The 144,179-nt window shown below is 34.3% G+C and overlaps 3 protein-coding genes across 13 annotated transcripts; 1 reads left to right on the plus strand and 2 right to left on the minus strand.

Moving 5' to 3' along the window:
* Positions 1 to 20,834: 20,834 nt before the first annotated feature.
* LOC101892272 (AFG3-like protein 2) lies at positions 20,835 to 24,121 on the plus strand. Of its 3 annotated transcripts, none has more exons than XM_005182269.4 (5): positions 20,835 to 20,977; positions 21,032 to 21,256; positions 21,326 to 21,765; positions 21,819 to 22,214; positions 22,273 to 24,121. In XM_005182269.4, exons 2-5 carry the CDS (start codon positions 21,161 to 21,163, stop codon positions 23,738 to 23,740), a joined length of 2,400 nt encoding a protein of 799 aa, XP_005182326.1. In that variant the 5' UTR covers positions 20,835 to 20,977; positions 21,032 to 21,160; the 3' UTR covers positions 23,741 to 24,121. The 3 variants fall into 3 exon arrangements, with proteins under 3 accessions (XP_005182326.1, XP_011292003.1, XP_058982322.1); XM_011293701.3 differs by having other exon boundaries at positions 20,843 to 20,921; XM_059126339.1 differs by having other exon boundaries at positions 20,895 to 20,939.
* A 3,090-nt stretch (positions 24,122 to 27,211) lies between these two features.
* On the minus strand, positions 27,212 to 64,777 carry LOC101891870 (serine/arginine repetitive matrix protein 2). Of its 9 annotated transcripts, none has more exons than XM_011293698.3 (12): positions 64,619 to 64,777; positions 64,226 to 64,553; positions 57,728 to 57,829; positions 48,044 to 48,430; positions 45,154 to 45,216; positions 40,075 to 40,225; positions 36,286 to 36,350; positions 33,757 to 35,875; positions 32,258 to 32,484; positions 32,033 to 32,146; positions 29,880 to 29,978; positions 27,217 to 27,715 (listed from the first exon to the last, which is right to left on the minus strand). In XM_011293698.3, exons 2-12 carry the CDS (start codon positions 64,465 to 64,467, stop codon positions 27,565 to 27,567), a joined length of 3,720 nt encoding a protein of 1,239 aa, XP_011292000.2. In that variant the 5' UTR covers positions 64,468 to 64,553; positions 64,619 to 64,777; the 3' UTR covers positions 27,217 to 27,564. The 9 variants fall into 9 exon arrangements, 8 of the variants coding, with proteins under 8 accessions (XP_058982380.1, XP_058982379.1, XP_011292000.2 ...); XM_011293697.3 differs by having other exon boundaries at positions 27,219 to 27,715; positions 29,880 to 29,981; XM_059126397.1 differs by having other exon boundaries at positions 27,212 to 27,715; positions 32,258 to 35,875.
* A 9,008-nt stretch (positions 64,778 to 73,785) lies between these two features.
* Positions 73,786 to 77,100, minus strand: LOC101891700 (large ribosomal subunit protein uL23). The gene is made up of 4 exons (XM_005182265.4): positions 76,951 to 77,100; positions 76,052 to 76,449; positions 75,855 to 75,982; positions 73,786 to 74,251 (listed from the first exon to the last, which is right to left on the minus strand). The coding sequence occupies exons 1-4, from the start codon at positions 76,979 to 76,981 to the stop codon at positions 73,990 to 73,992; spliced, it is 819 nt and encodes a 272-aa protein (XP_005182322.1). The 5' UTR covers positions 76,982 to 77,100; the 3' UTR covers positions 73,786 to 73,989.
* Positions 77,101 to 144,179: the final 67,079 nt, after the last annotated feature.

The following is a 144,179-nucleotide window of genomic DNA, read 5'->3' on the forward strand; positions in this document are numbered from 1 at the left end:
AGAACAAAGTAGAAATTAAGATAAACTTTATACGGCGTTTATAATAAAAGTAATGTATAAATTATTCATTTCCCATTAATATTTTAATTATTAATTGCTATTTTAATAAAAACAAACCATAATTTCACTATATAAACCACGACTGCGACGGCACACACCGAGACCGATTGTAAAACTAATTTTGGCAACCAAATGTCTTTTGTAAGTATTAGTGCGAGGACTTAATGAGTACAATAGAGAAAGAAATGACTATGAAATGATTTTTTTGTTAAATAAAAACCACTTGTTGGTGCCTCACTTTGCCCCCTCGTCGTTTTTCTCATCGTACATCTTTTGGGAGAGAGTGCCCCAACAAATAGAACAAAATAGAAATTGAGATGAACTTCACACGATGTTTCTAATAAAAGCATTGTATAAACTATTCATTTTCCATCGCATTTTTAATAATTATATGATATTTTAATAGAATTTCACACATTTAATACACCAAACCGACGTTTTCACCATATTTTCTTCGATTAAACCAAGAACGCGACCGCACGCACCGAAACCGACTGTTAAACTAATTTTTGGCAAACAAATGCCTTTTGTAAGTATTAGTGCGACGAGTTAATGCGTGCAATAGAGAAAGAAATAGACTATGAAATGATTTTTTGTCAAATAAAAACCACTCATCGTACTTCTTTGGGGAGAAAGTGCCCCAACAAATAGAACAAAGTAGAAATTAAGATAAACTTTATACAGCGTTTGTAATAAAAGTAATGTATAAATTATTCATTTCCCATTAATATTTTGATTATTAATTTCTATTTTAATAGAATTTAACACCTTTAATACACAAAACCGACGTTTTAACCATAATTAACCATAATTTCTTTAAACTAATTTTTGGCAAACGTATGATTTTTGTTAGTATTAGTGTGAGGAGTTATTGAGTGTAATAGAGAAACAAATAGACTAGGAAATGATTTATTGTCAAATAAAAACAACTTTTTGGTGCCCACTTTGCCCTCTCACCGTTTTTCTCATCGTATTTCTTTGGGGAGAGAGTGCCCCAACAAAATAGAAGAATGTAGAAATTGAGATTAACTTTATCCGGTGTTATTATAAAAGTAATGTGTAAATTATCTATTTCCTATTAAAAATTTAATTATTAAGAATTATAGAATAGAATTTCACACATTTAATAAGCAAACCCGACATTTGCACTACATTTTCGTCAAATAAACCACGACTGCGACCTCACGCACCGACACCGATTGTTAAACTAATTTTGGCAAACAAATGCCTTTTGTAAGCAATAGTGTAAGGAGTTAATGAGTGCAATGGAGATAGGGATAGACTATAAAATGTTGTTAAATAATTAACCTTTGTAGCCGAAAAAGTAGATGCCACACTTGCACTCTCGCTCTTTCTCTATGCAATGCAGAAGGAGAGGAGAACCTCAAACGAAATATTAACGAGAAGCGAAATATTAGATCATAGGTGGGCAAAGTAATGAAAAAGAAATTTAATTTCTTGTGACGATTTTTTACTTTATTAATATTTTTAAACATAAACGTAATACAAATAAGCTAATTTATAAAAACAATTCTTAAAATTATTCGTATTTGTGTGTTTGTTGATGTTTTACTCATGACAGAGAATAAGAGACAGAACCATTAGCGTAGCGTGTATACTTGCCAGTCTATGATTAAGATCAACATTAACAAGTCTGCCAATGCTCGAATATTTAAATATATTTTAACTTCTCTTATGATTATTCAAATTGTTGACCCTCTATGGAGTAAGTTCCGCAGGAATGGACCAATATTGTCCATTTCGTATCAGACCTAAATGAATATGATATAAATATAGCGGCGTGCCAGGTTTGGACTATATCGTCTACTTCCTTCACTTTATATGAGCTATGTGATAATTTTTAGAAAATGTTAAAATGTGCGAGAGATACCAGATATAGTCGATCGAAGTATTCCATTTTCATACTTCATCTTATACAGATACAAATATTGGTATTGACAAAATTACAAGAAAATCGAAAAATTATATTCAATTTTTTTTTTGCGAAATCATAAATATTAATCTCAGATTTTTGGTTGATATAAATATTTAGATTTGGCAAGTTGTAAGGAATCTCTGACTTGTTTCACCAATTATGACATATAAAAGTATTGAATATTGTGATACTTTGTGGGTGAGGTACCAGAAGGGGTTCGCAGATATATATCATCTTCACAACACATCTTGTGTTAGTAAGAATGTTTCTGTGTGTTGGAGTTGGATGTTTTTTCGCTTTCTTTAAGAGTTTTTTTTTTTTTTTTTTTGAAAATCTTTTACCTTGGGGGAAGGTACAGGAAAAAATTGTCCGATCTTTACCATCTTTATAACAGATCTTGTGTTAATGGAAATATTAAGATGTGACAAGCCTAAATGGAATCGGGTGTAAATTTCGCGTTTTATGAGCTTCATGGATATTCAATATTTTTGACCCTTTGTGGGGGAGGTAGCAGAAGGAGTAGACCGACATATCCCTTCTTCACAACAGATCTTCAGTTAGTAAAAATGATGGGATTTCTGAAATATGAAGAGAACCGGATTCTTTATTACAATTTTATAATCGTTTTGGTTTTTCAAAACTTGACCCCTTGTAGGGGAGGTACCAAAAGGAATGGTCCGGTCTCTACCATATTTATAACAAATCTTGTGTTGATGAAAATACTGAGATGTACCAAGTATGAATGGTTTTGGTGTAAATTTCCCGTTTTATGAGCTTCATGGATATTGAAAATGTTCACGTTTTGTGGGGGAGGTACCAGAAGGAGAGGACCGATATATTCAATTTTCACACTAGAATATGGATTAGTAAAAATATTGTGATGTGTGTAATTTGAAGACAATCGGACTCTTCCTTCATATTTTATAAGATTTGTAATTATTCAAAATTTTTACCCATTGTGGGGGAGGTACTTGATGAAGGCAACCGATATTGTCCATTTTCGCACCTGACCTAGCACTGATGCAAATATTAGGATTTGCAAAGTAAGAGCCAAATCGGATTATCCATTATCTTTTTGTGCAATAAAATATTTTTATGAAAATTTCGACCTTTTGTGGGGAGGTACTTGATAGAGTTTACCGATATTGTCAATTTTCGCATCTGACGTAGCACTAACACGAGTATTAGGATTTGCAAAGTTGGAGCAAAATCGGAGTATCCTTTCCCTTTCTGTGCAGTAAAATATTTTTTTTGGAAATTACGATATTTTGTGGGGGTTGTACCAGAAGGAGTGGACCGATATATTCCATCTTCACACCAGACCTTGGGTTAAGGAAAATATTGGGATGTATGAAATTTAAAGGCAATCGGACTCTTACATCAAATTTTATTAGAGTTGTAATAATTCAAAATTTTGAACCTTTGTGGGGGAGGTACTTGATGGAATTTACCGATATTATCCATTTTCGCACTTCACCTAGTACTAATGAAAATATTAGGATTTGCAAAGTTGGAACTAAATCGGAATATCCTTTATCATTCTGTGTAGTAAAATATATATTTTTTATAATTTCGACATTTTGTGGGGGAGGTACCAGAAGGAGTGGACCGATATTGCCCATCTCCCAACTCGATCTAAGTTTGACAATAATGTTACGATGTTCCAAGTTTTGGGCCAAATCGAATACTCCCTTCGAAAATATCCATGCGTATTACTGTATTATTCATACAAAAATTTTGCTTAAAATCTCCGACTTTAGCTTTCAAAATCCCACAGAAATCTCTAAATAATTGTCTTTGGTTTTCAATCTATATTTATGTAAATATAATTATAAAACACTATTTCACATCATTTCAATTTTCCAAATCATTTAATTTTGACTTGGTGGATGCATGAAGGCAATTTGCTTTGCATTCCACTTACATTCCCACTAATTCCGCACTCATACAATCCCACTTGAATCCTCATTGCCACATTCAAAACAAAAATATGAGGCGATACAACGACATAATAACGTGTCAAAATGTCTCATTGTTATATTCTCTCTCCGTCTATCCTTTCACATCTCATCCGAAAGATAAGCAACTGTGAAATGCTAGTCCAAGATAAATGACAAATGATGTCGAAGTCCTCGAGTAAAGACCACCATTTAACAACTCAATTCTGGCTAAATAACTCCTTTCAAAAAATGTTTTCACAACCGAGTACGAAGTGGAGGACGGCGGACGGACGGAGCAACTAAACGAACCACGAAACCACTGATGACTGTGTAATTTCGTCAACTTCATTGACATTCACAAAAAGTTCCAGCTCCGTTTAGCTCAACGTCGATGTTGTTGTTCTTGTTTTGTTGTCCAGTCAGTGCCACGATGAGAATAGCTCCAGCACCAGTGCCAACCAACCAACACCTCAAGCACAATATGTTGAATAATTTTCGCTCTAAATCAAAATGAAACAAAATTTGCGATTATGAATACGAAACAAGCAGCATAGCCAAAGGCCACGTGAAAAGAATGGAAAAAATGGGGGGGGGGGGATGGGGAGTGAGGAAAGCAGTATTCCCTTGCACCAACATTATTTCACGCCATTAATAATAGCGAACATGAACTATGCAAAGCGGAATCTATCTCCGACGACCATTCCTGTTCAGCCACTGAAGATATTTGAGAAGCAATCTCACATGGAAACTAAAGCAAAACGAAATATCATCGGAGATATCCGTCCACTCGCATGCATTTAAAAGCGATTAGTTGTTGTCATAGCTGATAGTGGAATGATAATTTTTATGCTGGGCGGAATACGAGGTGGAATTGGGAAGTGGGAAATATTACAACAATAATTCAACGAAAAATATGTCATTAGAAAATTGTCGTTTGATCCTGAAAAATATTTTCAAAAAATCCAAGAAAATTGACTTTAAGTCTTCCGCTAAATCTTAATAAAAAAAATGGGCTCTTTCAAAAAATCCTCGTTTAATTCTTAGTTTCTCCGTTTTATTCCTTTGATTCAGCCGAAGATTTTTGAAAATTTTATTCTAAAAAAATTATCGGTTATATCTACCAAAGAACCTTAAAAATATTTGTTAAAAATCCACATTTGTTAATTCCGAAAGACCTTAAAAATATTTTTGAACGTCCTGGCTAAATAATTTTTGAAAAAAAATCAACGTTCGTTTTAACCAAATTTACTTCAATCCCTTAAATGTCCCTCTTAAATGTCTTACAAAAAAGTACAAGCCTTTTAAAATATGTCTAAAAAATCCACGTAAGTGCCTTTGGAGGATATTTGGAAAATAAATCTATGGTCCCTATAAAATCTGCCACTGGATAATATTTGGAAAATAGATCTATTTGGAATAGATCCCTAAAAAATCTTCTTAAAATTCACTTTTCTTTCTCTAAAAGGCCCATGGAACAGGGTTTTTAAAATCCACTTTTTAGCCTCCTAAAGGTCTTCAAATATATTTCCATAAAAATCACGTTTGTATTTCCCAAAGGGTGTTAATAAATGTCTAATCCACGGCTGTGCCTTTCGAAGATCTTGGAAAATAGTTATAAAAGTCCTACGAAAAATTTTTGAAGGATCCTTGAAAACTATTTTTAAAATTTTTATACTTGTTCCTTCGGAAGGTCCTATATTTGTATACCCTTAGCCATATAGCTACATATATCATTTGATACGGCCAAAACGTGCTTCATCGAAAGAACGATTTCAGATCCTAAGTTTCTTTGAACCAAATCTGTTTTGGAGTCGATCTAGGGATTTTTATCCGTCCGTGCGCCTGTCTGAATGGCTGGCTGGTACACACGATAACTCACGAAGGGAGTATCCGGCTTGATCCAAACTTGGTACATTCTCATATTATTGTCAAACTTAGATCGAGTTCGAAGATGGGCAATATCGATCCACTCCTTCTGGTACGCCGCTCACAAAAGGTCGAATTAAAAAAAATACTGCCCAGAAAGAGAAAGGATTCTCCGACATTGCTTCAAATTTGAAAATCCTAATATTTGAATCAGGGCTAGGTCATCGGACCATATCGGTCCACTCCATTAAGTACTTCCCCGACAAAATTTCGAATAATTACTACTTTTATAAAATGGAATTTAGGAGTCTGATTGTCTTTAAATTACAAACATCACAATATTTTTATACCCTCCACCATACATAGTATGGAGGGTATATTAAGTTCGTCATTCCGTTTGTAACTCATCGAAATATATTCTTGATCAGCGTGAAAAAGACGATTTAGCCCTGCCCGTCCGTCAGTGTGTTGTAATAACGCTAGAGTCAAAACGAATAAAGATAGGATGCTAAAATTTTGTACTGATCTGTCTTTTGTCTGCAGGTACCTATATTCACCTTATAATTGTACCTCCCAATATTCCGTATTTTGATGATTTTAGCCACATTTTTTTGATGAAACTGTCTGAAATTCTACATAAGGAGTTCTCTTTGAGTACTTTACCCCCTGAAAGAAAGAATTTTCTTTATAGGTCCACGATATCCCATATAACTGTAGCACCCGATATTCGGTATTTTGATAATTTTAGCCACATTTTTCAATGGAATAATCTGAAAATCCACACAAGAAGTTCCATCTGATCACTTTACCCCCTGGAAAAGAATTGTCTACATAGATCTAAGTTTTAGCATAGCACCCATTTAACGCTACCCTGAGATATTCTGTATTTCTAGGATTTTAGCGACATTGTTCACTGGAATTGCATCAAATTTCGTATTTGAAGGTTCGTGATGCGCACTACAACCTACAACGAAAAATTGTCTATGCAGGTCCACGTCTTAGTATATTAGATGATATTAGCTACATAATTCGCAGAATTGCGTCAAATTTCGTATTTGAAATTCGGAATCTAACTACAGCCTATCACAAAAAATTTTCCACCACCACGTCTTCGTATAGGCTCATATAAAGGTTTTCATTTGAGCGGTATTTTTCGACGTTTTTTTTTAATGTTCAAGTTTCCTCCGAATGGTGGAGGGCATAAAAAGATCCTCACGGGCGAACTAAACAGTTTTTTTACTTGTATTAATTAAGCCAAGATTTGGTGTGAAGATGGAATATATCGGTCCACTCCTTCTGGTACCTCCCCCACAAAGGGTCAAAATTCTGAATATCCATGAAGCTCATAAAACACGAAATTAACATCCGATTCCATTCAAATTTGGTACATCTCAATATTTCTGTAAACACAAGATCTGTTAAAAAGATGTTATAGATCGAACTATTTCTTCTGGTACCTCCCCCATAAAGGGTGAAAGTTTTGAATTACCAAAACAACTATAAAATCCGAAATTAGCATCCGGTTCTCTTCAAAATCCGCACATCCTATTATTTCTACTAACACAAGATCTGCTGTGAAGATGGAATATATCGGTCCACTCATTCTTGTACCTCCCCACAAAGGGTCAAAATATCTGAATATTCATGAAGCTCATAAAACACGAAAGTAACATCCGACATCCATTCAGACATCTCAATATTTTCATCAACACAAGATCTCTTATAAAGATGGTAGAGATCGGGCCATTCCTTCTGGTACCTCTCCCAGAAAAGTTCAAAATTTTGAATAACCAAAACGATTATAAAATCCGAAATAGGCTTCCGGTTCTCTTCATTTTTCCCATTATTTCTACTAACGCAAGTTCTGCTGTGAAGATGGAATATATCGGCGCACTCCATTTGGTACCTCCCCCACAAAGGATCATAGTTTTGAATATCCATGAAGCCCATAAAACACGAAATTAACATCCGACTCAATATTTCTTTCAACGCAAGATCTGTTATAAAGATGGTAGAGATCGGACCATTTCTTCTGGTAACTTCCCCATATAGGTTTCAAGATTTTGAAAAAAAAAATAAACCGGAATAGGCATCCAACTCTCTTCGAATTTCACACACTTGCAAACATATGTGATAACACAAGATCTGTTATGAATACGAACCTCACCCACAAAGAAAGGGTCACAATTGTCAATACTTTTATCTTTCATAACTTGCGAAACAAGTCGGCAATTATTTACAACTTGCTATATCTCAGTATTTCTCTCAACCAGAATCCTGAGATGAATAGGGAGTTTTTTAATTCCCATAAAATTGGATATAAATGTCAGATTTTCTTGCAATTTGGCTCATACAAATATTTTCATCTGTAATAGATGAAGTATGAAAATGGAATACTTCGGTTGTCTATATCTGGACCTTACGCACATTTTAACATTTTCTAAAAATTATCACATATCTCAAAGAAAGTAAAGGATATAGCCGATATAGTCCAAACCTGGGACGCCGCTATATTTATATCATATTTATTTAGGTCCGATACGAAATGGACAATATTGGTCCATTCCTGCGGAACTTACTCCATAGAGGGTCAACAATTTGAATACTAATAATAACAGAAGTCAAAATATATTAAAATTAAATTGGCTGAGGGTATACATCTGTCGACAAAACCGACTGATATTTTTATACCCTCCACCTTGGAGAGGATATAAAGGTACCTCCCGATATTCGGTATTTTGATGATTTTTGCCACATTTTTTTATGGATGTGTCTAAAAATTGGTATTTGTAGGTAATAATGGGTCGTAGTTCATGCGGCGAAACATTGTATGTATAAGTCCACGCCTTGGTATATAACTGCACCTCCCGATATAACGGCACCTCCCGATATTCGGTATTTTGATGATTTTTACCACATTTTTCACTAATTTGTCTGAAAATTGGTAGTTGTAGGTCATAATGGGTTCTAGATCCTTTGGCGAAACATTGCATGTGTAGGTCAACGTTTTGGTGTAGCCCCCATATAACGGTAGCTCCCGATATTCGGTATATAGACGATTTTTACCACATTTTTTCACGGATTTGTCTGAAAATTGGTATTTGTAGATCATAATGGGTCCTAGTTCGTGCGCCGAAACATTTTTTTTATTTTTTTAAACTAAATTTTCCAAATAGGAAAAATTCACATAATTTTAAAAACTCCCTCATTATTTCCATTGCATGCTGCAATGCAAAAAAAAGGTGCCATTTAATGCTGGTCGAATGTTGCGGTAGTAGCCGAAGTTAAGATAATGATCAGTTGTAATAAATACTTTAAGTATCTCATATATCAAGTGATTTCAAGGACGTATTGCCATAGGCAATTGGCAGGCCAACACGATCGCAAGGCGAACAAAAAAAAATGCAAAAAAAAAAAACATTATTATTATTAGCCGTGCTACGGTAAGTACGATACAACGTAACGAAATGTTTTACCACGCCATACAATCACCGATCCAGAATGGAGACCCTGAATGCAGGCGAGGAGAAAAGGTAATCAAGAGGGGGTTAGAGGATGATCCAATAACAACAAAACCACATATTAAGTAAGTATCCTTTATGTTGTTGTTGTTCTTGTTGTACCTTTACATTTTTACAACTTAATTATTACTCAAACTACAAGGTGTAACTCCAGCTGAATCACGGCAACCGCATTGACTCGGCTAAATGCATTCACAATATATGCATTAAGATTATTATTGTTGTGTACAACAATATAAACGACATGCAATCAATGGAGGAACGCAGCACCACAAAAAAAAACGCCAACCATGTTTTGCAACACCAACTTCCACTCCACACTGAGTCAACCAACCAACCAGCCAACCACTACCAAACAAACTCCTTCCATGTTGTAATACCGCCACCATTCATTGTCATACTTCTTAGATTGTAATGCCGTGATATGATCGAGCTTAAGCTACTGAAGCTGTCGTCGTCATTATTATTGACATATCTCCATATCAGACAGATGGCGCTGCCGTTGTCGATGCCATTGCTGGTGCTGCTCCTGGGAAAATTAGCATAAAAACGCAATTTTTGAATATTAATAGCTGTGACACTCCAAGCGAAATCACACCACGAGATTTTCTTTTCAGTTGTTTTTTTTTTGTATTTTTGCCAACCATACCAACTCACTTAGTCACAACCTGCATAGATATTTATTCTTTAAAGTAGAGAGTCTTCTTAACGACCATCGGAATTCGGCTATTCTATGCAAAGTTTTCTTCTTTTTTTTTTTTTGGAGGAAAACCGCGATAAGACTCTATTGCCATTTTTATAATAGCAAATGAATAACAATTTGAAGACAGTGGTTTCGATTGGGGTTTGGGAAGAAGATACTATATTTGCAAAATATATTTGATTCAGTCGATCTCTCCTAGTCTCATCGAAAGTTTTGCAGAAAAAAAGAAGAGAAATTAAAAACTCGGCGGAAACTTCTGTTATTTAAATAATATTCCTGTAACTAAACTTTCAGATAGATGCCCGCTAAACAGCACATGCCTAGAACGCATTATACACACAACGATACGCGGTGGCGCCCAACGTATTCAGCAAACAATGAGCAAAATACACTACATTATTTTAATTATTTTTTTTTAATATTTTCCAATGACTTAATCTGAATCTTAATATTTTTCAAGGACCTTTAAGGATTTTCAGAAATGTTTTTTATACCCTCCACCATAGTATGGAGCCGCGATAAGACTCCATTGCCATTTTTATAATAGCAAATGAATAACAATATGAAGACAGTGGTCTCGGTTGGGGTTTGGGAAGAAGCTACTATATTTGCTAAATATGTTGTTATCAAAAGTTTTGGAGAAAAAAAATAGAAATAAAAAAAAGTAAAAACTATACGGAAACTCCTTTTGCAAATAAACTTTCAGATAGATACCCGCTAAACAGCACATGCATAAAATGCATTTTACACACAACGATATGCGATGGCGCCCAACGTATTCAGTAAATAATAAGCAAAATAGCCTACATTCTTTTATTTTTTTTTTTAATATTTTGCAATTACTTCTTAGCATCATAATATTTTTCAAGGACCCTTAAGGATTTTTAGAAATGATTTTCAAGGACTTTTCTTTTTTTTAGAACGATTTTTAGCATTAATTTTTGAATTTTTTTTTTTCAAATATTTTTCAATAACTTTTTAGGGATTGTCTTTAAAAAAAACATTTCAAGAATATGTAGAAAATATTTTACCGAAACATTTTCAAGGATTACTTTGAATTATATTTTTAGTGTTTTTTTTTAGAAATATTTTTGATTTTTTTTAAATTTTCAACGTTTTTAGTATAAATTTTCAGATATTTTTCAAATACTTTTCAATAACTTTTTGGCTAAACATATAAGAACACAATTTAGAAGAGCCTGTGCAAAAGGCCTCAGAATATATTCTAAAGGGTTTTCATGATTTACGGATATTAAATAAAGAAAATAGTTTGAAAAAATCTGCGATTGTAAAATATATTGGAAAAAATATATACGAATTTTAAAAATATTTAAAAAAACACGATCAGAATTTAAATTATTGGATTTTTTTTCTTTAAGAAGATTATTTCAACACCTCTCAATCAGAAAATATTTAAAAAAAAATTATGAAATTTAAAAAAGAATGTCAACGATCCAGGAACATCTTTTAAAAAATAAAATAAAAAATGTATACATTTTTTATAAATAATACAAATATTTTTATTAAAACGTCTAAGGAATATTTTTAAGGAAAAAAGATCAATTTTGCGAAAAATATATAAAATTAAAACTAAATAAGTTTTTATAAACCCCACATCGTTTTTTTAATTCAAAATATTAAAAAAAATATATTAAAAATCTTAATATTTTTAATAATTTAAGAAAGTTAAAAAATCTAAAAAATATAAAAACCAATAAAAATCCGAGAAATGCCTTGGAAAACTTCAAAAAAATTAGATTTTTTTTTGTGAATAACCCAAATATTTTTTAAACAATCTAAGACATATTTTTAAAAAGTCGTTCTTCCAAACACATTTAAAAACAATAAAAAATATAATAATTTTGAATAAGATAAAAAATTAAATTAATTAAAACCAAATAAGTTTTCATAAACCCCACATCGTTTTTTTAATTCAAAATATAAAAAAAATATATTAAAAATCTTAAATTTTTTTAATAATTTAAGAAAGTTAAAGAATATAAAAAACAATAAAAATCCGAGAAATGCCTTGGAAAACTCAAAAAAATTAGATTTTTTTTGTGAATAACCCAAACACAAGTTCTTCCAAACACATTTAAAAACAATAAAATAATGGAATAATGTCGCTTAAATCACCAAAATACCGAAAGAAGTAAAGTACCATTATATGGGGGCTATACCAAAACATTGACCTGCATGACCCATTTTCAATATCAAAAGTTCTGCAGACATAATACACATTTGATTAAAAGTTTATCAACCTTCTTAATTTCGTTCGGAGGCCCTTGATTTTAGGCTGCATTTCATCGCAAGTAGCAAAATTCAGTCCATTTGGGCTAACATTAGAGATTTGGTGCAAAAAATCCCGAAATCGGATCTTGACAAAATTTGAAACACTTGATGTACTTGCTTCTAGACTGAATTCGATCGGATGTGCCAAAATTCAGGTAATTTGGATTGATGTTGGCCATTTGATGCACAATTAACCCGAAATCGGTTGAAGATAGCTATGGGAGCTATATCTAAATTTGAACCGATTCTCACCAATTTCAGTAGGGTTCATCCTTGGGCCAAATAAATATTGTTTGGAAAATTTTTATCTCAATCTGATAATAAATGCGACTTGCGTTTTTTCAAGAATACATGGACAGATGGACTGACATGCATAAATCGACTCTGAAAGTAATTCCATGAAGATCCTCAAAAGTAACTATGGGTCTCCCTTCTCCACGTTACAGACACTATGTGATGAAGGGTATAAAACTTTTTTTTATATATATAAATTAATTCCGAACGTTTAGGTAATACTTAGGGACCTATAGTACAATTTAATGACAAATAAATTCGTATAATATTTTGACTTGCACGGATACCATTTAGATTTAAAATTTTTATATGTATAAAAAAAAATTTATTAACTTTTTTGAAAAATGAGCAAAAATCCCAATTTGGTGACCCGATTGAGGGTTAGGTTTTCGTATTTCGAAAATTTAAAAGAAATGGGGAAGAGAGAGGATCTGGCCCCTCTAGTTAGATTACTTTGTGCTGGAAACTTTCAAAACGCCGATACACGTGGTTCGTATTTTTAGCTCTACTTTCATAAGCTGCTGCATTTTCCCTGTAATTATTAGTATTATTGTTATTATTATTATTATTATTATTATTATTATTATTATTATTATTATTATTATTATTATTATTATTATTATTATTATTATTATTATTATTATTATTATTATTATTATTATTATTATTATTATTATTATTATTATTATTATTATTATTATTATTATTATTATTGTTATTATTATTATTATTATTATTATTATTATTATTATTATTATTATTATTATTATTATTATTATTATTATTATTATTATTATTATTATTACTATTATTATTATTATTATTATTATTATTATTATTACTATTATTATTATTATTATTATTATTATTATTATTATTATTATTATTATTATTATTATTATTATTATTATTATTATTATTATTATTATTATTATATTATTATTATTATTATTATTATTATTATTATTATTATTATTATTATTATTATTATTATTATTATTATTATTATTATTATTATTATATTATTATTATTATTATTATTATTATTATTATTATTATTATTATTATTATTATTGTTATTATTATTATTATTATTATTATTATTATTATTATTATTATTATTATTATTATTATTATTATTATTATTATTTATTTATTTATTTATTTATTTTTTTTTTTTTTTTGAAAAGGCTCTATAAAAATTTTTCTCGAACTTTTTTAAAATGGTGTTAAGGATTTTTTGGATTTTTTAATGGCTTTCTCTAAGTATTTCAATGGTTTTCAAATAAGTTTTTAAAAGTATTTTGTCATATATAATTTCAGATTTTTTTAAAATAATTTTCATGGATTTTAGACATGTTTTTAAGGATTTTTTTAGAATTTTATTTTTTATATTAATTATAGGATTTTTTTGTTAAATATTTTTCAAGAATTTTCAGAAAATATTCCTTATTTACTTTGAAATGTTTTATAAAAATATTTTTCACAGATTTTTTTAGAAACATCAATCAAGATTTTTTTAAAATATTCTTCACGGATTTCTCTTAAGAACTTTTTTTATATATAATTGTGTTGTGTTCTATTTCTATTCAAGGATTCTTCAACAATATAAGAGTATATGTTGATGAATTTTTTAAACATAATATTTAAAGGTTTTTTAATAATATTTTAATTATTTTATAGAAATATTTTTCACAAATTTTTTAGAAATTTCTATCGAGGAATGGAAAAGATTTTTTAAAAATTCTTTTCTTAAAATCCTTAGCAATATTTTTCATGGATTTTCTACCCTATTTATTATATACCTGATTGTGTCCACAAATTTGTAACACCTTGAAATACTGGTTCTAGACTCACCATGTTGTACAGCGATCTACATATTTCGATTTAGATTGAGTCATCATTGGATGATATTACAACAATAGAGATACTAGGATTCTATTTTCCCCCAATACCACTGTCCACTTTAAATCTGGTAGCTATTTAAACTCCTAAAAGCTATAGGGAGAGAGTGTCGAAAACGATGCTTTTGGATATGGCATGACTTTGGCAATTTGCAAAAATAGCAAATGCTGGAAAAGAAATGGCCTTAAGACACATTCAAACACACACACACACACACCAAATACCAATTCACCACCTTTTTATAAAAGATGAACTAGTCGTCGTATTCAAAACACCAAAGTTTCGCTGGAAAATGGTTGCGGCCACATCTCCACAGCATTTGTTATTTTTAGTGCGTGCTAACGTCATTCATTTTCGTTTCGTTTAGCACTGTCTATCTGGCTGTCTGTCTGCCCGTTTGTTTCTCTGTTTGTTCGCCTGTCTATCTTTTGCGTTTCGTAATGGATGAATACGCCAGGATGATGTGAGTGTGTGTGTGCGTGTGTTTAAGTAACGCAGTGCTTTGCTAAGATTATTTTATAGAGCTGTTTGTTCCACAATCAGATCCTTTCACAGTGATAACACCTTTATTTGCGCCGTGCGAAACCATATGCTTGTGATGTTGTATTAGTGTGTGTGTGTGCCAGTGAGTTTGTGTTATCAGTGCCTCAGGTGATGCTGAAAAGCGTTATGAAACTGTGAGAGGAGTAGGAGAAGAGTTTGTGCAAAGGGCCTTAGAAGATATTCTAAAGGGTTTCCATGATTTACGGATACTAAATCAAGAAAAAGTTTGAAAAAATCTGCCATCGTAAAATATATTGGAAAAAATATATACGAATTGTAAAAATATTTTAAAAAACACGATCAGAATTTAAATTATTGGATTTTTTTCTTTCAGAAGATTATTTCAACACCTCTTAATCAGAAAATATTTTAAAAAAAATTATGAAATTTAAAAAAGAATGTCAACGATCCAGGAAAATCTTTTAAAAAATAAAATAAAAAATGTATACATTTTTTTATAAATAATACAAATATTTTTATTAAAACATCTAAGGAATATTTTTAAGGAATCCACGTTTTAAAAGATCCATTTTGCGAAAAATATATAAAATTAAAACCAAATAAGTTTTTATAAAAATCTTAATTTTTTTTAATAATTTAAGAAAATTAAAAAATCTAAAAAAAAAATAAAAATCCGAGAAATACCTTGGAAAACTTAAAAAAAATTAGATTTTTTTTTTTTGTGAATAACCCAAATATTTTTTTTAACAATCTAAGACATATTTTTAAAAAATCGTTCTTCCAAACACATTTAAAAACAATAAAAATATAATAATTTTGAATTAAATAAAAAATTAAATTAATTAAAACCAAATAAGTTTTTATAAACCCCACATCGTGTTTTTTTTTTTTTTTTAATTCAAAATATAAAAAAATATATTAAAAATCCTAATTTTTTTAATAATTTAAGAAAGTTAAAAAAATCTAAAAAATATAAAAAACAATAAAAATCCGAGAAATGCCTTGGAAAACTCCAAAAAAAATCAGATTTTTTTTGTGAATAACCCAAATATTTTTTTAACAATCTAAGAAATATTTTTAAAAAATCGTTCTTCCAAACACATTTAAAAACAATAAAAAATATAATAATTTTGAATAAAATAAAAAATTAAATTAATTAAAACCAAATAAGTTTTAATAAACCCCACTTCGTTTTTTTTTTTTTTTTTTTTGATTCAAAATATAAAAAATATATATTAAAAATCTTAATTTTTTTTTAATAATTTAAGAAAGTTAAAAAATCTAAAAAACATTAAAAATCCGATAAATGCCTCGAAAAACTTAAAAAAAATAGATTTTTTTTGTGAATAACCCAAATATTTTTTTTAACAATCTAAGACATATTTTTAAAAAATCGTTCTTCCAAACACATTTAAAAACAATAAAAAATATAATAATTTTGAATGAAATAAAGAAATTAAATTAATTAAAATTAAAACCAAATAAGTTTTTATAAACCCCACATCGTTTTTTTTTAATTCAAAATATTAAAAAATTATATAAAAAATCCTATTTTTTTAATAATTTAAGAAAGTTAAAAAAATCTAAAAGAAATATAAAAAACAATAAAAATCCGAGAAATGCATTGGAAAACTCCAAAAAAATCAGTTTTTTTTGTGAATAACCCAAATATTTTTTAACAATCTAAGAAATATCATTCTTATCATCGTTCTTACAAACACATTAAAAAAATATAATAATATTGAATAAAATAAAAAAATATTTTAAAAAGTCGGTTTTTTAGAAAAAAAAACTAATGTACAAAAATTAAAACAAAATAGGTTTTTAAAAAAAAAAACCCAAATAATTTTTTTAATTCAAAATATTAATAAAAACAAAAAAAAATAAAAAATTTACATTTTTTCAATAATTTAAAACAAAATTTAAAATATGTAAAAAAACTATAAAAAAAATTTAAAAACCAATAAATAATTATAAAATAGTCCCTTAAAAAAATAAAAAAAAAATTTAATTTTTTAATTAAAAATATTTTTATATAATAAAAAATCTAGGTAAAAAATGAATACTTTTTAAAAAATCCAAAAAAAAATTATTTTAAAGTTTACAAATATCTTAAAAAATTCAAAAAAAAATCCACTCTCATTTAGTATTTTTGAGACTATATGATATTCTTTAATAAAATCCAAGATTGGGGAGAAAAATTCAAAACTCAATCCCCTGGGCCTCTAATTCCTCAGGCCCATGTAGCTGCTTCCACATTTTCCTCCTTTTCTAATGTTTGCGATTTTCAATACAGGTGTTATTATTGCTGTTTTGTCCTCGTCGCATATTTTTCTATTGCCGAAGCATTTTTTTCTTTCAGTTACTTTCAGCTACTGACTGACATGGCCTGATGTTGGCCAATGATGCTGCTGCTGTAGCTGCAGCAGCACTATTTGCTGTCGTCGCCGCTGATGAAGGCGATGATATTGCCATTTATAGTGTTTAACACGCACCATAGATGCGTTTTCAGTTTTTCCCTCAGCATTTATTTCCCATTGAATGTTGGCGAGTTTCTCTTCCATTCTTTGCATTTAGTAGGTTGGTTTTTCTTCACCATCTTCTGCTATTGGTGTCTCCGAAAAGCATATTTGCAGAAAGAGCAGAAAGCTATGGAAAAACAAAAACAGAAAAAAGAAACAGTTAATGAAAGAAAAGATTTTGTCCAAAAGATAACCTCGTTTCTTTGTCGCAATTGTTGGGGGCAAATTTCAAAAAAAAAAAAACATTTGGATGGAGATCTGAACTAAATTGAAGAAAATCTGAAACAAGTGTCGTTATTTTGTTGTCGTTGTTGTTTGTAATAAATTACGTAACACAAGTAGTTTATTAAGAACAAAATGTTACAACTTTTTATCACCTCTCTGGAGGTTGACTGGCTGTTTGCCATGTTATAATGGGCCGACCAAGGCAATATCAAATGGCTTAGATCAGGTGGAATAATACGAAGATCTATTATCACCATCGCCATTCATTGAGGGCATGCTAACGATGATGACAACTGGGAAAATGCTTTCAGTTTTGTTTTTAATTCAAGTCGGAGATAGGATCTCCATAGGGAATTCAAATGAAATCTTTAATAAATTTTACGCCTGGTCACGCTTATGTCTATCATGGGATTGGGGGAATACATTCAATAATTTCTTTTTCCATTTTTGTTAACACGGGAAAATGACAAAAAATATTCGTGAAAGCCATTCACATTTGGGAAATATTTTTAAAATAAAAGTTTAGATCTTTTTATTTAAATATACTCGATTAACAATTATTTTAAAAAACTCAGCGTTTAGAAAAAACTCTTCGAAAAATCTTTATTAGACAAAATTTAAAAAAAAAACGCTTTTCAAAAATATTCTTAAAAAATCAATGTATGTGTAATATTTTTAAATAAATTTACGTTTGGAAAATATTAATTAAATCCAGTTTCTATATTTCTAATAAATTCACTCTTATTTCTAACAGAAAAGATTTACATTTTGTTCTTCACAAAATATTCATTAAAACAGCACATTTTCATCACTCTATTGACTCTCTCTCTCTCTCTATTGCATATTCTCTACTCTCCTTACTCTCTTTAATGCCCTTCCTTATTATAACTTATTCCCTCCTTTACTCCGCATGCCAACAATTCATTATAGAAAGTTTCGAAAAAAAATCTTCAAAAACATTTCATTTTAAATTCCCGTTAAAAAATATTCTTAAAAAATGTTTTTATAGATATTATTTTGAAATAATAAATCTGCTTTTATTTTTAACAGAAAACACTCACATTTGATTCTTCACAAAATATTCCTTAAAACAACACATTTGACACTCTCTAAAAAAAAATAGATTGCCTCTCCTCGCCCTACTCTCTTTCAATTTCTTCCCTATTAAAACATTTTCCCCTTCTTTGTCATGCATGCCAACAATTCATTAAAGAACATTATCAAGAATTCAATTTGACCACACACATACAGCCCCCAAAAGTAAAGCACACACACGATTTTTCCCGCCAATTGTTGAAATGTCAAATATACTCGCTGTCTGTTGGCCGTTACATGTCTCCAAAATGATGGCTATAATTAATTTCGTCGCGACTACCTGTTTTCATTACTTCATTTCATCGATTACCGACATCAAAACGTTACCGAATTACAAACATAACACAGAGTGCCTGTCTTTCTCTCTTTTTGTGAAAGAGCGAAGAGATTAATTGATAGATTGTATGTTGACTGATGCTGCTGCTGCTACTGATGCATTCATTTGTTGTTGATGTTAATGTCATTGTTGCTGTTGTTATGTTTGTGTGTTCATGAATGGTAGCATGAATGTAATGATTAATGAGTGGTGCTTCAGTATTTGACATCTTCTCTAATGACATCTTTGATTGTAAACTTCAGGGAATACCTACCAACCAACATTGTCGACAGCATCACGAGAGAATTGAGTAGTTGTGTAGAGCATGCCGAAAGCGTTGTACGAATGCTATCAATTCTCTTAATTTAATGATATTATAATTGAAAAGTCATTAGAAAAAAAGTTTTTTTTCGTGTTAGGTATGAACTTTGATTGCTGTGCAGGTTGGGAAACTTTTCTGTGGATGGGGTTGCTATTAAAATTAGCAAGGGAAAACAAATCAAAGATGTGCCATTAAAGCTTTATTTTTAGCAGTTGAAGACCCTCGAAAGGACTTCTATATATTATTTATGGAGATCTAATAAAACTCCCATCAACAGATGTAGAAATATTCTATCCAAAGAAGAATTGAAATAACATGTAAATCCACCGTTACAAGTTTACTGCCGTGCTTACATATAAAACAGTTTTATCGACTCTTTAATTGATATTTACTGTTGTCTATGCATCACTAGATGACACTACATTCATAAATATCCGCTTGGACAACAACCCTTGGATATTAGTGCAGACTAATTTCCACAAGATGTCAATAGGAAATTTAGCATAGCTCTGTTCCTATACATTTTTTTATGATATTTGTAACTTTTTTCGTCTAAAATGTTATCTTACTCGAAAGCGTGTTAAAACGTGCAAACAAATTTTAATGGTCTAATTTCAGCAAATTTGACAGTTCAATTACTGAGAATTTGCACTTTCATGCCGGATTTATACTTGCAATTCCTTACAAGTCTTGTTATTATTCGTCATCTATCAGCTTTTGGTCTTTTCCAGAAATGCAAGAATGTAAAAGTTTTTCCCTTTATCATATCAAAGAAAAATAGTAGATTCTTGCAGGTAGGTACTGGAACTGAGCAATTATTATTTTTATGAAACCGATTTGAAAAAAAATATATTTTGAAAATTGTTTAGTTGTTTTTTGGATAACTTATTTGCAAAATGAGAAAGTGCTATTGTTTCGAGTGCGGCTCTGGCATCCCTTTATGATATGTCACAATATGCCATGCTGCTTATGTAGCCACACCTTAATTGTGAAACATTTATGTTTTATTCAATACAAACTTTTATAAAATTTAAAGCAAAATTCTTGGGTTATATTCTTTATTCATTTTCTTTACGTAATTTAACTCATAATGTTTACTGGTCTCTTTTAATAAATTAAACCCAACACTACTTAATTTATATATATATATATATATATATATATATATATATATATATATATATATATATATATATTCAATTATTTCATATTTCTAATCTCTTCCCATTAGTTCTTTATTTACCCATATCGCTGCTTCCCCAATGTGTTTATTCGCCTCCGATAACGATTTATCTCCAATGTTACCATATTATCGATAACATTACTTTTCACTTCATCAAACAGCTGTTGCTGTCACTTGTGAGCCGTTACTACACCATTCATCTTTTACCGCTGTCACTTGAACATTTCACAACAATCGGTATTTTCCAATCAGAGAGTATTTTTTCTACCAATTTATAAATTAATTAGTTGAAAGTGAGTTAAATTAATAAAACATTGAATAACTTTTTATCACTCTCCGCTATTTAGATATCATATTTCATAAATATTTGCGAAAAAACGACTTACAATACGGCGGCGGCGTGTAACATCATTGTGTGTGCAAAAGTTAAATAACACCTTTACGACGGCAACTGGACAATTTGCATTTCCCCAATAATGGCCCATCGTTTGCTGAGCTCAGCAAAGGCTATGGAACGTTGCATGCGACGTACCTATATGAGCCAACATAATGCCTCACCGGCAACAGATAAGGTATGTTTGTTGGTGTGATAATAATTCCTCATGTGGTTGTTGTAATTGTCCTTTTCTATTTTTGAATAGATACAACGTGGAGCGGTGGCATTAGAACAGGTGCCTTTGATACGTTACTTAGTGGAACAAATCAGATATTTCTGCAAGAAACCACCAAAGGGCTTTGAAAAGTATTTTGAAGAAGGCAAGGCAGCCAAGCCGGCGGCCAGTGAGGCTGCTGCAGCTGCGGGAAAGTCGGCCAAATCCGAAGAACCCGCCGCGGCACCAAAGGCATCATCTCAACCAAAGAGCAATGAATGGAATTTCGGTATGTTTAACAATACCGCCAAACCTCAGTCTGGTGGAGGTGGTGGCAAAGGCGGCCAAGGCCGCCCGATCGGAGATGGTGGTGATGGCAATAAAGAGAAAATGGTTCTATTTGGTGCCTTGGCCGCCGTGGGTATCATTGCCACATTGGCTTTCTTTGAAATGGGCTACAAAGAAATTTCGTGGAAGGAATTTGTCACAAGGTAAGTGATTGAATTTCATGGTTCCTTCAAATCTGATGAACTCCTTCTTTCAGCTATCTTAACCGTGGTATTGTGGAAAAGCTTGAAGTGGTCAACAAGAAATGGGTACGTGTTCGCCTATTGCCCGGCAATGCTCAAGATGCCAGCGGTGTTTTGTGGTTCAACATTGGCAGTGTGGATTCCTTTGAGCGTAACTTGGAGAATGCCCAAGTTGAACAGGGTGTAGAGCCGGTTAATTTTGTTCCTGTTATTTATCGTACCGAAGTTGAGGCTTCCAGTCTAACTGGGCTCTTGCCAACTTTGCTGATTATTGGTTTCCTAGTTTATATGATGCGCCGCTCGGCCGACATGATGGGTGGCAAGGGACGTAAAGGTGGCGGTCTGTTTGGTGGTGTCATGCAGTCCACTGCCAAATTGATTAATTCCAATGAAATTGGTGTTAGGTTCAAGTAAGTTCTACAAATATGACTGCTTTATTTCAGTTGCTAACTTAATTCCTATTCTCAGGGATGTTGCCGGTTGCGAAGAAGCCAAAATCGAAATCATGGAATTTGTCAACTTCCTTAAGAATCCACAAAAGTACATCGATTTGGGTGCTAAAATTCCCAAAGGCGCCATGCTGACTGGACCACCCGGCACGGGTAAAACTATGTTGGCCAAGGCTACTGCCGGTGAAGCCAATGTGCCTTTCATCACTGTCTCTGGCTCAGAGTTTTTGGAGATGTTTGTGGGTGTTGGTCCATCACGTGTCCGCGATATGTTTGCCATGGCCCGTAAAAATGCCCCCTGCATTCTGTTCATCGATGAAATTGATGCCGTTGGTCGTAAACGTGGTGGCAAGTCCTTTGGTGGCCACTCTGAACAGGAGAACACATTGAATCAATTGCTGGTTGAAATGGATGGTTTCAATACCACCACCAACGTTGTAGTGCTGGCCGCTACAAATCGTGTAGATATTCTGGATAAAGCCCTTTTACGTCCCGGTCGTTTCGATAGGCAAATCTTTGTGCCAGCACCCGATATCAAGGGTAGGGCCAGTATATTCAAGGTGCATTTGGGACCCCTCAAAACTGATTTAGATAAAACCGAATTGGCTCGTAAAATGGCCGCTTTGACACCAGGTTTTACTGGTGCCGATATTGCCAATGTTTGTAATGAGGCTGCCTTGATTGCGGCCAGAGATTCCAATGATTCCATTGTGCAGAAACATTTTGAACAAGCCATTGAACGTGTCATTGCTGGCATGGAGAAGAAAACAAATGTTTTGGCTCCTGAAGAGAAAAATACTGTGGCCCATCATGAGGCCGGTCATGCAGTAGCTGGTTGGTTCTTGGAACATGCAGATCCCCTGCTTAAGGTATCCATTATACCCAGAGGCAAGGGTTTGGGTTATGCCCAGTACTTACCCAAGGATCAATATTTACTCTCCAAGGAGCAGTTATTCGACCGCATGTGTATGACACTTGGAGGTCGTGTGGCAGAGGAGCTGTTCTTCAAACGCATTACCACCGGAGCACAGGATGATTTGAAGAAAATCACCGACAGTGCTTATGCCCAAATTGTACGATTCGGTATGAACGAAAAGGTCGGGCAAGTTAGTTTTGACGGCCAGCAGGGTGAGATGAATTTCTCCAAGCCCTATTCCGAGGAGACAGCCCAATTAATTGATCGTGAAGTAAGATCTCTAATTAAAGAGGCCCATGACCGTACAACCGCCTTGCTAACCAAACACAAAGAAGATGTACGAAAGGTGGCCGAGCGTTTGCTTAAGAATGAGGTACTCAGCCGTGATGATATGATTGAACTTTTGGGCAAGCGACCATTCAAAGAGAAGTCCACTTATGAGGAATTCGTTGAAGGCACTGGTTCCTTTGAAGAAGATACCTCATTGCCGAAGGGCTTGCAAGATTGGAATAAAGAACAGAACCCTCCCTCATCGGAGACACCCTCGAAGCCAGCACCCACAGCTACATAAATAGGCTTAACAACTTTTCGAGCTATAACCGCATAGCTTAGCAACATAAATAAATCAATCAACAAAAACTTTGTTATCGACGTGTTTTTTATTTAGTTTTGGATTTAAATTTATTGTTTTCATTTCTTTTCTTTTTAGTTTACTCTAAGCATTGTATTATTAGCTCCCTTTTGAAACACACATTTTGTCTAATGCAAAACATATTTATAATATTTTAAATGCGATGTATGTTAGAAAATGTATTTAAACTTAAGAAGTTTGTCTACCACCAAATAAACAAGTAAAACATCGACGAACTCGTATTTATCATTTAATCAACAGCGTAAATGATAAATATGTGGATCGGTGTGAAGAGAAAAAAATAAAGTTAATATGAAATTATTTGGAGTTTTTTTATTCCAATTAAAAGCTTAACTCTACAAAGTTTAACATTTATTTAAAACAATGAAGATATGCGAAAATGGATCGGCCCAGACAACTTAAGTTATCCCAAAATTCTGAAATGAGGTCTAGCGTCAAAAAGTGTTTAATATCGGACAAATCTAAAAAGCCCGTTTTCTAGCGTTAAAACGTTACCGATGGAGAACCACCGGAAAGGAACATATACAATACTTTTTCCGTCTCCGATCAATGAGGCTATCAAAAAAGTTTTTATACCTTCGACAAACATCTGAAGAATTTTATTCCAGGGAAAATATATATTTATAGCGCTATGCTAGAGGCTGTTGAATAGGTGAAACAAAACTCGAGTCATTCAGTACGGACAGTATGGACGCTCTATTAAGAAGTCAGGCTGATCTTAAGGCAATGAAGCCAACCAGTTGGTCCGGTGATTGGTGATTAGCAAGAGTGTCATAAAAGTTCTGGGTATCACGGTAAATGTGATGGTTTCTCTCGGTTTCATACTCTCTCCCTCTCAGTAAATACGAGATAAAAATTGCCGCTGTTGCACAAGACCCATGTCTAGGTACTGGGGGAAAACGATATCGGATTCTGCAGTCTATGGACGAAAAAAGGTTGTCATTTGGGAAAAATGTGTGAGTGCGTCCCCGTCTCTTGGATCTGATATAAAGGTTTCAGGGCAACGAACTTCACCAAGTATTTGAAATAGCTATGGAGTAAAACAGGCAATTTTCAATTCCGTTATCCGAACGTTAGCTTTTACGGATTTGTAACTCCCTTTTCTTCTTTCTTCTTCTCTTTTCTGGGTGAACAGAATGGACCATCAGTGTCCGAGTAAAGTGTTTCCCAAAAAAAATAAAGCCTCTCATCCATGGCCTTACTTCATAAGTAGGAATGAGTCGCTTATTAATGATTCTGGTGGGTTTTAAAAGAAAACTGTTATTAGGATCACCACAAGACAGACACTTAGGTTTCAATCGAGCGCAGCCAGCAAATACGACATAGAAGTCAAGCAATCGATTTTAGACAAATTTTTGCAAAATTAAGGTTGAGTTCGAGAGGCTACATACTAATTCATTTCATCCTAAAAAACAGAATTATATCCTGAAATGGAAAAATTGGCACTTAGTAGAACTGTGTTGGTATTTTATTTGGGATACCATACCTTTAGCGAAATAGACCCATAGTTACTTTTGAGCCGTCTGTCCATCCATCTATCCATGTATTCTTGTGAACAAAATCCGATTATCCGTTTATGATGAAATTTTCCAATCAATATTAGTTTGTCCCAAGGACGATAATCGGATAAGATTTAGATATAGCTCTCATATAACTTCAACCGATTTCGGGTTTATTATGAACCAAATGGCCAATATAAGTTAGTCTAAATGACCCTTAATTTTGGTACATCGCACCAAATTCAGTCTAGATGCAAGTATATCAAATTTGGAAAAAATCGGTTCAGATATAGCTACAGCTCCCATATCTATGTTTCATCCAGTTTTGGGTTTTAAGTCCCTCACATGCGTAATATGCACTCCACAAGAACTATATTTGATACCGGACATCAGATATTGCTCAAAAATACCTATGTCAAATTTTATCAAGATTGGTTCAGATTTGGATATAGCTCCAATGTATATCTTCAATCGAGTTCGGGTTGATTGTGCACCAAATGGTCAATATCAGTCCAAATTACCTGAATGTTGGCACATCCGATCGAATTCGGTCTAGAAGCAAGTACATCATATTTGGTGAAAATCGGTTCAGATATAGCTATAGCTTCCATATATATGTTTCATCCGATTTGGTGTTTAAGTCCCTCATATTCGTAAAATGAATTCGACAACAATGATATTTGGTACCAGATATCTTATAGAGCTCGGAAATACCTGTGCCAAATTTTATCGAGATCGGTTCAGATTAGGATATAGCTTCCGTATACATCCTTAATCCGATTTCAGATTTATTGGGCAAATTATGGCTAATATCAGCCCAAATGGAGTGAATTTCGGGACGTATGTATATTTCCATTTTGTGGAACTCGGCTCCGAGGTATATATTTTTTAAAAAAATCCTTCTCGAAGTGATATCCTACACTCTATAGCAATTTTGTTTAGTATAAAAGATTAAAATGTCCGTCAAATTTAGTGAAAATCGATTCAGAATTGGATATGACTCCTATATATTAGTTCCCTCTGAAACCAAATGGTAACTGCTCTAAAGCCAAATGTTGATAGGTGGTATGATCTACTTAATCTTTTTTTACGGGAGCTCTACTAAATATGCATAGTGGCGTAGGGTATCATATAGTCGCCCCCGCCCGGCATATTACTTTTCCTTACTGGTTTGAGCTCTATTAAATATGCACATTCGTGTAGGGTATCATATAGTCGCCCCGCCCGACTTATGACTTTTCCTTACTGGTTTGATTTTAAGGACTGTTAAGGGCTGTTATTACAAAGCAAATGTGTACCCATAGTAAATTCAATGAAATATGAAAATGCAAAGTAAGTAGTACTTCGTGCTGAACTAATTCTATTTTAATTTTTTCTGGGGAGCTGTAAAATATTCGGAACTGTTTTTGTATGACAATACGAAAGTGAATGCGGTTAGATTAAAAGTGTAAAAACTCCATTTGGAATAGTGTTTTTTCGCATTCGTTATACACACATATGCCCTAAAAGTACGACTTATTGGTTAAACCCATAAAAGTAGTTATTGTGGTCGGCATTCTAGTTTTTCGTTACAAGATATTCCGATTTTGTCGATATCTAAAATTGAAAATATTTTTCCAGACCCATTGGTGTGACTCGCTCTACACATTTTTCTTTACTCTGAGGAAAACTTTTAAAATACGCCACAACTTTCCGGGTGATTCCCAACACCTTTTTTCTCTTATGCTAGAGACTTGGGACTGTCTGCTTTGCTAAACATCAAGGAATTGTTCAATAAAACACACCAGTTTACATTATTTTTAAATATATATGTATTTATTATGTTTGCAACAAAAATGTTCTCTTTTTTCCTTACAATTTACTCTCGATTTTTAAAAAGAAAAAGTTTATAAATAAATAAATTGCACTAAATAATATACGACGTTACGTTCTTATATATATAAAAAAATATCATATTGGAATTATTACAAAAAAATTAAATTGTGTACTTAGAGTAATTACAATGTAAATGCAGAGTATTTATTTTTTCAAAAAAGATTCATAAACAAAAAAAATATATATATTTTTTGGTATAAATATCAACAATTTCTTAAAAGAGAAACAAAAAAGAATGACTAGACTTAGACGAATGCTCTCTATAGACCTATACAAATAACGACTTAGAGTAAGAAAGGAAACGAAAAACTATATCCAAGGATGGCAAAGATGAGGCGGCAAAATATCATTGAACTGCCATTGTAAATCTCAGAAAATTCGCGACGGACTACGACTGTTGCGCGATGGAGAACGTGAACGGGAGCGTGGTGAACTCTCACGGCTGCAGCAGCTGGAACAATAGCAACTGGAGACATCTGAAGGCGTTTTGCGATGATATGGTATCGGTCGTTTGCGGGCACTAAAGGGAGAAAGAAATTTTAATTAGATTTTTTTGTTTTATATCAAATTGAGGAAAAATTTATTTTTTTGTATTTTTTTTTTCCGAAAAAATATATTCGAAATTTAAAGGAACTCATAAAACTTACCAAATAAAGGAAAATAAAAATCATAATATTACCAAATATACTGAAAATAAATGAATATTAAATATAAATGAAATTAATATTACTGGTCGTTCAAAACGACCCATGTATAACCCTCACCCTATTTAGTTGAAGAGATGCTATCATAACAACAAATCCTAAATATTTATAAAATGTATCACAAATCGAGAAGCTCGAAAATACAGGGCAAGATGAAAAAATTAAAAAAAAAAACTAACTTCAGACTGCTCGGATTTATGAGCCACTCGTCTGACAGCTGTTAAAATTATTCCAGTGACAGCTTGTTTACAAGCGTACAAAAGCATTTTGGTGAGAATTTTCCACAATAAAGTTATTCTTGATGGAATTCAAGTGTGATTTCGTTATATATTCGGCTGGAAAACCACAAGTGGCTATCGTTAGAGCACCCCAGCATTTAAATGTAAATAAATCTTTCGTGTCTCGTACCATCGCTCGTTACAGTAATATTGGTAGCGTAGCCCGACGTCAAGGAAGTGGACGGAAGAAAACAGCAACGTCAGCAGAAATAGTTCGAAAAGTAAAGAAGCGACTTGATCGAAACCCGCGTCGCAGTGGCCGAAAAATGGCTCGTGAGCTGAACATATCGCAATACTCCATCCGGCAAATATTGAAAAATGAGCTCGGGGTAAAGCCATTGAAATTCCAAAAAGTGCAAGAACTCACACCGCAAATGAAAGAGAATATACTCAAAAGAGCTAAAGTTGCTTTGCTTGGCCGAAAGTGGTGAACTGCCGAATTTGGTTTTCTCCAATAAGAAAACATTCGTTGTCCGTGGCATCAGAATAAATTCCGAATATTATCGCGAAAATATTCTGGAGGGTGTATTAAAGCCTTGGGCATGCAAACATTTTGGCCGCAGACCTTGGACAGCACGCGTTAACCAAAAATGGTAACAAAATGAGGTTCTCCGCTTCATTTCCAGCGCACAATGGCCACCAAAATCTTCGTATAGCGTTCCGTTGGACTATTGTGTCTGGAGTATTATGGAAAGTAAGGTTGGCACTAAAAAATACCAAAGTGTTGATCACCTCAAGCAAGCGCTTCGCCGGGAATGGGTCAAAATACCGCAGAGCAACATTCGGGCAGCGTGTGACGTTTCAAAAATTAAAAAAAATTGTAAAAATAATGGCGTTTGACTTGTTGCAGTTTTTTTCATATCACCCTGTATATTAATCGCTGATATAAAATAGAAAGTAGTAAAGAACTGATAAAAATTATAAATGACGATCACACTTTTAGTTTTATTGCTACACTACAGCCTGATCCACAATCTGATACGACTCGAGTTGTACTCGGACAAACACTGTTACCACAGCTTATTGGTTGTGCTACATCAAGGACTAAACTTAATTCATACTTAAGAATTGTGTACCGGCCTCAAAAATTATAATAATCTGTTAATTTACTTGAAAAGGAAATTTTCTTATATTTTAAGTGTTTAGTATCTTTCCTGGGCGAGGGTATATTTTAAAAATTAAAAAAATAATAATAATTACAACTACAATAAATATTACCATAATAACCAAAAAGAAATCATTTACATATATTTGGCTTTTGTCTACAGATATCCAGAGTTTTATATTCTGTAATTTCCATTCGTTTTATTTGTGAAAAATAATATGGCGATAGGAAAATAATGCTTGGGATGGGGGGTGATATACAACAAAATGTTAAGCATAATGAACCCAAATTTTGAACTGAAAAGATAGATAGCAGGAGAAGAGCAAAGAACACACACAAAGAAATTTGGGGTTTCTTCACAAATCAAAAATTTGCTTATAAAACTAAAATAAAAAGAAAAGAAAAAAAAAATAGAAATCATAAATTTATCAAAATTTAATTTAAAAAAATGAAATCAATATCTTCTGCGTTCACGATGATTTGAGGTACGACGGCTACAAAAAAAATTAAAAAATAATATGAAATTAATAAATTAAAATTGAAAATAAAAAATTAATAATTTTCGTTTAAATCATATATTTCTTAAAAAATATATACCTGGTAATGCGTCGTCGATCTAGGAAGCTGGGCGAACCCCTTCGTCGCGGTATTGATGGTGAGCGGGTGCCCGAACGTGAGGATCCAGAGCTACTGCTGCTGCTGAAAGGGAAAAGAGAGAAAAATGTATATTAAATTACTATATTTTAGGAAAATACGTCGAGATTACGGAATGTTGCTGGATATAATATGTTATTGTGAATAAACAAGTAAAATCGTATCTGTCGGTTTTGCCGACAGATGTTTACCTTGAAATTATAAATTTCGATAAATTACATATTCTGGCTACGAGAAATATTTAGATATAGCAAGTTGTAAAGATATATATCATCTTCACAACAGATCTTGCGTAAGCAAAAATATTTCAAAGTGTGAAATTTAAAGAGAGATGGATGCTTAAATCGCTTTTTTTGAGCGTTTTGTTTTTCATAATCTTGAATCCTATATGGGAGAGGTACCAGAAGAAATGGTGCGATCTCTTCCATCTTTATAACAGGTCTTATGTTGATGGAAATATTGAGATGTACCAAGTCTGAATGGAATTGGATGTTAATTTCGCGTTTTATGATCTTCATGGATACTCAAAATTTTGACCCTTTGTGGGGAAGGTGGCAGAAGAAGTGGACCGATATATTCCATCTTCACATCAGACCTTGGGTTAATAAAAATATTGTGATGTGTGTAATTTGAGGACAATCGGATGTTTATTTCGCATCTTATAAGAACTATAATTATTCAACATATTGACCCTTTGTGAGAGAGGTACTTGATGGAGTGAACCGATATTTTCGCACCTAACCTAGCAAATACTAGGATTTGCAAAGTTAGAGCAAAATCAGATTATCCTTTCCCTTTCTGTGCAGTAAATTATTTTCTTTGAAAATGTTGACATTTTTTGGGGGAGCTACCAGAAGGAGCCTATCTCCGAACTCGATCTAAGTTTGACAAAAATATTAGGATATACATAGTTTGGATCAAAGCGAATACTTCCTACGAGAGTTATCGTGCGCAACAACCAGACAGACGGACGGACAACGCTAGATCGACTCCAAATGTCCTGAAACGGATTTTGTCCAAAGAGACCCAGGGTTTAGAATTGTTATTTGGATGGCGCACGTTTTTTCCGTTTCAAATGATATATACCCTTCCTAGCCATATAGCTGAGGGCCATGTTTGCCATTAAGATAACATGTAATACGGTTTATACTGTGGAGAAAGGATGGGTAAAGTATCTATACGATCTAATGTATCTGGAAAAATTGGATTGAGTAACTGTGGATGATGTGGATACTATATCTACGTCATTCAGATAAATGAAAAAAAAAAAACAAAATAATGAATATCAAAACCGGCGATAATGGATATATTTTCTAGATAACGTGGAGTAATTTAAACAGGCATATATGTATGTCATTATGATGACAAATAAAATTTTATCGAAATTGTCAAAATATCATCCAAATAACGCCGATAATGTATCTATCTAAGTCATGTGGATAACGAGGATGAAATATATATGTTATCAAGATAACGTAGATATTGTATGTAAGTCACCTAGATAACGTGAATAATTTATCTATATTACATAGTACATAACCTGGACAATGTGACTACGTTACCTGGATAGCGTAGATGAAGTATTTATGACACCTAGATAATGTGAATAAAGTATTTACATTATCTAGATAATGTTGATAATAAGTCTATCTTATCTAGAAAACGTATGTACTTCATATCCATCAGTTCGTTTGTGGAAATCTGTAAAGAGCTCCCTCTTAAAAATCAATTGTAATTCTAATATTTTGATTGCTCTCAAATAATTGTTAAATCCTAAATATAAAAAAACTCTAAACTGTAGGAATTTGTGCTACACGTCGAGTTTTCACATGGCGAAGGACATAAAAAACTCGATTCAGTCGTTTTTTAATAGTTTTCTATTATGGTTCATCAAATTTTTTAATGAGTAGCATAGTATTTAACTCCTCGTTAAAGGTATTCAAATTATGGTCACGTTTCGATACCCCCTCGGGCATAAAAAATCGACCCAGCCGAACATTAAAAATTTTGAATGATTCAAGGTTAATAGCTATAAGTCTCTAAAAACCATTTCTACAAATTCGCGGATATATCTGCCATTTTATCCCCAAACTTACCTAGATGAACTCCTCGATGAACTGCGGGACGATGAACTAGAGTGTGAGGAATGAGAACGTGAGCGTGAACTACGTCGACTGTGGCTACGACTACGACTGCGACTTGAAGAAGATCTACAAATACAAAAAAAGGAATAGCAATAAGAATATGAAAATGCCCGAAAAAAAAAATACTCATGACCCAAATAAAAAAAAAATCCCAAAAATCATTTTCATTCAACTTACGATGATCTTGAATGCGACTTGGAACGACCACGTCCACTGCCACCGGTTGTGTCACGTTCCGAACGATCTCCTCCACCGTTGCCATCATCCTTGCGTGTACGACTGCGGCTGCGTCGCGACCGACTGCGACTTCGTCGAGCCGCACTCTCGGCCGCTGCCACCGTTGCCGTCGACACTTTCGACACAATGGCATCTACGAGCGATGAGTCCGCCAGTGCGACCAAAGGCTGTGAATCATTAATTTTAAAAGGTTTTATTACAATTTTGGGCTTAGCATTCGTTTGCTGTTGCAAGAGATTTAAACTATTCGACGTCGCAGCGGTCAGTCCTAAACTGTGACGCTGGGCCGCCGCTATAGAGGCGGCCATCAAAATACGATCGGTTATTTGGGAGCTACTAGTGTTCGAATTCGAATTGCTATGATGATGATGATGGTGGTGGTGGTGATGATGCGGAAGGTGGTGCTGGTGTTGGAAACCATGTAGCTGATGATTGCTATTAAGATTAGCTTTGGTTAGCAACAAATTCGTATTGGAGTAGTTAGTAGAGGGGGTGGCACTGAGACCCATTGTTAAAGCGGTACGATGATCACGACGATTGACTAGAATACTGTTCGATTGCTTACTAAGCATTTGGTTATTGAACTGAGTGGCTGTTATAAGGGGGGTGTTGTTAATGCGACTAGGACGATTGAAAGAAAGGTTAATAGAGTTATTGTTGTTGTTAGGGTTAAGAGAGTGGTTAGCATTTGAGTTAGCAAATGGGGAGTTGGGATTGTTGTGATGATTATTTAGGTGATGATTGTGATGGTGATGATGATGTGGCCCACCACCACCTGCTCCCATGCCACCCACCATGTTGCCATTCATACGCGGTTGTCGATGATTGTGATTGTGTGGCGGATGCATGTTGAGATTATTGGGCCGCCGGGGACCCCCTGCTCCTACGCCCCCACCACCACCACCTCCATAAGCGGAAGGCGACTGCCTTTGACGGCGATCGTTGAAACGCTCTTTGTTGTGGTTAAGAGGTTCACGTGGTTTAAGGTCCCTACTATCTTTGGCGTCACGCTCACGATGATAATGATATTGATCACGTTTACGCTCCCTTTCCACGCCACTGCAATAAAGCGGTGGCGGTGGTCTGGCATTTACTTTTGGACTTGTGTGCGCATGGCCATTTGCAGCCGTTGGAGGCTTTTTGCAATCAGCCTGCGTTTCAGTGTCCGTTCTTCGTTCCGTCGAGGTCGTGGTCGTCGTCGTTGTTGTTGTGGTCTGTACTTCCTCACGCTCACTAACTTTGTTTGTCTGTGTTTGAGACTTTTGTTCTTTGGTTATTTCTTCTAAAGTCTGTGGATAAATAGCTCCAGCCGGTGAGTTGGCCGTTAGATTTTGTGATGATGTCGCTACTACAGCTGGCGCTTTATTATTCGCAGCCAAAAAGTCATTTAGAGAGTTGCGTATGCCTCGTTTCGAGGCAGCATAACTTTGATCACTTACATCTCCGCCAGCCGAGGTGGAGGCCGCTGACATGGCCGTCGATGAATTTGCCATTTTTTCAATTGTTTTGATTTTCTCCTTGGCTTTGGCGGCAATGCCGGTCTTCAGCTGTTCCAACATTTTCAAATCCTTCAATTCACGACCACGTTTTGATTCTTGGAATTCCTCGAGAATTTTTTCCGTATTGCGCTCAGCAGTGTCGCTGTTCTCGTCTTCGCTTTGAGACTGTAGGTGGACGCGGGGTTTGAGCGAGTGATTTTTATCCCGCTTAGTGGCTTCACTGCCATCTTTACGTTTTTGTTCCTTGCCATCTGTCGATGGTTCGTCCTGTTGACGTTTCGACGACGACGATGAGGATTTTCTTTGAGTTTTACCCGACGACTCTGATTCTGTTTCTTTGTGATGTTTTTCGGCCTTTTGCTTATTGGCATTTTCTAAAATATCGCGATAACGTTCCGGGTTGCGCAGAGCTGGAGAATAGCTAAGTTCCGATGAATCCCTAGAGGATCGTGGAGAATTTTTCTTCTTCTCCAATCTGGGTGGAGTATTCTCATGTCTATTACCCTCTTCAGCTGAGGTATCACGTTCCCGTGATTTGGGTTTGTTCTCCTGCCTTGCCGCAGGTGATGTTCTAGACGAAGGCCGTACAGGGGAACGCAAATACTTTAACCTTTCCGGATTATCGGATGTGGAGGCTGTTTTGGGACTAGCTGATCTGGATTTACGATTGGATTTCTTATTATTTGTTTTCTTTTTCTTCTGAGGAGATCTGCTGCGTGAACGAGAACTCTCACTACCCGAAGAGGAGGCAGAATCTGAAGATGTGGATGAGCTGGATTGGGATCGTTCTTTTTCTTTTTGAACCACCGCATTTGTGCTCTTTGTATGTTCACCTCTAGTTACCTTAGAGGAACTTGACTTTTTGCTCTCCTCGGATGGGGCTCGTTTAGTCCGCCTCTCATTTGATATATCCCGGGTTTTGCGTTCAGTTTTATTTCGGGTTTCATCCGATCTATTACGTTTGTTGGCCGGCTCATGTGATTCAGCCTTTGAAATGGGCGAGCGAGATCGTCGCCTTCCTCTGGAAAGGGGAGATTTAGATCTGCCCTTGACAACAGGCGACTTTGATCTGCTTCTTCTCCTTTCGGCAACAGGAGATCTAGATAACTTCCTTTCCCTTGTCATGGGAGACCTAGATCTTTTCCTCTCTCTAATTGCCGAAGCTTTAGATACTGACCTACGTCTTTCTTTTCCAATTGGAGATTTGGATCTACGTCTTTGAGACGAAGCCACAGGCGACTTGGATCGACGCCTTTCACCCAAGTTAGGAGATTTGGAACGACGTCTTTCATTTAATACCGGAGATCTAGATCTACGCCTCTCCTTCATAGCGGGCGTCTTAGATTTTCCGCTTTCATGTCTCGGCGATGGTGACCTAGAACGTCTCCTATTTTCCCGGGACAATGAAGTTCTACGTTTCTCTTTGCGAATGGGAGATTTGGATCTAGATTTTTCTTTTCGTAATACTTTACTACGTTCCACACTTCGTCGTCGCGGTGTCCTGGAACGAGATCTTGAAATGCTATTTCTCTTTTTTGGAGAAATATTTGTTTTGGTCTTGACATCACGATGTACGGATCGTGACCTTGAATATTTCTGTCTCTTTTCCATGCTACGACTTTCACGACGTCTTGGCGATTGACGATCACCGGAATATTTACGTTTACGTTCTTGTAAACGTTCGGGTGTGGTGCCATCACGTCGCCTTGATCGGGAGGTAGGTGAATGGCGCCGAGAATCCCTATTAGGGTCACGACGATCACCGCCACCATCAGCACGACTATAGCTCCTATGGTCGGGGGAGACACGTCTTTGATGTGAATCTCGACTGTCATTGGTACGTTGTTTTCGATCGTCATTTCTAGTATTCCTCTCATGGCGACTGCGACTACGGCTACGTCGCTGGCGATTCTCTTGCGATGAATCATGTTGACGTTTTCCACTGCTCTCTCTAGGTTTGGAGGAGTTTTGACGTTCTTTCGAGCGACTACGGAAAGGATTTGCCTTTTTCACGTCCGAGCTTTCCTTCTTGGAATCTGCAGCTTTGCTTACGGGAGAGCTGTAAAAGAAAATTTGTGAAAAATATTAATATTTAGATAAATAAATTTAATCTTGGGAATATATTCAGAGGTCTTTTTCAATTGAAGATCTTTTAAAAAGGGTTCTTTCTGCGGAGAATATTTAAGAGATCATCTTACTATTGATAACTTTTTAAGACTTCTTTCGATCAAAGATCTTTTAAATGACTTCTTTTGGATGAAGACCTTTTAAAGGTCTTCTTTTGATCGAAGACATAATTAAGGCATTTCAATCGAAGACTTGTTGAAAGGTTTTTTATCCGTAGAAGAAATTTTAAAAGACTATTTTTTTAGAGAAGCCTTTAAGATTCTCTTGTATACATAAAATCCCTATTGAAGCGATTCGATTGTAATAATTACAGAATCAGGTTAATTGTTTCTGAAAACTTACTTTGATCTTGATTTTTCCGAAGATGATGATCGCTCTCGCCGTTTCAATTTTTTCTCACGCTTTTTCTGTATGGGAAAGAAGAAGAAAGTAATAATTAATACTTCAAATATTGACACTCTACAAAAGGTGTGGTGTTACATCCTAAAAATAAGAAACATATTTTTTGTGTAAAATAAATAATATATTGATGTTTTATTTTTAAACAATGCATTCATTATTGGATGCAACTTTTTTGTTTGGGGGGGTTTTGAAAATATCACTAAAAATGCATTCATTTTATACTATTTTTAATTAAAATTATCTTTTTTTTGCATAAACTCAAGTTAGATCTATATGAGAAATAATAAAACAAAAAATCAAGATTTTTAAAGTTCTAAATGAAAGTACTTACAAAACTACTAGAGAGCCTTTCGAAAGCTATCCTATTTAAATGAAGCGCCAGGGATTTGTTTTTCAAATATATTTTTAGTATATATATACACACAAATAAAATTTTTTGTCGTAAATAAAGGTTATCATATTTTAATTTTAATAGTTTTTCTTTTAACAAAATAAAATAATTTAGAATTGCTTGAGTTAGAAATGGTTTCCATTAATATTTAACACCCTTTACTTTCGAAACCCCTCAATCAGGTGGCTCCGTTGTAACGAAACCAATGGTGACAAATATTAGAAGACAGATTCCTACATACTTTCTAAAAAGACACAGAGGTTTAAAAGCTACAGAATATGTTTTGTTGGCCCAACTTTTATCCCAGAGTAAAAGTAGTGATTGAGAGCAACAATAGCATTAGGGAAGCTCCAATACAGGGTCAGACAAAAGCAGACATGCGTAATTCTCTGCACACATACGAACTTCTAATACCCTCCACCTTTGGAAAAGAAAACATTTTTGTATAAAAGTATCTAAATTCAAACCAAATCTTCGTAAAACAAAATTTGACACAATTTCGTGGGTAAATGTGACTAGGATTATGTGCGCTATAGGAAAACGTGGACCTAAATATTCAATGTTCTGCCACCAGAACTAGAACCCATTATGAACTACATCTGCCAATTTTTAGAAAAATCCGTGAAAACACGTGGTAAAAATAATCAAATGACTGAATATTCGAAGGTACCATTATGTGGGGCCTACTACGAACTACAAATACCTATTTTTGGACATATCCGTGGGAAAATGTGAAAAAAAATTATCAAAATACCGAATATGGGGCGGTTTCGTTATATGGGGGCTATAAAAGACCTATACATACAATGTTGCGATACCAATTTTTAGACAAATCCGTGGGAAAATGTGACACAAATCATCAAAATACCGAACGTGGGGCGGTCCGTTACATGGGGGCTATACAGAAACGTGGATCTATACATATAATGTTTCTTCACCGGAAAACAATGTGCGTAAAAAATGTGGCGAGAATCGGATATCGGAAGTTACCTTTATGTGGCGGCTATACCAAAACGTGGACCGATACATCTGATTTTCAATACCAACCACCATGGACATAATATACATCGTTGTACCAAATTTTGAAGCTCTACGTCAAATAATGTGGGCTGTATCATGATTTCCACAGATAGACGGACAGACAGACGGACGTCGTTAAATCGACTTAGAATTTCATGCTGATTATGAATGTATTAAAAGTCTTCGACGAATATTTAGGAATGTTAAAAATGGAGTGACAAAGTTAATATACCCTCCTTTTCAAGGTGGAGGATATAAAAATTGCGACTTTCTGCCCGGCTGTGCTCTAATATGCTAAGAAATTTGTTGAGCATTTTGCTTAAAAACTCGTTCATTCGTCGTTTAGGAAGTTTTTTTCCAATAGCCATTTGGCTACAACAGGCGTTAAAACTGGAAACTGATATTCGGTGGTATTGGTGGCAATGAAAGTGGGACGGAAATGTTCTGGCTCTAGCCCATCTATTTACACAACAGATAGATAGTTTCAAGGTGGTTGTAAAAATTAAAAACAGAAATCAACCATAGGGTTTCACAGGTAGACGTTGGCGGGGAATTAAGATTCCAGAAAAAATTTCCCAGTTGAGACTCCAGCACTATTGCCCAAGATCCAACCCGAAAACTAAAAGAATGCTGACGAGCTCACGAGCAACTTTGTAATATGGATAGCATATTGCAGATGCCCTGTTGGCAGCCCTTTTTCTACACAACAGGCCCAAAAATATGCCCTTCCAATTGCCTGGAAATTTCAAAATCCCAATAGGATCGTCCTGTATAGGATGGGTCCATAACGAAGTTGTTAAAATAGTTTCACTTGGATATCAAAAAAAATTGAACCCCAAACCACATGACGTGTCCAATACAAGTCGATCTTAATAGTGCCAAAACAAATGTAATTTGCAGATCATAACAATCAAACAAAATGGTTGAGGTTGTGCCGTTAATTCAGATACTATGCTTGTGGATCATAATTGGTTTGTTGCCCAATTGTGATCACGAAAGATGCCGATTTGACAGCCTATGGCAAAGTCGTCAGTTCGGCTTTAGTTTGTTGACCCACATAAATACTTTTCAGCCTTGAACGATAGTTTGAGGCTGGATAAGAATCCCTCGTTTAGAAGGGGTCATAGGGAGATACCATGTTGCCGTTCTTAATCCACGTTGTGCCAGGGGTGAATAGAAATACGTTTGCATACCACATCGGCTTGCCGTCTTACAATGTTTCCTTATGGGCTCACCACATATGGTGATTATCTCATTGGTGAACTAAAGATCATTACTCGGTCATCACACAGTTTGTTCTGTTTAAGCTCCTAAAACGCTACATTTTTTCACTGACTAACCCTTGGAAGTTACCATTGTAAAGCCTTTGTTTTTGGTTTTTTTAGAGTTTATCGACCGATGTTTATTTCCTAGGGATTAACTTTATCAAGCACCAAAGTAAAACAGCTTATTCTGGTTAAGTCCCCAAAGAGCTTGCATTTTTCACTGACTGACCTAGTGCTTCCATTGTCGGTCTCTTGTTTCTGGAGTTCTCAAATGGTGCACCGATATAATTTTCTCAATTCCAAAATATGGAATATTTCGAATGACAATGTACTGAAAATTCCTATCGATCATAGGGATTAGGACGTTCTATTGACCATTATTCATTTTGTTAACCCTCGGAAATATATTTTTCTCGAATATAAAATGCTTGTTATTTTAATAATCAATTAGAAATACAATGATTTTCCAAATTTCTCACTACGGATCTAAGAATTCCAATATATATGCTTTTTTAGTAAAAGGGTGTTAAATACAATTTGAATTTCCAAATTATTTTGCAATTTTGTTTGTATTTACAAAAAGGAAATTATGAAAATCAAACAAAAAACATCAAATAAAATGATTACCTTGGATTTAGATTTTAAGGAAAATCGATCGATTGATGTGGTTATAAATATTGATTTTAGATATTTTTCATTTATTTAGGAGAAAAATTCATTTGGAAAAGATTTCATTGAAGTTTGAGGAAAAAACAAGAAAAAGTAAAACAAACATATCAAGCAAGAAGAAGTAATGATGATAATTTTAATTTTTACTTGTTTCTGAATTAGAATAAATGTGAATTTATTGTTTTGTTATTATTATCCATTATAGTAGAAGTAGTAATAGGTAATAGATTTAGAAAAGATTATTTTTTTTTAATACATATTTTTTTGGAAATAAACAAACAGTGCATGATTTATATATTCTTTAATCTCAGTAGTTTAGTCAACTCTATTAAATGTAGTTGTCTTTGTTTTATGGTGTATTGTCATGTCATAGCTTCTACTCACCTTATCCTTTTTGGATTTTTTGCGACTCTTCTTCACCTCGCCTTCGGAATCCGAGGAATCATTCTCATCGCCCGTATCTTTGCGATTGTCAGCATCATCACTATCCGATTCGCTGGATTTACGTTTACGTGATTTCTTCTTTTTGGATTTACTGCAAGTAAACGGGGGGTTTTACAACATGTTAATAATTTTTGTATTTTACATGGTGTGTTTTTTGAAGATACGAAAAAAGTTTTAAACAGTTTGTTACATTAATTGTACCGTTAATTATTAAAAAATATCGCTGCAAATTTACTTATAACATATACTTCTTTAGATACATTTTAAATTATACAGTAAGTATTCTAATATAACCAAGTTTTTAAGTTTCCTAAGTGTCTATTCCACATATTTTGACAATACGACGATATACTTCTTTATGACGAATCATTCATTCAATGTGAAGAAACGGGACGAAAATTGAAATGGTAGACGTATACCGAGTAACACATATTTTTTTATAATATAAATGTTATCCTACTCTATAAAACAATTGCTATAGTCTAAAGAAATAATAGTTATTTTGCCTTTGAAAAAAAATTTACAAAATTGTTTCTTAAGAATCTGGAAAGGAAACACACCGCCTTCCGAATTATTCAAATTAACAAAAAATATCGACCTAAAAAGAAAAGAGGAACGAACACCTCTTTAGGAAAACATGAAAGGGTGAAAACTGTTATGAAAATCCTCTCATGATAAACATGAAATCGAAAGAAGATATATATGGGAGCTATATCCAAATCTGAACCGATCTTCATAAAATTTTGCAGAATTTTTCTATTCTGTATTTGATTACAGTCACCAAATATCGTTGTTGGGGAGTGAATTTTACGGGGGTGAGGGAATTAAATATCAAAATCAAGTGAAACATATATACGGGACCTATAGATATAGCCGATTTTCATGAAATTTAACACAGTTTTTTCTAGTTAGAATTCTGCCAGGTGTTTCAAAATCCATTCAATTTGGGTGAGTTTTATTTAAATCTGAACCGATTTCTATAAAAATTAGCAAAGGTATTTCTAAGCTGTATTTTATATATTTTCCCAAATATCCTTGTTAACAAGTTCATATTACGGCTGTGGGGACAAAAAACAACAAATCGAATGAAAAATATATATGGGAGCTTATTCTTATTTTTTATTAAATTTTTGGGTCAGTTTGGTCGCAAATGACAAATTCCATCCTATTTGGGCTAATATTAAACATTTGGTGCACAACAAAATAGAAATTGGACAAAGATATATACGGGAGTCATATCTTAACTTTGAACGATTATCTCCTGTTTCAATAGAGGTCGTCCTTGGGCTAAACAAATGATCTGTGCAGAATTTCAATTCGGTCGAGCAATAAATGCGACCTATATTTTGTTTACAAAAATACAGGGACAGACTGAAGGACAAATATATATGAATCGACTCAAAATGTGATTGCAAGACACCTACTATGCTGATGTCCCATGTCATCCAAGAAGAGACATAGTCTATTTGACAGTTGGGAAAAAGAAATTCGAACGTTCTTTTCAAACGTAGATCCCATCATCATCTACATGTTTGCTAAAAATATTCTCTAGCTAACCAAACGACCCTCCAAATTGTATGTCTATCTATAAACCCTTTCTTCTCCTTCTATATATCTCCTATTACCCAAAACTTTAATCTTCCTAGGATAAACACAATGGGTCAAAGGTCTGCGAGTGAAGCAGGTAAACCAAACCAGAAATGTTGACACCTATTGCATTTTGATATTAATTTTCCTCGTCAGCCCAGGCTTTATTTAAGCCATTGGATTCGTGGTGAATATTTCTTATAGGTAAGATAAAGGGTCAACCCTACACATTTGTGCTTAACAACACAACGTTTGTACAAGTTTGTAGAATTTTTGAAACTTCGAAGTGATTTAAGACGATTTTTATCCCCTACAACACTATATGTTGGTGGTATTATAAGTTTGATTGGGCCAAAAGCATGTAACACTTTGAAATATTGCTCCCCGACATAGGAAACTATATGGATCTTCCTATCTCGCCGAGCTGAGCCGATCTAGCTGTGTATGTCCGTCTGCCCATGTTAATTTGTAATCAATCAAAAATCAATGGGGGTGGGAATACGGCCAGTATAGAACCCTATTCTTTTTGGAAATGATCGTAAAATATTTAAGAAATAAAGTGGACAAAAACAGAAAAATTTCCTGCACGAATATTTTTAATACCGTCCAATTAAGGCCTAATGTTATTGTGAGGGATCTAATATTGGGCAAATGACCCCGGTCAAAAACTAATGGTAACATCTTTTCAGGGCCCTATGACATCATTTGCCTTTGCTTACTTGTTCATATTTGTAAATGGTTACCAACGTTTCGATGTCAGGTCTGCCAGCTTGGCGTAATATAAAAATTTTGCTTCTACGTCCATATCTCAACACTTTTCTGTTCCTTAAACCCTTATTTTGCAGAAATCTGGAGATCTGCTGATTGGGACAATTATTTGAATGCTACAGTTCGTGATATATGGCTTCGTTCGTTAGTTTGGGTGCTGCGCTCTGATGCCGCCCATTAAACTCATTCCTCGGCTATAGGCTGGGTCGATATATTCGTCAGTGAAGTTGATGAAATGTATTTTCACAAAATAGTTCTAAAATCGTCGAGCATATCTAAAATTTTTTAATAAGGGTATATTTTGGCTGCCAATTTATTTATTGAGGTTCAAAAACGCTAAAAGGAGATTTTTTGAAACCTCTAGAAAGAATGCTCTTAAAATCTTGGCCCATCTCTGCACATTTTTACCCCAAAAAAGTAGAATTTTCAAGACATTCAAATCGATTCTTATACCAAATATCAGGACTTTCAAAACTAAATAAAATTAACTTTTCCGTGTCAAATATTCAAAAATGTCATTAAAGTAATCACTTCACTAAAAATCTATAAATAAACTTCCATCAATTGTTTTAGAAACAAGAGGGGAGTTATGTTTTTGTTGTCATGAATATGGGTTTAGATTAGGAATTAGTTTAAATGTTTCAATAACTAAAATAATAGCAAATTTCTTCATAATTCAAAAACAATGGCGGCATTTCCTTAACTAAACATACCCACATATATTGTGTTTGTCAAACACTCATCGATGAGTAAATGTGCAAAAAAAATATGATATTTGAAATAATCGACAGAAAATATGAATTCGAAATTGTAGCATATTTTAATCAACTGAATCTTAGCTTCTTGTATATAAACATCCTTATGTTACCATACACTATATTTTATTGTTTTCCTAATATTTTGTATTCGTTTATTTATTTGTTTTTGGGAAATTTTTCTTAACACACTTTTATTGTTGTTGGTTTACCTTAATGAAAATACTTCTTTACTGGTTAGTCTTTACGAAAATAATTAAAAAAGAAAGATGAGAAAATAATTGTATTGTTTTAAAATGTTCAACCAACGTTGTTGTTGAAGTAGTAGAAGAAGAGAATAGGTATAAATTTAACTAAAGTTCTGTGTTATTTAATTTTCATATTTTTGATTAAAAAAAAACGTCAACAAGGCAACAAACAGACTTTGGTTTTATTTATGTAACTTTTTTTTGCAATGGAAAGAGGGTTTACGGTAAATCGTATTTTTTGAAATCATATGTAGAGAAAGATAGAGGGGGGAGGAAAGGGGGTTGGTTAAAAGAAATAAAAACGAAGCACTATATAAAAATACTAAAAATAACAATGTGAAGTGAATAATTTCTAAGGAACACAAAAAAATGTCTAGGCGAATTGAAGCTGGATATTGGATATTCCTATTTTTTTTTTAATATCTAACTTCAATTTCCAAACACAACTGCAATTGAAAAACATATGTATGCGAAGTTAGGTGGTGTGGGTGTGTTTTAAACTTAAAATTATGATCTCAAAATGGAATGAAATGCAAAACAAAATGTTGATTACTTACCCCGTTGTCGTTATAGGATTATTTTGTTTTGTTATAAATGGTTAAAGCCGAGTAATTTTTTTTTTTTGGTTTTTTTCAAAAAAATCGATAATTATTGTAAAAAAATATTTCAAAATAAAATACAATGTATATCAGATAATAAAGATAAGATGGATTAATAATTGTTTCTGGTTGTTTTTTGTTAAAATATATATCTTTTTTTTTTGGTTTAAAGGGAGAGATAGAAAAGTATTAATGACGTTCTCTTAAAGTTGTTTGACAAATAATCACAACTTGGTTGAATTTCGACGTTTACGCTTTACTAATAAAAAAATGTTCTTTGTGATGTAGAAAATTTTTGTTGTTTGTTTTTTGGTTCTTTTAAAAACGGTTTCTTTTTTGTACATTAAATTTGTTTGTTGATTCGTTATTCTAGATTGTTGTCTTCTCATTTTAATGGCAAAATAGTCAATGTTTTGTATTTATTTTTGTTCTTGTTGTATAAATATCTTATATAAGAAAACAAAATATATACCACACAAAAACGAATTATTTAATTAATGTTTTCGTTTCTTTTTTCTTTCTTTTTCATAAGAAGAATTCCTGCTTCGTTTCGGGTGGGGGGTTTGGTTGGTTGGTTGGGATTGTGTGTGTTATACATATTTTGAATCGGTAATTAATTATTGGTTTTGAAAGGTTGTTTTCATTTTTCGGTATTAATTAAAAAAATGCAGAGAAAGTAGAGAATAAAAAATATATGAAGCAATTGATAAAGAAGAAAGAATTCATTTAAAATTGATTTTTTTGTTGTTGGTTGTTTTTTGGATTATTTGATAGATTTAAGATTAAGTTGAAGAACTAAAAAAAATACACGATGATGTTTTAAATAATTAAAAACGAAAAAAAGGAAAATCCACTACAGAATACAAAAACAAATGAAAGTTAAAACAAATTAAAATATATGGTTCTGTTCTACAAATAAAAGACAAATCATAATAAATAAACTTAAAAGTTAGGTTATCATTACATTATTTTTTTTAGAAACACATGACCTAGAAAATCTAGTACAATAATATACAACAACACAAAATATGGCTGCGTTCGAATTAATTTTGTTTGACATACCTTTCTTTTTTGTGTTTCTTGGATTTTTTCTTTTTATCCTTTTTACGTTCGGGACTGTTGGAGCTGCAAAGAAGAATAAAAAAGTGGATTGTTAAGCATATTTTAAATATTTTTTTAAAAAGGATTACATAATTACAAGGTTTGAAAATTGTAGTTTTAGACCAAAGCAAGACCATGCTCTCCTGTTTTTTTTTTTTTTTTTTTTTTTTGTATTCAACCCAATTTTGAAGAATTTCTTATAATTAAATTTAAACATTTTAAGAAAAAAAAACAACAAATTTTTGCACTAGAGAAAGTTTGGACCCTTGGAGGAAAAAGTTGTCTTCCTTTGTAGAGGAAACAAGTAGCTAAATTCGGGCCGGGTATTACCCTACACCATTTGGATGGAACTTGAAAAATGCAAAGAAAATCGTTGAATATTGCTGCTAAAATTATTAGAATTCCGAATTCCGTTGAACTGTACATGCAATTTTCTGTCTTAGGCTGTAGTATCCATTACGAACTTCAAATGCCAAATTTGAAACATTTCCGGTGAATAATGTCACTTAAATCACCAAAATACCGAAAATAGGAAGGTACCATTATATGGGGGCTATAGCAAAACGTAGACCTTCACAGACAATTTTCTGTCATATTCCATTACAAACTTCAAATGCCAAATTTGAAAAAATTCCGGTGAATAATGTCGCCTAAATCACCAAAAACCGGGGGGGTTTATAGCAAAACCTAGACCTACATGGCCCATTTTCAATCCCAAAAGACATAATATGCGCTTGAGTAACATTTTATCAACCTACTTCATTTCGTTCGGAAGCTCGGAAGGAAGTGATTTCCACAGACGGAAAGACATCAAAAAATCGACATAGAAAAATCTTTATGCTGATCAAGAATATATATACTTTGTGGGGTCTAAAATTTATATTTCGAGGCGTTGCAAGCGGAATGGCAAACTTAATATACCCTCCATACTATGGTGGAGGGTATAAAAATTTTAACCTCTGCCCACAGTGGTATTACTGAAGCTAACCGTTGTGGTTCATTAAAAAAAGCCCCTTTAGAGGCTTTTTATAAAAGAAGACAAGAAAAAAATCCCCTTTCAAATCATCTACAGAATCCATCTAAAGGGTTTCTATAATGGAAAAGCCGAAAGAGTTTTCTATAAGGAAAACAATGGATTTTTCTATAAAAGAAGACCCCAAGGGGTTTTTAATAAAAGAGGACAACTTAAGACACCTTGAAGTTATTCTATAGAAGAAGACCCCTTGAAGCTATTTCATACTTTGCATATATCCCAGAGATCTTCTATGCATAGAAAAACTTGGAGATCCTATCATCGAATCTCTGTGTCCTCAGTAAATAATAGATTTTCTTGTGGTCTCCTGTGAGAGAAAGGTTTTTGTGAGATCTAATATACACGGAGACCTTTTCTTCTAAACACATGGTACATTTTGAAGGTCTTCAGGGATACCTCTATTCATAGAAGACATTGTAGAAGCCTTTTATACAAAAGACTTTCCATAGGTCTTCTATATGGGTTTCTTCTAAACACATAAGACCCTCTATTTACAGAAGACATTTGGAGGCCTTTTATGAACAAACTACCTTCTTAAGATCTTCTGACTTAGAAATGTTTTATACACAGAAAACTTTTTAGATATATTCTATATTTAGCTTATCTAGGAGTATCCCATAATTGAAGGCATCTGGAAGTTTTCTAAACACATTAAAGACCTTCTGTAGCTTTTTGAAAAGCATAAGACCTTAGGAGGTGTTATATACATAGAAGACCTTTTGATGACACTAAATACCTTCTGGAGGTCTTCTGCACTTAGAGGCCTTTTATACACAGAAGACTTTCTGGAGTTCTTTTATATTTAGAAAACCTTTTGTGGGTCTTTCAAACATAGAAGACACATAATAAAACTTCCATAAGGTTTCCATAATTATTGTATATATTCCGGAAATATTTGATACCTAAAATTTATTTTGGATTTCGATTTGTTAGAACATTTAGACTTCTAGACATTTTGAAGGTCCTTGTCCTTCTGGCTGTATTTTACACAAAAAAATACCATCTGGAAAACTTGCCTTTGTGGAAGATAAAGCAGCCCAAGCAAAATACCTCATGGAGGCAAGCCCTTTCAAAAAGTTTTCTATATAAACTATTCATGGGTCGTACTTAATATAGAGGAAAATGAGATCTTCAAAGCATATGGGACCTTTTGAAATTCTTCGACAAATAGAAGACCTTCTTCAGAGACGATCCTTCTGAGGCATTCTATACATAGAAAACGATCTAAGATCTACTGCTCTTGGACGACGGTCTTCTGTACACTGTCCATTTGACAGTATTCCATACAAGAAAAACCATATAAAAATCTTCATTCTGGAGGTCTTTTATTGATAGACAACCTATAACCCTTTCAGAAGTCTTTATATACCCTATACAAAGTAGATTTTGTGGAGGTGTTTTAGAGGATTTTCTTGGAGTCTTCAACACAGAGATGATCTTCTTCAGATACCATCCTTTCTGACGCCTTCTATACATTGAAGACGATCTTTAGATTTTTCCCACTTAGAAGACTTTTTGAAGGTTTTCTTTACATTATCTATTTGCAACAAAAATACCACCTAGAAATCTCCCTTCTGGGAATCTTCTAAAGGTGTATTAGCCTTATAGCCCTTCTTTCATGAAGCCTCGGGCTACCAAAAGTAAACTTTCTAAGGGTTTTTCATACACATAAATCCCTCCGAGAGCCTTTAAAAACATAGTAGAACTTTTTTCATGATACCTTTTGAAGGTCGTCTCTCAGAAAGACTTCTGAAAATACATTTTTATAAATTTCCCCTACAATCACAAACAACAAATATTAGAAATACATTTTCTTACCTCTCACGTGTTCTTTTCTTTTTCTTCTTTTTAATGGAATGCTCATCATTATCTCCATTTCCACCTAGTCCAACTCCATCAACACCGCCGCCACCACCTCCACCAGATGATGGAACATCACGTTCTCTGGACGGTGTCCGTACTAAAGCATAACGTTTCGATGATTCCTTGTCTTTAGCTGCTGCAGCAGAGGCTGCTGCGGCCGCCTGTTCACGTTGAGCGTCCAGTTCTTTTTGTAATGCCAAACTTTTAGCTAAATCTTCTTTAGCTTTGCGATCCGAATCGAAACTGGAACCTTCAACGAAATACTCTGATATGTTGAAGGCTTCACGTAGCTTGGCGTTTTTCTCCTGTTGTGCTTCGGCAATTTGATGGGTATCACGGACACTGAAAGAAATAAATGGAAAATAAACAATTAATATGAAAAATATTTATGTTTAAATAATTTATAGAATGGATTTTGTTGTGAAGTCAGTTTTTTCTTTACCTCTGCCCAGTATTAATTTTGGTTTCTAACATTTGGGCATTGTTCATGAGAGTCTCCAAGAGCATAGTGGGTGTGGAATTTTGTAAAATACCCCAGAGTTTTGGCAATGCTGGGGTATTATTAAAATTAAAACAACTTAAATAGTTATTATTGGAGGTGGTGGTGGTTGTGGCCGTGGAAGTATTAGAGCATAATGATGACGATGCCTTGTGGGCCACCAAAGCAGCTGTTTCTGTTACACCACTTTGTGGTGCACAGGAGCATAAACAATGTTGTAATGCTGTCGGCTGTTGTTGTTGTAAGAGAGCCTGAGCCGGTAGCATTTGTTTTTGTTGAGTTATTCGTTGTTTCTTTTGCCCTCCAACCACCAACCCTTGATATGTTTGCTTTCTCTGAGAGAATCGTTGCTGCTGCTGTTTTTGCTTCCTTTGCTTTTGTAAAAGTTTTGATTTCTGTTTTGCTATCCGTGTTTGTTTTGTTACACTTTTTAGGGGTTTGAATTTTTTCGCCACCTCTGCATAGAGCATTTGACTTTCGCTGACATATTTGGTAAATACACTGGCTACTGTTGCCGTCGTTGTATTTTGGTGGTGGTGATGATGATGGTGTATGGTAGTAATGTTATTGCCATGTTCTTTTTGGGTGTTTAAAGACGAAGAAGAAGAAGAAATCAATCGATTGTCGTGTTGAAAATATTGTTTGGTGGTATTTGTTGTTTGCATTAATTTCTGAGATTTTTTGTTGGCACTTAGAAATGTGGCACTTGGCATTTGGCTATCAGCAGTGTGAGGCTTTTTACGGCGTTTACGTCGTTTCTTGGCTTTTAACGAGGTTACTGCTGCTGCAATGGCCGATGTTGTGGCGGCATTGGCATGTAAGGTGTGGAATTGTGGATGTTGATGTTGTTGTATGGCAGAGGACAACATAGTTGGACTTTTTTAATTTTCTGTAAAAACTATTTGTAAATTGTGTTCTTTATAGAGAGGAAGTTCTTAAAAACTATATCTCAGTTTCTTTTATAAAATTTTGAAATTAAATACGAAAATATATAGTTTTCGATTTTTTCTCTTTTACCAACAGAGGAACAAATGGGACAAATTTGAAATTTGCTGTTTCTAACAATGATCTCTGCTTTACGTTTTGGACAATGTAATTCCTTAAAAACTATGGTTGACAGTGGATTATATATATAATTTTTTTTTAGAATATTTTTTTTATAATTATATATTTAATTTTTATATATCGTTTTTGTTCTATTTTCATAACAAAGTTATTGTTATGGGCTATTGGTGATTTAAAAACAAATCGATTTTTATCTCCTTTTACCAAAGGAGATGGGAAGACATTGGATTTTTGTTATATTATGTCGTTACTTTTTTACGTTTATTATTATTTATTGTTTTTATTTTTTTAATTATATCTAAATAGTTTTGCATGGTTAGTGGCTATGAAATGAGCCTCTTCTTTACAAAGTAATATAATTTGCTTATTTGTTTCTTTAAAGGTAAATAATACCATTTATTTGGTATATAATTTTGTAATTATTAATACATTTGTAAACAAAATCCAGTTTTTTGTTGACGATACTAGATTTATATACCCTTTAACGAAAGGAGATAGGAAGACGATGGATTCTGAATTTAATATATCTTTTGTCGTAAATGTTTTAGTTTATTTTTGAATTATTTTAGTATTTTCATATTATATTCTCCTTTTTTCATATGAAATGTTTAGTTAATTGATGCAAGAATATTTTTCTTTTTACTTTTATTTTTGCTATTATTAACATTAAATAATTATTTGCTTATATAATATATGGATCTTTCCTTATATGAAAAGATTGGAAGACTATGGATTTCTACCAAAAATAAATTTGGTTACATAGATATTTTTAATCGATTTTAAGACTATTTTTTCTTTTTTTTTTAATTTTTATACTATAAAATATATGGATCTTTCCTTATATGAAAAGATTGGAAGACTATGGATTTCTACCAAAAATACATTTGGTTACATAGATATTTTTTAATCGCTGCTGGATCTTCTTTTACCAAAGAAGATTGGAAGACAATGGTTAAATTTTATTTTCCTGCCAAACCTAATTCGGTTACAGCAATAGATGATTAGGATTTTCTGTGGTCAAAGAAGATTTTAAACATCTGCTTCTATAATAAATAGATCTCTCCTTATATGAAGATTGGAAAACTATGGATTTCTACCAAAAATAAATTTGGTTACATAGATATTTTTTCATCGATTTTAAAATATATTTTTAATTTAAAATTTTATTCCTAGGTGATACTTTTTTTGGGTATTTTAAAATCAATGCCACATATTGATACAAGGAACTTTTTTTATAAGAAAACACGGGAAGGTTATGAGGAGATGGGAAGACGATGAATTTCTTTGGATTTAAAAGCTTATTTCACAAGGATTACTATTTGAAGAAGAAAGACTATGAATTTCTAAAAATAACTATTTAAAAATTCGAAATGTTTCCCAATAAACTAACTCCGTACCTAGTTGATACTTTTTTGAGTATTTTAATTTAAGTGTCCCATATTGAGTTTTACAAGGTCATTTTTTATAAGAAAAAAAAAAAATGTTATGAAAAGACGGTATCACTATGAATTTCTTTGGATTTAAAACCTTATCTCACACGGAGTCTATATGAAGAAGAAAGAATATGAATATCTAAAAATGACTATTTTAAAATTACGAAGGGTATCCAGTTCCTCTACAAAAAATATATTTTTAATTTTTAAATAGTATGTCGTGTTGTGGTTTTTTTTAATATTAAGTTTAACAATTTCTTTTTGCTTCAATCGAAAACACGGGAGTGTTATGAGGAGATGTGGAAACTATGAATTTCTTTAAAATACCAACTCAGATTCTTTCAAATAAATTCCTGTTTTAGAGATTTTAATTATTCTGAATTCGATACCGAATGATCGGAATTTTATTGAAAACTACGTATTATGACAATAGTGGAAATGAATACAATGAATTACCTTGTTATTTCTTATTTTGAACCATTATTTTTTTTCTTAAATCATAAATGGTTCTGAAATTAAGTTATTGAATATTGGTTAAGTTTTTGAATTCCGAGTGATTAGTAGTGTCAATTTGTTTTAAAACGTGAATTAATACACCCGCTTAAATTATATTTATTTTCTAAAATAAGAGTATCTACTAAACTACTAGCGGCTGACAATGGATTTTTCTAATTTAAAATTATGAGATTATTATTGTTTTCAAAAATAATCTGTATTATTTGATTTCTGGCTATCTTTGGTGATTTTGTTTTTAAGACGATTTTTATCTCCTTTTACCAAAGAAGATAGGAAGACAATGATTTCTTATTGAGTTAAGTTTTATATCCTGAGGATAATGGAAGACTTGGTGTTTATATATAAATCTTATGTATATTACTTACATTATCTGTATATATCTATTACATTATCTATTACATTGATTGAATAAATGTGTTTAGTTTGCGTAAAAATTATATTCTAATACATACTTGGAATACAATTTTTTACATTTAAATAAATGCTATTTATTTAAACTATATTTGTTATAAAATTTTTTATTTTATATTTACAAAATATTTGTATTTTTGCAGTTTTTTTAATGGTTGTCGGAATTGAAATTTATATTGTAGTATGGAATCTTAGAATATTTCAATTAAAATGACAATTTCAACTAGTCCGGAAAACTTGTCAATACTCAGACGATGAGAAAATACGTGTTTTGCCTTCAAAATGGTTATTTTGTAAAGGACATGAAAATGGAAAAAATCTCTCAGATTATTTGGGTTTTCCAAAAATTTAGGAATTTTAATTTAATATATTTTAAATTTTAAACATATCTTTCTCAGATTAAATCCATTATGGGACAATATAAGTCAATCAGAAATTTGGGTGTAGATTTTATTAAAATCCTATATGGAGCGATCAATGACATATAGTTTTAATTTTATTATGGTCTTGCAAAATTAGTATAAATTCTTTTGAAATAGTTTGTTTTTCATGTTAATTTATACCCAGATCACGAAGATTGATGTCTTACTCAAATTCTAGTAAAACAGTGCCAAAATTTCGATAATAAACTCGGAAATTCGTGGATGAGTTGCAAGCTTAATTTTAAATTGGCGATGGTAACTTTTCAAGGTATAACGTAACTTAGGGGGTTCGGGTTCATAGACACAGAACAAAGTTATTCATACCCAAATTAAACTTGATCAACGTCTTTGCGAAACTTTACAGTAAGTATTTTTTTTGAAATAGTATATTTTTCTTGTTTATTTTTATCTGGAACACATAGATTAATACCTTATTCAAATTATAGTAATACCTTGCCAAATTTCCATAAATAAATGGGAAATTCGTTGATGACTAGCAAGCCTAATGTGTTTACAGAAATAGCTATGACAATATTCCCAGGTAAAATGTAAGATAGGGAATTCTGGTTCATAGACTCATACCTCGTATGATCGAGCTAGAACAGTGGACTTCCATAACGATTCGAATTGGAATTTGTGTTATTTACTCCACGAATACAAGTGGTAATAGGAAATAATTTCGGTCCTTTATAAAGACCCGACAACATACGAATGTACATGAAATTTTTTAAATTGATTTGATTGATTTGTATTTGTGTTGGTTCACAATCTGCAGAATTGTTCGCAGGATATTTTTTTTACACATGACATATAATTTCTATCCCAGTCAAATGTATTGCTGAATTAATCAAATAGTCATGCCAAATTTTACTATCTGTAACCATTCTCCTGGATAAGTTTTGTAAAAAAGATGTACCCATAGCAAAGGTATTCTAATAAGAAATCAGGCCGAATTTTGTAATCAACTTGTTAAACACATCGCGGAAGATTTCCATCCTATGTAATTATTTTCCAGTTTCCTATATTTGCCTCCATTTCTTCTCATCATCTAATATTGGTAAGAAAATCGTGTTTTTTTGAAATTTAGTTGAAACGGATGAAATGGACAATCTCTTATAACTTTTCAAAATTATGTGTTTTTATTTCGTTATTTTATTTTCTATTGGTTCTCTTTTGTTGATGTTCATATAACATTAAAAATATAGATCTTTCAAAACAGGTTCATTAGACACAATAATTTTTATTCATTCACAAATTTTTTTAAACTATTTATGCTTGTCTTTTTCTTAAAATGTTTATTAAGTGTAGTTTTTTGTACTTGGTGAGTATAAGTTCTCCCCTTTTTTGGGTATATATTTCAAGTCTTCTTTCAATTTTTCACGCAACACTTTACAATTTCAATAAGAAAAAATTTGCAATTCTTTTCCGTTACAACTCTTTAAACTAGTTAGCTATTACTTCGATTGATTACTGACATATAAACACTTTCAATTCAATATTGGCTAATTTCTGATAAAAAGCACAGAAAAACAAAACCAATGGAAGACGAGTTAATTAGCGTTTTGTTGTTTATTTTATAAAATACACGAGAATATAAATTCTATTCTACTTTTCCAGTCAATGTACCCTATTTTCCCTTTTTTGCCAAATAAGCATCACACAATTCCAATACAAAATAATCCACTTAACATTGTTAGCCAATGAAATGCCTGCCTGCCGTCAATTTACTCTTCGTTGCAATGGGGGGTTAGAATAGTTGGTTTATACGTTGATTAAAAGCCAAGTTAAAATGCCAAGAAGAATAGCGTGTGTATATTAAGGAAGCAATGCAGCGCCATGTTGAAAAGGGTGGTGGTGGTGGGTGGTTTTTGGCTGATGCCGTGAAATGTGAAATTTTGCATAAAAACACAAATTTTTTCGTCGTATTTATTTTTGGTCCTTGATTATAGGATATTTTGTTATATTCCTTTTTTTATTGCAAAATTTGTCATTTGCAAATTATTAAAAAAATGTATCATTTGTAGCAAGATTTTCTTTATAACAAAGATGACTTTTTTCTCCTTTACTATTCAGCGTTTTGGTTTTTCTTTGATAACTTTTTTGAACATTATTTTTTCAATTATAATCCATTTTTTTATATTTTTTTATATTAATATTGAAAACGTTTTTCTTTAGCATTTCATCCCAATTTATATATTTTTTTCCGTTTTGTTTAATTTTTTTTATTTTATTTTTGTTTAAACCCTTCGAACATCCTTTGCTTATGGAAGACACTTGATAACTGAGAAGAATTTTCTTATATGCCAAATTTCTCTATCTATTCCTTGCAGCCAAAGTTAAAAAAATGGCTTAGAGTAGACCAATTTGCTCTCATTTTCCACCCCCAACACCCACAAACCGGAATTCAACCACCCAGTTTGTCTCATTAGTTATGGCTACCGACGAATGCTGTGAGATTTCCTTGCAGTTATTACACAATTCTCACAAGGATACATATTAACTGTAATTGCTCTCTCTGAGAGTTGTGGAAAATTCTACACTGAGGACATGTTTAACATTTTTACAGGAACGAAACTCCTTGGAAAAAATATTACGAAGAAGATGATTTTATTTCAAAGATTATAATTTGGAAGGAACGCCTTGCATCTGGGAGATTTTACTAAAATTTACTACAAAACTCGAAGTTATAGCTTCGTTAATCATTGTTTGATTCTTAAAGGATGAATCATAACTTATTAGATCGAAATGCCGATTTATAGTCACTCATAAACTGCAAATCTTTAAAAAAAACCAAAAGATATTTAGAAAAAATAATTTTTAATTCGAAAATATTTAAAAACTTCTCTGAAACAAGTAAGCAAATCCTAAATACAAGCGGGGCGAATATGGGATACCTACAATATTGGGTTTTAAAATGAAATGAACGAAAAATACTGAAATGTACTAACAACACTTTATTTGAGGGTTTTGTTTTTCAAATTCTTGTGGGGGAGGTAACAGAAGAAATGATCATGTCTCTACCATGTTTATAACAGATCTTGTGTTGATGGAAATATTGAGATGTCGCATTTTATAAGTTTCGTGGATATTTAAAATGTTTGCCCTTTGTGGGGGTGGTATCAGAAAGAGTGGGCCGATATATCCCAAATCAAACCTTAGGTTAATAAAAATATTGTGGTGTGTGTAATTTGATAATTTGAAAACCAGATGCTTATTTCGGATTTTATGATCATTTTGGTTATTCAAAACTTCGACCCTTTGTAGGGGAGATACCAGAAGGAATGGTCCTATCTCTACCATCTTTATAACAGATTTTGTGTTGATAGAAATATTGAGATGTACCATATCTGAATGGAATCGGATGTTAATTTCGCATGTTATGAGCTTCATGGATGTTCAAAGTTGTTACCCTTTGTGGGGGAGGTGCCAGAAGAAGTGGACCGATATATCCCATTTTCACACCAAACCTTGGGTTAATAAAAATATTGTGATGTGTGTAAATTTACGAAAACCAGATGCTTATATAGAATCGTTATAGAATCGGATACTAATTTCGTGTTTTATTAGCTTTATGGATATTCAAAATGTTGACCCTTTGTGGGAGAGGTACCAGGAGGAGTAGACCGATATATTCCATATTGTCATATGTGCAATTTGAAGACATTTGGACACTTACATCACATTTTATAAGAGTTATAATTATTCAAAATTTTGACCCTTTGTTGGGGGAGGTACTTGATGGAGTCCATTTTCGTATCTTACCTAGCACTAATACAAATATTATAATTATTCAAAATTTGATTATAATTATTCAAAATGTGGACCCTTTGTTGGGGGAGGTACTAGCACTAATACAAATATTAGGATTGGCAAAATTGAAGCAAAGTCGGAGTATCCTTTCCCCTTCTGTGCAGTATTATTATTTTTGTTTTTTATTTCGATTTTTTTGTGGTCGAACTCGATCTAAGTTTGATAATAATATTACGATGTACCATGTTTGGACCAAATCGGATACTTTCTTCGAGAGTTATCCTGCGCTCCAGCCAGACAGACAGATAGAAGGACGGACATCGCTAGACCGACTCCAAATGGCCTGAAACGAATTTGGTCTAAAGAGACCTAGGGTCTAAAACTGTTATTTCGATGAGGCACGTTTTGGCCGTATCAAATGATGTACCCTCACTATCCATATGGCTGAGGGTATAAAAATACACAGTATTAAATTCCGTTTTAAAGTTCTAGAGATAGCAAAAAGATCCAACTTTGTAACTATGGACGATGATAAGAACGTGTAATTTTTATAGAAAGCAAATACATGTAGTCGATATGTATAACGAATAAAAAATCTACAATAGTAACATTCAAAATGCATATTACAAATATATACAAAAAAGGAATACAAATATTCACGATAATATTCTTAAAAAATCGTAATGAAAAAATGGGAAAATTTTTCTTGAAAAGATATCGTAAATTCTAACATATATTTAAAATCGTAAAGATTTTTTTTTTAAATTCCCAATAAGACCCACCCTAAAATATTTTTAAAAATTTATGATTTTACTCTTCCCAAATATATATAATGATTCAAAGTGAATGCGAAATAAAAAAACATCCTTTCAATACGTATTTTTTCCAAATCTTCATAAACAACAATTCAGCTATAGTAGTACTTCAAAAATTCCGGACCTTTAGTCCCTTGTACATAAGTAGATTTTCTATAAAATCCTGATAATTTTCTGTAGCATTACTTTTTACTAAATATAACGGATATCTCATCATTATTATTGTTAAATGTTGTAAAATGACTCTTGCCGTTACATTTCGGAATATATACATTTTTATTTACACGAAACTGTTTATGATCTGCCATTTGTTTAGCTAAATCACAGCTGTTATTACTTTGATTTCATATATTCATGTCACCACACAATCACTGTTCCCACAATGTTTTCGTGTGACGTTAAACAAGCCCTCAATGTAGTTTGCAATTGCAAATGGGAAGAGACGAAGACCTTTCAAATTATTGATTATTCCAAGCACATGAAAACACATCATGCACACACACACAATTCTGTAACATACCATGTCAAATTTTGTAAGTTTCGGGTCACACAAAAAATGCATTACACTGTAATGACATTGCGTGAAATTTGGCAGTAAATGCTTTTTTGACTTTCCCAAATATTACATAATCAAAACACACTCCCAATGGGTGGCTGAAGAAAATATTCCAACTTCACAACGTCTCTTAAAAAATATGAAACAAAATTATTGAAAAACAATTACTTACGCTACTCTACCAAATTCATCTTTTGGTATATCTGTCTTTCCTGTGCCCAATAATTTCTGTCGATACGAATCAACTTTGGCCTTGATTTCTTCAGGTGATAGTCTGCAAAATAGAATGGAAATAAAATTAAATTAATGTAAATTTAAGGTAGCAAATTATACCATTACAATTTGAAAAATGTGTATATACTAAAACGTATTAACATACCATTAAAGTTTAATTTGCTAGTTTTGTTGCTAGTTTTATTTTTGGTTTGTATAAATTTCGTTGAAATTTTCTTTTAGAAGTTAAAATATTGCTGACTAGAAATTAAAAAACTTTTTCCGTCTATTTAAAAAATATCCTTTTTCTGGTACTTATTGTTAGTTTCTTTTTCTTTTGCAATAATTAAAATGATATACTATTAAATAATATATGTATGTTGCAGTGTTGTACGTTTGACGTTCTCTTCAATAGTGAGGTGTGTTGACAATTTTATGTACAATAAGTGATTTTTTTAATATTTCTGATTTTCTTTTCGGAGTCTCCGTTCGTCTGCTACTGCTGCTGTTGTTCACGAGGAGAGTTAAGTTGAAAATAAACATCAGAAAATTGCACTATATCCAGCCATCCACCCTTTGCAACTCAACAGCAGAATGGATATTGCAGGTTTCCTCTTGCTTGTTTTGTTCGTCAAACGAACGAACGACCCAACAACCGACCTACCGACAGACCATTGCCTGGTTTGAGGGTTGAAAACAATAGCTAGGAAAATCAAATGCTAACAAACGACCGGAAGAGTATAATGTGTTGTGTTTACTGTCAGCCATGAAACAGAAAACAAGAACGAACAACTTATGAGACAAAGAGAGAGAAGAGCTTATTATTTGGTGTTCATTGACAAGAGTCGTACTTTCTTGTGGGAGAGTTACAGACAACGGTTCAGGCAAAGAGAGAATTAATGTTAACCACCCATTCACCCAGTAATGGAGGGTTGGTGTTGCAGGAAAATAGTTTCTCCTTAAATTACAAAATATGTTACTAAGTAAGAAGTCCTACAACAAAAATAACGACACACACATAAGTATGCATGCAGTTAATTGACATTGATGTAGGTATAATTCCGGAGAATAACACTTGATAGTGATGACATTTTATTTTATATGCAATTAATGTAATTAAGAAGCATGTTTGGTTTTGTGTTGTGATTCAAGGATATAATCTCGTTGTTTGTTATGAAAGTTTTCCGATGATTTTAAGGTTTTCTAGCCTTACATTTTCATTTAACGGCAAATGAAATCTTATATGTAAAAAAAATTGACCCATATTGAGTCATACATTTTCAGAAATTACCGAATTGGCAAAGATAAGCCCGCAAAACCAAACCAACGAAACACGGTGCAAGGTATCATAACAAATCTGGTCACATATTTCTTAGAACTCAGCCTCTATTATGCATGAATAAATTAACGTTATGGATAACAAAAGGGATACTAACAGGCCCCAATATTTTGTTTGACAGTTTGACAATGAAAATGGGCTAAATCGGTCTACGGGTAGGTATTCCTCTATAAGATGTTGGAGAGTAGATTTTAGCTGGGCCTGGGTCACACGTTGGGCAAATGTTCTGCGCACTGCTTTCAATTCGAACTCAATATGAATTGAGATGACTTCGCCAAAACTAATCCGGTTTTTTAAGCTACGATGATTTTTGAGGAGTGTATTCACACTATGTTCCTCCATAACTTCTATGATCCCGTCAGAGTAATTATTATTCAGTCCTACTTAATACGCATGTTGATATAGAGGCTCTCTATTATACCTCGGTACCCCTCTCTCTAGATCATGCCTGGGTGAAGTTTGTTTATCCAACAGATGGTATCAATCCCACGGCAGCGGGTTCTACGATACCGGATTGACCCGAAACAACAAGATTCCAGTTTCGGCCAGCGGCTGCCAACCCAGTATGTACATGTTTGTGTTTGTTTATTTTTCTGCATTGGGAGCAGCATATCCCGGAATGCTTGCTCCGGATTTTATTGGTCCGTGCCGGGATTGAGGAAAACCCCGGACCTTGGTTCTGCTCGGTTTGTCAGAACGTCATCCACCACAGATCTGTCTCGGTGCGATGTAATGGATGCAGAGAGTGGGTGCACTTCAAGAACTGTTCCGGATTAAGGCGTTTGCGAGACTACAGCGAAAGGGATTATGTTGCGACTTGCTGCAGTAACGTAGTCCCCAGCGAGTCCTCTTCTTCGTCGTCCTCGTCAGAGACGTCGTCGGAGTATGGCACTCCACCGCAGTCTCCAGAACAGCAACCAACACCGCAGCACCTAACGCCACATGTTGCTGTTCCAACTCCGGATTGTGCATCATTCTTGCAATTCAATTGCAACGGACTTCGAGGCAAAATAGATGAGATAGTGGAATTTATGAGTCGGAGGAATATTAAGATCGCAGCGGTGCAGGAAACCAAGCTGAATGAAAATTGCAGCCTACAACGTTGTTATGGTTACAACGTACTAAGGAAGGATCGCACCAGAAGTGGAGGTGGGGGATTAGCGTTCCTGTTACACCATTCTGTTCAGTACAGACCTATCTCGCTTGAGCTAGTCTCTAGTGACCCATACATGGAATGTATGGGGGTAGCAGTCAAGTGTGGAACTGCCGAGGTAGAGGTGCTTAATGTGTATATCCCGCCGATTAATAGCTGTGAACCGCGTTATTTGCCTGATATTAGCCCATTATTGGTAGGCAATAACCGCCTGGTACTAGGGGATTTTAATGCCCACCATGAGTTGTGGCATTCCGTCCTAGGTAATGACCAGAGGGGATCAGCGCTGGCAGAGCAGATTGACTGCTCCACATTTTGCACGGTTAACGAGGATGCCCCCACCCGAATAAGAGGAGAGTGTCACAGTTCGCCAGACTTAACCATAGTGTCACCCGGTCTGATAAATGACGTGACTTGGCAACCCGTCATTTCTCTTGGCTCAGACCATCTCCCGATAATCGTCTCCATAAGCAGGTCGCCCGATTTCATAACCTCTGAACGCCGCACTTTCCTTAACCATGGGAAAGCTCACTGGCCAGAGTTCAGAGAATTCACCAACCGCCGCTTCAGAGAACTGCCCAACCCTTCTGATGTTCGGGTAGCAGAAAGGATTTTCCGAAACATCATCAGAGCTGCAGCCGCTCGCTATATACCTGCTGGTCGAATACCCGAGATAAGACCAAACTTCCCAGCAGAGGCAGCGGGATTAGCAAACGAGCGTGATGATCTCCGTCGTACCAACCCTACTGATCCTAGAATCAGTGATTTGACAGTTGAAGTCAACCGGTTGGTACAGGAGCATAAGAGGAAAAAGTGGCTAGACCATCTGAAGTGCTGCAACATTGGAACCGATATGAGTAAGCTGTGGGTAACGGTTAAGTCGCTCTCGAACCCTGGAAAAAAGGATGATAGGACCTCAGTCACTTTTAACGACGTAACGGTGACTGATCCGAAGAGGTGCGCGGAATATTTTAACCGACAATTTGTCGAGCACCCCGAGAGCGATAGGGCGAAGCGAAGAGTACTACGTCGTATCAGATCTCTTCCCGCCGAGGAGGAACCACCACAGTTTACGATGGGTGATGTTGCAAATGTCATCTGTAACGCTAAGTCATCCAAAGCGTTGGGCCCGGACGGAATCTCAATGGTAATGTTGAAGCAGCTGGATACGCCGGGAGTCGAGTACTTAACGAAAGTTCTCAATTTGTCGCTAGCCACCCACATAGTGCCCGAAACCTGGAAAATGGGCCGGGTGGTCCCGCTACTGAAGCCAGGCAAGGATGCCAGTAAAGGCGAATCGTACAGGCCGATTTCGCTTTTGTCGCCAGTAGCAAAGACTCTTGAGGCTTTACTCCTCCCCAGCATTAGAGGAAGCTATACAGTTGCCAACCACCAGCATGGATTCCGTCCACAACATAGTACCACAACAGCATTACACGCCATTTCCACACATATTAGTAGAGGACTGAACCAGAACAGGCCGTGTGACAGAACAGTGTTGGTAGCCCTTGACCTATCAAAGGCATTTGATACGGTCAATCATGCCACACTGTTTGAGGACGTACAGAGAACTACCCTCCGGCCAAGTTTGAAACGTTGGATAATCAACTATATGTGTGGACGCCAGTCGTACGTGGAATTCCGGAACAAGAAGTCCAAAGCCCGTAGAGTGAAACAGTGAGTTCCCCAAGGCGGGGTGATATCTCCGGAACTGTTTAACCTCTACCTTTCCGGAATTCCTCGCCCTCCAGACGGCATTGAGATCGTAACGTATGCGGATGATTGTACGATCATGGCGTCGGGTCCAGTGGTCGATGACATATGCGAAAGGTTGAACCCCTATCTCGCGGAGCTTGCCGCATACTTCCACGCGAGGAATATGAAAATATCCGCCACGAAATCAACGGCCACACTCTTTACCACATGGTCTGCGGAGATGAGAACACAGCTGAATGTTCAGGTCGAGGGGAATCTAATACCGACCACGAACTACCCCAAGATTCTTGGGGTAACGTTCGACAGCATGTTTAAGTCGTCCGCGCAAGCCACAGCTATCTGCGACAAGATGAAAAGTAGGAACAAGGTCCTCAAGGCGCTAGCCGGCAGCTCTTGGGGTGCGGACAAAGAAACCTTGTTGACCTCTTATAACGCGATAGGTCGGTCTGTGGTCAACTATGCGGCTCCAGTGTGGTCTGCGAATACTAGTGCTACGCAGTGAAAGAATATCCAGACCTGCCAGAACGCTGCCCTGAGAACTGCGACAGGGTGCCTCCTCATGACACCAGTGGACCATCTACATGAGGAGGCGAAAGTCCTTCCCTTACGTCAGCATAATCATATGCTTTCGTTGCAGTACCTGCTTGGGTGTTACCGTGAGAGTCATCCCAACCATCATATGGTGGATAACTCTCCCCCACCCAGGCGTGTCAGGAAGGACATACATGATCTAGAGAGGGAGGTCCAGCGCTACAAGAGAGAGCCTCTAGATCAAGAAGCCTATCAGGCAGGTCTGAGTGGCATTCACACCGATGCAGTCGCGGATGCTATGAGCAGTTATAAAGTGAATGCCGTCCTCGGAGTCCACCCCCCATCCATTGCAGCCGAAGAACGTCAGCTGCCTAGACAAACCAGGGTAGTTTTGGCGCAATTACGTTCAGGATGGTGTAGTCGCCTCAATTCGTATTGGGCACGAATTGATGAAGATGTGCGTGACGCCTGCCCGGCGTGCGATACAGGCCCGCACAATACGCTACACCTTTTTAATTGCTCAGCCAAACCTACCCAACTCACTCCAGAGGATCTCTGGCTACAGCCCGTTAAAGTAGCCGAATTTCTAAACCTGGAGCTGGAACCAGATTAGCAGAACACAAACACACACATGCACTACTGCTACAACAACAACAACAGCTCATACTGCTGTGTCCGTTCTGATTCTTCTCAACCTAATTCTACTTCTAAGTCTGAATTCAAGAAGGACTCAACCTTTATAATTTAAGTCCATAACGATACCAGATTTACGTGAGTATGTTTGGCTGGGCATTGAAGGAGGTGCAGCTTGTCATGTGGACCTGTGCCACACGATGGGCAGATGCTTTACACATTGCTGTCAATACGGCCCCAATACGAATTGAGGCGGTTGCACCATCCAGATCTTAACTGTGCCAAAACAACTAAGGTTTGTCGGGCCAGCCCTCGCTCTTCAGCTGTGGACATGGTCTCCGAGTACGGTATTCACCCCATATTTCTTCATGACTTCTGTTATCGCTTCAGAGAGAATACCATTCAGTCCTGCTTGATATGCCTGTATCTCTCTCTTGTACCTCTTTATATCTCTCTAGATCGTGAATGTCTACCTTTCACCTCCTCATGGGGATTGATCGACAGTTCATATAAGGAGGCATACTGTTACGGTTCTAATGGGGTTTGTGACATTATTAAATATTTCCCGATTGCGTGGAAAAACCACTTGTTGGATAGATATTTTCATTAGCTTTCAAATGATCTGAGATGCGGTTATGGTTTGGGAACTGAACTTTCCTTTAAAATAACAACAATAACATCCTCTCGAAAAAAAATTTCAAAAAAAAATCTGAGCCTTTTTACTAATCTAGTGTTTAGCCGCTGTAAGAAACCAAATAGGCAATGGAACAGACAGCCCGTTTTAAAAGTCGTACCACTGGAAATAATTACATATATATTTTTTTGGGTGATGGACAACCCGTACCTCTAGATATGTAGAGCACATCAAGTCTGAATTTTTTTGCAGTAGTTCAAAAAATAATATCTTAAATTGACTCTAGCCAAGATTCTCAAATCCCATCACTAAAATTAAATAAGTTATGTGCTTAACTGATTATTAGGAATTTATAGGCAAAGTTCTCTACACCAAATTTTACGCGGTCCGAACCTAGTTCTTCAAACCGAATTCGATGAAAATAACAAACGCCGAAACATCCAACACTTACCCTTGATTCTCCAAAATCTCCTCAAACTCCAAGCATTTCACTTCAATTTTACGTTTACGATCATGATCTAAAATCTCCTTATTGGGTGGCCGATTTAATGTAGCATCCAATTTCTTAATATCCTCTTCGGAGCGATAATTGGAATTGTCCTTTTTACCGGGTCGTACAAAAGCCCAGTTGCGTTGTACATGACCGTTAGTGCCGGAACCACGAGGTGTGGTTAAACCTATTCCATTATACATGATGAATGGCCTCTAAACGTTTATTCTTCAAAGATTAATTTTTCGGCGTCGTCGTCCACTGCAAACAACCACACACAATTCAAGATCTATACGAGAACATAATAAAAATCGTTAAATAAAATACGCAATTTTCTTGTTTTCATCGACATACAATTGAATTTGCTGGTGTTTGATATGATTTAGTTAATGTTGATGTTAAATATAACTAAAATTGCCCGGATTTAGCCATTAAAACACACGCAAAACAAAACTTTTGCAATTTCACGAGAAAAAATGTGTGTGTTAGGCCTGACAATCGGCCGATGACAAAATCGTTTGTAAAATGTCGCTGCTGCTCCGTTTGCAAGTTTGTATCGATTATTAATTAAGTGGTGTAGACACCACAAATCTAATTGGACTATTCATAATACCACAGTTGGTCAAATTTAATTGAAGAATTTTTTAATATTCAAATAAGCTCTGGGGCTCAATTTTTATTTAAATGAAAAAGTTTATAATGGAGAAAAATGTCAAATTAAAAAATATATAACGGCGTTACCTAAAATTCGACGTTTTTCACCACACAAATACGTAAGGTGCACAAAATTTCAAAGTTGAACATTTTCAACGTTGACATATGAACAACCTCTATCATGAACAAAAATTGTGCAAGTTTGATTTATTGTTGTTGTTGAAAACAGTAATTGATCTGTTCAAGAACCTGCAAGAATCTACTAAAAACCGGTTATAGTTGTAAAATTTTTACATTCTAACAGTTTTTGGATCGAAGCAAATGTAAAAATGTTTAAAATCAGATAATATAATATCGAGAAGCACCGCTTTATGGACCTATATGAAAGTAATGCCCTATGTAGACAGTTATATGACACAGTGAAGATACGTTGTGGTCTATTGCGAACATCTAAACCGAAATTTGAAATAGTTCCGTTAAAAATGTGGCCATTATCATGAAAATACTGAATAACTAAAGATAGCGAGCGTGGGCAGATATACACCACTTACCACAATAACCGTTTTTTTTTTTTTTTCAATATGATATTAAAGAAAATCACAAAGGTTGTAGATTCTTGCATGGTACAATAAGGGGGTAGAAAAGCAACTTAAAACTACAGAAATACAGCCATGAGGCTATGCCCGCTTCCTGTAAGAATCATTCAAATTTGTTGCATATAATTTGACTTCATTAATTTGATATTTTTCCTCATTTTTAAAATGAGCTAAAAAGCACGAAAAAAGAATGAAATGCCTAGATTTTCATTCACAAATATGATTTAAACTTCAAACTTGTTCAATCTTTCGATTCCATGGCATAACTGGTTAATAGCTTTAAATTCGTCCCGCAATGTAATCATCATTTTCAATCATCATTTTCAAAACAACCAATACATACACAAAATTGGGCACACTTAGAAAAAATTGTAATCAACTGGTAGCCTTACCTTTTTATTATACCATGGATTCTTGTAGATACTGGAACGGAGTTATTTTTTTCATTTGATTTTTCATTCAAATTTTTCAATCCCAAAATTGATTTGCCAGTTCATTGTCCCAGAATCTATGTCAATGCGACTTCCTGTATTCTTCTACCATGCTTCGGAGAGAAAATACAACACTGTTGTCATTTTTGAATGGCATTTGTTGTCAGTTACAAGTGTCACCAGTGCTGTATTTTAACGCCGATTTAAGATTCGATCTGCTTTAGCCTCTATACTTTTGTTCCAGAATGTGCAAGAATTTACCACTTTCACATTTGTTGCTACTTTTTACTAAAAACGTTTACTGTACCTGAAAATCACGAAGATGGGATTTCTTTATCTACTTGGCTTATATGTTTACTTTGAAGGAATTCCATATAATTACGACATGTTTGCTTATTTTGTCCCCGTACTTTTTTTGGCAAAAAAGTTCTCTGAGAGCAAATTCAACTATTCCATCCTTTACTAGTTTAACCATTAAAAAAGCACGGGAACACAATTTATATATACACGAAAACGAAAACAAAATTTATATATATAAAAATATATATAAAACGAAAACGTATTTCAAAACATGACAAAATATAGCATTTTCAGATTAAATGAACCCTTTTGCAATTCAAATGAAACTTTTTGCAGCGGGAATGAAACCTTTTGCAGTGGAATTGAAACCTTTTGCAGTGGAAATGAAACCTTTTGCAGCGGGAATGAAACCTTTTGTAACCGAAATGAAACCTTTTGTAACCGAAATGAAACTTTTTGCAAATCAAATGAAACTTTTAGATTTTAAGAAGGAAAAATAACAAAACATTTTTATTTTTAGTAGGTTTAATATTAAATCAACTAATTATAACTAATATATAGTTAAAGAGGAATTTTTATTGATTATTAATATTTATGTTTTTATAAATTTTTTTCTTAAAGCTTCCTTAAAACACAAGTGTAGATGCAGAAAGATTGAAAAAAGTTTTTCAAGGTTTTTTTTTTTAAGGACCCGAATTAGGTATCTTTTATAATCTCCTCCATGGAAAGGAGGATATATTAAATTTGTCATTCGGTTTGTAACGCCTCTAAATATTCGTCGTAGATCCCATACAGTATATGCAATCATGATCATAGTTGATTTAATGATTTCCACTTATCTGTCTATTGAAATCTCGACTGCTCTATCTCCATAATCAACAAAGCTGCGAAGCGGGAATCCTTTATTAGGTAAGATTAATAGTATACTATAACTATAAAAAATTGTGGTAAAGCTTAATTTCACATTTCAGTCCTGGCATAGGTATGATATGGCCAAAATTTGTTTAAATTTCTCTTTTTAGCGTTAAGCATTTGGAATTTAATAATATGGAAGCATTTTATATCAAATCAATAAAGAACCGTTTGTTATTACAATAATTGAAAATGTAAGAAATAATATAAATAAATGTAGATATTTATAATCAATAAAAAATCCTCGTTGTCAATATATTAGTTATAATTAATTGATTTAATTTAAAAACTACTAAAAATAAAAATGTTTTGTTATTTTTCCTTCTATAAATTTAAAAGTTTCATTTGATTTGCAAAAAGTTTCATTTCGGTTGCAAATGGTTTCATTTCGGTTGCAAAAGGTTTCATTTCCGCTGCAAACGGTTTCATTTCCACTGCAAAAGGTTTCATTTCCACTGCAAAAGGTTTCAATTCCACTGCAAAAGGTTTCATTTCCGCTGCAAAAAGTTTCATTTGAATTGCAAAAGGTTTCATTTAATCTGAAAATGCTATATACCCGTGTGCTAAATTCGTTCCAAGTCTAGCGTTTTTCTATTAGGCTATGTGTTTATAATATATTTATTTCTGAAATCGGCAAAAACTAATGCTAGGAACACAATTGGAGCGAACGACGAATTTCGCCCTACGCGGCGACAAAATGAGCCGCGAAAATTCGTCGTATGGAACACAATACCGACGAAATTATAAAACAGCTGATGAAGTTGTTTACTTTTTGCTCATTTGTTGACTACAATGAATTATACAAGAACACATAATTCTTTACGTTCTCTATTATAATTTCACTTATGTCCATCTTCTCTATTATAAATTCACTGATATCCATCTTCACTCAGGCGCAAATACACAAATAAATAAACAAATTAATTATGTTTTTTTATACGAGTAACAGATAGTAGAGTGACCATAACAAATTTTAATGTAAAAAGTAACTTTATTTACTAAAACACATAAAATTCGTACAAGTATGGCCACCTTGTACTGTTTTGTTCGCCGGTCGCCGGCGTATGAAATAGAAATAAAGCTAATTGAGTTCGCGGCGACCGACGAAATTTTCGCCGGTGCCGTGATTGTGTGCACTTCCATATACACATATGTGTTTTATTTTTGACGACGAACATACGCCGCGAAAAAATTCGTCGTTCGCTCCAATTGTGTTCCTAGCATAACATGTCAAAGTTATTTTTTGATACAAACATTCGCATTTACGTTTAAACGCAAACATATACACTTGGGCAACAATCGTACATTGGATCAAGGATCGTTTTCTCCTTGTTTTTTTTTTTTTTCTTAATCATGCAAGAAAAATCAGTTATCATAGTAACAGAGCACACGTTTACTCCCGAATCAAGTACCGTATGCACCTGCTAATAGTGGCTTACTTTACCTCCGGTAGTGTGTACCACATTTTATTTTCATTTCCCCGCCAAAAAGTCATGCACACAGAGTCCCTTTCAGTTTTAAGCTTTCGATAACGATAAATGCCAATGAATTTGTTCCGTTATGTTCTTCTTCGTTTTGCAGCTTCCTTGCAAAATGTTCGTTCGATCTCGGCTTTAAAGATTACGTTTGCGCGCAAATTCTGTTGTTAGATAAAATATTTAAGAAAAATGCATAAAAGTGTTACAAAAGTGTAGTATTTACAAAATATATGTTAAATTATTTCCCTCAAGGAGTGTTTGCTTGAAGTAAATGTGTTGTTTTGCAAAAAATGTCTTCTATGAGTAGTTATCAAATTAAAATAAATGAAAATTGTGTTGAAAAGTTTAATTGTAGAAAAAGTAAGAAGGCATTCATGCAATTGGCGTTAAAAAACAGGAAGTTGTGTTAAAATGCGTGTATTTAATATTAAATGTGAAGTGCGTGTGTTATAATAGGTCTTAGGTGTGTTGCGATTTCGCCTGTGTGCCAAACAGCAAATATGTGGTAAGTTCATGTACAACGTCTTTATAATTCAGTCCATTCTTTTCCTATTTTGTCTTTGTTTTACAGTTCAAATTATATTGTTGATAGTTTTCAATGGAGATTAGGAGATTTTAATAAGAGAGGCCTTCTACTGTGGAAGATATGGATTACAGATCTGATATTGAATACAGATATTGTCTACAGATCTGAAATAATATGGGAAGTATGGATTGAGCATTTTATGAATGCGTATCATTATTTGAAGGTCTCCCAATAATATAGTGAGCACCTCCTTTTGGTTACAAAATATATAAGAGAATAATTAATTTTTGCGAGTCTTCTACTTCTTGTCCTTCAATTCGGAAGTTGCCCACAAAATATGTCGTAAAATCTATCATTAAATCAATATAAAATCATGTTGAGATGTCTATTGATACTCACGCCCATTTTTATGCCATCAGCCATATGGCTACAGCGGTTATATTTAGTATTAAATGATACATACCAAATTGTGTCTCATCAAAATAACGGCCTGAACATTTTTAGGCAAAATCCCTTTCAGGATATTAGGAAGTGATTTAGCCACGTCCGACTTTGTGTACGCACGTTAACTTTCCATGCAATACATCGTAATATTTCTAAGGCTCAGACTGAGTTCCAAATTGTGTAACTTCCGCCTACTCCTTGTACTTCCCCAAAATCGATTAAAAAAGCAAATGGGTTGTTCGTTTTCCTTCGATATTTACACATCTTAATATTTGAATCAGCTTTAGTCCCGATGAAGAAATAAAAAAATCGTTTCACCTACTGGTACCTCCGCTACAAGGGTTCAACATTTAAAATAAATACGAGTGTTATAAAATTCAAGCTTAGCAGAAAGAATCTTCTCTTTACATTACATTAGATCTAGTATGAATATGGATCTTGGCCCACTCATTCTGCTACATTCCCCACAGAGGGTACATATTTTGAACAATTATAATCCTCTATAACATGCAAAACAAGTCAACGATTTTTCTCAAACTTTGTACAACTCAATACTGTTGTCATATATAGATATAATATGAATATTTGAATATATCTGTCCATTTCTTTCGGTGTTCTTTCACAAAGAGACAAAATTTTGAGTAATAATTACTCTCGTAAAATCGGATCCTATTTTAATCAGTCTTGGTGCATTGCATTTTTTTTTGTCCATATATGGACAAGTGAGAAAGTAAAATATATGAGTCCACTTTTTCTTGCTACCTCATCCAAAATAGTTACAAAAAATGTTGCATACCACACAGAAAACTCATATTGAGCGAATGGAGTACCAGATATAGTTCAAACTTGCCACATTGTAATGGACAATATTTGTCCACCAATTCTTGTACCTTCGCCACAGGAGTTTCAAAGAAAGATCGTACAAACATCTTATATAAATTCCAAATTTGGTCCGTGGCGATATTCATCTCAGATTTAAGACAGGAGCGAACAACGCCCTCTCTTTATCTTTGTATGTCCATTTAGCCAAGTTTTGCTCAGTTCCAGTACCTGTGAGAATATACTAGTTTTTGAATTTTCTTAGATATCATAAAGGGAAAATCGGTTATCAAAGGAAAAACTTTTCCATGTTTGCAGTTCTGGAACTCATACTTTTTAAGATAAAACTTGGAAAATTTTGAACAATGATATTATCCTCGGATGCTTGCCATTGAACAAAGGATATCACTTACTTTTCTGGTCTTTTTCTGTCCGCAATTTCCAATCAAAGTTACTGATATTTGATACTTCGGGTGAGGAGTAATGCACTCGCTGACAAATATTAATTGTATACAATGAAATCTTCCGAATTTCGGTATCTTGAAGGTTTCGACAAAATTTCCGTTTAATTTAACAGATCCTGGAACAGGCACACCTCTTATATAAACGGAATTATTTTTTTACTTCTTTATTATTTCTGACATATAAGTTGCTCTATGGTCCCCTCGTCCTCCCAGAGCTTGCAGATATCAATAGCTAGCAAGATTTTAATTTCTGAAAGTTGCATTCATTTATCGAAAGTTATTGCTGATATAGCGTTACCACAAATTAATATATTTTTTAAGTTAAATTTCAGCTTTATTGGACTGGAACTATTGTTGAGATCATCCTCTTTCTGCCCATATAAGTTTTTGTTAATGAAAATATTTGTATGTTAACTAAGCTAAATAATAGGGAGCTATCCTAAAACATGAACTCATGTTGGTATGCACAAAATACGCACATAACAAATTACTCTCAATTCAACTGGTGGGAAAACTTAAAATTATTTGTATGTTCACAAAGGCAAAATAATAGGGAGCTAGACTTCAACATGAGCCCATGTTGATATCCACAAAAATAACACATACCAAATTACTATCAATTCAAATAGTGGAAAAGCTTAAACATTCCTAGTCCTTTTTGATATTTTTTGGCTCTCAATGCTGTCTAGTCAATACATCTTAGTCTCTAAACAACCTAAAATGGAAATTTTCAAATTATCTTTATCGGAATTTGTTATATCGAATGCCGTTATTTGGTCCCCGTTCTTTCAATGGGCTATATTTTTGGACTGTATTAAGTGACTTTTGTTCAATGTATCCAAATAGAAAATCGCAATATACGGAAAAAAACTCTTCAAGTTTTTTTTTTTTTTTAATTAAAAACTTGACTTCTTTCTCGCTAATGAAGGTTTCTCCTTTTCACTCACAGTTTACGGTAAATATTCTGTGGACGTGATACCCTTGGAATATTATTACCGAATACCTTAACATATTGGGACACATAATTGGTCTACTTAATTTTCGATTTGTATGGTTTACGTGTAATTTCCAATTTCTCTTTCTAATAATCATCATAGACCTGGAAGCAACATTTTCTAAAAACCTACCTCTAAAAACTTTTTGGCCCAAAGTGTGAAATATCGATTTTCCTATCGCCTATGTTGATTTGATTGGCCCAGTGTTGTTATATGAGATTAATAAAAATAAAACACAATTGTTTGTAGGCACTTTGCTTTATTGAATTGTTTATGATTTTTTTTCTAATAAAAACCGTAAAAAAATAAAATTTAACACTAGGGTAAAAATGACCCATTTTCACATCTTCCGAAACCCTGTTGGAACATCTGCAAAAAAAAAAAAGAGAAAAATTATCATTAGAAAATTGAATTTAATTAGAGATCATTATGATGTGTAAACGATGTGTCAGTGATAACAAATTTTTTCATGTTTTTAAATGGATCAATGAGATTCCTACATATATATCATCACACTAAATAAATTATCTAGATATGGCGTTTGGAGATTCTTACCTTTGGCGATTTATAGAAATCATCTATTTCTGGTTCAGGAGGCACCGATTTTTAAACTAAAATGGAATAAAAAGTTGAATTAGTTTTTTAATCAAATTATTTCTTTTTTTACAACAATGGTTCTATAAGTATTTTCAGTTATGAATGTTATTTTCATGTTTTTAAATGGATCAATGAGATTCCTACATATATATCATCATTTTAGAACTGAAGTTTTTCTTTTATTAAATTCAAATGCTTACCTTGAGTTCAAGTGAAATAAATTGTTCCTCATCCGAAGTTTTTAAAACTGAAATAAAAGAGAAATTTTAAAAATTAATATTTGTTTTTATAGTTTAGATATATAATAAAATCTTTACAGATTTATCAGTTTTAATAAAGTTGTTTTCATATTTTTGAAATCAATGAGATTCCTACTAAATATATCATCATTTTGATAAGGAACAATAATCAAGAATTGTGGTTGGAAACAAAATCAAACTAGAGCCCTGTGTATGTAGGTCGAAATAAAAACACCAATTCCAGGTATGTTTCTCAAAATGTTATTCAATTCAAATAATTTAAAAGATTTGAAAAGACATATAATTGTTTTCCTTCCGGATTCATTTTCTTTCGACATAGATAAAAGGGTCCTTGAGAATGTACCATAATTCAAAATCCTGAAGCATTTCTTTTTTAATTGAAATTTCAAAACATTTTTATCAAGTTCAATAGAGTTATAAGAATATATTTTATGGTGTTCCAGAACAGAAAAAAATACAAAACTAGTAGATTCTTGCAGGTTCTGGAATGGACCACTATTTGTCTTTGATCAAAATTAAACATTAAAAAAAAAACAGTATTTTTTATTATGGCAAATAAACTTGAAATGGTTTCCTATTTTTGACTTGAAAAAATTTGCTCCACATTTTGTACTTGATTTTTAAAGTCGATACCCTTTTAAGGTGAGAGTACATAAACAGCTTGAAGTCTTCACGTGGTATATTTTGTGACATATAAAGGGATGCCAGAGCAGCATTCATATTCTGCCATCATTTTCCTTTATAATTTGACATTAATATGCCTAGCCATATGATGTCAAGCTGCTTATGTACCCTCACCTTTATGTTTTTTTTAATTTAAAAAATTGTTTAATAATTACCTTTTAAAGGGGAGGGGAAATCCGACATCATCTGGCCTCTGAGTTCACCTAAATATTCTGCCTTAAATAAAAGCTGAAAAAGATCTAAGAGAAAAATGATGTATGGAAATGGTTATGGATTCCCACATTCAATAGAATTCGAAATGAATCATTTTGATGACAGTACAGGAATATTTGCCCAAAAAGTCGAAGGGAAATTAAACACATTTTCTTTTTTTTTACACAGTGGTTCTTTGATAAGTTTTGTTGGTTCTATGCATTTATGTTAAACTTTTCAAGTATTATATTATAGTGTTGGTTCATGTTGGTTTTTTTATAAATTGTGTAAAACATTTCTATTTAAATATAGAAAATTTGTATGTGTGTGTGTAATTATCTCAATATAACAAGTAGCACAATATAAAATTGATTTATATGATGCCGATCTTGTTGGCGATGTCAAGAGCATCGTAGTCACGAGCCAAACGAACGTAGGCCTTCTTCTTGCCATCGGGTCTCACCAAGATGTTGACCTTAGCGACCTTAATGTCGTACAACTTGCGGGCAGCAGCACGAATGTGGTTCTTGTTGGCATTCAAGTGAGTCAAGAAGACCAAGGTGTTGTTGTCTTCGATCTTCTTCATGGCTGCTTCAGTGGTCAATGGGTATTTGATGATGTTGTAAGCATCCATGCTAGAAGAGAGGGAGAAAGAGAGAAACATTAAAATTCAATTGTACAAGATTAAGAAAATTATTTAAATTAAATAGTTTCCTTTTTTTAATTTTGGAAGTCTGGTATATAAAATATTGGAAATTTTTCAAAATAAATTTCAGTATTTTTTTAAAAATATCGAAAATTGTCATATTCACAAAAGATCTTGCGTTATCAAAAATATTTGAATGTGTAAAATTTAAAGAAAGTTGGATCCTTTTTTCGCTTTTTTTGAGCGTTTAGTTTTTCAAAATCTTGAACCCTCTGTGGCGGAGGTGCCAGAAGAAATGGTCCGATCTCTACCATCTTTATAAAAGATCTTGTGCTAATGGGAATATTGAGAAGTACTAAGTCTGAATGGAATCAAATTTGCTTCACGGAAATTCAAAATTTTAACCCTTGGTGGGGGTGGTACCAGAAGGAGTAGACCGATATATCCCATCTTCACAACATATCCTGTGTTGGCAGAAATAATGGGATGTGTGAAATATAAAGAGAACTGGATGCTTATTTCGGATTTTCTATTCGTTATTGGTTATACTCCCCCCCTTTGTGGGGGAGTTACCAGTAGGAGTGGTCCGACATATCCATATCTATAGCAGATCTTGTGTTAGTAGAAGTAATGGGATGTGTAAAATATGAAGGTAACCGGATGTTTATTTCGAATTTTCTGATCGTTTTGGGTATTCAAAATGTTGATCCTTTGTGGGGGATGTACCAAAAGAAATGGTCAGATCCCTCCCATCTTTATAACAGATATTGTGTTGATGGAAACATTGAGATGTGCCAAGTCTGGATTGAATAGGATGTTAATTTCGTGTTTTAATTAACATCCCTTTGTGGGGGAGGTACCATAAGGAATGGACCGATCTTTTCAATCTTCACACGAGACCTTGGGTTAATAAAAATATTGTGATGTGAGTAATTTGAAGACAATCGGACTCTTAGATCACATTTTATGAGAGTAATAATTATTCCAAATGTTGACCGTTTGTGGGGGAGGTACTTCATGGAGTGGACCGATATTGTCCATTTTCTCATTTGACCTAGCACTGATGCAAATATTAGGATATGCAAAGTAGAAGAAGGAGAAGGAGCAAAATCGGATTATCTTTTCTCTTTCTGCGCATTAAATTATTTTCTTTGAAAAAATTCAACCTTTTGTGGGAGAGGTACTAAAAAGAGTGGGCCGATATTGTCCAACTCCGAACTCTATATAAGCCCTGAGCCCAGCACACTGAGTTCTTAGTCCATTTGATAATTTCCTTTCCACAACTAAAATGATTTTGCAATTTAGCCGATCAAGAAAATGCTGCGTTCTACTGTGGCATTAAGGCCCAGCCATTTATAGATAAACTGGAAGATAGGCAAAACTCATAATTGTGTATCCCCCTCCTCCAACTCTTCTAATTTAGCCATGTAAACAATCCACGTGTTCGGCCATACGAATTCAAGCAATATTTCATATTGTTTACATTTAGGGCTTCACAAACCTACATTCCCCTGAGCACGAAGCTGAGAGGGTCAATCATACCCGATAGTGTGTCTAGTAAACAAAAATGTATGATCTCAAATTGAACTTACCGGTTCCTGGTGGGGACACACTTGCGTGGGTATTTGGGGTTGCGGGGCAACTTCAAGGTCTTGGGTCTACGGAAGTGGACATTGGTACGGACCTTGCGGGTACGAGTACCGAAAGCACCCTTGATGACCTAAAAACAACAATAAATAAATCCATTATTAGTAAACACATCCACTTTGACAAGTCCTCTCTCACTCACCTTGGTTTGGGCCTTCTTGGCCTTCAACAAAGCAACAGCCTTGGCCTTGGAGGTACCCTTGGTAACCTTAGAGCCGGGTTTGGCGGCAACCTTCTTGCCCTTGGCAGCAGCACGAGCCTTGGCGGACAATTTAGCCAAAACAGATTGGGGCTTCTTGCCAGCGGCAGCCTTCTTCTTGGCATCCTTGGTCTTTGGCTTGGCCTTGGTGGCGACCTTCTTGGCGGGGGCAGCCTTTTTGGTTACGGGCTTCTTGGTGGCAGCAGCTGCGGGTTTCTTGGCAGCTGGAGCGGCCTTTTTGGCGGCAGGAGCAGCAGCCTTGGCTGTTGTTTCCTTCTTAGCACCAGAAGTGGCAGCAGTAGTTGCCTTCTTCTCGGGCTTCTTGTCGCCAGACTTAGCGCCTAAACAAAACAAAGCAACACAATTAGTTATCAATCAAACATTTCAAAATCAAGCAGATTTAAAACGTTGTAAAAAAAAATCCAAAACAATTGTGAGGTTATGTTACCACAAAGTAAATTAATTTAATAAACAATCACGGCAACAGGCAAATCATTATTTAATTTTCAAATGCACTTTACTGAAATACACTTAAGACTCTTCCATGGCATTCATACATCATGTATTTCCTTTATCATTTCCACATTTCATTCATTCATGATGGCATTTGTTGTTTTTCTTTTGCGACATCATCAACACACAACCACACAACGAAGAATGTGAACACACTCGAGTGACGACCACGAGGTACCGCAAATGTTTACCATTTTTCTTGAAATTTTTCACAATTTCCACTTAAATTTTTATTTCATTTATTTATCTTCGCATTCCTTGCACTATTCCACGATATTTGTGATAATTTTTTGGATTTTTCCACGTTAATTTCTATGAAAAATTCTTACCGGATTTCTCGGTTGGCTTTTTGGGTGGCATTTCTACGAGAAAAAGAAATGAAAAGGAAAATTTTTTGTCTTTTTCAATCGGGCGGAAGTTCTTGTTCGAAAATTCGATTATCGAAATTTCGAAACAATGGCGATTTTTGGGAAGTGTTTAGAATTTAGAGTTGTATTTCTTCGATAATTGTTGCCATTCGACAGTGTGGTATGTATGAAATGGGAAAATTGACACAAGTTTGGGTTGTACGATTTGTTGTAGGACAAGAAGCTAAATTTTGTGTTATTCATGGAGAATTTATAGAAATAACTTAATATAATTGAGCGTACTTTGCAATATTAAATTATAAATGGAACTTAGTAATCATATCGAACCTAGTAATCATATATTTGAATAGAGCGAAAAACACGTAAAGAAAACGTTGGGAGTTTTGAACATGGTACAATTTAAAGGTAAGGTAGAGCTAACAGCCGATTAAAATTTTTTTCTAAGTGTGCCCGACTTCTGCCAATTTTGTGTATGTATTATTGTTTGAAAAATGAAAAAAAAAAATATTTTCACAACCAATGATTGGAAGACACATAAATTACGACTCGCGCATTAAAACCATTAACCAGTATAGCCATGAAATTGAAAGATTGAACAGTTAGGATCATATTTTCGAGAGAAAATCCAGACATTTTATTCATTTTTCGCGCTATTCAACTCATTTAAAAAAATGAGGAAATATATGACAAAAAAATGAAAACAATAATTTTGAATGAGTCTGACAGGAAGCAGGCATAGCCTCAGGGCTGTATTTTAGTAGTTTTACGAAGCTGTTCTACCTCCTTTTCGTACCATGGTTTTGAAATATTAAAATGAAAAATATTATTCTATATTTGATGCACATAAATCCCAAAAAAATATATTTTACTCAAATCAAATCATTTGGAACATGTTGCTTCCATTTGTTATAGGGGTATGTAAGTCCGCTTTCGATTGATCGATCAATCGTTTTGCATTATTAAAAGTCTAAAGTCTGCCAACCCAAGTGGGTGATCGTTAGAAAGCTCATGAGGAGTACTTTTTACTCCAATATTCAAACGTTAAAGATTTGATATCAGAATCGCCAATATTTTGAACACAAATGTAGAAGATGATTTGATGATAAATTTTGAATTGTATTTCAATACAAATAATAATGTAATCCTTAACTTTCGGAGAAATATCCGGCCAATGGAATATGTTCGACTGTCAAGGTTATTGAAAACTGAGTATCTCCTAGAATTTAATATAGCTAGTGATCCTAAAATTTAAAAATAAAACGAGTTAAAAGGTATCAGTCGGTTTTGCGACAGATCTATACCCTCAGTCAATGTTCGATTATTTAAATATATTTTGACTTCTGTTATGATTATTCAAACTGTTGACCCTCTATGGAGTGGGTTCTGAAAGAATGGGCCAATACTGTCCATTTCGTATCGGACCTAAATAAATACGATATAAATATTGCGACGTGCCAGGTTTGGACTATATCGACATCTTCCAAGCGAGATAGACCCATAGTTCCTCTTGATGGTCTGCATAGAATCACATTCTGAGTCGATTTATGCATGTCCGCCCGTCTGTCCATGTATTTTTGTAAACAAAGTACAGGTTGCATTTATTGCCCGATCCGGATGAAATTTTGCACAAATCATCTGTTTGACCGAAGGACGAACTCGATTTGTTATTTTTGTCCTCCGCAGCCGTAATATGCACTCTGTAACATCGATGTTTGGAGAATTATATCAAGTACAGCTCAGAAATACTTTTGGTAAATTTTATCGAGATTGGTTCAAATTTGGATGTAGCTCCCATATATATTTTCGTCCGATTTGTCTTTTATTGTGCACCAAACGTGTAATATTAGCCACTTACGACCATATCTCCCATATATATTGTTCATCCAAATTGTTATATTTGTTCTCCACAGCCGTAATATGCACTCCGTAACAACGATTTGAGGGAAATATATCAAATTCAGCTCAGAAATACCTTTACCAAATTTTATCGAGACCGGTTGAGATTTGGATATAGCTTTCAATATATCTTTATCTGATTTCAAGTTAATTGTGCACCAAATGGGTAGTACAAGTCTGAATTGAAAAGAAACAGAATCATCGGCAAATTTAATCCTTTGAACTTTAAATTATAATTATAATCATAGCTTGTATGATTTAATTCTCCCATAAAAACTTTTAATTGTTATGTAAAGCTCTACTAAATATGCAAAGTGGTGTAGGGTATTATAAAGTCGACGCCGCCCGACTTTAATTGGCGGCATCAATGCTTGAGAACAGTGATGTCAGCATTTTTTTAAATATTTTGTGAAAAATAAATAGATTTTTATATATTATTTTATACGACGCCTATCGCAGGTTACTGTAATGTATGCATTTTTCAACAAATTTTACAAATTTCAAAAATTTTTCATTCAAAAATTTCAATTCAATGGTTTGACAGTTCATTGTCCCAGCAGTTGTGTCGATGCGACTACCTTTATTCTTCTACCATGTTAGGAACAATATCAATCTCCGTATAAAATTTCAAAGCTCAAAAAAAGAGTTAACAAATTTAATGTATTTTTCCATTTGATGACACATTAATTTGTTGTCATCGATAGTGCGCTTCGAGTGTTTACGGTAGTCAAAATCTGCCACGTGCACACACGTGAAAAATTTTATTTGATAACTTTGGCAGCATTTTTTATATTGACGCCTAAAAGTATGCTCAACATATTAAAGTGTTTCCCCAGTATGCCATTGTGTGATCTTTCCAAACAAATTATGACTCTTCTTTAATTAAAACCGATTGTGAAATATCGATATAAGAAATCTATGGGTCTTCCAGTAATATACCAGATTTCTTGCAAGTACAGTGGAACTGCTACATATATTCTCTACACGAAATATATTTTGAAGGGTATTCTGAAAGTCAGTGTCTATAAGACCTGGGTAAAGGTTGTATAGGGTGAGATAAAAAAGTGCAACAATGTCAATATTTTTCGATTTTTTTTTAAATTTTATTGAACAAAACCAAAAAATGTCAGAAATAGCTTCAAATTTTAGAATAAGTTTAGATTTGTTTCGAATGTTGCTCTGCGGTATTTTGGCACATTCCCGGCGAAACACTTGCTTGAGGAGATAGACACTTTGGTATTTCTTAGTGCCAACCTTGCTTTTCAAAATACTTCAGACACAACAGTCCAACGGATTGGTATCCGGGGGGTTTTGGTGGCCATTGTGCGCTGGAAATGAAGCGAGGAACCTCATTTTGTAACCATTCTTGGGTGGCGCGTGCTGAGTGCGATGGTGCTGAGTCCTGTTGGAATGGTCAAGGTCTGCGGCTAAAATGTTTGCGTGCCCAAAACTTTAATAACCCTTCAGAATATTTTCGCGATGATATTAGGCATTTATTCTGATGCCACGGTTGATTAATACGAGCGGAGAGCGAGCATCGGCTGTTATGGCAGCCCACACAATCACCATGGCAGGCGTTTGAGTTCTGGTGGCCAACCGATTTCATGCAAGGCTTGGTATATCTTAATATTTCCATCAACACAAAAACTGTTACAAAGATGGTAGAGATCGGACCATTTCTTTTGCTACCTGCCCCACATATGGTTCAAGATTATGAAAAACAAAACTATCAAAGAAAGCGAAATAAGCATTCAACACTCTTCAAATTTCACACCTACAAACATTTTAGATAATGCAATATCTGTTGGGCAGATGATATATATCTGTGAACTCCTTCTGGTACCTCACTCAAAAGGGGTTATAATTTTCAATACTTTTATTTGTCATAACTAGTCGATATATTCCAAACCTGGCACTTCGCAACATTTATATCATATTTATTTTGGTCCGATGCGAAATGGACAATATTGGCCCATTCCTTCGGAATCTACTCCATAGAGGGTCAGTAATTTGAATAATAATAACAGATGTGAAAATATATTTAACTAATCAAATATAGGCTGAGGGTATACATCTGTCGGCGAAACCGACTGATACTTTTTAGCTTGTTTTTAACATGTTTGAGTGTTTACTCACTCACAAAGTGTATGGTAGAGTGCATGGTGGAAAAATACAGGTAGATCCACCAACGCTTGGGAACATTGGTATGTCAAAAATGATTTTTCAAAAATAAGTAGATTTTTATACGTGTTCTTAAGCGACATCAATCGTAGGCTAATGTGATATTTATTTTCCAACAGATTTTACAAATTTCAATAATTTTTCATTCAACATTTTCAATTCCAAAATTGGTTTGACAGTTTATTGTCCCAGCAGCCGCGTTGATGAGACTAACTTTATTCCTGACCATGGGTCATTGATGACACATTAATTTGTTGTCATCGATTTTTTGTGTGTGCTTTGAGTGTTTACCGTATTCATAACATGCCACGTGCATTCATGTGAAACAACTTAGGCAGGATTTTTTATATTGACGCCTAAAAGTATGCTCAACCTATATAACTGTTTTCTCAGTATGCCGTTGTGTGATCGTTCACAACGAGTTGATTTTTGTGTGGCAAACCAATTATGGCTCTTTTTCAATTAAAACAAATTCTTAAATATCGATGGAAGACACCTATGGGTCTTCTAGAAATATACCAGATTTCTTCCAGGTACAGTGGAACTGCTACATATATTCTCTACACAAAATACATTTTGAAAGGCATTCTGAAAAGCAGTGTATATGAGACCTGGGTAAAGATTGTATATCTATGGTGTTCTAATGTGGAAAGAGATAGCTCTGCATGAAAAGGTTCATTTCAGAGCTGTGCTTGTGATTACAACAACAAAATTAGTTAAATAATTTTAAAGCATTGTGCTTGCTTTGTCATCGTTGTTGTTGTAAATTATAACAATATATTTCTCTCTCCTAACTTTGCTAGGGGGGAGCATTGAGCCAAGAATCCCTCATTATTACAATTACTATTACAAGCGGGTTTTGTTCAAATAAGCGTTACTACAAGCATTCTATTTTTTACATACTCACACAGGCACACACACACACGTACAATATACATACATATGTCTTAACATTTATTTGTTGTGGGGTTATAAATTTAACAAATTACACAAATTTATGTCTGGCGAACACGTAGCACGCTTTGTGTAGCACGAGCCACTGCCATATATTGTCGCTTGGTAGAACAGCAGTAGGGGCAGCAGTAACAGAAGAAGACGTAGAAGCTAGGCTACATCAACCTTAACTGAATATAATTAGAATGGGTAGTAAGAAGAGGGCTGGGCAAAGGTTCCCCTTTTTTTTAAAGAAGCTCTTGTTTAAAGTTTTCTGTTTTAGATTTTAATGATTTGAGGTTGTTCTTATCGTGGGGAGATTTTTTGCTTTTGTGTTTTTTTTGGTTTATTAGCATAAAAAGCTTGATGTTGCATGATAATGTGGTTGGTGGAGGAAGTGTAGCGTGAACACCCGGGTTGATTTATCGTGATGAAGATCAGAGTGATAAGGGAATGTGATATGAGGATAGAATGGTGGTGTTGGTGTTGGAGAATTAGAAGGTTGTAGGTGAAAGATTTCCAGGTGAGCTATTTAAGATAGAGTGGCGACATGCTGATAGGTTTCATAAATTAGCTTGTTCTTAAAGGGCATAAGATTAAAATATTAAAAGAAGATCTGCAGGTTTTCTAAAACCTGGGCCTCAATTCTTGTTCTGTGAAATGAAAACTTTATAAAGGAAAGAAATGTCAAATGAAAAATTTTATTAAGAAAATATTTTTCATTTCATATTTTCATAGAACAAGAATCCGCTCTCTGATCTTTTGGGAGTAGAGTTACAGAACTTATCTGTGGGTTCTGTTGCCATTTGAATTTATTTCTCTAAAAAAATTCACATTTCGTACATCTGGTGTAATAGACTAGTGTATTTTTTTCATTTTCTGTCCTGTCCTTTTGACTACGAAATTTTCAATTTTTATACCCTCCACCACAGTATGGAGGGTATATTACGTTTGTCATTCCGTTTGTAACACCTCGAAGTATACATTTTAGACCCTACAAAGTATATATATTCTTGATCAGCATAAAATTCTATGACGATTTAGCGAGGTCCGTCCGTCTGTGGAAATCACTTTAGCTTCCGAACGAAATAAAGTAGATTGATAAAATTATACTCAAATGTATATTATGTCTGCAGGACTTGAAAATGGGAAATTGGGCCATGTAGGTCCACGTTTTGATATAGCCCCCATATACAGGGTAAAATGAAAAAAACTGCAACCAACTTCAGACTGCTATTATTTCTAAGCTACTCGTCTGACAGCTGTTTAAAATATTCCAGTGACAGCTCAGTATATTGTTTACAAACGTACAAAAGCAGTGAGAATTTTCCAGAAAAAAAGTTATTCGTGATGGAATTCAAGCGTGATAGTGTGATTTCTTTATATTTGGCTGGAAAACCACAAGTGGCTATCGTTAGAGCACTCCAGCATTTAAAAGGGAATACATTTTTTGTGTCTCGTATCATCGCTCGTTACCCTGATACTGGTAGCGTAGCCCGACGTCAAGGAAGTGGACGGAAGAAAACAGCAACATCAGCAGAAATGATTCGAAAAGTAAAGAAGCAACTTGATCGAAACTCGCGTCACAGTGGCCGAAAAATGGTTCGTGAGCTGAACATATCGCAATATTCCATTCGGCAAATATTGAAAAATGAGCTTTGGATAAAGCCATTACAATTCCAAAAAGTGGAAGAACTTAGACCGCAACAGAAAGAAAATAGACTCAAAAGAGCTAAAGAGTTGCTTCGCTTGGCCAAAAGTGGTGAATTGCCGAATTCGGTTTTCCCCGTCTCCGATGAGGAAACATTCGTTGTCCAGCAGTTTGTAAAGAAACAAAATGATCGTGTTTACTTGCAAAAGAGGTCAGCCTTCGGTTGACCATCAGAACTCAATCACCGACCATGGTGATGGTGTGGGCCGCCATAACAGCCGATGGTCGCTCTCCGTTCGTATTAATCAACTGTTGCATTAGAATAAATGCTGAATATTATCGCGAAAATAATCTGGAGGGTCTATTAAAGCTTGGGCACGCAAACATCTTGGCCGCAGACCTTGGACATTCCAAGGTCTACGCCTTCGTATGGCTCCCATATAAGGGTACCTCCCGATATTCGGTATTTTGATGATTTTAGCGACATTATTCACCGAAATTGTTTCAAATTTGGTATTTGAAGTTCGTAATGGATTCTCCAGCCTAAGACAGAAAATTGTCTGTGCAGGTCTACGTCTTCGTATAGTGCCCATACAACGGTACCTCGTGATATTCGGTATTTTGATGATTTTAGCGACATTATTCACCGGAATTTTTTCAAATTTGGTATTTGAAGTTCGTAATGGATTCTCCAGCTTAAGACAGAAAATTGTAACGGTACACATAATGGTACCTTCCGATATTCGGTATTTTGGTGGTTTTTGCCACATTTTTTCACCGGAATTGTTTCAAATTTGGTATTTGAAGTTTGTAATGGATACTCCAGCCCTAGACAGTTAATTGTCTGTGCAGGTTCACGTCTTCGTATTGCCCACATATAACGGTACCTCCCGATATTCGGTACTTTGATGATTTTAGCGATATCAATCAGCGGCATTGTTTCAAATTTGGTATTTGAAGTTCGTAATGGATACTCCAGCCCTAGACAGAAAATTGTCAGTGCAAGTCCACTTCTTCGTATAGTCCCCATACAACGGTACCTCCCTATTTTTGGTATTTTGGTGACTTTAGGTACAATATTCACCGAAATTGTTTGAAATTTCGTATTTGAAGTTCGTAATGAATGCTACAGCCTATGACAGAAAATTGTCTGTGCAGGTCCACGTTTTGGTATAGCTCCCACATAACTGCACCTCCCGAAATTCGGTATTTTGATGATTTTAGCGACATTATTCACCGATTTTTTTTCAAGTTTCGCATTTGAAAATTTTAATGGCTTATGACAAAGGTTTCCTTTGCAGGTTCACCTCGTCGTATAGACCCTAATATAACAGCTATATTCTGTGTTTTTAAGATTTAAACAGTTTTTTAATGGATTTTATTTTTTTGAAAATTACCATCAAATCCAAATGGTGGAGGGTATTCAAAGTTCGGCCCGCCCGAAATTACAGCTTTTCTACTTGTTTTTTATATAAATATTACAAACCCCATCCGGAGCACTTCTTATATCGCAGGAGGAAAATCAACATCATAATTTCAAGTACTCTCCGTATATTTAAATTTGTTTTGCTAAGTAAAATTTTAGAAAAATTCGTATCAAAGCGTGAAGTAATAATAAATTAAATCAAAACTGCATATGTTTGTAAAGTTTGCATGAGAAACAAAGACAGGGATGGAAGATGGCTTGAGAAGGCCTAAAAAGGCCTAAAAAGGCCCTCCCAGAATAAAATATATCATTGAAATAAAGAGAAGTTTTTGAAAAATCTCTGCCCAGTTTGGATGCAGATGTTTCTTTAGAGTTGTAAGAAGTAACTGAAAGTTATTTCGGAACGGACACCAGGGCCAAATAAAATATGTGTAATAGCCAGGGTGAAAGCCATTTGTCAATTTGGGTTGGTTCGGTTCAGCGGTTCACGCTACCTTTTGAACCATGGTTCGGGTTTTGAAATGGGGTTTCAGGAGTCTCGAGCCGTGGTTTTGGTTCAGGTCAGGGTTATATGTTAATACATACATATCCAGTTCCGCACACAAACTGCTTGACAGAATTCATTGGATTGGTCGCTGTGGCTAATGCAATTTTGGAGGCACAACTTGTTGAACCGAACCGAACAATTTTTTTTTGTATTGAAATGCGATTTTGGTTCTTTTCAAACGATTTTTTATGGAATTAGTTTGGTTTATGGTTCGGTTCATTTACAGTAATAGCGGTTCGGTTCAAAACCCGTTCATTTCAGAACCGGTTTGCAGTCTTGGTAATAACATCAGTTTACATTGGGGCCTTTTTATAACTCATCCGTAGTTATTGCCCCACTCTTCTACACAGCACTTGAAAATCCATTACTTACGTATATCTTTTCCTTCTTCGCACAATAACTCCCCCAAAAAAGGCACTATGAGTAAATTAAACGATAAAAACAACAACAAAGCTAAAAACATTAATTCGATTCAGTAAAAAACTGCATGTACGGAAAGTATTCATAACACTCGAAATGCAATATGAAATGCATGCAGAGATATGAAAGAAACATGGGGTGGTTCGCAAAAAAAAAAAAAATAAATAAATAAAAAGCTGTAAGTTCGGCTGGGCCGAACTTTGAATATACTACAGCATTTGGTACAAATTTGTCAATTTTCAAAAAAAAAATAAAATCCGTTAAAAATTCTGTTAAAATCTCAAAAATACCGAATATAGCCGTATATTTGGGTCTATATGACGACGTGGACCTGCATAGACAACTTTTGTCGCAAGCTATTACAATATTCAAATACGAAAATTGAAAAAAATCTGTTTATAATGTAGCTAAAATCATCATTCATTGGCTGTGGTATCACTTATGAACTTCAAATGCCGAATTTGAAACAATTCTGGTGCATAATGCCGCTAAAAATCATTAAAATGCCGAATATTGGGGGGTACCGTTATATGGGGACGTGGACCCGCACAGACAATTTTCTGTCATAGGCTGTAGTATTCATTAGGAACTTCAAATACTAAATTTGAAATAGTTCCGGTAAATAATGCCGCTAAAATCATTAAAATGCCGAATATTGGGGGGGTACCGTTATATGGGGGCTATACGAAGACGTGGATCTACATGCCTCGTTTTCTGTCTTTGGATGAAGTATCCATTACGAACTTCAAATACCAAATTTCAAAGAATTGAGGTAAATAATGTCGCTAAAATCATTAAAATACCGAATATTGGTTATATGGAGGCTATACGAAGACGTGGACCTACATGGTCCATTTTCAATACCAAAAATTCTGCAGACATAATATACATTTTGTAAAATTTTATCGATCTACTTCATTTCGTTCGGATGCTAGAGTGATTTCCATAGACGGATAGACGGACGGATATCGCTAAATCGACATAGAATTTTATGCTGATCAAGAATATATATACTTTGTGGGGTCTAAAATGTATATTTCGAGGTGATACAAACGGAATGACAAACTTAATATACCCTCCATACTATAGTGGAGGGTATAAAAAAGAGCAAAGAAAGCTCAAAAGTCGGGCGAGGTCGATTACCATTAAGGATATTTAGTAGAGCTACTCGTATCAAATTAACGTTTATATTGGAAACCGCTACTTCGTCAGCGAAAAATCCACCTTGAAGTTTTAGATTCGGTCCTACAGTTCGTGATAGGCCTTTTTTTACTCAAAATGCACAATTTGTTCAGTTTGACAATCTTTTTTTAATCAAAATTTCAAACATCGTAATAAATTTTCAGACTTCAGACATCGTAATAAATTTTCAGACGCAATGATACCTATTTTCCTAATTCGAAAATGGTTATCTTTTACACCAAAAAGTCTTCAAAATCTTAATTTTGAAGTTTACCGAGAAGGATAATAATAAAACCATTACACAATGGACCCACATTCAATTTTTCTGCCCAAAACTATTTTGACGACTCCATACCTAAACCTTAAATCGCAAAAGTAACCTCAATATCAAATTTCTGGATATCTGCTCTGTAATTTCCCCCATTATCATATTTAGTACCATTTAATATAATTGTAGAATGCTTATCCAAAACCAGCTCATTCACTCAACCACAGAAGCCAACAGTGAGATTCCCTTACCCAATAAAAAATTTAGTAACATGAGTACGCATTTTTAAAACAATCTACATCCCCTATCCTAGATACCAACAGTAATCCAAAGTTAGCACAACTTAGTACTTTTCGAACAATTATAGTACATGTATGTCAAATTTCAGAATTTCAGCTCAATTCTTTTCCCCAAAATACCAAATAAAGTAATATTTAGTTCATTTCGTACAATTTTAGTACACCTTTCCAAAACCACAACCATATTTCAATTCCATATACCAACAGAGACCTCAATATCAAATTTGGGAATTCCAGCCCTGTCTTTCATCCAATTCCAAATTTAGTACTATTTAGGATTTTCGTACAAATATAGGACGCACTTCCAAACAACCGTCAGATCTTGAAGACAGATACCATCAGTAATATACGATTTCAGAATTTTATCTGTATCCCTTCACCCAAAACCAAATAAAGTACCATTCAGTACTTTTCGTACAATAATAATACACAATTTAAAAACCACTTCTTGTTATCTTTATACCAAATTTCAGATTTGAAGTACTAAATGTTCAACAATACCTAACACAGTACTATTTGTTACTTTTCGTGCACTTGGAGTACATGTTTACAAAACCACCTCTTTATCACCAACCAACAATAGGGACTTCCATACAAAAATTCAGAACGCCAGCTTTATCCGTTCACCCTAAACCAACTTGTTCCAAATTTAGTACCATTTGGTACAAGTCGCACACTTAGTACATATTTCCAAAATCACCTTCATAGAGGGTGAGATGAAAAAACTGCAACCAACTTCAGACTGCTGTCATTTCCCAGCCACTCGTCCGACAGCTGTTAAAATTATTCCAATGACAGTTCGCTATATTGTTTACAAGCGTACAAAAGCATTTTGCGAGAATTATCCAGAAAAAAGTTATTCGTGGTGGAATTCAAGCGTGATAGAGTGATTTCTTTACATTTGGCTGGAAAGCCACAAGTGGCTATAGTTAGAGCATTCCAGCACTTAATGGGTAATAAAGCATTTGTGTCTCGTACCATCGCTCGCTACCGTGATACTAGGAAAGTAGTCCGACGTCAGGAAGTGGACGAGAGAAAACAGCAACATCAGCTGAAATGGTTCGAAGAGTAAAGAAGCGACTTGATTGAAATCCGCGTCGTAGTGGCCGAAAAATTGCTCGTGAGCTGATCATATCGCAATATTCCATACGGCAAATATTGAATGAAATGAGCTCGGGACAAAGCCATTGAAATTCCAAAAAGTGCAAGAACTTACACCGCAACAACGGCTCAAAAGAGCTTAAGAGCTGCTTCGCTTGGCCGAATGTGGTGAACTGCCGCATTTGGTTTTCTCCGCTCCGATAAGAAAACTTTCGTTGTCCAGCAGTTTGTAAACAAACAAAACGATCGTGTTTACTTGCCATAGAGGTCAGCTGAAAATATACACCTTCGATTGGCCACCAGAACTCAAGCGCCGGCCATGGTGATGGTGTGGGCCACCATAACAGCCGATGGTTGCTCTCCGCTCGTATTAACCGACCGTGGCATCAGAATATATGCCAAATATTATCGCGAAAATATTCTGTAGGATGTATTAAAGCCTTGGACACGCAAACATCTTAGCCGCAGACCTTGGACATTCCAACAGGATTCAGCACCATCGCACTCAGCACGCACCACCCAAGAATGGTTACAAAATGAGGTTCCTCGCTTCATTTCCAGTGCACAATGGCCACCAAAATCTCCGGATACCAATCCGTTGGACTATTGTGTCTGGAATATTTTGGAAAGCAAGGTTGGCACTAAAAAATACCAAAGTGTCGATTACCTCAAGCAAGCGCTTCTCCAGGAATGGCCCACAAAATACCCCAGAGCAACATTCGGGCAGCGTGTGACGGTTTCATTGGCCGTTTGAAGGCCATAATTCGTGCCAAAGGTGATCAATTCGAACAAATCTAAACTTATTCTAAAATTTGATGCTTTTTTCCCAAATTTTGTTTGCATTCATTTGAAAAAAATGTAAAAAATCTAAAAATTATGGCGTTTGACATTGTTGCGGTTTTTTATCTCACCCTGTATATTTCAATAATCGAATATTGGATGAGGGTATATATCTGTTCGAAAAACCGATCGGTACTTTTTGACTTGTTATCCACGAATAAGGGTATATTTTTATCCACAATCATGGATAATTATTTTATCCACTTCTGTGGATAATAATTATATCCACATCGTTCCACCCTAATGTCCAAATAAATTCATACCTTTACATATTCCAACAAGGCTCATATTGCTCTTCTTCTGGGGGAGATGTAACTACGATTTATATATGTACCTACATATGCATGTAACCCGCAGAAGAGAAGGTTTAAGCCACCTTACGCATTACGCAGTCAGTCGCTTGGTTGGCCCCTTTGCATTTTATTGTTGCGAGCGTTGATATCGCATACACGTCGTCGTCGTCGTTCCCGGCAATTCTGACGCGTTCCCTTTTTGGCAAACGTACTTCGTCATAGCTTCTTATAGTATTTTGATATTCCTGACCTAAGAAATACGTACTTACACCTGTTAGAAGTTTGATGTGTGGGTTACTCCAACAAGCCGGCATCGATGTTTTAGGGGAAGATCCGACCATTTGCTAGACTCATATAATCGCTTGTGTTTCGGCTTTGTAATTTGGCATATAAGACCAAATACTATAACAGAAATCACTGAACTATAGCCACATATTTGTAGTTAAAAAACAACAACAACAAAAACTACTGGCGGTTTTAAGACAGCTAGACAGTCAGCCACTCAGCCAACCATTCAATGAAATATTTAGTAACGAAGTAGAAAAGAAAGAAAAAACCTACCACCGCCACTACAATCTTTGCCGGCAATGAATCGTTCCTTGGCCACACAACTCCACTACAAAGTTTTTTCTTCTGAATTCGCTTTTTTGGGCAATTCTCTCCACTGCCATGTCAGGCGGTGTAAAAATTTGTTACGTGCTGCTATGTTTTATCATTGGCAACAAAGTGAAGTCAGAAGTGAAGTGAAGAGAACAGTACCAACAACAACAACAACACCAACACCATATGTAATTATTACAAGTCAGAACTCTTAGCCCTGTTTTATGTGAAGCGGCAACATTCGTTCGCTACCTATCGCAAGCAACAGACCACCACTGGGCCAAACCGTAGTTTAATCGTAATTCCGGTTATTTGCGGCGTAGAGTTTTTCGATTTGGTGTTAAACGAGAGAGAGAGAGAGGAAGTGATTTGTCTGGCAACCAGAAAAAGGATATTACCGGAAATCGGTGTTGCCAGATGTTGTGGAAGTACTATTAAGCGAATTGTGTGTGATTTCAGACAAATGTTGACCGCGACTGCCTCTCAAATTGCCCATGCGCCTCACATTCGTAATATGATATTTGGTATAAGACATCAGAAATAGCTATGAAATAGCTCTGCTAAATTTTATCATTATATAAGGTTTATATTTGAATTTAATCCCCATATATATCTTCATCCCCCAAATGGGATACATTTTTCCCCATTCAATAAAATTAATCGTGGGAGCAATTACTGGATTTCGTGGAACTCGGTTCCCCTCTCGAAGAAAAGAAATTTGTTATATGGCAATCCTATTTGGTACATGGGTTTCGAATTTGGTGGAAATCGGCTTAGAGGTGGATATATCTCCCATAGCCCGGAGGGTTTCGAATTTGGTGGAAATCGGCTTAGAGGTGGATATATCTCCCATAGCTCGAATAGTTCTACGAAATATACCTAGTGGTGTAGGGTATTCCATTGTCGGTCCCGCCAGACTTTTGACCTTTTCTTTAATGATTTCCATTTAATTTCACCAAATTTCAGAACACTTTTTGGAACAGCCCTTAGTTAAACATATTAACAGCCATTTTAAAACATAGTTTTTGAAGGCACTTCAAGGTCATAGACTCGGATTTTTCAAAGAAATTTTTGAAGGTTCTTTGGATTTTTGAGGAATATATTTCTAGACCCTTTAAGTCCACAAACGTGAATTTTTTAAAGAATATTTATTTTGCCATCGATTTTTTAAAGAATATTTTTTGGAGGCCGACGCGTCGATTTTTTAAGTAATATTTTTTAAGGCCCTTCATTTGGAAGTCATGATCGTGGATTTTAAAAAAGAATATTTTTTGGATGCCATTCAAGGCACCAGCCATCGATTTTTAAGAATATTTTTTGGAGGCCGACGCGTCTATTTTTTAAATAATATTTTTTAAGGCTTTCCATGACCCTTCAAGGCTACAAGCGTGGATTTTAAGAGAATATTTTTGAGGACCCTTTAAGGCCACAAGCGTGGATTTTAAGAGAATATTTTTGAGGACCCTTCAAGGCTACAAGTGTGGATTTTAAGAGAATATTTTTGAGGACGCGTCTATTTTTTAAATAATATTTTTTAAGGCTTTCCATGACCCTTCAAGGCTACAAGCGTGGATTTTCAGAGAATATTTTTGAGGACCCTTCAAGGCTACAAGCGTGGATTTTCAGAGAATATTTTTGAGGACCCATCAAGGCCACAAGCGTGGATTTTCAGAGAATATTTTTGAGGACCCTTCAAGGCTACAAGCGTGGATTTTCAGAGAATATTTTTTAAAAACAGTTCAAGCTGGAGGTCCTTCATTGATCAGATGTTGAATTTTAAGAATATTTCCTAAGCCATCCAAAGCAACAACCGTAGATATTTTAGAACATATTTTTGAAGACCCTTCAAGGCCACAAGCATGGATTTTCAGAGAATATTTTTTTACCTTCCACCATACTATGGAGGGTATATTAATTTTGTTATTCCGTTTGTAACTCCTCGAAATACTCATGTCAGACCCAACAAAGTATATATATTCTTGATCAGCGTAGAATTCTAAGTCGATTTAGCCATGTCCGTCTGTCTGTCTGTCCGTCTGTAATCACGCTATCTTTCGAACGAATTGAGATACAAGGCTAAAATTTTGCACACATGTTTATTTAGCCAGTAGGCAGGTTAAGTTCGTAAATGGGCCATGTAGGTCCACGTTTTCATGTAGCCCCCATATAACGATACCTCCCGATATACGGCATTTTGATGCTTTTAGTGACATTATTCACCGGAATTGTTTCAAATTTAGGATTTGAAGTACGAAATGGATACTACAGCCTATGACAGAAAATTGTCTGTGCAGGTCCACGTCTTTGTATAGCCCTCATATAACAGTTCCTCCCTATATTCGGTATTTTGATGATTTTTGCGACATTATTCACCGGAGTATTTTCAAATTACGTATTTAGAGTTCGCAATGGGAACTACAGTCTGTAACAGGAAATTGTCTATGCAGGTCCGGTCTTCGTATAGGCCCCATATATCAGTACCTCCTTATATTCGGTATTTTGACGATTTTAGGAACAACATTCACCGAAATTGTTTGACATGTCATATTTGAAGTTCGTAATCGATTCTACATCCTGTGACAGAAAATTATCTATGCAGGTCCAGGTCTTCGTATAGCTCCGATATAACGGTACCTCCCTATATACGATATTTTGGCACATTATTCACCGTTTATTTCAAATTTCGGATTTGAATATGACAATGACTTATGACAAACAATGTCTATGTAGGTCCACGTCGTATAGACCCCAATATAACGGCTATATTCGGTATTTTTAAGATTTTAACAGATTTTACTTTTTGAAAACTTCCTAATTCGTTCAAGTGGTGTAGGGTATTCATACTGCTTTTTAACTTGTTAAAAAAATATTTTTAGCAGCTCTTTAAGGCCACATACTTGGATATTTCAAAGAACATTGTTGGAGGCTCTTCAAGGCCACAAATGTGGATTTTCTAAAGAATATTTTTTAGAGACCCTTCAAGGCAGCAGCCATGGATTTTTTAAAGAATATTTTTGACAACCCTTCGTGACCGCCAAGTTGGAATTTTTAAAGAATAATTTTGAAGGCCCTTCATGTCTATAAAAGTGGATTTTCCAAAGAATATTTCTTAGAGGCCCTTCAAAGCAGAAGCCAACGTTTATTCAAATAATATTTTTTAAGTCCGTTTAATACCACCAAAGTGGATTTTTAAAGAATATTTCTTAGAGGCCCGTCAAAGCAGAAGCCGTCGTTTTTTCAAATAATATTTTTTAAGTCCGTTTAAGACCACCAAAGTGGATTTTTTAAAGAATATTTCTTAGAGGCGCTTCAGGGTAACAGACATCGATTTTTTAAATAATGTTTTTTTAAGAACCTTCATAACTACCAACGTGGATTTTCCAAATGAAGGCCCTTCAAGTCTACAAACGTAGGTTTTATAAAAAATATTTTTGGAGTTCCTTCAAGTGTACAAACGTGGATTTTCCAAAGAATATTTTTTAAGACTCTTCATGGCTATAAAGGTGGATTTTCCAAAAAATATTTTTTGAAGGCACTTCAAGGTCACAAACTTGGATTTTCGAAAGAATAATTTTTGAAGGCCCTTTAAAGCCACAAACGCAGGTTTTCCAAAGAATATTTTTTGAAGGCCCTTATACGTCACAAACTTGAATTTTTAAAAAACGGTGAGATTGATTTTTTTTGCAAACGTGGATTTTTAGAGCAATTTTTTGAAGACCCTTCAAGGACACTAGTGTAGATTTTCTGAGAATATTTTTTAAAAACAGTTCAAGGTCAAAGAATGTTATTTCTGGAGGATCTTCAATGACAAGATGTTGATTGTAGGGAATATTTTGAAAGGTATCCAAAGCAACAACTGTAGATTTTTAGAGCTTATTTTTGAAGACCACAACCAAGAAATTTTAGAGAATATTTCTTAAAAACTGTTAAAGACTCAAGGATTTTTTTAAAGCATATGTTTTCTGGAGGTCCTTTTTTGATTAGATGTTGACTTTTGAGGATCCTTCAAGGCCATACAGTTAAAGACCCAAGGGTTTTTTAAAGCATATGATTTCTGGAGGTCCTTCAAAGACCAGATGTTGACTTTTAGGAACATTTTTGAAGCCATTCAAGGCAAGAAGACATTTTTAAGCCGCGATAATGGATTTTCAGAAAATATTTTTAAAAAGTAAGTCAAGGCCCAACAGTATTTTTCAAAGCATATATTTTCGATAGGTCCTTCAATGTCCAGATGTTGATTTTTAAAAATATTTTTGAGTTGACTGTCGACGTTCCCAAACCTGTTAAGTTAGTTTTTAGTTATTAGTTTTTCCCATCAAACATTTTTAATGAAGATATTTTGAAGACCCTTTCAAAATTTCAAAAATTTATGCTGTATAGACAATGTTCTGTAGTAGGTGGAACATATTTTCTAAGTAAATTATTTTTAGTTCTTCCGCTGGAAACTGATGCTTAAACCTTAAAAATTTCGAATATGGGAACGTAAAATTAAATGGGGCCAATTAGAAGACATTGACCTGCACAGACATTGTTCTGCTACAATAGAAAGAACCCATTATAAACTCTTAATATCGAATTTTTAAGTATATTAGAAAATGTTGTATGTCTTGAATATTTTAATTTATTTTATTCGAAACATAATCTATCAAAAATCAACAATTTGAAAAATATTTTTCCAAGTGATCGTTTTTAAAATCCAAAATTTTAAAAATAATTTTAAAAATTATTGTTTTACTCAAAATATATTCTATCAAAAATCTACAATTTTCAAAATATTTTCTAAAAATTTTCGTTTTGAAAAATATAATTTAAAATCCAAAATTTATGTTTTTTTAATATATTTTTCAAATCATAGGTTTTTTAAAAAATATTTTCCAAATTGTGGATTTTCAGGAGGACTATTTTTAAAATCTTCGATTTTAGGAATATCTATATTTTACCTTATTTTTATTATTATTACTTTTATTATTGCCATATTTTAAACGCTTCTAAAAAAGCAATAATTTTTTTCTTTTTTTTTCATTTCAGGTTGCCGAATGTGAATTTCTGAATAATTTCAACCATAAAATTTCGCTACACGCTGTGTATTACAGATTTGCATAATTAAAACAAATACAAATCGTTTAAAAATCAAATCGATTCCAACATAAAAAAATAATTCCCCCGAAAAAAGTGTTTAGTATGAAAAAAACGTAAGCACGTGTGTTCTGTTGAAAGCCACAACTGGCTGTCGAAATTCGTCTGAGCAAACCTGAGCAATATTTAATGCTTCGTTATCGATTAATCCCAATCCGGTTGTGTGATTTGAATTAGTTTAAAAATTTCGTAATTATAAGCTTGATCGGTATTGTTTATCAATTAAAAAATAGCGTGAAAATAAGAGTGTGAACATTGGATTTAAATAAATTAAAAAAAAAGAAATCATTTTTAAGTCAGTGAATTAATAAAATCCAATTAATAAAAAATCCAACAGGTGTGAAAAGTCGAGGAAGAAAGAAAGAAATCGAACATCAAAATGCTCCTGTTCAAAAAGTTGTGCAAGATTCAAAATAATAATGGAACGCAAGGTAAGTTCTTCTTTTTTTTTTTGATTTGTGATAGAGGTTAAGGATAATATGAAGATAAGTTCTAGATAGAAGATGTTCAAAATGACTTCAGCAAATAAAAACTTATTAATAATCCAGTAAAGAAAGTCTTAAAGTCGGGCTGGGCCGACTTTATTATACCCTACACTACTTTGCTAATTTAGTGGAGCTCCACATAATAATTAAAAGTTTTTATGGGAGAATTCAATCATAATTATAATTTAAAGTTCAAAAACTAAATATGCCGAAGCATTTGTATCTTTTAAATTCGGACTTGTATTGCCCATTTGATATATATGGGAGCTATATCCAAATCTGAACCGATCTTGATCAAATTTGGCAAAGATATTTCTGAGCTGTAATTCATATATATTCCTGAATATCGTTGTTACGGATTGCATAATACGGCTGTGGGTAACAAATATAACAAATCGGATGAACACTATATATGGGAGCTATTGCTATATCTGAACCGATTTTCACCAAATTTGACAAACTATCTTCTAGTTTCAATTCGGTCGTAAGTGCCAAATTTCATCCCATTTGGGCAAATATTAGAAAATAAAAGGTAAATCGGACAAAGTTATATATGGGAGATATATCATAATCCGAACGGATCTCGATAAAATTTAGCAAAGGTATTTCTGAGCTGTATTTGATATATTTCCCCAAATATTGTTGTTACAGAGTGCATATTACGGCTGCGGAGGACAAAAATAACAAATCGGATGAACAGTATATATGGGAGCAATAGTTATATCTGAACCGATCTTCACCAAATTTAACATACTAGCTTCTACATTGAATTCGGTCGTATGTGCCAAATTCCATCCTATTTGGGCAAATATTAGACGTTTGGTGCACAATAAAAGGTAAATCGGACGAAGTTATATATGTGAGCTATATCCAAATCTGGACCGATCTCGATGAAATTTAGCAAAGGTATTTCTGAGCTGCATTTGATATATTTTCCCAAATATTGTTGTTACAGAGTGCATATTACAGCTGCGGAGGACAAAAATAATAAATCGGATGAACAATATATATGGGAGCTAAAGCTATATTTGAACGATTTCGATCAAATTTGGCACAATTATTTTCAGGCCCAATTTGGTTGTATGTGCAAAATTCCATACTATTCGGGCTGATATTACACGTTTGGTGTACAACAAAAGGCAAATCGGACGAAGATATATATGGGAGCTATATCTAAATTTTTACCGATAATCTCCAATTTCAATAGGGTTCGTCCTTGGGTCAAACAAATGATTTGTGCAAAATTTCATTTGGATCGGGAAATAAATGCGAACTGTACTTTGTTCACAATAATACATGGACAGACGGACGGACGGCTGTCACTGGAATAATTTTAACAGCTGTCGGACGAGTGGCAATGAAAGAAATCTGAAGTTGGTTGAATTTTTTTCATCTTACCCTGTATGGAGGTGGCTTTAGAAATGTACTACACATTTCTAAAGTACGAAAAATACTAAGTGGTACTAAATCGGGTGAGTGTTGGTTTTTAGGGTTTAAGTATGGAGACGGCCACTCTGGCCTTAAAACTTGCAACAAACACTGACTCGTTTTGGGTATATTGGCTTTTCAGGGTATACGTAACCCAGCTGACTGTGCGTCTATTCTTCCAAAATCTGTACGCAATTTTTGCACACATTTTGGTACATTGCTACAATTTTCAAAGGAATGTCGTAATATTTTAAGGGTATACACACCATATTCTTTCAGCGGAACGACAAAACTAATTATTTTTCATATCAAACATCATAGCTAATAACGAACAAGTAAAAAAGCTGTAAGTTCGGCCGAGCCGAACTTTTAATACCCTCCACCATTTGGTACTAATTTGGCAATTTCCAAAAAAAAAAAAAATAAAATAAATAAATAAATAAAATAAAAAAATCCTTTAAAAATCTGTTAAAATCTTAAAAATACCGAATGACTATACCACGACGTATACCTGCATAGACAACTTTTGTCATAAGTTATTACAACATTTAAATGCGAAACTTGAAGAAAAATTTGTTTATAATGTAGCTAAAATCATAAAAATACCGAATATAGGGGGTACCGTTATATGGGGGCTATACGAAGACGTGGACCTGCACAGACAATTTTCTGGCATGGGCTGAAGTATCCATTACGAACTTCAAATGCGAAATTTAAAACAATCCCGGTAAATAATGTCGCTAAAATCATCAAAATACTGAATATCGGGGGGTACGGTATATGGGGCCTATACGAAGACGTGGACCTACATGGTCCATTTTCTGTTTTCTGCTGCAGTATCTATTACGAACTTCAAATACCAAATTTGGAACGGTTCCGTTAAATAATGTCGCTAAAATCATCAAAATACCGAATATCGGGGGGTACCGTTATATGGGGGCTATACGAAGACGTGGACCTGCACAGATAATTTTTTGTCTTAGACTGTAGTATCCATTACGAACTTCAAATGCCAAATTTGAAACAATTCCGGTGAATAATGTAGCTAAAATCATCAAAATACCGAATATCGAGAGTTACCGTTATATGGGGGCTATATGAAAACTTGGACCTACATAACCCATTTACGAACTTAACCTGCCTACTGGCAAAATATACACGTGTGCAAAATTTTAGCCTTCTATCTCAATTTGTTCGAAAGATAGCGTGATTACAACAGACTGACGGACAGACAGACAAACAGACAGACAGACAGACAGACACACAGACAGACAGACGGACATGGCTAAATCGTCTTAGAATTTTACGCTGATCAAGAATATATATACTTTGTTGGGTCTGACGTGAGTATTTCGAGGAGTTACAAACGGAATGACAAAATTAATATACCCTCCATAGTATGGTGGAGGGTATAAAAAAGGTAAGATTGCGAATTTTAAAATAAATAAATAAAAAAATATTTTTTCATGAATCTTGGATTTTTTGATTGTAAAAATATATTTTTACAATTAAAAATTGTAAAATGTACAATATTAAAAAATTAAAAAAATTGTAAACAAAAAAATTAAATTTTAAAAAAATTAAAAAAAAAATTGAGAAACGTATTTTTTTTAAATTTTGGACTGTCTTAAAATATCTATTTTCAACAATCAAGATTTTTTTATAATTTTTGTAAAATTTTTCATTTCTTCTTTAATGGCTCAACAGAGGCATAATTTACATATTCACATCTCCACCAAATTACTACATTTTTATTTCTCTTAAAATCCAATAAATTTCCCATTTCTAGTAGCATTTAAAGCAATTAATAAAAACCTACAACTAAAGTGCAATTTCAAATTGAAAACTTTTTATTGGCATTCCTGAAAAGATTTCACAATAAATTTGTGAAAATATGACCCAAGACAGTCTTAAAATAGCCAAAAACTATTAAAATGGAACCCACTCATTTGTCGCCTTGGCTACTTGCCATGCCATTTATTTGAAAAAAAAGTTGAAAGTTGGAAGCATTCCTCCTCCTCCCAACAGTTGGTAGACTATATTTTCGATATTTAATTACCGCATAAATTTCATTTGAGAAGTCCCAAAAGTCCCAAACGACAGACAGCATTACGGCTAAACAAATGTGACAAAACGCCAGTAAGCGAGACATAAAAAACACAAGTTAATCGATTTCAATGAACCATTGCAAAAATAAAAAGAAAATCACTTTTTTGCTGTTTTGAGTTATAAATACAAGAAACAACAAAGTTTGAGGAGAAGATTGCCATGGAGCAGTTTGCCATCGAGGGCCACAATCCCAGCATCCCTCCTTCAATCCTATGTGTCATAAACCAAACAATAATGACCACCACCGGACAGAAGATGTCGCAAAGTGAAGAGTAAAACAATCAAAAGAATATTTAAAGCCGATTATGTGGAGAAAATTTAGGAGAATTTGAAAAAGACCACCATCACGACCCGGTGAATTGGCCAGAACCAGTAACCAGTGTTAAGTATCACATTGGCAGTCTCACTACGGCTCAAATACATTGTATGGAGTTTGGTGGAGAAGGGCAGGGGGTGTTGTGGAATACTGTCACAGAGCTGATTATTTAAGTCAAAATAAATTCAAATAAAATTGTAAACATAAGATGACACCGTTTCCGAAGAGTTTCAAAAAAGTTTTGAAAAAAAAAAAAATTAAAAAATCGCGTTTCAAGATTTTGTTTTCAAAGTTTTTTAAAAACCCACAAATTCCTGCGAACTTTAAACAGATATTTTTATAAAGTACATATTTTTTAAAGAAGAAATATTTTTATTATTTGCTGGTCTTTGAAAAAAATATTTTTAAAAAATCCATGACATCTGCTGGACCTTGAAATAATATTTTTAAAACAACCACGACATCAGTGGGTCTTTGAAAAAAATATTTTTAAAAAATCCACGGATTTGGCTGGATGGCGAAAAAAAAAAAAACAATTTATGCTGGGCAGGGAAAAATAATTTTGAAAAATCCACGATTTCTGCTGGGCAGGGAAAAATATTTTTTGAAAAATCCAAGACTTCAGCTTGACCTGAAAAAATATTTTTTGAAAAATCCAGGACTTCAGCTGGACTTTGAAAAAAATATTTTTGAAAAATCCAGGACTTTAGCTGGACCTTGAAAAAATATTGTTTGAAAAATCCAGGACTTCTGCTGGACTTTGAAAAAATATTTTTAAAAAATCCACGACTATTGCTGATCTTTGAAAAAATATTTTTAAAAAATCCACGAGTTCTGCTAAACTTTGAAAAAATATTTTTAAAAAATCCACGAGTTCTGCTAAACTTTGAAAACACATTTTTAAAAAATCCACAAGTTTTGCTAAACTTTGAAAAATATTTTTAAAAAAATCCACGACTTCTGCTAAACTTTGAAAAAATATTTTTAAAAAATCCACGACTTCTGATAAACTTTGAAAAAATATTTTTAAAAAATCCACGACTTCTGCTAAACTTTGAAAAAATATTTTTGAAAAATCCACGACTTCTGATAAACTTTGAAAAAATATTTTTAAAAAATCCACGACTTCTGCTAAACTTTGAAAAAATATTTTTAAAAAATCCACGATTTCTGCTGGAACCTGAAAGAATATTTTTAAAAAATCCACGACTTCTGCTGGGACCTGAAAAAATATTTTTAAAAATCCACGAACTCTGCTGGACCTTGAAAAAATATTTTTAAAAAATCCACGACATCTGCTGGACCTTGAAAACTATTTTTAAAAATCCACGACTTCTGCTGGACTTTGAAAAAAAAAATTTAAAAATTCAACGACTTCTGCTGGAACTTGAAAAATATTTTTTAAAAATCCCCAACTTCTGCTGGACCTAGATAAAATATGTTCAGCAAATCCACGACTTCTGCTGGACCTTGAAAAATATTTTTAAAAAATCCACAGATTCAGCTGGACGTTAAAAAAATATTTTTAAAAAATGCACGACTTCAGCTGGATGTGAAAAAAATATTTTTTAAAATCCACGGCTTCAGCTGGTCATTAAAAATATTTTTAAAAAATCCACGAGTTCTGCTGGACCTTGAAAAAATATTTTTAAAAAATCCACGACTACTGCTGGGCCTCGAAAAATATTTTTAAAAACCCTTAACTACTGCTGGGCCTTGAAGAAATATTTTTGAAAATCCACGACTTCAGCTGGACCTTGAAAAAATATTTTCAAACAATCCACAAACTTGAAAAAATATTTTTAAAAAATCTACAAACTTGAAAAAATATTTTTTAAAAAATCCACGACTTCTGCTGGAGACAGAAAAACATTTTTAAAAAATCCACGACTGCAGCTGGACACTGAAAAAGCTTTTTTAAAAATCCACGACAAAATTTTTGAAAATCCACGACTTCAGCTGGACGTTGAAAAAATGTTTTTAAAAAATCCACGAACTTGAAAATATATTTTTTAAAACATTCACGACCTTGAAAAAATATTTTTAAAAAATCAACGACTTTTGCTGGACCAAAAGCCCACATTTGTGGACTTGGATGTCCTACAAAAATATTAAAAAAAATACCGTTAAGGTCCTTTTTTGCTTTAAATCCAGTTTTTCTGTTTCTGTTTTATGGAGAAAAATCAGTTTTTCTCTAAAATACTCCCAACATACTTTTTTGCATTTCTATTGGAAATGGTGTTACAAATACCACTTCTGATCTGGTGATTTTGCGAAAAGGTGTTGATCATTACTGTCATCATTAACATCAAATAATCACAACTCAAAGTCAATTCTCAACCTCCAATCACAAATTCCAATTGAACGAAAATATATGAGCAAGAAGAGGCGCAAAAATATAATACGAAAACAATCTATAAATAAATATTGGGAAGATGACTAGCAGAAAATTTCGAAGAGAAGATTACACGCAAATAATGAAAACAATGACCGTAAGAGATATGAACAAAACTATGGATGGTCACTGGGGGTACTAAAACTAACATCGCATCAGATTCAGCTGACTGGGATATAAAAGACATTTAAGAATCATTTCTTTTTTTTTTGTAAGAGGGGTTTTGATATTTCCGAACATCAAGAGAATCATGCCAAATAAAAATTTACGATTTGGAGGTTTTTGGTGTAAAGCGTCTTCCAATGAGAGCGGCCTGCATCCATATAAACAAATGAAGGAAGGACTCAAAATTTTCAAATCTTTACTAGAACTAGTTTTTGACCGGTATTTTTAGGTGTGTGAATTTTGCCAAGTCTCTACTTAAAAATACACATTTTTTAAATGTTTTTCCTAGTGTGCCATTTTTTAAGAAATTTTCATAACAATTTTAAAAATATTTTTTCAAGCATTATAAAAATAATGTTGAAAGAGCTGATTTCTAACAGGAATCTTTGATTTTAAAAGCCGGTATTAGGATATTTAAAAACAAAAAACTATTTGAGAATTTTAGATTTTTTGAAAATATATTTTACACTATTTTATTTTTTCCTTTACCAACATTTAGGATTTTTTTTAAATATTTTAAATAACTGCAACCAATTTCAGACTGCTGTCATTTCTAAGCCACTCGTCCGACAGCTGTTAAAATTATTCCACTGACAGCTCATTGTATTGTTTACAAGCGTACAAAAGCATTTTGGTGAGAATTTTCCAGAAAAAAGTTATTCGTGATGGAATTCAAGCGTGATAGTGTGATTTCTTTATATTTGGCTTGAAAACCACAAGTGGCTATCGTTAGAGCACTCCAGCATTTAAATGTGAATAAATCGTTTGTGCCTTGTACCAAGGCACAAAGCATTCGCTCGTTACTGTGATACTGGTAGCGTAGCCCGACGTCAAGGAAGTGGACGGAAGAAAACCGCAACATCGGCAGGAATGATTCGAAATGTAAAGAAGCGACTTGATCGAAACGCGCATCGCAGTGGCAGAAAATGGACCGTGAGCTGAACATATTCGCAAAATTCCATTCGGCAAATATTGAAAAATGAGCTGGGGGTGAAGCCATTGAAATTCCAAAAAGTGCAAGTACTTACACCGCAACAGAAAGAAAATAGACTCAAAAGAGCTAAAGAGTTGCTTCGCTTGGCCGAAAGTGGTTTACTCCGATGAGAAAACATTCGTTATCCAGCAGTTTGTAAACAAACAAAATGATCGTTTTTACTTGCCAGAACTCAAGCGCCGTCTATAGTGATGGTGTGGGCCGCAATAACAGCCGATGATCGCTCTCCGCTTGTATTAATCGACCGTGGCATCAGAGTAAATGGACGGTGTATTAAAGCCTTGGGCATGCAAAAATTTTGGCAGCAGATCTTGGACATTCCAACAGGACTGAGCACGCGCCACCCAAGATTGTCATTTCCAGCGCACAATGGCCACCAAAATCTCTGGATACCAGTCCGTTGGACTATTGTGGCAAGGTTGGCACTAAAAAAACAAGTTAAAAAAATTTAGTTCGGCCGAGCCGAACTTTGACTACTCTCCACCATTTGGAACGCATTTGGAAATAAAATCCTTAAAAAATTCTGTTAAAATTTAAAAATGCCGAATATAGCCGTTATATTAATGTCTATACGACGTGGACCCATACGGGCATTGTTTGTCATAAGTCATTACCAAATTCAAATTCGGAACGGTGAATAATGTAGCTAAAATCATCAAAATGTCGTATATAGGGAGGTAGCGTTATATCGGAACTTTGCGAAGACCTGGACCAGCATAGACAATTTTCTGTCATTGGCTGTAGCATCCATTACGAACTTCAAATACGACATTTCAAACAATTTCGGTGAATGCGTAATTTGAAAAAATTCCGTGCCGTTATATGGGGACTATACAAACACGTAGACCTGCACAGACAATTTTCTGTCTAACGCTGTAGCATCCATTGCGAATTTCAAATACCAAATTTGAAACAATTCCCGTGAATAATGTCGCTAAAATCATCAAAATACCGAATATCGGGAGGTACCGTTATATGGGGGCTATATGAAAACGTGGACCTACATGGCCCATTGCTAAATCGACTTAGAATTTTACGCTGGTCAAGAATATATATACTTTGTTGGGTGTGACATGAGTATTTCGAGGAGTTACAAACGGAATTACAAAGTTAATATACCCTTCATAATATGGTTGAGGGTATAAAAATACCAAAGTATCGATCATCTCAAACAAGCGCTTCGCCGGGAATGGGCCAAAATACCGCAGAGCAACATTCGGGAAGCGTGTGACGGGTTCATTGCCCGTTTCAAGGCCATAATTCATGCTAAAGGTGACTAATTCGAAAAAATCTAAACTTATTCTAAAATTTGATGCCTTTTCCGACATTTTTGCTTTCATTCAATAAAATTAAAAAAAAAAAAATTAAAAATTATGGCGTTTGACTTTGCTGCAGTTTTTTTATATCTCACCCTGTATATCCCTATCTCCCGGTTTTAGAACCACTGTGCCTTTATTTTATTATAGAAAATTAAAAGCCTATTAAAAAGGACAATTTATGGCAATGTGTTGCCAACCGCTATTACCATTGACAATATTACACGCATATTTATGGCCAAAACATTTGATGTGACACTAAATAAATATCATCGCATTTTAAATAAAAAATATTTTCAAAAGGCATTAACTTTTATTACAGACGCATTATGAACCCAACATTAACAACACTTAAGGGGAGGAATAAAAATTCCAAAACAAAAATAAATTAACCCAAATTTAAGAAAACTCATAAAAATTCCTTTCAATTTGTTAAAAAAAAATTGATGCCACAAGAAAAATCGCTCACAAAATCGTTGATGTTATTTTAGAGATTTATTTTGTTTATTTTTTTTAGAAAGGTAAATACGCATCGACGAGGTCACGTCATGCATTTCGTTAAATTTTGTTATATTGATATTTTAAGGGTTTTGTTAAACTTCTAGAGTCATAATTTAAACGGGCCAATGATGGGTTTGCTTTTTCTTGCGTAAATAACCAATCACTTATTTATTGAGAATTGCAAAGGAGATGATGTGGGAGAGATGAAGAAGGGGGTGGAAGTCAACATGCGAAGTAAATGCGCATAATTGCCTGGGTCGCATTGGGGGCCAAGTTGATGGCTTAGCGAAGCGCGTACAAAAATAATCAATCCACGCAACGTTGAATATCGATATCATCCTGACCACGAAGTCAACACATGAACACAGAGCGATATTGAAAGACATACATACATACATCCAGGAGATTGTACAATATTACAAGAAATAATTTGCCAGAAATTGTTTGTGAATGAGGGTCGTATGGTAAGGGAAGGAAATGTTGGAAAATTAAACAACAAGTGTTTGGTTCGTCTCCAAGGGTAGTTAATAACTACCATTACAGATTATGACTACCTCTTATACTTAAATATTGGTAATAAGTATAAGAGGTAGTCAATGTATTCGTCTTCAAGGGCTAGGAGGTCGGAACTAACTACAATTACAGATTAAGACTACCGCTATATTTACTACCAATATTTTGACTAATGTTGCAATAATGACCTGAAATTCAGGTTAGAACAACGAAATGAAGACAAGAAGGAGCAAATTACTTTGGAACTAAACTCGAACACTGAGGTGGTAGGTCTATCCGGTATCGTAGAAACCTCTGCTGTGGCATTAATTCACCAACCTTTTCTTCAGAGAACTGCCCAACGCTTTTGATGGCCGGAAACAATTTTCCGAGATATCATCAAATCTGCAGCCGCTCGCTATATACCTGCTGGTCGAATACCCAAAGTAAGATCAGATTTCTCAGCAGATGAGCCTGGTGATCTGCTTCGTTCCAACCCAACGGTTGGTATAGAAGCATAAGAGGAAAAAGTTGTTGGCCATCTGAAGTTTTGTCACATTGGAACCGATATGGACAAGCTGTGGGTAACGGTGTGCCGAATATTTTAACCAACAATATGTCGAGTACCCCGAGAGCAACAGGGCGAAGGGAAGAGCACTACGTTGTATCAGACTTCTTCCCGTCGAGTAAGCTGTGGGAAACAATATGCCTATATGAGTAAGCTGTGGGTAACAGTTATATCGCTCTCGAACCCTGGATGATAGAACCTCAGTCGCTTTTAACGATATAACGTTAACTGATCCGAAGATGTGCCCTAGACATTTTAACCCACAGTTTGTCGAGCACCCCGAAAGCGATAGGGCAGGGAGAAAAGTACTCAGATCTCTGCCCGCCGAGGAGACACCACCACACTTTACGATGGTTGGTGGTGATGCAAATGTCATCCGAAACCCTAAGTCATCCGATGCATTGGGCCTAGACTGAATCTCAATGGTAATGTTGAAAGTTGAGTTTCTGACAAGTTTTCAACCTGACGCTAGGCATCCACATCGTGCCTGAAGCCTGAAAAATAGAACGGCTGATCCCCTACTAAAGCCAGCCAAGGGAGCCAGCAAAGGTAAATTATACATGCTAATTTCGCTTTTGTCGCCAGTAGCAAAGATCCTTGAGGATTTATTCCAGCCCGGCATCAAAGGAAGCTATGCAGTTGCCAATCTGTAGCTACAGAACTTCTCATCTTGGATTGGAATAGCTTGTCAGGGTCTAAGGGTTCGTACAGAAATGTATTTCTTTTGAGACAGAAAGGGAAAGTTGTTTACGTCTGATATTACGTTCCATTGTTAAATATGACTTATCTTATTATTGGATATTGTTCATTGACCCGAGTCCTGGATAAGTACTTGAGACACGTGGCAGGATTCAAAACTCAGTTTCGGAATGGTTTATTCAAGTCAAAAATCGGATGGATTGATAAGTACTCAAGCAGAACCTATGAAGGTCTTACGTTTTGCGAGAGACCTTATTAAGTACTAAAAACAACGAGGATATTCAAGTATACGGCTGCGAGAGACTTTAATAAGTACTCGGGCAGGTTACAGGGATTTTTGAAGCTACGGTTTCGAGAGATTTTAATAAGTACTCAAACAGACTACAGGGACATTCAAGGTTACGGTTGCGAGATACCTTAATAAGTACTCAAGCAGACTACAAGGATATTGAAAAGACATACAGCACTTATAAAGGATGTCGATGGATCTCCACAGGACTCACCAAGGAAGTCTTTAGGATATTCAAGGATGTTCTAGAATGTCCGAGGATTCTATTGAAGGTGGTATCACCTACGGTGGTCGACGTTGCTGCTCTTCTGGTCTAAGGTTATTGACTGTCCCGATTTTGTTGTCGTCCGTCCTTTTATACCTGACTCCACCACGTGTTCGCGGTGAAGTAACGGGAACTTTTTTACCCGAAATTTTGGCTATCACTCACCAAATCCTCACAGATCAGTCGAGAATTAAACCAAAATAAGCGGTGTCACAGAACAGTGTTGGCAGCCCTTTACCTACCAAAGGAATTTGAGACACTCAACCACGTCACACTGTTTGAAGACGTAGAGGGAACTAACCTCCGGTCAAGTTTGAAACGTGGAATAATCAACTATATGTGTGGAAGCCAGTTGTACGTGAAATTTCGGAACAAGAAGTCCAAACCCGTAGAGCGAAACAGGGAATTCCCCAAAGTAGGGTGATATCTTCGGAACTGTTTAGCCTTTACCGTTCCAAAATTCCTCACCCTCCAAACGGCATAGAAATGGTAACGAATGCTGATAAGTGCACGATCAAGGCGTCGATCCCTGGAGTTAATAACATATCTGTAAGGTTGAAAGGTCATGGAGCTTGCAGCTTACTTCTACTACTTCCGATCACAAACTACCCCAAGATCCTAGGGCAAACTTTCGATGGAATTTTCAGGTCGTCCGTGCAAGCCACAGCTATCTGCCACAAAAACAAAAAGTAGGAACAAGGTCCTCAAGGCGCTAGCCTGCAGCACTGGGGTTGCGAACAAGAAGACCCTTTGGGTGGTGTGCGAATACAAATGCTACGCAGTGGAAGAACATCCCGACCTATCAGAATGCTGCTCTGAGAACTGGGACATGGGTGTTTCCTCATGAAACCAGCAGACTATTTTCATGAGGAGGCGAAGGTTCTTCCCTTACGTCACCATAAAATATATTTTCGCTGCAATACCTACATGAGTGTTATCGTGGGCGTCATCCAAACCATCATATGGTGGATAATACTACCCCACCCAGGGGTGTCAGGAAGGACATACATGATCTAGAGAGGGAGGTCCAACGCTACAAGAGAGAGCCTCTGGGTCAAGAAGTCTATCAGACAGGTCTGAGAGGCATTCATACAGAAGCAATTAGAGATGCCATCAACAATTAAACCATGAATGCCGTCCTCGGAGACCGTCCTCATCCATTGTAGCTGAAGAACGTCGGTTGCCTATACAAACCAGGGTAGTTTTGGCCCTATTGCGTTCAAGATGGCGCAGACGTCTCAATTCGTATTGGGCACGAATTGACGAAGATGTGCGCAACGTCTGTCCAGCATGAGATACAGACCCGCACAATACGCTACACCTTTTTAATTGCTCGGCCAAACCTACCTCACTCACTCCAGACTCTGGTTACAGTCGATTAAAGTAGCCGAATTTTTGAATCTGGAGTTAGAACCAGACTAGCAGAACCCAAAACCCAAATGGTTACAACAACTACATATGTCTGCAACAAAATAAAGAGTAGAAACAAGGTCCTCAAGGCTCAAACATTTGGGGTGCGGGCAAGGAGGCCTTTTTGACCTCTTATCATAGTCTGTGGTCAGCATTGCTGCCTCCGTGTGGTCTGCGAATACAAGTGCTATGCAGTGGAAGAACATCCGGACCTGCCAGAATGCTGTTCTGAGAACTGCAACTGGGTGCCTTCTCATGACACCAGTAGACCGACCATCTACATTTAGAGGCGAAGGTACTACCCATACGTTAGAATAACCATAAGCTTTCGTTGCAATACATGCATGGGCCATCCAGGCTGGCCCGCTCAAGGACGTGTATGATCCAGAGAGGGTGGTCGGGTGTGGGCCCTGTACCACAATACTTTTAAATTGCCCTGGCAAACCTCTCCAACTCATTGCAGAATATATTTGGTTACAGTCCGCGAAAGTAGGCGAACTTTTGAACCTGGAGTTACAAGCGGGAATTTGAAGCTGTTAAAACAATATCTGTGGAACACGGATCGAAGACTCCTGTCGGGACAATGAATTAAGGATTAAGGTTATTTTTTAATACATAACGCTAGAATTGGAGACCGGTGAGATTTTTTTATACCCTCCACCTTGGAAAGGAGGGTATATTAACTTTGTCATTCCGTTTGTAACATCCTTAAATATTCGTCGTAGACCCCATAAAGTATATATATTCATAATCAGCATAAAATTCTAAGTCGATTTAATGGTGTCCGTCCGTCTGTCTGTCTGTCCGTCTGTCTGTCTGTTGAAATCACGATACAGCCCACATTATTTGACGTAGAGCGCCAAAATTTAGCAGAGCAATTTGTATTGTGTCTAGGATGGTTGGTATTGAAATTGAGATATATCGGCCCACGTTCTGATATAATCCCCAAATAACGGTACCTCCCGATATTCGGTATTTTGATGATTTATGCCACATTTTTTCACGGATTTGTCTGAAAATTGGTATTTGTAGGTTATAACGGGTCCCTGTACGCAACATTGCATGTATAGGTCCACGTTTTGGTATAGCCCCCATATAAAGGTACCTCTCGATATTCGATATTTTGATTATTTTGGCCACATTTTTTCACGGATTTGTCTAAAAATTTGTATTTGTTGATCATAATGGGTTCCAGCTTCGGTAGCGAAACATTGCATGTATGGGTCCACGATTTGGTATAGTCCCCATATAACGGTACCTCCCGATATTCGGTATTTTGATGGTTTTTGCCACATTTTTGCACTGATTTGTCTAAAAATTGGTATTTGTGGGTCGTAATGGGTCCTAGTTCGTGTGGCGAAACATTGTATGTATAGGTCCACATTTTGGTATAGTCCCCATATAACGGTACCTCCCAATATTCGGTATTTTGATGATTTTTGACACATTTTTTCACGAATTTCTCTGAAAATTGGTAGTTGTAGATCATAATGGGTCCCAGTTCGTGTGGCGAGTCATTGTAATTATAGGTCCACGTTTTGGTATAGTCCCCATTTAGGGTACCTTCCGATATTCGGTATTTTGATAATTTTTCCACATATTTTCGCGGATTGGTCTAAAAATTGGTATTTGTTTTGGTATTTATGACCTGGGTTCTAGCTCCGTTGGCGAAACATTGCATGTGTAGGTCCTCGATTTGGTATAGCCCCCATATAACGATACCTCCCAATATTCGACATTTTAATGGTTGTTGTCAAATTTCTTCTAATGTTTCCTTTACCCTAAGGTGGAGGGTATTAATAGTTTGGCCCGATCGAACTTAAGGTTTTTTTTTCTTGTTAATTTCTAATTTTAAGAGAATTATTCCTCTTCCACACCACCCTCGTAATTGACACTTCCAAGACCCCCGACTCATATAGCCCACAAAGTTCAGATAAACATGCATTTGTTATTGCTGAAGCTAAGTAAAAGAGCTACAAATTTATGTCTGAACTTCATGATCAATGTGAACTCTGTAATTTCTTTCCACATTTTTTTTTGCAGCTTCACTTCAATGGCCCGGCAATTGTGCCACATGGAATGTTGCACAAATATTTCTGCGTCTCCCAAACTTCTTCTCTTCGTTTTGTGAATTATTATCTTGGCAACTGCCTTGGACAGTTCAGGTCACGATTATCGCAATCGAATGATCAATATGGTTCACAGGCAACCAAACATACATACATCGATCTGTATGTACTTGGCAAGGTGTAGGTATCATCGTCGTCATCATGATTCGCGCATCACCATCATTGATGTTGTCAGGATTACCAATAATTTCTGTTACCTCCATTGTGGGTACTTCAATACCTTCGTCTTCTTCAATTTGTGGTCCTTATCTGGTGGTGTTTTGTGATGGATATTCTTTTTGGATTTTTGTTTGTCGTTCGAGGCCAGTGTAGATTTTCATATAATAAACTAATTTTGATGATTGTTTTGGGTTTTTTTGTGGGAGTTCAAGGTGTTGTTTTGGTTTCTTTAGAGGGTACCCTATAGTCCGTAATAAGGGATATGGTGTACTATATGGGGTCATATTTTTTGTGTACCTTAAGAGAAGTTCTGATGGATTTTATCAAAGACTGTAGAAATTCAAATACGAAATTTGACGCGATTCCCGTGAATAATGTTGCGAAAATTCTGGAAATACCGAATATTTTGCGGTAGCGTTATATGGGTGCTATATATACAATTTAGACCTATACAGGATGAGATAAAAAAATCTGCAACCAAATTTAGACTGCTGTCATTTCTAAGCCACTCGTCCGACAGCTGTTAAAATTATTCTAGTGACATCTCATTATATTGTTTACAATCGTACAAAAGCATTTTGGTGAGAATTTTCCAAAAAAAAAAGTTATTCGTGATGGAATTTAAGCGGGATAGTGTGATTTCTTTATGATACCCTACACCACTTTGCTAAATTTAGTGGAGCTCCGCATAACAATTTAAATTTTTTATTGGAGAATTCCATCATACACGCTATGATTATAATTTAAAGTTCAAAGGACTAAATATGCCGAAGCATTTGTATCTTTTAAATTCGGACTTGTATTGTCCATTTGGTGCTCAATTAATTTGAAATCGGATAAAGATATATATGTAGGAGCTATATCCAAATCGGAACCGATGTCGATAAAATTTGGCAAAGATATTTCTGAGCTGTATTTGATATATTTCCCTGAATACCGTTGTTACGGAGTGCATAATACGGCTGTGGGTAACAAATATAGAAAATCGGATGAACAGTATATATGGGAGCTATAGCTATATCTGAACCGATCTTCACCAAATTTGACATACAAGCTTCTAGACTCAATTCGGTCGTAAGTGCCAAATTTCATCCCATTTGGGCAAATATTAGACGTTAGGTGCAGAATAAAAGGTAAATCGGACGAAGTTATGTATGGGAGATATATCCAAATCTGAACCGATCTCGATAAAATTTAGCAAGTGTATTTCTGAGCTGTATTTGATAAATTTCCACAAATTTTGTTGTTACAGGGTGCATATTACAGCTGCGGAGGACAAAAATAAAAAATCGGATAAACAATATATATATATGGGAGCTATAGCTATATCTGAACCGATTTCGATCAAATTTGGCATACTTATTTTCAGGCCTAATTTGGTTGTATATGAAAAATTCCATACTATTCGCGCTGATATTACACGTTTGGTGCACAATAAAAGGCAAATCGGACGAAGATATATATGGGAGCTATATCTACATTTTTACCGATTATTTCCAATTTCAATAGGGTTTGTCCTTGGTCCAAACAAATGATTTGTGCAAAATTTCATCTGGATAGGGCAATAAATGCGAACTGTACTTTTTTATAAAAATACATGGACAGACGAACAGACGGACGGACATGTATAAATCGACTCAGAATGTGATTCTATGCAGATCATCAAAAGGAACTATGGATCTATCTCGTCTCCTTTGACTGTTACAAACAAATGCACAAAGACATAATACCCTGACCACCTTGTGGTGTAGGGTATAAAAAGCGACTTGATCTAAACCCGCATCGCAGTGGCCGAAAAATGGCTCGTGAGCTGAATATTTGCCATTCGGCAAATATTGAAAAATGAGCTCGTGGTAATGCCATCGAAATTCAAAAAAGTGCAAGAACTTACAACGCAACAGAAAGAAAACAGACTCAAAAGAGCTAAAGAGTTGCTTCGCTTGACCGAAAGTGGTGATCTGCCGAATTTGGTTTTCTCCGCTCCGATGAGAAAACCGTGGCATCAGAATAAATGCCAAATATTATCTCGAAAATATTCTGGAGGGTGTATTAAAGCCTTGGCCACGCAAACATTTTGGCCGCAGACCTTGGACATTCCAACAGGACTCAGCATCAGCGCACTCAGCATGCGCCACCCAAGAATGGTTAGAAAATGAGGTTCCTCGTTTCATTTCCAGCGCACAATGGCCACCAAAATCACCGGATACCAATCCGTTGGACTATTGTGTCTGGAGTATTTTGGAAAGCAAGGTTGGCACTAAAAAATTACCTAAGTGTCAATCACCTCAAGCAAGCGGTTCTCCGGGAATGGGCCAAAATACCGCAGAGCAACATTCGGGCTGCGTGTGACGGTTTCATTGGACGTCTTAAGGCCATAATTCGTAACAAAGGTGGCCAATTCGAACAAATCTAAACTTTTTTTAAAATTTGATGATATTTCCGACATCTTTTGCTATCATTCGTGTGGCAAACTGTCGATCACCTCAACCAAGCGCTTCGCCGGGAATGGGCCCAAATACCGCAGAGCAACATTCGGGCAGCGTGTGATGTTTTCGTTGGCCGTTTGAAGGCCATAATTCGTACCAAAGGTGACCAATTCGAACAAATCTAAACTTATTCTAAAATTTGATGCTAGTTCCGACATTTTTGTTTTCATTCAATAAAATTAAAAAAAGTCTAAAAATTATGACCTTTGACCTTGTTGCAGTTTTTTTTATCTCACCCTGTATATTTTTCACCAGCGTAAAATTCTGAGACGTTCTAGCCCTGCCCGTCCGTCTGTTGTATTCACGCTAGAGTCAAGGCGAATAAAGATAGGAAGCTAAAGTTTTGCACAGATCAGTCTTTTGTCCATATTTGGAGATGGGCGGTATCGGTCCATTGTATCGTATAGCCCCCATATAATGGTACCCCCCGATATTCGGTTTTTTGATAATTGTAGCCAAATTTTTCAATTGTCTGAAAATCTACACAAGGAGTCCCTCCTGAGTAATTTACCCCCTGGAAGAGTATTGTCCATATAGGTCCACGCTATCGTATATAACCCATATAACGGTACCTCCTAATATTCGGTATTTTGATGATTTTAACGTCATTATTCACCGGATGTGTCTCAAAATGTCGTTTTTGGAGTTCGTAATGGGTACTATAGAAAATGTCTGTCTATGACAGAAAATTGTCTATGCAGGTCCAGGTCTTCGTATAGTCTCTATATAACGGTACCTCCCCATATTCGGTATTTTGCTGTTTTTAGCGACTTTATTCACCGGAATTGTTTCAAATTTCTTATTTGAAGTTCCTAAGAGGTACTACAGCCTGTGACAGAAAATTGTCTATGCAGGTCCAGGTCTTTGTATAGGCCCCATATATCAGTACCTCCCTATATTCGGAATTTTGACGATTTTAGGTACAATACTCACCGGATGTGTCTCAAAATTTCGAATTTAGAATTCGTAATGGATACTACAGCCTAAAACAGGAAATTATTAGTGGAGGTCCACGTCTTCGTAAAGCCCCCATATAACGGCACCTCCCGATATTCGGTATTTTTATGTTAGCGACATTATTCAACGGAATTGTTTTAAATATCGTATTTGCACTTCGTAATGGGTACTACAGCCTGTGACAGCAAATTGCCTATGCAGGTCCACGTCTTCGTATAGGCCCCAAAATATCCAAAATATCCCTATATTCTGTATTTTTAAGATTTAAAGGCATTTTTACCGATCTTTTTTTGAAAATTTCCAAATTCGTTCCAAATGGTGGAGGCTATTCAAAGTTCGGCCCGGCCGAACTTGCTGCCTTTTAACTTTTTTTATAGTTTCAGTTACTAACTGAACATTTGTAGCTGATAAACAAATGAGAATTTCGATCATACACAGCGCTAAGATTGTGTGTTGACTCTCCCCAAGTACCCACGGGCGCCCTCTCCATGAGCACTGCTCTCTTATCTACCTCTCTGTAGCATTTCACCAAGTCGACCAATCTCTCTCCCCATACATTTTCCCTTCCATCAACCACTTTACCATAATTCGCCTTTAGTTAAAAGAGAGTTTCGGAAAAAAAAACTTTGGCGGTATTTTGTTGGAAAAATTATTGAACAATTTGTTGATCTGCCAATTCGCATAAATACAAAATGATTTGTATTTGGGGGTCCCTTTTTTGAAGCAATGGCCAATGTTGGTGATGTTGTTATTAGGTGAGATTATGGCCATTATAGGGTTATGACTTAAACTCTTCAATTTGAACTCGAGCACTTTTGATGATGGATGTTCTGTTTGCTGGTCGGTGCTGGTGGGTGCTATTACCCAATGGCAGAATGACCAGGATGATGATGACGACGACGACAACAACAGCAATCGATTTATGATCATTTTTTATGATTTCTTGGTAGTAGTTGGTGTTCTGGTTGTGGCTGCAGTAGTTCTTGTTCTGTTGCACCATAAATTTAAACTCTACTAAAATTTTCTCTTATGGCCATACTATTCTGTGTGGGGTTGGCTGACTAGCTAGCTGGCTGGTTGGCTGGCTGGCTGCTCCTGCCAAACTTGATAATAGTCCACTTTATAAGCAATATAATAACCTTAAGGGCTTTTTATTTTCCATTTTCTCTTTTTTTCCCCAAGAAAATAAATATATTCTGCCAAATGTCTGCCGTGCTCGTATGCACCGAAAGTGGATTGACTAGGCCATTTGTGTGGCTTGGCGGCCTCAAATACTTTCCTACACTGTAGGTGGATGGCTCGTTCCGCCAATAAATAAGGCATGGAAGAAAGGAGAAAAAATGAACTGTAATTCAAATGTAATAAACTGCTGATAACAATATGTTTTAACTGCCTTTATGTGTGTAATTTTATCATTAGTTTGCTTTGAAGAGATTTTCCACTTAGTTCGCAAAAGGCAGGCATGGACGAAATGTATACACTGAGGTATTTCCTCCTTTGACTTTGGCTATTTGTGAAATTCTTGCGGGATCTTTCACCGCTTCGTAGAGAGAGAGAAAAAGATGAAAAAATGTTTAGCGGCCGTTTTGGATTGGTTAACTGCATTCCATTGCGAGTTTTTTCTTTGATTTGGAGCATTATGAGTTATTTAAATAATCATCGTACAGGAAATTGCGTAAAAAATGTATAACAATTTGTAATGGGCTTGGCATTTGGTACTGGAGGTTTTCAAAGCAATTGTAGGTGTGTGGAAAAATTGAAAGCTTTAATAACTGTGCTCTGCAAATGGTAGTCAGTTTTGAAAATATCGAATTTGGGAAACAGAGACGCTTACCTTTTGAAAATATTAATCTCGACTTCGATTTTATCCACCAATTGGACTATCGACTATCGATTTGGCCAACTTGTGATACAGAGTCGATTTTCGCATATAAATAAGTATTGCAAATTCGACTTTCCTTACTTGGGATACAGAGTCGATTCGGAGAGATTTGAAACCAAATGCAGGTGTGTTGGGAAAATTTAAAATTTTGCTCAGAAAAATATCGAATCTGGTAAATAAAGTCGATTTCCTTAAGGAAATTCGTAACTCGACTTTGATTCGACTTTTGCAAATTCGACTTTCCACAATCGATTTTACCTACCTAAGTTACAAAGTCGATTTCCATGTGGAAATTCGAACTAGACTTTTGATGTATAACAATTTGTAATGGGCTTGGCATTTGGTACTGGAGGATTCCAAAGCAATTGTAGGTGTGTGTAAAAAATTTAACATTTTATAAATTATGCTCTGAAAATGGCAGACAGTTTTGCAAATATCGAATTTTGGAAACAGAGACGCTTTCCTTTGAAAATATTAATCGCGACTTTGATTTTATAAATTTATAAATAAGTATTGCAAATTCTACTTTCCGTACTTAGGATACAGAGTCGATACGGGGAGATTTGAAAGCAATTGTAGGTGTATGGAAAAAATCTAAAAATGATGCTCTGAAAAAGTTGAAAGTCTCGCAAATATCGAATCTGGTAAACAACGTCGATTTCCTTAAGGAAATACGTAATTCGAATTTGATTCGACTTTTCGCAAATGATTTTGCAAACTTGTGATACAGAGTCGATTTTCACATATAAATAAGTATTGCAAATTCTACTTTCCGTACTTAGGATACAGAGTCGATACGGGGAGATTTGAAAGCAATTGTATGTATGTGGAAAAACTTGAAAACTTTTGATGAAAAGAAGAAAAGTAGATAGTCTCGCAAATATCGAATCTGGTAAAGAAAGTCGATTTCCTTAAGGAAATACGTAATTCGACTTTGATTCTACTTTTTGCAATCGATTTTGCAAACTTGGGATACAGAGTCGATTCCCACATATAAATATGCATTGCAAATTCTACTTTCCGTACTTAGAATACAGAGTCGATTCGGGGAGATTTGAAACCAATTGTAGGAGTGTGGCAAAAATTTAACCCTTTAAAAATTATGCTCTGGAAAAAGTAGATAGTCTCGCAAATATCGAATCTGGTAAAGAAAGTCGATTTCCTTAAGGAAATACGTAATTCGACTTTTCGCAATCGATTCGCAAATATCGAATCTGGTAAATAAAGTAGATTTCCTTAAGGAAATACGTAACTCGACTTTGATTCGACTTTTGCAAATTCGACTTTCCACAAACGATTTTACCTACTTAGGTTACAGAGTCGATTCCCATGTGGGAATTCGAAACTAGACTTTCGATTACTCGACTTCGTGTATTGCAAAGTCTTAAAAACGAAGTGGAGTTTGGCTCATACCAAAAGAATCATAGTCGAACTAAAACGATAAACATTTTTATTTTTATATATCATTTGGCACGGCCAAAACGTGGCATATCGAAAGAACGGTTTTAGACCTTAGGTCTCTTTGGTCCAAATCAGTTTCAAGACATTGGAGTCGACCTAGCGATGTCCGTCCGTCGGTCTGTCTGTCTGGCTGGCTTGTGCGCACTATAACTCTCGAAGGGAGTATTCAGAGATTATCAAACTTAGTTTGAGTTTGGAGATGGGAAATATCGGGCCACTCCTTCCGATATCTGCCCCAAAAAAAGGTCGACATTTTCAAAAAAAAAATTTTACTGCAAAGAAGGTTTTGCTCCAAATTTGCGAATCGTAATATTTACATCGGTGCTTCAATATGGGCCCATTCCATCAAGTTCCTCCCCCACAAAGGATCAAAATTTTGAATGATTATATCTCTCATAAATTTTGAAATAAGAGTCCGATTGCCTTCAAATTTCATACATTCCAATATTTTTATTTACAAAAGGTCTGATGTAAAGGTGGGATATATACGTTCACTGCTTGTGACACCTCCTCCGCAACGGGTCAACATTTTGCCGCAAGCCATGAAGTTCGTAAAACTCGAAATGAGTATCTGATTCCTTTCAAACTCGGAATATTGCATTATTTCTGTCAAAGGTGTGAAAGTGGAATATTTCTGACCACTGCTTCTAGAAACTCCCCCACAAAGGGTCAAAATTCTGAATAAGTATATCTCACATAAAATGCGAAAATAAAGCCACCGACTCTCTTCAAAGTTCATATATCATCTTTAGAGCAAGTTCTGGTGTGAATAGATATCGGCCTACCCCTTTTGGCACCACTCCCACGAAAGGTCAAAATTTTCACAGAAAATTATTTTCCTTATAGAAGAAGAACGGATCATCAAATTCTGTTCAAACTATGCAAATCCAAATATTTTTACCAGTAATAGGTCGGATGTGAATATGAATAATATCAGTCCATCAAGTACCTTCCACACAAAGTGTCAAAATTGTGAATAATTATAACTCTTATAAAATATGAAGTAAGGGTTTGATTGTCTTTAAATTTGGCCATTTTTAACATTTCTACCCTCCCCCGGGTCAAATCTTTGTATAATTATGTTTCTAATAAAATGCGAAATAAGCAGGAGGTTCTCCTCAAATTTCAAAAATTCAAACATTACCGAGAACACTAGATCTAGTGTGAAGATGAGATATATCGGACCACTTCTTCGGGAACATCCCCCACAACGTGTCAACATTTTGAATAATTATATATCTCAGAAAATGCCAAATAAGCATCCGATTCTCTCAAAAATTTCATATATTCCAATATTTGTACTAATGTGAGGTCTGGTGTGAAGATGGAATATATCGCACCACCCCCTTCTGGTACCTCCACAACAAGGGGGTCAGAATTTTGAGCAAACATGAAGCTCATAAAACGCGAAATGAGCATCCGATTATTTTTAAACTCGGCACTTCCCAATATTTTTATCAAGCCAACCCCATATGTGAAGATGGAATATGTCGGACTACCTCTTCTGGTACCTCCTCCACAACGTGTCAAAATTTTAAATAATTATATCTCTTTAAAATGCGAAATAAGCTTCAGATTCTCTTCAAATTTCACATATCCCAATATCTCATAATGAAAGATCTGATGTGAATGTGGATCACTCCATCAGGTACCTCCTGGTAAAGAGGCTAAAATTGTGGATTGACAATAGTTCCACAAAAATTGATTATAATTTATTATCCGATTGAGATGAAATTTTTCAAACAATATTTGTTTGGCTCAAGGACGAACCCTATTGAAATTGGTGAGAATCGGTTCAAACTTAGATAAGGCTTCTATATATACTTTCAACCGATTTCGGTTTAATTGTGCACCAAATGCCGAATATTAGTCCAAATGACCTGGATTTTGGCACATGCCACCGAATTTAGTCTAGAAGCAAGTACATAAATTTTGGTGACAATCGGTTCAGATATAGCTATAGCTCCCATATATATGCTTCATCCGATTTGGGGGTTTAAATCCTTCATATGCATAATATGTACTTAAAATGAATGGTATTTTATACCAGATATCAAATACATCCCAGAAATACCTCTGTAAAATTTTATCGAGATCGGATCAGATTTGGATATAGCTTCCATATATATCTTTATCCGATATCATGTTTATTGTGCACCAAATGGCTAATATCAGCCAAAATAGACTGAATTTTGGCAATTACAACTGAATTCATCCTGGAAACCAGTACTTCAAATTTGATGTAAATCGGATCAGATATAGCTATAGCTCCCATATATATGTTTTATCCGATTTGGGCTTTAAAGTTTTTCACACGCGTAATATGCACTCCACAACAGTGATCTTCGGTACCAGATAACCGATACAGCTCTGGAATAAGTGTTTCATATTTTGTCAAGATCGGTTCAGATTTGGATATAACTCCCATATATATCTTCAACCGATTTCGGGTGAATTGTGCACCAAATGGCCAATATCAGTCCAAATGACCTGAATTTTGGCATATCCGACCGAATTAAGTCTAGAAGCAAGTACATCGAATTTGATGAAAATCGGTTCAGATGTAAGCTCCCATACATATGTTTCATCCGATTTGGGGTTTAAAGTCCCTCACACGCGCAATATGCCCTCCACAATAAAGATATTCGATACCGGGCATCAGATACAGCTCGAAAATACCTTTGCCAAATTTTATGGAGATCTGTTAAGATTTGTATATACCTTCGATACATGCATTCATCCGATTTTACGATTATTGTCCACCATATATGTAATATCAGCACAAATTGGATAGATTTTTTCATATTCAACCGAATTTTTTCATTTGATGAAACTCGGTCCGGTATATCTATAGCTCCAATTTAATATAATTCTTGTCGAAGTCATATCTTTCACATAAATTCCCAATATAAACTGTTTTAGTTACGGGAGCTCTACAAATTACGGGAGTGGCAATTTTAAGTTTTGAAGTTTAAGTTGGTAGCTTCAGATTTTCAAATTGTCATTCCTCTTCAAAATAACTTCACATCACCAAAATTTGTGTTGCTAAGTCATACTAGTGGCTTTCTAATCTCCTGTCACCCCAAAGTATTTCCATAACACAGTCTTTAAAATTTGCGCCTTTTCCAACTATAAATTCCCGCTGACAAACACAATGACATTTCAATTTTCCTTCCCGCCCCCAAAGCAGAACCCAGCAGACAGTCATTTACCTTGGCCGCCGCAGCGTTAAGTACCTCCGTAATCCACTCGAATTGAGTTGTTCGGATTTTCTAGGTTATTTGATATTTTAACAAAGTTCTCAATAAATTACCAGCGTTAACTGGGTTTCCAATGGCAAACAATGGTATCCTCCAATCGCTTGCCAAGTTCATGTTATTGGGGGGAGTGTTCCCCTCCCCTCCTCTTTCGGGCTAGTAAACACAAACACGTGCTAAAGTTACTTGTTTTAATTGATTTTTGAATGTTTTGTCTATTTTTTAAAATGAAATAACGACCAAAGCAGGAAGCCATATATTTATTGGAAGAGGGTAGTTAGACACCCACTACGGTTGACATACAAATTTATAACGCAGTTAACTTGCCAAAAACAGGAAAAAAAAACAGGGAAAGGTCACAGGAGGAGTTGGCTGACAGAAACATAGGCAAAACAACACACACAGAAGGGACCGTGGGGAATGAAAGGGATGGGAAGTCAGAATTGTACAATTGAAAAGGTTTGAAAGAAGTTTTTTTATACAAAAGTTATTAAGGAGAACCTACCCAAGGCCTCTAAACAATTTTCCATCCTTAAAAAGATATTTGCAAAAAACCCACTCCGTTTGGTCTGTAAATAATTGGAAAAATATTTGTAAAGAAAAAAGTCTTTTGATCTGTTGGTCCTACAACATTTTTTTTAAAATCCAGGTCTTTTGGCCCGTTAAGTCCCTGAACAAATATTTTTAAAAAATCTAGGCTCCTTGAAAAAAATTATTTAAAAAATCCACGTTTATTGGTCTGTTGGTCCTTGAAAAAAATTATTTAAAAAATCCACGTTTATTGGTCTGTTGGTCCTTGAAAAAAATTATTTAAAAAATCCACGTTTATTGGTCTGTTGGTCCTTGAAAAAAATTATTTAAAAAATCCACGTTTATTGGTCTGTTGGTCCTTGAAAAAAATGATTTAAAAAATCCACGTTTATTGGTCTGTTGGTCCTTGAAAAAAATTATTTAAAAAATCCACGTTTATTGGTCTGTTGGTCCTTGAAAAAAATGATTTAAAAAATCCACGTTTATTGGTCTGTTGATCCTTAAAAAAAATAATTAAAAAAAATCCAGGTTTATTTGTCTGTTGGTCCTTGAAAAAAATTATTTAAAAAATCCACGTTTATTGGTCCGTTGGTCCTTGAAAAAAATAATTTAAAAAATCCACGTTTATTGCTGATAATGTCCTTGAAAAAAATTATTTAAAAAATCCACGTTTATTGCTGATAATGTCCTTGAAAAAAATTATTTAAAAAATCCACGTTTACTGGTCTGTTGTTCCTTGAAAAAATTATTTAAAAAATCCACGTTCACTGGTCTGTTGGTCCTTGAAAAAATTATTTAAAAATCCACGTTTACTGGTCTGTTGGTCCTTGAAAAAATTATTTAAAAAATCCACGTTTATTGCTGATAATGTCCTTGAAAAAAATTATTTAAAAAATCCACGTTTATTGCTGATAATGTCCTTGAAAAAAATTATTTAAAAAAATCCACGTTTATTGCTGATAATGTCCTTGAAAATTTTTTTTAAAAAATCCACCTTTTTTGCTGATAATGGCCTTGAAAAAAATTATTTAAAAAAATCCACCTTTTTTGCTGATAATGTCCTTAAAAAAAATTATTTAAAAAAATCCAAGTTTATTGCTGATAATGTCCTTGAAAAAATCAGTTTAAAAATGCACGTTTATTGGTCTGTTGATCCTTGAAAAAATCAATTTAAAAATCCACGTTTATTGGTCTGTTGATCCTTGAAAAAATCAATTTAAAAATCCACGTTTATTGGTCTGTTGATCCTTGAAAAAATCAGTTTAAAAATCCACGTTTATAGGTCTGTTGGTCCTTGAAAAAATCAATTTAAAAATCCACGTTTATTGGTCTGTTGATCCTTGAAAAAATCAATTTAAAAATCCACGTTTATAGGTCTGTTGGTCCTTGAAAAAAATAATTTAAAAAATCCACGTTTATTGGTCTGTTGGTCCTTGAAAAAAATAATTTAAAAAATCCACGTTTATTGGTTTGTTGGTCCTTGAAAAAAAATAATTTAAAAAATCCACGTTTATTGATATGTTGGTCCTTGAAAAAAATCCACTTTTATTGGTCTGTTGGTCCTTGAAAAAATTATTTAAAAAATCCACGTTTATTGCTGATAATGTCCTTGAAAAAAATTATTTAAAAAATCCACGTTTATTGCTGATAATGTCCTTGAAAAAAATTATTTAAAAAATCCACGTTTATTGCTGATAATGTCCTTGAAAAAAATTATTTAAAAAATCCACGTTTATTGCTGATAATGTCCTTGAAAAAAATTATTTAAAAAATCCACGTTTATTGCTGATAATGTCCTTGAAAAAAATTATTTAAAAAATCCACGTTTATTGCTGATAATGTCCTTGAAAAAAATTATTTAAAAAATCCACGTTTATTGCTGATAATGTCCTTGAAAAAATTTTTTAAAAAATCCACCTTTTTTGCTGATAATGTCCTTGAAAAAAATTATTTAAAAAAATCCACCTTTTTTGCTGATAATGTCCTTGAAAAAAATTATTTAAAAAAATCCAAGTTTATTGCTGATAATGTCCTTGAAAAAATCAGTTTAAAAATGCACGTTTATTGGTCTGTTGATCCTTGAAAAAATCAATTTAAAAATCCACGTTTATAGGTCTGTTGGTCCTTGAAAAAAATAATTTAAAAAATCCACGTTTATTGGTCTGTTGGTCCTTGAAAAAAATAATTTAAAAAATCCACGATTATTTGTCTGTTGGTCCTTGAAAAAAATAATTTAAAAAATCCACGTTTATTGGTCTATTGGTCCTTGAAAAAAATAATTTAAAAAATCCACGTTTATTGGTCTATTGGTCCTTGAAAAAAATAATTTAAAAAATCCACGTTTATTGGTCTATTGGTCCTTGAAAAAAATAATTTAAAAAATCCACGTTTATTGGTCTGTTGGTCCTTGAAAAAAATAATTTAAAAAATCCACGTTTATTGGTCTGTTGGTCCTTGAAAAAAATAATTTAAAAAAATGCACGTCTATTGGTCAGTTGATCTTTGAAAAAATCTGTTTAAAAAATCCAAGTTTATTGGTCAGTTGATCCTTGAAAAAGTCTTTTTAAAATATCCACGCCTTTTGGTCAGTTGACCCTTGAAAAAATCTGTTTAAAAAATCCACGCCTTTTGGCCAGTTGATCCTTGAAAAAATTTGTCTGTTGATCCTTGAAAAAATCTGTTTAAAAAATCCACGCTTGTTGTTCTGTTTTTGTCCTGGAAACATCTAAATTTTTTCAAGGATAATACCAGTCCTTTTTATGGAATTCCAATGGGTGGTCTCTTCCTTGTACCAAAATTAATTTTCCCATCCCTGGCAAAGCAACTCTGACATGACCATCGTAAATATATCAACCGTAAATTATATCTGCTTAAAAAACAATGTTGATAATTCCCAACGACTTGGTAGTTCCTTGTTTCGGTTATGCCTCCAATGACCAGAAATGGTTCGGTTGAATGGAAAGCAATTCAGTTGGTCGGTCTGTCTGTCTGTCGGTTGGTTGGTTATTGGGTAAACATGATATCACCACGCCAAATATTCACGACAATTCGTGTGTGTTCAACGTAAGAGTGCACCTGCTAACTACCCCCTCTTCGACTGCTCCTTTCTTCCTACACCAAAGGCCGGCCCTTTCTTTGCTTGATATCTGTTATGGGATGGTGGTGGAGGAGAAGAATGTCATTGTATTTTTGCAGCAACTTTCTTCCTTTTGGGAACCTCAAATTTATTTCTTTTTTTTTGCCTCACCCTTATTGGAGTGGGAAGAGGAAGCAGCCCGAAAACTTTATTTGTGCCCCGGTAAAGATGTTAAAATAAATTTCTTTTTAATTTAATTAGTTTCACATTACAAAACCCCCCAAAAACCCATCCCATCCGACAATGGACACCACCACCACTGCCGCCTCAAACAATTCGTTTTGGGAAGATTTTTATTTCAATTCGTTTCTTTATTTTTTGGGTCTCCGTGTCTTTGGAGGAAATTTATTTAACACTCAAAAATTAATATACATAAATTTATGTAGTCGTTCGCCATCGTCGTGTGTTCGGTTGTTTGTGCAGTCCGCTGGAAAAAAAGCGTGTCCATAATTTTCGCCCTCAATTATTCCCAGGGCCTTTGTTTGCTGTTCAGATTTCTGAGTCTTGGTTTTGTTGCCGTAGTTGGTTTGTTTTTTGTTGTCTTGGATTGGGAAATTCGCAAAATTACAAAACGAAAATAAAAGGAATTCCAACAACCAACCTTCAAAGATCAGACGGATGGACGGACGGCTAGTATTCGTTGGATTTCATTTGTTATTACTTTGTGGCGTTGGATTTTTTTGGATACACTATTGTCGGTAAAGTGAAATAGGAAAGAAAAACTTGAACACAAAAAAAAAAAACAAGAAATTTTTAAGGACTCTCGGAGCTATTAGCTAGGATTTTTTAGACTGATTTTTTCAAGGACGGAATAAACAAAAGGCATGGTTTAAAAAAAAATTGTTTCAATGACCCACAAAGTTATTAACGTGCATTATTTAATATATTTTTTGGAGAGTTTCAAAAGACGTGGATTTTCAAAAAATATTTTTGGGGAGTTTCAGTAGTCGTGAATTTAAAAAAAAATATATATATTTTGGGAGAGTTACGGAAGACGTGGAATTTTTATTATTTTTTTTTTTGAGAGTTTCAGTAGTCACGAATTTAATGAAAATATTCGTAGAGAGTTACGGAAAACGTGGATTTTTTAAGATTTTTTTTGGGGAGTTTCAGTAGTGTGAGTTTAAAAAAATATTTTTGAAGAGTTACGGAAGACGTGGATTTTTAATTATTTTTTTTGGAGAGTTTCAGTAATTGCGAATTTTAAGAAAATTATTTTGGGGAGTTTTAGAGATCGTGAATTTAAAAAAAATATTTTTTTTAAAGAGTTTCAGACGAAGTGAATTTTAAAAAAAATATTTTTTGGAGAGTTTTGGACGACGTGGATTTTTAAAAATATTTTTTCGGATAGTTTCAGAAGACGTGGATTTTAAAGAAACATTTTTGGAGAGTTTCCGTAAAAGTGGATTTTTTAAAAATATTTGTTTGAGAGTTTTCATAAACGTGGATTTTTTAAAAATATTTGTTTGAGAGTTTTCGTAAACGTGGATTTTTTAAAAGTATTTTTTGAAGTTTCACTTTTAGTGCATTTTTTAAATACATATTATTTGGAGAGTTCCGGACGATGTGAATTATTTTAAATATTTTTAGAGAATTTAATTAGTCGTGGATTTTTTCACCAGTAGCCGTGGATTTTTTAAAAATAATTTTTGGAGAGTTTCAGTTGTTGTGGGGTTTTAAAAATAATTTTTGGAGAATTTCAGATTTTGTGGATTTTTTCGTTGTCGTGGATTTTTAAAAATGTTTGTTGAAGATTTTAAGTAGTTGTGGATTAAAAAAAAATGTTTTTGGAAAGTTTCAGTAGTCATGGATTGTTAAAAAATATATTTCTTGTGGAGTTTTGGACGACGTGGATTTTTAAAAATATTTTTTGAAGAGTTTAAGTAGTCGTGAATTTTTTAAAAATATTTCTTGAAAACTATTAGTAGTCTTGGACTTTTGAAAATATGTTTTTAGAGTGTTTCAGTAGTCAAGGGTTTTGAAAAATATTTTTGAAAAAGTCTCAGTGGTCGTGGATTTTTTAAAAATTATTTTTGGAAAGTTTCAGAATTTTTAAAAATATTTTTGGAAATAATATTCTTTAAAAAATTCACGCATTTATTGATTCTTAAAAAATTTTCTTTAAAAAATTTACGCCATTATTGATCCTCGAAAAAATATTCTTTAAAAAATTCACGCATTTACTGATTCTTTAAAAAAATTCACGCCTTTATTGATCCTCGAAAAAATATTCTTTAAAAAATGCACGCGTTTATTGATTCTTGAAAAATATTCTTTAAAAAATCCACGCCTTTGTTGATGGTTGAAAAAATATTGTTTAAAAAAATTCACGCCTTTATTGATCCTTGAAAAATATTCTTTAAAAAAATTCACGCCATTATTGATCCTCGAAAAAAATATTCTTTAAAAAATCCACGGTTTTGTGGATGGTCAAAGAAATATTCTTTAAATAATTCACGCCCTTATTGATCCTTGAAAAAATATTCGTTAAAAAATTTCAAGGAATTTCTTTTTTGGGATTTTTCAAAGAGGTCCGTTTTTTTTTTCCATTTTTTGGGAATGGTTTATTAAAATCTAGCATTGAAGCCACATCGAAATGAATAATCCTTCTTTAGCCGACCAACCAACCACCAGCATCTGCAACCATTAACAGCCAACCTCGGCCAGGCAAAGACACAAAACCACCTTTCAGGGAGGTGGTTCGAATGGATGTCGGTTGGTGCGGAGGTGTTGGCGTGGTATATTTTTTCGGTGCATATTTGCACGCTAACCGATAGTTATCTCAAATAAAATTCGGTCAGAGGTTGCTGATGTTGGATTATGTTTTGTTATGTTGTTGTGGTTGTTTTTTGGTTGGAGCTCTGTGTCTGTCCCATAGGTTGTTCGTCCCTACCGAAATAAGTTTATGCGGCTATTTGAACCATGATTTTGGTTTTTGGTGGATTTTTTCTGTGTTTTGTTGCTGCATTTGTTTACGCTCATGTTGTTGTGTTGGAATTTTTTTCGGGGGACTCCTTTGGACTGCCTGGTTGGTGGATGGCTGCTCCAAAGTTAATATGCTGTAACCGCCTTAAATTTTCGCCTGATGCAAAGATTTTTTGCTTGGTTTCAGCCGTTTGCTGTTTTAACATGACCAGCTTAACAAAATCTCCAAAAACGGATCGCCTTTGTTTTGCCAACTTTTTTCATTTGCGTCGAATATGTGTGTGGATGTTTGAATGCTGGCACTTCGAATTTTTTCCCCGATGTTATTGGAGTGATGGATGAAGGAAGAGGAGGGGGAGGGGGGGGGGTACCAATGCTTATAAGATGTCATATCTTATTTTTGCGGCTTAAGTTGTTAAAGTTTTAAACACCTGATAGGGCGTGCAGGTGGAGTCTGTTGTAGTTTGTGATCTTTAGCTCTTGTTTTTGTTGCTGGTGTTTGGAGGTTGTTATTCCTGGTTGAAGGCATCATCGTCGTCATCGTCATCATCTGAAATAACAATAAAAGAATTCCAGTTGTTTTTGTATTTAAAAATCATTTTCACTTTTGTTATGGCCAGCTAATAAGCCAACCAGCATTATGGCCATAAAGTTAATATTAGTCATGGTGGAGAAGAGGAGTAGAAGAGCTGTTGTGTCCTAGATCACATGGTGCGTAGAATTTTTATTTGATATCCATAAAATGTGGGTGTTTTCCATATTACAATCCGTGGAATGTTCAGTTCAAAAGGAGAGATGGGACGAGATGGATGTGGGTGACAGGTAAAGGAAAAAAATATTTATATAAAATCCACGAGTCCTTGAATACTTGAAAAACATTTTTTAAAAAATACACACCTCTTGATTCCTTGAAAAAATATTTTAAAAAAATCCATACCACTTTGGATGCTCGAAAAAATATTCTTTAAAAAATCCACGCCTAGTTGGATGCTTGAAAAAAATATTCTTAAAAAAATCATGACTAAAGAAACTCTCCAAAAAATATTCTTTAAAAAATCTACGACTAAAGAAACTCTTCAAAAAATATTCTTTAAAAAATCCACAACTATCTTTCCACAAATCCAAAATATCCACAACTACTGAAACTCTCAAAAAAATATATTTTTTTTAAAATCCACGACTTCTGAAAAATTCCAAAAGTATTTCGAAAAAATCCACGCTTACTGAAACTGTCCAAAAATATTATTAAAAGATTCACGATTACTGAAACTCTCAAAAAATATTTCTAAAAAGTCCACTCACCAAAAAAACACTTTTAAGAAAACCAAGACTACTAAAACTCTCCGAAAAATATTTTAAAAAAATGCACGACAACTAAAACTCTCCAAAAATATTTTTAAAAAAATTTACGACAGTTAAAACTCTTCTAAAAACCTTTTTAAAAAATTCACGAATACTAAAACTCTCCAAAAAATATTTTTAAAAAATCCATGACTACCGAAACTCTCCAAATAATATTTTTAAAAATACATGTCTACTGAAACTCTCCAAAAAATATTTTTAAAATTCCATGTCTCCTGAAACTCTCCGAAAAATCCAAGACTTCTTAAACTCTCCTAAAGACATTTTTAAAAAATTCACGAATACCGACACTCCAAAAAATATTCTTAATAAAATCATGACTAAAGAAACTCTCCAAAAATATTCTTTAAAAAATCCACGACTACCGACACTCTCCAAAAAATATTCTTAAAAAAATCATGACTAAAGAAACTCTCCAAAAAATATTCTTTAAAAAAGCTACGACTAAAGAAACTCTTCAAAAAATATTCTTTAAAAAATCCACGACTAAAGAAACTCTCCAAAAATATTCTTTAAAAAATTAACGAGTACCGACACTACAAAAAATATTTTTAAAGCTCCACGTCTTCTGAAACTCTCCAATAAATATTTATAAAAAAATCCACGATTACTAAAACTCTTCAAAAGATGTTTTTAAAAAATCCACGAATACTGAAACTCTCCAAAAAATATTTTTAAAAAATCCATGACTATCGACACTCTACAAAAAATATTCTTAAAAATCCACGTCTACTGAAACTCGCCAAAAAATATTTTTAAAAAAATCCACGACAACTAAAACTTCTCAAAAAATATTCCTTAAAAATGCACAACTATTGAAGCTCTCCAACAAATATTTAAAAAAAAATCCACGACTACTGACACTCTCCAAAAAATATTTTTAAAAAATGCACGACTAAAGAACATCTCCAAAGTATTTTTAAAAAATCCATGACCACTGAAACTCTCCAATTTTTTTTAATCCACGACGACTGACACTCTCCATAAAATATTCGTTTAAAAAACACATCCTAAACTCTCCAAAATATATTTTAAATAATTAAAAAAATTGTTAAAAAAAGGTTAAGTCTTGAAAAATCCATTTGAAATCCCAAGAATGTTCAAATTGAAATTGTACTTTAATACGTAATGATAGTTTGGAACAATTGTAGCAAAAAAATTACCAAGCATGGAATATTGGCCAACCAACAAACATCATTTCCTACGCAATCAATCACGTTTTTCGTTTTAGAGACGGACCACTTTCAAAGTCAAAGATTCCTTCGTTTGCTGTTTTTTTTGAGAAATGTTTTTTTTTCTGTTTTGGGGGGCTTGATAATCGTTTGATCGTGATATGCGTGATTTTTAGCCATCCAAGTGCAAAGATGCTCTGCGTAGAGGCGCGGATCATCTCAGGACTCTTTCATTAGTATCTACTTTATTGTTGTTGTTGGTGGTGGTGGAAATAAGCCAAGTTATGCTACAATTGTATGTCTGAAGTCTTCAACAGCTATTATTCGCTAAGAGGAGAGAGGGTGGCAGGTAGCATTCAAAGAATGCCTTGCAATTTCATTTAAGCCAACTGTAGAAAGAATCCTAATTTCCTATCGCATTGTTGGCGAGATCGTGCCGCATGCTGCATATGTTTGTGGAATTCGGCTCATTGTTGTTGGGCCAAAAAGCAGAAGAAGAAGAGGATGGAGAACTTGGAATTGCAGTGAATTCATTTAAAATTAATTTTATGAAGCTATAATTTCTGAGGCAATGAGAACATATTCCAGCGGTTATTGACTGACTGACTGTTCCAATTACCGACGAAACAAATTAATTTCGAAATCTTTTTTCTGTGGATTTCTTCTCAATTTTTTTTGCGGTGATTCTTAAAATCCCATATATTTGCAGATTTTCTTTGAGGTATTAAAAACTCCTGGATTTTTTAAAGATTTTTTTTCAAGCATCCAAAGAGGCGTGGATTTTTTTAAGAATATTTTTTCAAGGATTCAAAGGGGCGCGGATTTTTTAAAAAATATTTTTTTTCAACCACCAACAGATGCGTGGATATTTTTTCAAGGAAAGCTGAGGGCGTGGATTTTTTAAAAATATTTTTTCAAAGATCACCAAAGGCGTGGATTTTTTAAAGAATATTTTTTCAAGAATCAACAAAGGCGTGGATATTTTTAAGAATATTTTTTCAAGGATCAACAAAGGCGTGGATATTTTTAAGAATATTTTTTCAAGGATCAACAAATGCGTGGATATTTTTAAGAATATTTTTTCAAGGATCAACAAAGGCGTGGATATTTTTAAGAATATTTTTTCAAGGATCAACAAAGGCGTGGATATTTTTAAGAATATTTTTTCAAGGATCAACAAATGCGTGGATATTTTTAAGAATATTTTTCAAGGATCAACAAAGGCGTGGATATTTTTAAGAATATTTTTTCAAGGATCAACAAAGGCGTGGATATTTTTAAGAATATTTTTTCAAGGATCAACAAATGCGTGGATATTTTTAAGAATATTTTTTCAAGGATCAACAAATGCGTGGATATTTTTAAGAATATTTTTTCAAGGATCAACAAAGGCGTGGATATTTTTAAGAATATTTTTTCAAGGATCAACAAAGGCGTGGATATTTTTAAGAATATTTTTTCAAGGATCAACAAATGCGTGGATATTTTTAAGAATATTTTTTCAAGGATCAACAAAGGCGTGGATATTTTTAAGAATATTTTTTCAAGGATCAACAAAGGCGTGGATATTTTTAAGAATATTTTTTCAAGGATCAACAAATGCGTGGATATTTTTAAGAATATTTTTTCAAGGATCAACAAAGGCGTGGATATTTTTAAGAATATTTTTTCAAGGATCAACAAAGGCGTGGATATTTTTAAGAATATTTTTTCAAGGATCAACAAATGCGTGGATATTTTTAAGAATATTTTTTCAAGGATCAACAAAGGCGTGGATATTTTTAAGAATATTTTTTCAAGGATCAACAAAGGCGTGGATATTTTGAAGAATATTTTTTCAAGGATCAACAAAGGCGTGGATATTTTTAAGAATATTTTTTCAAGGATCACCAAAGGCGTGGATTTCTTAAAGAATATTTTTTCAAGGATCAACAAAGGCGTGGATATTTTTAAGAATATTTTTTCAAGGATCACCAAAGGCGTGGATTTTTTAAAGAATATTTTTCAAGCATTCAAAGATGCGTGGATTTTTTAAAGAATATTTTTTCAAGCGTCCAAAGAGGCTTGGATTTTTTAAAGAATATTTTTTCAAGCATCCAAAGAGGCGTGGATTTTTTAAAGAATATTTTTTCAAGCGTCCAAAGAGGCGTGGATTTTTTAAAGAATATTTTTTCAAGCATCCAAAGAGGCGTGGATTTTTTAAAGAATAATTTTTCAAGCATCCAAAGAGGCGTGGATTTTTTAAAGAATATTTTTTCAAGCGTCCAAAGAGGCTTGGATTTTTTAAAGAATATTTTTTCAAGCATCCAAAGAGGCGTGGATTTTTTAAAGAATATTTTTTCAAGCGTCCAAAGAGGCGTGGATTTTTTAAAGAATATTTTTTCAAGCATCCAAAGAGGCGTGGATTTTTTAAAGAATATTTTTTCAAGCGTCCAAAGAGGCGTGGATTTTTTAAAGAATATTTTTTCAAGCGTCCAAAGAGGTGCGGATTTATATTATTAACTCCAATTATTGTCGGGAATTACAGCATCCACAAATCCACCCAAACGTGTATACATATATTCATCCACTCACACATAAACATCAGAAATCACTCATCCAAATTAATTGGTTCCACATTATCATCTACCAACACATTTATATGTTGTTGTGGGCTATCCAATTAATTGTTATTGCTATCGTTGGTGTTGTTATTGTTGCTGATATTGTTACACAATTAAATTTTCCTCCCATTAGCTGGGTGGGGGAGGTGGTCACGGATTACAAAAACAAATATGTTACACAAACACACACAAGCCACACAAACAAGCCATAATCATGGCAAATTAAACCCAAATAAATATTGAAAACATAACCTCATCCAATACCCCTCGCTCTTTTCCCCTGAATTTGTGTGTGCTCCTATAATATGTTACAAATTAAATTGGGATTTCTCATTGATAATTTATATTTTCAATTTAAAAACAAGAACAACAATTTAAACATAACAATAAAATAAATAAACCCATAATAAAGTGATACCAATCATTGGCAACAAAGTGGGACTATAATTCGAAATAAATATTTAAAGTGTTGCGAAATTATTGGACGAGGAAGTTAATTGGAGTAAGTGTTATATAATAGAGGTCGTTCTGATGGATTGGCAGGCTCATAAATCGAAATAAATATTTAAAAAAAATTGGGAAATTCCGAAGGCGGTCTGTAGGGGTTGGACATATGTAGGTTCTGTTGTTGGCCTATATTTCGAAAATAAGGTTTAAAATAATTAGGAATTATAGGAGTAGCAGATATATGGGAGAAGTTGATATACAGACCCTCTTGAGGGGTAGGCAGGCCAGTATATCGAAATTAATAAAGAAAATATAAGGAAATTTTCGATGATAGTCTGCATTACTCTCAGATATGTAGGTCGTCTTAAATCTAAATTTTATTTCAAATAAGTGGAAATTATAAGAGCCTCGGATATTCATGTCTTATTTAAGAATGTATATTTTTTCCCAGATACTCAAATTAATCAGGTCTTCGCAGTACTTCTTCCATAAATATACAGGGTTAGATGAAAAAAACTGCAACCAACTTCAGACTGCTGTCATTTCTAAGCCACTCGTCCGACAGCTGTTAAAATAATTCCAGTGACAGCTCATTATATTATTTACAAGCCTACAAAAGCATTTTGGTGAGAATTTTCCAGAAAAAAGTTATTCATGATGGAATTCAAGCGGGCTAGTGTGATTTCTTTATATTTGGCTGGAAAATCACAAGTGGCTATCGTTAGAGCACTCCAGCATTTAAATGTGAATAAATATTTGTGTTCCTTGTACCATCGCTCGTTACCGATTACATGATACTGGTAGCATAGCCCGACGTCAAGGAAGTGGACGGAAGAAAACAGAAACATCATCAGCAGAAATGGTTCGAAAAGTAAAGAGGCGACTTGATCGAAACCAGCACCGCAGTGGCCGAAAAATAACTCGTGAGCTGAACATATCACAGTATTCCATTCGGCAAATATTGGAAAATGAGCTCGGGGTAAAGCCATTGAAATTCCAAAAAATGCAAGAACTTACACCGCCACAGAAAGAAAATAGGCTTACAAGAGGTAAAGAGTTGCTTCGCTTGGCCGAAAGTGGTGAACTGCCGAATTTGGTTTTCTCCGTCTCCGATGAGAAAACATTCGTTGTCCAGCAGATTGTAAACAAAAAAATCATCGTGTTTACTTGCCAAAGGGGTCAGCTGAAAATGTGCACCTTCGGTTAACCACCAGAACTCAAGCGCCGGCCATGGTGATGGTGTGGGTCGTCATTACAGCCGATGGTCGCTCTCCGCTCGTATTAATCGACCGTGGCATCAGAATAAATGCCTAATATTATCGCGAAAATATTCTGGAGGGTGTATTTAAGCCTTGGGCACGCAAATATTTTGGGCGCAGACCTTTGACATTCCAACAGGAGTCAGCACCATCGCACCCAGTTGTCGCCCCCCCAAGAATGGTTACAAAATGAGGTTCCTCGTTTCATTTCCAGCGCACAATGGCTACCAAAATCTCCGGATACCAATCCGTTGGACTATTGTGTCTGGAGTATTTTGGAAAGCAAGGTTGGCACTAAATAATACCAAAGGGTCGATCACCTCCAGCAAGCGCTTCGCCAGGAATGGGCCAAAATACCGCAGAGCAACATTCGGGCAGCGTGCGACGGTTTCATTGGCCGTTTGAAGGCCATACTTCGTGTCAAAGGTGACCAATTCGAACAAATCTAAACTTATTCTATAATTTGATGCTACTTCCGAACTTTTTTGCTTTCATTCAATAAAATGTAAAAAGATGTAAAAATTATGGAGTTTGACTTTGTTGTAGTTTTTTTATCTCACCCTGTATATTTTCGTCCAATTTACCTATTATTGTGCACCAAACGTGTAATATTAGCCCAAATGGGATGGAATTGAGTCTAGAAGTAAGTATGTCAAATTTGGTGAAAATCGGTTTGGATATAGCTATAGCTCCGATTTGTTATATTTTTTATATGTTATATGAAGCCCTACTAAATATGCAAAAGCCGGCTCCGCCCAACTTTTAGACTTTCTTTATTGGTTTATGATTTTTAATGTTTTCAAAAAATTCAGCTCAGCTTAAGTCCAATTTTTTATGATTTTTTTTTAAGGAGTGGGTTTTCTAAAAATCTTTGTCAAGACTAAGTCCTTTTATAGATAACGGACATTCAAGAGGTCTTCTGTACCCGGTGGACCCTTGTAGCTTATTCTGTAGTTCTTACACAAATAGAAGAGGGAGAATGCCCCCTCACACTTCCCTGAATCAGCTTAAGTCCAATTTTTTATGACTTTTTTTAAGGAGTGGGTTTTTCAAATATCTTGGTCAAGACTGAGTCCTTTTATAGGTAACGGACATTCAAGAGGTCTTCTCTACCCGATGGACCTTAGTAGCTCATTCTGTAGTTCTTACACAAATAGAAGAGGGAGAATGCCCCCTCACACTTCCCTGAATGTCTTACTGAATGACATCTCACAAGTAAATTTAAAAAAAATCTACAACTTTTTGTTTTCATTTTCCTATTTTTCATTACAGCTGAGGTTATTTTGTTAGGTTTTTGCCCCGTTCAACTTATCTTCTCCGTGCAGCCTTTATTCTCGCTATGGGCATTCATTGGCGGGTCATGTGAAAAAAGTGGCCAACAGATGTTGGCAAAATAATTGCTAGACGAGTTTTCCCCTTTTCTCCTCCCTTCCTTGACCCTTTATTTTCCGTCTCTAAACTTTGTAAGAGGAAATATTAAAAACGAAATTAAAAATTTGTTTTAATAGTAATGGCTAATCCTTGAAAAGGGCGAAAAAAATCCTTTACAAAAAATCGGCCCAAACCGCACATTTCTAAAAGTGTTTGGCTAGCATTGAAAAACTTTACTTCCCATTATGAAAAGCGTTTACTGATTTCGTGTGGTGGCCAGTCATAAGCAAATTATCCTTTAATTTAGAGTGAATGCCAACGTTAATGTCGGAGATGTGATTTTGTTTCCCTTCAAAGGATTCTAAATCTAATTTTTAGAAAATAATAAAATTTAATTTTAAAATATCCTCCCTTTCAACCATGTTAAGCGTATTTTTTACTGCTGACAGATTAAGGACTGATTAAAAATTATTTTGTCGAATCAGCAAAATAACAGCTTTATAGTAGCAACAAAGATAGAACGCCTAAGTGAGTAGGGAAAATAAAAAGGAAATGGGAAAACAGCATAAATCCACGCTTTTGGTTCTTTAAAAAATCCACGCTTTTTTGGTTACTTGAAAAAATATTCTTTAAAAAATCCACGCTTTTTTGGTTACTTGAAAAAATATTCTTTAAAAAATCCACGCTTTTTTGGTTACTTGAAAAAATATTCTTTAAAAAATCCACGCTTTTTTGGTTACTTGAAAAAATATTCTTTAAAAAATCCACGCTTTTTTGGTTACTTGAAAAAATATTCTTTAAAAAATCCACGCTTTTTTGGTTACTTGAAAAAATATTCTTTAAAAAATCCACGCTTTTTGGTTACTTGAAAAAATATTCTTTAAAAAATCCACGCTTTTTTGGTTACTTGAAAAAATATTCTTTAAAAAATCCACGCTTTTTTGGTTACTTGAAAAAATATTCTTTAAAAAATCCACGCTTTTTTGGTTACTTGAAAAAATATTCTTTAAAAAATCCACGCTTTTTTGGTTACTTGAAAAAATATTCTTTAAAAAATCCACGCTTTTTGGTTACTTGAAAAAATATTCTTTAAAAATCCACGCTTTTTTGGTTACTTGAAAAAATATTCTTTAAAAAATCCACGCTTTTTTGGTTACTTGAAAAAATATTCTTTAAAAAATCCACGCTTTTTTGGTTACTTGAAAAAATATTCTTTAAAAAATCCACGCTTTTTTGGTTACTTGAAAAAATATTCTTTAAAAAATCCACGCTTTTTTGGTTACTTGAAAAAATATTCTTTAAAAAATCCACGCTTTTTTGGTTACTTGAAAAAATATTCTTTAAAAAATCCACGCTTTTTTGGTTACTTGAAAAAATATTCTTTAAAAAATCCACGCCTTTGGTGATGGTTGAAAAAATATTCTTTAAAAAATCCACGCCTTTGGCGATCCTTGAAAAATAATCTTTAAAAAATCCACGCCTTTGTAGATCCTTGAAAAATATATTCTTTAAAAAATCCACGTCTTTGGTGATGGTTGAAAAAATATTCTTTAAAAAATCCACGCCTTTGTTGAGGGTTGAAAAAATATTCTTAAAAAAATCCACGCCTTTGTAGATCCTTGAAAAATATATTCTTTAAAAAATCCACGTCTTTGGTGATGGTTGAAAAAATATTCTTTAAAAAATCCACGCCTTTGTTGAGGGTTGAAAAAATATTCTTAAAAAAATCCACGCCTTTGTAGATCCTTGAAAAATATATTCTTTAAAAAATCCACGTCTTTGGTGATGGTTGAAAAAATATTCTTTAAAAAATCCACGCCTTTGTTGAGGGTTGAAAAAATATTCTTAAAAAAATCCACGCCTTTGTAGATCCTTGAAAAATATATTCTTTAAAAAATCCACGTCTTTGGTGATGGTTGAAAAAATATTCTTTAAAAAATCCACGCCTTTGTTGAGGGTTGAAAAAATATTCTTTAAAAAATCCACGCCTTTGGTGATGGTTGAAAAAAATATTCTTTAAAAAATCCACGCCTTTGGTGATGGTTGAAAAAAATATTCTTTAAAAATCCACGCCTTTGGTGATGGTTGAAAAAAATATTCTTTAAAAAATCCACGCCTTTGGTGATGGTTGAAAAAAATATTCTTTAAAAAATCCACGCCTTTGGTGATGGTTGAAAAAAATATTCTTTAAAAAATCCACGCCTTTGGTGATGGTTGAAAAAAATATTCTTTAAAAAATCCACGCCTTTGGTGATGGTTGAAAAAAATATTCTTTAAAAAATCCACGCCTTTGGTGATGGTTGAAAAAAATATTCTTTAAAAATCCACGCCTTTGGTGATGGTTGAAAAAAATATTCTTTAAAAAATCCACGCCTTTGGTGATGGTTGAAAAAAATATTCTTTAAAAAATCCACGCCTTTGGTGATGGTTGAAAAAAATATTCTTTAAAAAATCCACGCCTTTGGTGATGGTTGAAAAAAATATTCTTTAAAAAATCCACGCCTTTGGTGATGGTTGAAAAAAATATTCTTTAAAAAATCCACGCCTTTGGTGATGGTTGAAAAAAATATTCTTTAAAAAATCCACGCCTTTGGTGATGGTTGAAAAAAAATATTCTTTAAAAAATCCACGCCTTTGGTGATGGTTGAAAAAAATATTCTTTAAAAAATCCACGCCATTGGTGATGGTTGAAAAAAAGTATTCTTTAAAAAATCCACGCCTTTGGTGATGGTTGAAAAAATATTCTTTAAAAAATCCACGCCTTTGGTGATTGTTGAAAAAAATATTCTTTAAAAAATCCACGCCTTTGGTGATTGTTGAAAAAATATTCTTTAAAAAATCCACGCCTTTGGTGATTGTTGAAAAAAATATTCTTTAAAAAATCCACGCCTTTGGTGATTGTTGAAAAAAATATTCTTTAAAAAATCCACGCCTTTGGTGATGGTTGAAAAAAATATTCTTTAAAAAATCCACGCCTTTGGTGATTGTTGAAAAAATATTCTTTAAAAAATCCACGCCTTTGGTGATTGTTGAAAAAAATATTCTTTAAAAAATCCACGCCTTTGGTGATTGTTGAAAAAAATATTCTTTAAAAAATCCACGCCTTTGGTGATGGTTGAAAAAAATATTCTTTAAAAAATCCACGCCTTTGGTGATGGTTGAAAAAAATATTCTTTAAAAAATCCACGCCTTTGGTGATGGTTGAAAAAAATATTCTTTAAAAAATCCACGCCTTGGTGATGGTTGAAAAAAATATTCTTTAAAAAATCCACGCCTTTGGTGATGGTTGAAAAAAATATTCTTTAAAAAATCCACGCCTTTGGTGATGGTTGAAAAAAATATTCTTTAAAAAATCCACGCCTTTGGTGATGGTTGAAAAAAATATTCTTTAAAAAATCCACGCCTTTGGTGATGGTTGAAAAAAATATTCTTTAAAAAATCCACGCCTTTGGTGATGGTTGAAAAAAATATTCTTTAAAAAATCCACGCCTTTGGTGATGGTTGAAAAAAATATTCTTTAAAAAATCCACGCCTTTGGTGATGGTTGAAAAAAATATTCTTTAAAAAATCCACGCCTTTGGTGATGGTTGAAAAAATATTCTTTAAAAAATCCACGCCTTTGGTGATGGTTGAAAAAAATATTCTTTAAAAAATCCACGCCTTTGGTGATGGTTGAAAAAAATATTCTTTAAAAAATCCACGCCTTTGGTGATTGTTGAAAAAATATTCTTTAAAAAATCCACGCCTTCGGTGATTGTTGAAAAAAATATTCTTTAAAAAATCCACGCCTTTGGTGATTGTTGAAAAAATATTCTTTAAAAAATCCACGCCTTTGGTGATTGTTGAAAAAAATATTCTTTAAAAAATCCACGCCTTTGGTGATTGTTGAAAAAAATATTCTTTAAAAAATCCACGCCTTTGGTGATGGTTGAAAAAAATATTCTTTAAAAAATCCACGCCTTTGGTGATGGTTGAAAAAAATATTCTTTAAAAAATCCACGCCTTTGGTGATTGTTGAAAAAAATATTCTTTAAAAAATCCACGCCTTTGGTGATTGTTGAAAAAAATATTCTTTAAAAAATCCACGTCTTTGGTGAAGGTTGAAAAAATATTCTTTAAAAGATCCACGCCTTTGGTGATGGTTGAAAAAATATTCTTTAAAAAATCCACGCCTTTGGTGATGGTTGAAAAAAATATTCTTTAAAAAATCCACGCCTTTGGTGATGGTTGAAAAAAATATTCTTTAAAAAATCCACGCCCTTGGTGATGGTTGAAAAAAATATTCTTTAAAAAATCCACGCCTTTGGTGATGGTTGAAAAAAATATTCTTTAAAAAATCCACGCCTTTGGTGATGGTTGAAAAAAATATTCTTTAAAAAATCCACGCCTTTGGTGATGGTTGAAAAAAATATTCTTTAAAAAATCCACGCCTTTGGTGATGGTTGAAAAAAATATTCTTTAAAAAATCCACGCCTTTGGTGATGGTTGAAAAAACTATTCTTTAAAAAATCCACGCCTTTTGTGATGGTTGAAAAAAATATTCTTTAAAAAATCCACGCCTTTGGTGATGGTTGAAAAAAATATTCTTTAAAAAATCCACGCCTTTGGTGATGGTTGAAAAAAATATTCTTTAAAAAATTCACGCCTTTGGTGATGGTTGAAAAAAATATTCTTTAAAAAATCCACGCCTTTGGTGAAGGTTGAAAAAAATATTCTTTAAAAAATCCACGCCTTTGTTGATGGTTGAAAAAAATATTCTTTAAAAAATCCACGCCTTTGGTGATTGTTGAAAAAAATATTCTTTAAAAAATTCACGCCTTTGGTGATGGTTGAAAAAAATATTCTTTAAAAAATCCACGCCTTTGGTGAAGGTTGAAAAAAATATTCTTTAAAAAATCCACGCCTTTGGTGATGGTTGAAAAAAATATTCTTTAAAAAATCCACGCCTTTGAAAAAAATCTTTAAAAATTGCATATCTTTGTTAAAATATGTTTTTTTATTTGAATTCTTGTTAAAGGATTTCCCGTTGGCCAGTGTGGTCATGTCCTGTGCATCCTTTATGTTTAAAGGGTATTTAAAAGGCAAGCCAAATTTGTTGGCAATTCAAAACAACCCCAAGCATCTGCAACAGCAGCAGCAACATTGTTGATAACTTTCTATGGCCAACAAAAGACCACCGTTTTTTTTTTTTCAAAAATTCCACTACCCCTTGAGGGTAGTAGCAGGAGGTCATTTACCCATAAATTTTACAGAAACAACGAAAAAACAAACACAAACTACATATGAAGCTTTGGCCGAACTTTTTTGCCTATTAATGCTTGAAATGTTTGAAATTTCATGCATCCTGGAATTCGACCTTGTTATTAACTGTAGCAGATCATAAATCCACGGGGCACATATACACACAATGCGGATGAGTATCGATGTGTGTGTATGTTTTTATAGGCTCTTTCGTATATACATTTTTTGGAATGTTAATATCCTACCATTACTGGCAGTCATCATTGCCTAGGCCATATCATTAAGGAATCTAGACATTTTTATTGGTCGCGCGCTATGACAACAACAGAAAATGTCCTTTGAATGGCAATTTTAACGCTACTAATGACCTTGCTTATGGCTTCAATAGGCCACTGTTTGCTTCATGTTTCTGGGTCTAACGATTCTCTCCATCAGCCATCAAATACCACTCCCATCACCTTAAGAATCTCCATATTCATGACCCCTATCCGGTTAGCATGTGTGACATACATATTTATATGCGCAGCGTTGTCGCGTTTCCTTAAGGGCGTAATATTTGTTGTTTTTGTTGTTATGTGTTTAACACAAATTTATATTCATGCTAGCGTTGCCATGTTAACCGGCTGCTCCCACCTCCCCGCACCGAGTTTTTTTGGAATTGTTTTTCATTGCTTGTGAAACAAGCATCAAAAAATTATGGCAAATGTCCTTGCTACAACAACAACACTAAGACGAGGAACAACAATAAAAATACCAATACTAACAATCACAAAGGCAAATAGCGGCAGACAAAGACGGCGGCAACAAAAACACATTTCAGTTCAGGGAACAATGAAAAGCCGATTTTAATTTCACTCCTTTTTCTGTAGACCAGAGGGATTAGGGAGGAAAATTTTGAGGATTTAAGAATAGTCAAGGAATTTTAGGATTTTTTTTAAGGAACTGTTGAAGAGGTCGATGACAATGTTTTAAAAAATAGGCTTCTGATAGTTCTTGAACCAAATATTTAAAAAAACCGGTCCTTGCAAAAATATTCTAAAACGTGGATTTTTTAAAGGACATTTTTTAACTAGCATTTTTTTAACTATCTCTTAAAGAATATTTTTTTCAAGAATAAACTGAGGTGTGGATTTTTGAATAATATTTTTTAGGGACCAATTTTTAAGAAAATCCTCGTCCTCGCAAATCCTTAAAAAATATTTTTTAAGTCCACGTCCAGAGGTTTAACAGACCAACAGGATCAACCGAGGAGTGAATTTTTTAAAGAGTTTCTTTTCAAGGTCCAATAAAACTTGAGTCTTTAAAATAATCGTTTTTTCAAGGACTAATAGAACTTGGAAAGATTTTTTTTCAAGAACCAATAAAACACGAATTGTTTAATTTTTTTTCAAGTACCAATAAAACTTGCATATTTTCGAGGACTATGAAAAGTGTATTTTTAAAGATTTTTTTCAAGGACCAATAAAACATGATTTTTTTTCGAGGACTAACAAAAAATAACACGTTCAAGAATTTTCGTGGATCGATCTATAAATGATATTTTTTCCAGGATCAACAGAGACGTGGATTTTTCAAAGAATTTTTCTTCTTCGTCCTAGCTTTGCTTTTAGCTTTAAAAATTCCATTCCTTGTTAGTCTTTAAAACGGATTTTTAAAAATTCAATTCCTTGTTAGTCTTTGAAAAATAATTTTTAAAAAATTCACGTCATCGTTAGTCCTTGAAAAATAATTTTAAAAAAATTCACGTAATTTTTAGTCCTTAAAAAATAATTTAAAAAAAATCACGTCATTGTTAGTCCTTGAAAAATAATTTTAAAAAAATTCACGTCATTGTTAGTCCTTGAAAAATAATTTTAAAAAAATTCACGTCTTGGTTAGTCTTTGAAAATGTATTTTTAAAAAATCCACGCCTCTGGGAATCTTTGAAAAAATATTCTTTAAAAAATCCACGCCTCTGGGAATCTTTAAAAAAGTATTCTTTAAAAAATCCACGTCTCTGGGAATCTTTAAAAAATCCACTCCTCTGGGAATCTTTGAAAAAATATTCTTTAAAAAATCCACGCCTCTGGGAATCTTTAAAAAAGTATTCTTTAAAAAATCCACGTCTCTGGGAATCTTTAAAAAATCCACGCCTCTTGGAATCTTTGAAAAAATATTCTTTAAAAAATCCACGCCTCTTGGAATCTTTGAAAAAATATTCTTTAAAAAATCCACTCCTCTGGGAATCTTTGAAAAAGTATTCTTTAAAAAATCCACGTCTCTGGGAATCTTTAAAAAATCCACTCCTCTGGGAATCTTTGAAAAAATATTCTTTAAAAAATTCACGCCTCTGGGAATCTTTGAAAAAGTATTCTTTAAAAAATCCACGTCTCTGGGAATCTTTAAAAAATCCACTCCTCTGGGTATCTTTGAAAAAATATTCTTTAAAAAATCCACGCCTCTGGTAATCCTTGAAAAAATATTCTTTATAAAATCCACGCCTTTGGTGATCCTTGAAAAAATATTCTTTAATAAATCCACGCCTTTGGTGATCCTTGAAAAAATATTCTTAAAAAAATCCACGCCTTTGGTGATCCTTGAAAAAATATTCTTTATGAAATCCACGCC

This window comes from Musca domestica, unplaced genomic scaffold (genome assembly GCF_030504385.1).
Source record: "Musca domestica strain aabys unplaced genomic scaffold, Musca_domestica.polishedcontigs.V.1.1 38, whole genome shotgun sequence".
In the NCBI taxonomy this organism is placed as follows: domain Eukaryota; kingdom Metazoa; phylum Arthropoda; class Insecta; order Diptera; family Muscidae; genus Musca; species Musca domestica.

Coding starts and splice junctions, on each gene's coding strand:
- LOC101892272 (XM_005182269.4), top strand. CDS start 21,161: ATGGCCCATCGTTTGCTGAGCTCAGCAAAGGCTATGGAACGTTGCATG. Junction 21,257..21,325: donor CCTCACCGGCAACAGATAAG/GTATGTTTGTTG, acceptor ATTTTTGAATAG/ATACAACGTGGAGCGGTGGC. Junction 22,215..22,272: donor GAAATTGGTGTTAGGTTCAA/GTAAGTTCTACA, acceptor TCCTATTCTCAG/GGATGTTGCCGGTTGCGAAG.
- LOC101891870 (XM_059126396.1), bottom strand. CDS start 64,467: ATGTATAATGGAATAGGTTTAACCACACCTCGTGGTTCCGGCACTAAC. Junction 45,217..48,043: donor AAGAAAAGAACACGTGAGAG/GTAAGAAAATGT, acceptor TCTTCTTTGCAG/CTCCAACAGTCCCGAACGTA. Junction 27,716..29,879: donor GATCGACGACGCATTACCAG/GTATATATTTTT, acceptor TTCTCCCTTTAG/TGCCCGCAAACGACCGATAC.
- LOC101891700 (XM_005182265.4), bottom strand. CDS start 76,981: ATGCCACCCAAAAAGCCAACCGAGAAATCCG. Junction 76,450..76,950: donor AAAGCCAACCGAGAAATCCG/GTAAGAATTTTT, acceptor TGTTTTGTTTAG/GCGCTAAGTCTGGCGACAAG. Junction 75,983..76,051: donor CCAAGAAGGCCCAAACCAAG/GTGAGTGAGAGA, acceptor TGTTGTTTTTAG/GTCATCAAGGGTGCTTTCGG.